Here is a 144,179-nt window from a genome sequence, read left to right on the forward strand (position 1 = left end):
TTTTTTTGTTACTCAACAAATTAAAGGGCAATAAATATTAGTTGAACAAGGACAATAAAGTATCTCAATAGCGCAGCAATAAAAAGCTAACTAAAGCTTTATTGATAAAGAACAGCTAAGTACAGTTATGCAGTAAATATTAGTTTTATTGTCAATTGATATTTAAAAGATTTTGTTTTTGCAGATATTACTATTAAATAGTCTATTACATACTTATACTTAAAATGACAAATTCTTTAGAATTATATAGTAAATTTGATTTTAAACCATCTATGATTAAATTTTTTCAAAACATTAATTCAACAATTAAGATGTTGTCAGTTTCCTTTCCTTACTTGAATAATGTTAAGTACGGACAGAATCTTAATATAGGGTATCTACGCTCCAACAAATGTTCAGAATGAGATGCGGATTTGTTGAAAATATTTAAACGGATTCTTGATACCGTCAAGGAAAGGAATAGATATTCCTTATAAAAGAAATAGTTTGCTAAAAACCTTAAACTTTAAGTTAACAGAAAAAGTAAGGAATCTTTTATGATGGTTGGGGGATAATTTTTCATGCGAGAGAGAAAACTTTCCCGGCACCTTTAAAATGCTTAGCCATACCGTTCCAGCTGTTAGCCAGATCTTTTGGTACAAACTCACAGAGACAGACACACAGCATGCTATCTTTATTAAGGATACTTAAATATTCCGAAAATCTTTATTTTCTATGTTCTATAGATTTTATTTAAGAAAAATCATTTCTTTCTCTTGATCCATTAAATTTGGGCTCCATACATTTTTAGAATTTCAAAGGAGTTTTCTTTTTAAAATTCAGGGTCGCCATATTTTAAATTGTTGTCTGCCTGTACTGTAGTCAAAACAAATTATATAATTATACAAATTTAGTTTAATTTTCAAATCTACACCTAGACAAATTACTGCCAATCAAACCTTTTTTGACTGTAAGTGTATAATCTTATTTCAACTTTTTCCAAAAATTTGCTTTCTCTAAAAAAAAGTATATATTTTGCTAAAATAGCAAGAACAGCCAAACGAATATCTAAAATAGCAGCCATAAAATATTTGTATTGTAAGGTAGCTTTGTTACCAAAAAATTATATTTTCTTGACAACCGTGTATTTGATGTTGACCTATGAGATTTGCAGGTCAAGTAAATGTTGGCTTTATATGGAACTGGAAATTAATGTTTCGGCCGCTATAAAGCAAGAATGTCACTCTGGGGAGGAGCGGGGTCATTAAGGGCTCAAAGGAAGTGCCATGAAGTTTAATTAACACATATTTATTATTTATATATACACCTTAATGCTATACACATTTTTAAGGATTATTAAGATAACTTAGAAGATTAAGGAGGCTTGTTCGTTACTTAGGATCTCTATAACAGCTTACCACTGGAAAATAAGAATGATTTATTAAAAATAGTCATTGCTGATATTTTATCAACTTACTATATCATATTATTCACGTAGATTATCTGTTATAAAGTATATGTGGGCAGGGCAGACATATTATCGACGTTTCGATATGGCTTTATTTTAATAGAAGAAGTTTTATATTGGTTGCTTTTAGTATAAGAATACTTTTTTAAATATTGATTTTAAAGGCTTGATAATTTTTAATCAATGACATTTTAGAAATATGAATCCCTTTTTTGTAAAGTTCGGTTGACTGTAAAGATCAAACCCTTGATTAAGATAATCATGTTTTTAATGGCTTTTCAGGGCTCAGAATTTTTTTATTTATATTAAAGGCTATAGCAGTTTTAAATAGATAGGGATTTATTTTTCCAGCTTAAGTTATAAATACCTATATTTTGATATATTAAAGATGTATTTCATTTCTAATTGTCTTTAAAAAATTTTATATACTAAACACCTTATGCCTCTAACCTTTCCGCTAATCTAAATATGTATTTATTGGATGAAATATATGGTTTTAAGGAGACTGTTTATTATTTAACTAGTAGAAAAGTTAAAGGCAATTAATTATTATATTTAAATAATGTTAATTCATTTCAATAATTAAATGAATATACAGCATTTAAGTAAACATTAGAATTTTAATTATATGTTATTTTTTCCCCGTCATAATTAAGTGGTTAAAACTATAGCTATACAAAAATACACTGAAAAATTTTTATAGGTTTTTAATGAATACTTTAAATTTTTGCTTTTAGCTGAGGTTAGTTTATTAACTGTGATTTCACTTCCACATAATATAGTTTTTCAAGTTCGCAAAAAGACACAATTGCAAATAATTCTTAGTATGTATTTGATGAGGTGTAGCATGTTTCTATGTATTTAATTGCGGTTCTTATGATTTTATTATGTAGTACATGTGTTTTAGTGAATAAACATTCTTTATTAAATATCCCATTTATGGTTTATGGTTCACGAATTATCTTCATTATCTAACTTTAACTATTTGGAAGAGCCTCTGTTTTTGGTAGAGAAGATGCTTTATGGTTATAATTGTTGGTATGTCTAATTTTTGTGGTCGAAGCCTTTTTAAAAGCGAAGCTTTTCTATAATTAGGGTCGGTCCGTCCGTCCGTACGTCCGTCCGAGATAGTTAGCTTTTATTCGTTAATTTAGGCATGTTAGAATTGTCCTATCGATTTCAAATTTTGCATGGTGATTCCTGTAGTAGTTAGGTACGATTTAGAAAGCGTAGCAACTCTATAATCGTTACCAGAATGTCCGTACGTCCATTTTAAACATGTTGATTTTTTTACTTTTTAATAAAAAATTTTTATGTGATAAAATCATCCGATTGATCTGATTAAATCATCCGATTGATCTGATTTTTTGATTACTGATTCCTATTACAATAAGGTACAATATTATGAGCGAAGCATCTCTATAATCAAGTATTAAAATGTCAGTATGTCCTTAAACAGAATTCTGCATTCAATAAGTTTTGCAACAAATTTACGTATAATTTTGTCAAACCTTATATTTTCATATTTTGTATATTCAGTTCTGACACTCAACAATAGTTAATGTTCGTCTGTCATATCGTTTTAGAGCTTCGCTTTTATGGATGTTGTCATCCTTGTTTATTTATATCTATACTTAAATTCTCCCCTTTCCTTTACTTATAACATTAACTCAATGAAAAGACTTTGAATTAAATTATCTTAATTTCATTTTTAAAAAACCCCACTGCAATAGGACATGTCAGATCTTGTCTTTCTTTTAATAAAGTCAAAAACCTATCATCAAAGTTTGAATTCTTTTCAGATATCATATTTTTCAACATAACAAAGAAACTTTAAAAATGTATTATCAGGCATTTAAATAAAGGGATGACAAAATAAAAACTAACAAAACTTTATCTTTAGATTTATGAAGTTATATTAAGTACATTTAATGATAGGGTTACAAACAAACTAAACTCTAATTATTTTATTAATAATGTAACCTTTAAACCCTTCAAAAATCTAAGTAATCCAAGGAGCCAAAATGGAGATTTTTGGTGAATTGACGCTTTGCTTTGGCAAGTTAAAAAGCATTGTAAGTTTTTAAAATTAGAAAATCCTTTCATATTCATGAACTAGATCTAATCGTCCCTTCTATACTGACGATTTTCAAAATACCAATCTAAAAGAAAACACTAGAATTTTAAATAGCTTTTTTATATATTTTTGCCAAGTCACTGACTATTGTTTTTAAAAGTTTTCTCCCTCAATGATTTTGGATAAAAAAGGAAGGGATGAGCTAAACAATAATTATCAGCGCTCTTAAAACAGTTATTATGAGACACAAAATAATATTATAGGGAAAATAATTAAGGCTTTTATTATAGAGTGGCTACGCCACACAAAAAATTTCTTCTGAATATTTATCTTTATCATTGATTTTCCCCTTCAAAAATAATTATAGAAGACTCTAATGTAATTTTAATTTATTATGTATCATTATAGTAAAAATTATGAAGCTTCGATAAGTTTTAAAATTACTATTTTCAAATTATGACAATGTCAATTATTTATGGCAACTATATCCATTAGTAGCGAATCAATAACATGTTAACATTATCTGATTTTCACTACATTTCTAAAAGAAACATTCTCGTTTAATGGTACATTTTATTTTTCGACCAATGTTTTTTTTTTCAATCCATCAATTATCTTTAAAGATATTTGTAGATTACAATGACGTAGCGACAGACGAACGTACGATTAGTTTGAGAGCAACTACGCTACTAAAAATCAATATTGTGTTCATTTTAAAATTTTTGAATTGGAATTAATCTTCTGAAATGCATTTTGACATTATAAAGAACCAGGGATAGAGTAAAGTAAGATAATTTAACTTCCTCCCCGAACCAAAATTATGCCTTTGGTAGCTTCATTATAAAAAAATCCTTCATTTATTTACGAATGTGATTTTATGCGTAAATGATTGTACACTAAGCGAAAGCAGAGTGAACGAACAATAATTTCAATAAGCTTTTGATAAACTTTCCTATAACGTCTTACCATCGGTTTCCGATAATCTCATTTCTCTTTTTACTCCTTCTTGAAAAACTAAACGAGTTTTACTTCTCTGTACTTGCTTTCTCCCGGGGATAAAGTGGTAGGACAATGGTAAATTAATCTCCCTTCCTTTCCACTGTATTTGTTTTCTACGTGATAAAGGGATAGGGCAATGGTAAATTAACCTTCCTTCTTTTTTGTTGGTGAAATACTTCCTTTGAAAGCTAGGTAATGAATATTGTTGGGATAAAAGTGTTGTATGTATTATAATCAATCCATCAATGTGTTTTCACCCTTGCTTTTAAAACGATGTCAAGAACATTGTTTTAGACCATTAACATTATTAATTAAATCAATTAATCTTGTAATATTTGGTTGTTTGTTTTGTTTTGAAATCATCAATAGCAATTTATCACTAGCATATAGGTATAAGAAGTTTTTTTTGTGTGTGTTACATATTTACGTTGACATCATATCCGAAATTCAGTAATACTATTATGATCTTTTTCTAATGATACCCTTTAGCATAAGCAGTTTTGTTTTAATATAATAACAACATATAATAAACTGATCAGAACCTAGTTTTCGAAGCCTTTGTTAATGAGTTATCAGCAAATGTTCACGTATGTGGTTAATTTTGTGTTTATTGATAGCTATTTAAGATAGTTTTGCTGTCTTGGAAAGACGTTCTTGATTATGATATGATACTACAGATATGTTGATTATATATTACATCTGCATAAACCCGTGAAGTTTAAAGTTAGAGTGTGACTACAATACTACAAAAAGAACACATGCACCTGGCTAGTATGTAAATTAATCCCATTTTAACTCATTTTAAGAAAGGAAATCCGAGAACCAATAAAAAGAAAACGATTGTTGATGTAGTATGTGAATCTAAACGCACTTTGGTTTTAGATTTATAATTTATAATATTTTTTGTGTAAGAAAGAATAAACGCCGCAAATTAAGAAATCTCACTTCCTTCTGTCAAAATTATTATAATATAGTGGAGAATGGTAAATAATAATGATAGTAATATTGCATAAAAACTTTACACTTGATTGCTAATTGCTTTATATCTTTCAAATTTTCATTCTCCATTTACTTATACAATTGAAAAAAATCATTTAGACATTCTGTTAATTCTAGCACAAACATTTAAGCATTTGATCCAGTTTCACATTTTACCACCCCCTACCCTTCCCCAACAAAAAAATTTGCTATAATATAAAAATACTGTTTTGAGAAAACGTTACAAGCAAACCATGCAATTTACAATTTTAACGTGAAATTTTAGATTGATAACTTAATTTTGCAAACAAAGAATATATAAAAATATTGTAATTAGGTAAGTCATGGGCGATATAGATTTTTAGTAGCAATGCTTTGTTGAGTCAATTATGAGATATGTTAATAATATGTTAGTCATTACCACTTTTGAAATTAAGCTTTGGTCGACAACTTTGAAAAAATAAGCAGGGATCTAAGGGATAAGAGAATGGACGTAAATCAGCGATGATGATGTACAATATTACACCTTCTATATGTAGATTACAATGATTGGTTGAAACGCTTGGACTGTTAACTTTATGAACCAACCAATAAAATTCAATAAAATTCCCCAACGAGTAAGGAAACGTATTTATAAAATTTTGGGGACTAGTGTATTAAACAATGTTCCCTTCCTCACTGAAAAATAATCCTAATTAGATTAGTATTATCTATTGATACAAAGCTAAAAAGTCTAAACTGATTTAATGTATAGAGAAAATAGCAATTAAAACCTTTTTATTTTATCTATTTGCATATCGCATAGAATGTAATCTAATTAGAAGGTGTAAAAAGGGCGTTTTCTCGCACAGTTTTTTATTTAACTAACTACAACAAATAAAACAAATAAAATGATGGAGTGTCCACTTTATGTTGCTGATTTTTTAATTAAATTTGAATATCTTCTTATTGCATAACAAACGTAAGCTGTTATTTGTTACAATAAAGAAAATATTCTGTTCTATTTAACCTTAATCCTATTCTAAATTCATTAATAATAAATAATAAATAGTTATTTTTGGGTTTTGAGTTTGGTTTGGGTTTTCAATCATATTACCTTGAGAAAAAAAACATCTTTAGCTAGTTTGTTGTAACACCAATAAAAACTTAATTGTATTGTTCGAAATCAAATTTCCTAAAAATATATAAAACTGTCCAAAATAATTGTCTGTTGTGTATCTCTAATGTCACTGTACATAGCGACGCCGCTGCTACAGAAATCAACCGCCGGAAAATTAGTTCAAGTGTCTAGAATTGTGGTTTCACAAAAAGACATGTTATAGAATAGAGAAATATTGTTTTTATCTAACTATGAAAATTATCTATTCTTTATATAAATATATGTCGATATTGATATATAAAGAATTTGCCACTTTTAAAAAGTGTATCTAATTTGTAATAAAGTTTTACTATTTTTAAAGATTCATTGACAAAACTTTAAGTCAAACTTCATAGTTATTTTAGATAAAGCCTGTTAATTTCTTATTTTTGCTAATGGATTAATTGTCCTTGGTGGAATATAAAGAGTAAGGGAAATTCTTTTTATTTTTTGTAAATCTTGATTTATTTACTTCAAATAATAAAAACATTTTTTTAAATTTTGTTTTGACTACAACTTCCCTTTGTTATTAATCAATTTATTTATTGTTTTTAAACTTTGAATATTAAACAGTTAGGGAGTTGAATCCATTTTTATAGAAGCAGAAATATAATCTATGATTATGGTTTGAACCCTCTAAAACTGTAATCTACCCTTCCACTTTCCCCTCTCTTGGTGAAGATATCTTCAACGCCGATACGATTTTTGAAATATAGGATTCCACTTTTGTCTCTCTTGTTGAAGATATCTTCACCAAGAGAGGCAAAAGTGGAATCTTAAATTTCAAAAATCGTATCGGCGTTGAAGATATCTTTACCAAGAGAGGGGAAAGTGGAATCTTACATTTCAAAAATCGTATCGGCGTTGAAGATATCTTCACCAAGAGAGGGGAAAGTAGAATCTTACATTTCAAAAATCGTATCGGCGTTGAAGATATCTTCACCAAGAGAGGGGAAAGTGGAAAGGTAGATTACAGTTTTAGAGGGTCCAAACCATAATCATAGATTATATTTCTGCTTCTATAAAAATGGATTCAACTCCCTAACTGTTAAAAGAAAAGGTCGGGGTTGAAAATTCTTAATTTGAAATTTAAACCTATTATTATTCAGGGAGGGAGGGGACATTGGGCTGTTTATTACACTAGTCATGAAAGTTTTACAATATTCGATGGCTTAATAACTTTGGAGACTTCATTAAATTTTGATTGGTTGGTTCATAAAGTTTATTGACCAAACGTTTCATCCACTAAATGTAATCTGCATAAGGGGTAATTTTGTGTATCGTTATAGGGGATATAAATCAATTTAATGGCCATTGCCCTATCCCTTTAGATCCCTGATAATTATAAGAGCAGCCTAAAATTGCTGTGATCGATCTAATGAATATGCCAGTTTCATTAGATTTATTTACAGCAAAATTCTTTTTTGGACCTATAAAGCAAGTCCTAACTACGCTACTTTTGAACATGAATGTTTCATTTTTTTTGTAAGAATAACAATAAATCAATATCCAGAAACTTATTAGTGGAATCATTTTTTCTTAGCGAGTAAACTTTTTCTTAAACAAATAAAATTTAGTTTCTCCATTTTCAAACTTTTTTCATTTAAAATTTAATTTAATCCAATTTTGATTTCCCTATGCGTCTTTTCATCAATATGAATGTTTTCATTTTTAGTAGCACATTTATTCTACAATCTACTATGTATTTTTGTTGGTTTTGATGTTGATTGTAGTGAATTTTTAAGGTTATTGTGATGAATCCCCTTAGGAATTAAATAAACTCTGTGACAAAATTTGGTCCTGATTGTCCCCCCCCCCCATTAATAAAGCTAGCTATGGAAGAAACGGGATTTGCCCTGCTACTATTTGAGATACGCTTCTGAAATTTCTTGTGAAGATTCTGACTAAATATTATCTTTTTTTACCTAACTTTATACTTCTGCTTTGATGTTCTTTCTGCAATTTCTTTAAAACATTTTCATATCTCTGTTTCACCACTAAAATATTATTTCATCCTTGTTTTTATATTCCCTTTTCTTGTGTTTTGGCTAGTTTATATATTTTATATTTTGAAAGTATTTAATGATTTCAGTAAACAAAACCTTATGTTGTTACCACTGGAAGTGGATTATTCGCCCCTAGCCTCAAGAACCTTCGCATTAAAAAAGACTTCCCCACTTCCGTATTTTTTTAACCTGGAATATTACGTTTTGGGGGTCGGCCTATATTTTTTTCCTGGCCCTATCCTATTTATATATATTGGTAACAAAACACTATAACTGATATTCTCTGTTTCTAACATTCTAAATATGTTTTTTTTTTATTTCAGGTTAGCTTAAAGGCCAGAAAATTTACCACAAGAATGGAACAAACGAGAAATCTTTTTTTCATTGACAAAACCATACCTTAAACTATGCAAAATGCTTATAAACCTTCTAGAGACCTTATTTGTAAAGGATACAATACGGTTTAGCGGTTAGGGAGATTCTTACTGACACATAGACTGACATTCTGTTACTTTAATATAAAGATGCAAAGATTTATGTAGGAAGTGAGTTTGTATGGTTGAAGTTGTTTGTACGCATTACGCAATGCGTAATCTAAACTAATGAAGTTTGAGGATTTATTTATTGTAAAAAAACATTCCATTGAAGGTTCAAAATTAACTTTAAAATTTAAGAACACTGACTTAAAGCAACGAAAAAAATCATCATTGGTTATACATTGATACAAAATTGATTTTTGAATGAAATTAACATAAAACTAACAATTGAGTTATAGAGTAGCTACACACTAAGATTGTTTTATTTGATAAATCCAAACCTAGCCTAAAACTTTGAATTGAGTCATCATTATTATTGATTTATGACCCTTCCAGGAATTATAGGAATTAGAAATTCGAACAATATTTGTAAAATAATTCTTCCTTGTTTTAACCAAAACTTAATATCTAATTACATAATTTCTTCAATCCATTTGGAAACAATTGATGAAGTTGTATTAACTGAATAATTGTCGATATGTTTTTTTTAAAACAAATATGTGTTAATATTAATCTTTACTTTAAGAAACATATATCTACCCAGCATTTTTATGTCGATAATATAGCAGCCTCTCATTAAAATAGGCCTAGATGTTCCATATTCACCTAATCATTTACTTTTTGATCGTAATTTTAAAAAAATGATCATTTTTAATGATACCCTATATCCCTGAAGCTTGTATGGTATAGTATGCTAGATTAAAATCATTTAATCTAGATAAACAAACAATGCAAATTAACAGCTACCCTGCCTAACAGGGACAGCGGCATGAAAGCTGAAGAATAAACTATTCGTTATAAATTTCCTAATAGAGCAGTACTGTTATTAAAAGTTGAAGGCAAAATCATATAAACAAATTTAAACCCCAATCTTTGAGGCAAAATAAATTTCTTTACGATGCCATTTCCCTGCCCCTGGAGCTTAGCAGTCACAGCTGCCCTTCAGCTCACACCCCTGACATCCAAAACATTTTCTTGAGTTGCCATGTCCCTGTCTCTGAAGCCAGCAGTCACAGCTACCCTTCAGCTCACACCCCTTGCCTACCAAAATATTCGGAACTAATTAAAATTGAATTCCGTACAAATTATGCAAAATTGAGGAGAAAGGGATAATAAGAATTTATTCTAGTAGTTAAATTAAATAAACAACGATGATAAAACAACTTCAAAAAAGACAGTTACACAAAGAAATTTATATGGAGGTTATATTTGCTATGATTATCTTATGCGCATGTAGAATCATATTTCAGCTTCGTTACTGAATAACTTTTTAGGGTTTTAGAAAGCGATATCTACAATAAAGCTTTGTTATTATAAAAATTGTAATCAATAAGTTTACAAAGTTAATTCTATTCTAAATTAAATTTTACAATTTTTCCTTATTTGATATTGATTGGTTGATTCAAACCAGCAGTATCCAAACTTTTTCGATCAATGATTTTATTTTATAGAAGAATTTAATTTTATGATTGCAGAATTATACCTTTAAAGCGTCCATTGTCTTATCCCTTAAGATCGCAGTAAATTCCCCATCCCCTTTATATTTTTTTCTATTTTTGATATCTCGCCCGATATGGGGTTGTGGGGTTGAAAGGAGTGTTAATTAGGAATATTAAACAGGGGAGTATATTCATTTTATATGTTTTATTTAAATTTAGATATTATATTATTTATGGTGTCCAATCAATTTTGAACCTCAAGATTAGCGATAAAGTATGATATTGTAAGGATAGCAACTCAGTAAGCATTCCTTGAGAGTCCATACGTCCTTATTAAAGATGTTTTTCATCCATTAGGCTATAAAATTTCAATACTTCAATGTAGGTCCATAATTTACCATAACCTAAACTCTAAAAACTCTACTAAGTTATTTTGAAAATCTAGGAAAATATATTTACCCCTACTATTTAAAGTGTCTAGAATGACGTGCCTTTTTTCAACATGACATGACATCATACAAACTTAGGAATGGGGGGTGTGAATAGCCCCGCTTTGAAAGGGCATAAAGTTACAAAATACAAAAGTGCGAGTTCAAATACCTTTAGTATAAAATTACTAAATAATCGTTTGTTCAAATACTTAGTACTCTGTGACACATTTGCCTCTTAAGATCTAGCAAACGGCTAAAATGATTCTTGTCTTTTTTTCAGTCAAGCTTGTTATTTGTTTTGGTATATTTTTAGGAGATGGGTAAACAAATTTGCTAAATTTGACTCCTTCTTTTTAGTAAATCAGTAAATATGCCATAGAAAAGTCCTTCTATAGGGGCAATTTCTACCCTTTCCTTATTTTGGATGAACCGAGGGAGGGGAATGGATTTGAACAAAAGGCTTGAATGAATCAATGAATTTGTTCTATACATATTGAGGTATAAAGGAAGGTAATCGATATCTAAATAAATTGTGCTGTTTAATATTTGATCTGCAATGAAAAATACTTAACTTTATATGTACATATGATCATTTGTCAACCAATTACGCGTAGAAATTCTTTCTTTTCCAATCCAGTACTCAGGGATTATTCTATAAATTGAGATGCACCGAAAGACGAAATTACATGAAAAATAAAAAATCTTTGGTTTTCTGCTGAATTTTTAAGAATTAAACTACTGACATAATGGCACCAAATTTTGTTTATAATATTATCGACACATTCAATATTACATCAAGCTTATTTAAATGCTCATTAGAGTGTTTCAAAAACCTTGCATTTCACTGAATTAGACATTGTAAATTTCGTTTTTATCGGTTCTCACAACTTTTAAAATTATATTTTAAATTCAATAATTAAAAGATTTTTGTTTTTTTTTTCCATTTAAACTCTTGCACTGGTATACAAAAATTTGGATTTCGTGTGTGTGTCAACGTTTGGTTTCTTTCATATCAATGAAATCAAAACCCTCTACTAGCTCATACATAAGCTTCCTTTTTAAACCATACCACATTTGAATAAAGGAAAGGGGTGTTGTGTTAAAAGAAAGAATAGAACCTAGTGCCAGCTGGCTGTCAATAATTTCATTTTAATATCCTCCCCCCACCCTATGAACAAATATATTTGTTCCTTTTGATGTTATTTATCTATTACGCAATTTTCATAATAATACATAAACAAAATGTATACGAAATTGTGATTTGGACTTATTTTGGAGCATATTGTGTCTCTTAGTTATATTTTAACAGAATTTTAATGCTAAAAAAGTAAAATGTAACGTTTATCTCAAAGGGCTAACCTTTTAAATTTCAAGAGGCATAAGCTTTCATAAAAAAAACAAATCTTGTTCAAATAAACATAAAAAATATGACTGAATTATTAAGTTAAAAAAATTTTACAAAAAAATAGAAATCATGATTTATAAAATTTATAGAACATGTTAACATTTGGTGCTGTTATTACATCTCGTCGACGTATATATGGTCATATTGGATTCCTTATGTTTTTTTTTATAGACATTTAATACTAAAATACATATTGTCGACATAATCTATTAAAAATTGCAAGTCAGCATAAATCATCTAAGTTAAACAGAGAGGATATTTTGATATATCTTGGGGTCATTATTAATATTCTTTTGTTGAACATGCCTGGAATATTTTTGACACGACACTACCAAACAGTTGACCACATCATAATAAAGATGTTAATACACATTGACCAAAAAATAGATTTAAGCAATAATGTCAAATTAGGATATTATATTATTTGTAAATTTGGTTCTTATTAAATATAATAAAAATTTTCAGTGATTTATTAACAATGCCTGCAATAATCTACTTCAATTTTATTATTTTATCCTAATTAATCTTAGCTGTTTATGACAGCTTTACTTAAAAACTTAGAATAGAAATTCTAGAAATATATACTTCAAAATTTGATTTTGTTATTAAGTAATTTGAATGCTAATCTGTAATGATTATTACACAAATATATACCAAGAAAATCGATCCTTAAAAGTCCGTCATATGGTGTTTTTCCCTCCAACTAATAACCAATCCCCCTCCTCCCCCCCCCCCCTGCTTTTACCCTTTTCTTAGGTTCCCTTATTTGGTTGTGTGTAGTCTCTGATAGGAATAAAGGGATAAGTCAGTCGAAGATAAAAAAAATTTCTACCCCAACCCCTTTTGATCTATATCCATATTCTATATTTTTACTATAAATTTTTTTTTGGGGGGGGTAGATTTATCTATCTTGTATTTACCTATCCTTGTATCCCTGATGTCAACTGATTGACCAATTGTGACGGGTCTGATGCGCTGTCCATCATATTTACCAATATATTTATATTTCAGTAGCCTTACCCAAAATATTTACCTTTATTTTTATATTTTGTAGCCTTGTTCATAAATATCACATAGATGATAATACAGTGTTCTAATAAAAGCCCAAATTAAAGAAAACAAACGTACACAAATAGACCTTCAGCTACCTGCAGCTGAACCTCTAGATCCTAGGGAGGGTGGGAAGAAAAATTGGTTCTTAAGTGTAGCTTCCTAATATGTAGAACACCGAAATATTACTATTTAAATCTGAAATTAAAAATGCCCAAAGATTTTAGATAAGAAAAAGGAGAAAAGGCAAATGTAAATATTTTAAAGATAATTTTTGGCAAGGCTAGCATAAATATTGTATACAACCAAATATAACCAATCAACCAATCCCAATTTCTATTTTCCCTGTTTTTGTTCACCCTTTGTAATATTATACGAATTTATTGGAAATAATATGATTAAAATTTCCAACCAAAAATATTCTTATCTTAATTTTTTGTCCTATTCTTTTATATATTAAATATAATTTAAGAGATTTTTCTAGAAAATATTTACCCCTTTGAATTGTGATGAGAATTGACAGGCATTCTATTCTATGATTACGGGGAAATTGATGACAATTTTCATAACATGTATATTTCAGATTAATGGTAAATGGTTTAGTTGCAGTTTTGTACAATTTTCATAAAAATATTACAGCTTTACACACTTATTGTTTCAGTACAATATCAATTCAAAAAAGATATGCAACTGACATATATGACTGGCTGAAAAAACTGAGGCAAATTTTTTTTTTCTCGATTAAACATGTCTTTTTATTGTAAACTTAGATTTTACAAATTTTTGTTTGTACAGTCTACAAACAAAACCATTTCCTCAAAACCAATTTAACCTTTTCTAGTTATCAGAATACAGCTAAATTATAATATAGGATAAACGTGGGGAGTGCATTCACTTCCGCGGTTGATTTAAATTGACAAATTAGCAAAATCGGAAATTATTATAACAGCATAAAATGTTCCCTTTTTTCATCTATTACCTACTCTTATTTGATTTACTTTATCTTTTTTTGTGAATATAAAATATGCTAAAATGAAAGCACACTAAACGTTTGGGTTGTACAACATAATAACTCTTTTCCTATTAAAACTTGATTAAGAAGTTATTGAATAATTTATTGTTATATAATATACATGAATATTTAATAGTATCTTTCTTTCCTCATTTGTTCATAAATAACAGGGAACTTCCACCGAGAGAAAATAATTAAGCTTACAACTTTTTTATTTGTTTATTGACTTTATTAGACAGAGAAAAATTTTTTTCATAATAATGATATTTATACATGCCCTTCCTTATCCCTGCATAAATTACTTTTTAACTGTGAATTTGTTTTAAAAATGTAATGATTTGTAGCAGCGGTATTTGGGTTACAAACAACGAAGAAAACTAGCAAAGGAAGCATATGTAAAAATTATCATAATAGGTAAAATTAGTTTTATATGGATAACTATTATTTTAGCAAGAATCGTAAGGGATAAGATAAAATGAATTTTGGGTTGTAATTATTGGTGAAAAAGTTTGGACTAAAGTTTGTAAAAACTAATAAAATTGTCTTTATAGTCCATTGTGCTAGCCCTGTATTGCTGATAGAATATTAAAAATTGTAAAAAGATTATACTATCCATACATAAAAAAACATTTAAAAAAATTAAATATACATGAATTAAAACATTAATGTATATTAGGGAAGCTAAGCTGTATGCACAATTCTTGAAAAATTAAAAAAAAAGAAAACAAATGATGCATTTTAACACCTCATTAGGTCAATGCTTCATTGTCAGTGACTTTAAGTTGAACAAAAAAGTAATCACTGTGGCTTAAAATAAGAGGTCTTAGAATGTGTAGAATTATTTCCAAAACACAAATTTGATAATTTTAGCTTTAAAGTAACAAAACCTATATACTGAAGTAACAGGATGTCTGTTTGAATGTCTTGAAAACGTAATAATTTGGTAGAGACAAAATTTTAATTTCTTAACTCGCTTTTCTTCAAATCCATAGTGTTTAATTTGTTACATATTTGTAAAAAATTCTCAAGTTCTTATTCTTGTGTTAAAATATTTTTGCCCTCTAAGAAAATAGTAATTTGTATCTTAAGTCGACAATTTGAAATGAATAGTATTTTTACTCCGAAATAAAGATTAAAGTATCAAATATGTCAAATTTTACAGAATCAATAATTCTGTTATTTGGTAGAACATTTTTATGACATATTCAATAAATTTAATGTTCAACATATACAATCATTTTAGGAACAGCAAAGCTATAAACACACATGTAAACTTTATCACACCATTAATCGCTCACCCTTTTGTATTGTAGTTACGTTTCTGCAAATAAACGTTTCAGTAAAATGATATTAAAATGTATAAGTATAATAATATGCAAAATTTTCGCTTACCTAGGCAATTATAATAATACCAATGTCCTAATGCAACAAAATGACTTTCTAGAATTATGCAATAATAAGATCATGCAAATTTTTAATAGTGCTGCTACACTATAACAATAGTATTTCCGTACGTCCAGCTGGTATCAAAAATAATGTATAATGCTATTAATAGCTCCTAATGCAAATTATTGGTTAGAATTTATTGGAAAATGCAAGTTGGAACTAACCAATCAAAATTAAATAGAAGTACCCAGCGTTTTAGTACTGTATCATCACTTTTACTATAAACACTTTTTGCCTATATTAAAATTTTGTCCCCAGCTTGTTCATGCTGCGCTATTTATGCACACTAATGACCTTGTTATTAAATATGACAGTCGGAAAATTATATTTTGTTAATGTAATTAGTGATATTCATATTTTAAGACATGATAATTTAATTTTAAATTAAATTAAAACAGGGATAAATATGTACATAATAGCGCAATAACAACAAGGTAACAACATTTTGGATTTCAAATATATACGAGTATACGGACAAACCACTATTTGAAAAGTAGCTGTGCTACTTCAAATAATCATAGAGTAACATTAAATGTTGTTTTTCTTTTCAATAAAACTAAAATCTAAAGTAAACTATAAAAAGTTGAATTCGATGAAAAATTTGTTTATTTAAACTGTTAACAAATTATCCAAATCAAACTAAATTAGGTAATAGGGGAAAATTGGAAGCGCAGCTACCTTATATATAGGGTAAGTACGTCACAACTTTGTAAAAATTTTATTAACCACACTGACACAAATACAAACATGCTTACAAAAATATAAATTATGGTGAAACAGCTTTACTCTTGAAATTCTTTGCGGTATTAGAAACTTTTTTTACCTTACATTACTGTGCTACTAATGAACTTACTTGTTATTGTTAAATAAAAAAGCAGAAACCTTTTTTCAAAATCATTTTCTAAAACTAACTAATAAGTTTAACTTATATTAAGATTTTAATGGTAATTAAGTCATTTAAGGAAATTAAGCACGAAACAACACAAATCTAATTTTAATTATAGGGTAGCTACATACAGCGGACTAAATCTAGAAAGGTTTTCTAACTATCTAATTATCTATCTGCCTATCTATGTAAGAATTATTTCTAGAAATACTATTTCTATATGTATAACAGTAAAATGATTATCAACTATATCTGAAATCCTAGTGTAAAATTCAGGCATGGAACAGCACCATCTAAGTAGACAGGTGGGTTAAGCAGGACTAAGCAGCAGAAGCAGCAGGCTTCGAGTGTATTGCTTTTGCTTTTTGCTCATTTAACTTAAGTGGAATTAGCACTATGTCTTTGTAAAAGCTTGGAAATTAACAGAAGATCTATGATAAGCCCTTTAAAATTATCTTAAAAAGCATGACGTTTTTACACTTGGTGTATGTTTATTTGTCTGTATGTTTTTGTGCCCATATTAAGCTTACTACATATTACTTACAAGTTTTATGAAATGAACATTCATTTTTGATTAGGTATATTAAAAAGGTTCTATATGTGTAATAATAACAGTGCTGAAGTTCTTTAAATTATTCAATTCGTTCGCATGTTTTTTAAGTTGTTGAGTTTTGCTTTAAAATGTATTTTAATACCCTAATTTTGACTGAGATTTATGTTCTGGAATAAATCTAGATTAAATTTTGATTAAAAAATAACAAGCGCAAGTAAATAACTTTTATTCCGACACAAAAAATCCAAAATGAAAAGAAAATACATTTGAAGGTAGTTTTAAATGAGGGGAGGCATGGTAAAAAAACGGGGCCAGGTTGTCTGAAAAACTGCTGGGTTATTAACGACCCCTTGATCAAGGGGTGTCCCCAAAAATACCATTCAAAATATCTTTATAGCAAAAAAAGTTCCTAAAATCTTTTAAGGTACATATTTAGAATTAGAGTATGATTTTATTTATCTCAAGAAAAACTGTTTTCCCAAAATTTTTCCTTAGTAAAAATATATAAGGGGTTGGTCGAAAGGCTTAAGGCAAAATAATTTTAAAACATAACAAATATCTTTTTTTTATGCTGGACTACTTTTTCAATGTATTTTATGGACACAAACGAAGACCTCATTCCTCTGTAGGTTTCATTTATACATTTTATAACTTTCATAATGATAAGGCAGTTATCTGTAGGATAAAAGAAACTTATTACAGACCTAGTCACATAATGATATTATTATTAAGTATTATGAGGGATTTTGGGGGAAGGGGGATTAGTGGGGAAGTATGGGGAAAATAATAATAAAAGCATTATGAAAGGAAAAAAGGGGGGAGATAGTGTTTTGGGTGTTTTTGTTTTACGACTAGCTAAAAAATAGAATACTTTGCATTAAAAATATAATCCTGTTGCTTATCAAACAATTGAAAATTTCTTTATGGATAAGTTTGAAATTACACCAATTGAATGCATTTAAGCTTGATTTAATTGCCAAAAAGAAAAACTTACATTAATACTATATTTGATTTTAAACATAAGTTAAAAAGAAAACTACAGAAATGATTGGTAACTTGTGGAAACACTTGGTTGTCTATGAAGCAAAATTACAAATAGATCCTGATTACATGGTTAAAGTGTTATTAACCCATCAGCTTCCACAGGGACTAAGGATTGGTAAATGGGAAATCTTAAACGTAAGGGAATTTAATTTGTTTAAGGACAGTCAACTTTTAAAAACCTTAATAAAAGCCTTTAAAAATTAACATTTCTAAAAAGATTTATTGCGCTTTTATTAACATAGTTGTTTTTGTTATCTTAAAATAAGATTTCAGAAAATGTAAAGAGATTTTTCTATAGAATAGGTTTCAGTAGTTTAAATACTCAGATTGTTATGATTTTTATTTCTTTTATTCAATCTGAATTATATCCTTTACATGAATTTGTATCCTAATCTAATACAAAATTATTTTATCCAAGCAAAATTAAGGACTCCAGTCCATTCAACGAGTGAAATTTAAATCACCTTCTTATGGCAGACAGCCAGTGCTTATAACCTATAATTTATTAGGTGTACTTTCAATTACGCATATTAATAGAAATAGAAGAATAGAAGCATATTCTGAACCCCTTTTTCGTCAAATCTAAGAAGGAACATTTCTAGCAGACCAAAGTATTGTTTACTTTCGACTCAAGCTGATGTGGATTCTTAAAAAATTATAGACTCGCTACTCGATAGTGAGGCAAAATTATTGTTGTGAAAAATCATCCAAAAGCACATTAAAAATCTACAAAAATTAAACAAAATCATATGTTAATAACCCTTTAATATTTTATTTAATTTTTGTAAATTTTTTTATACGATTTTGGAGGATTTTTCACAAAAATAATTTTGCCTCACCAGCGAGTAGCCAGCCTAACTTGTTTTTTAAGAATCCACCTCGTTTCGAAGCTTTCAAATTTAAACGAAATTTTTGGGCAATTAATTCTGATTCCGCAAAGCTTTCTACTAAGAAAATATACTGTTTACAGCTGACTTTTAACTATGTATGAAATGAAAAAAAAAACATGCATTCGTGACAAGATGTGTACAAAATTTCAACCAATGAAATTAAATGTATGTACCGATGCGATTCTCCTATTGGCTCAATCAAACATTCCCTCTCTTTCTTAGTACCTTTATTCGCATATTATCACATCCGAATTGGGTTTCCTGTAGCTTAAGATTGCATTAACTGCCTAACCGAAGGATAACTTCGCATGGGTTTATTTGTGGTTTTTGGTTATTTTATTTTTTTATCTAAGTCTTTGGATAGTTTAAGGCTATTTTTCTGCTATTCCCTGCCTAATAAACATAAAGCCCCTAGATTCTAGGTAAGAAGCCTATAGTAATTAATATTGTGATACATATGCGGAAGTTTATGAACTCTCTAATTTAATATTATAATTCTATGTTATACAGTATTAAGACATATGTAAGTGTATGTTTGGATATTAAAATTGTACAAATTTTCTGTATCCTTCCTGTTAGAGTTAAGATTTATCTCAGGGAGGGAGGGAACATCGGGCTGTTTACTACGCTAGTCCCAAGAGTTTCTTATTCGTTGGCTTAATAACATTTGGGGACTTCTTTTGAATTTTGATTGGTTGGTTCATTAAGTTGATCAACCAAAAGGTTTAAAAACTAATCGTAACCTACAAAAGATTTAATTGTGTGTCTCATCATTGGGGATGTACATTAATTTATCGTCTCTTGTCTTATTAAACATTGACACTGTTAGACCAGCCGTTTTCGAGATATCTAGAGATAGAGAGACAACGAACTTATTGGGTTGAATATAAAATTTTAAGATTTTATACAAAAGCAAATTTATCTAATATTTTTGCAAACAAGACAGAATAAAAATTAACATAAACATTCATATGAAATATTAAACATATTCAAATAAGGAACAGCAATTTCGCAATCAAGCAATGATGTTAATCCAAGGGGGAATCATCACTTCCGCTAAATGTATTATATTATTAAATCATATAATAAATTGTAAATTACTTTTTAAAATAGCACATTTACCGCTTTACTTAGCTTAATTCTTCTCTCAAATTTGTTTAATTGCATTTATTTAATATGAAACACTCTGCGTAAGTGAAGACTCACCAATCCTAGTTACGTTTCAGTTAATCCGACAATTCAAAATATTTCAACCTTTTTGTGTATTTTAACCCGGGCGCAGAGGTCACTAGTTTAAGACCTGAAAATATTTAGAGACTGTAACCAGTATGTATTCGAAGCCTCGCCTATAAACCTTATCCTAAAAACCATAGACGTCCTCTAAAGTATACCCCCCCCCTCCAATGTAAAAAAGGGACATGACATAAATAAAAACTATTTGTCCCCAGTTGGTCTTCATGTAATATTTATTAGGTCATCTTGTAAATTTATCAATAAAGATAACTATAAAAAAATATGAAATTTTTATTGCCGGAAAATAAAAATAGTCCGAAACATCGAGCTTTTTATGACTTAATGCTTGTAGTAAATAGTTTGTGCCTGGAAGGTTATGGGCCTTGCAAGCTCGTAAAAATATATTTTGCATATGAAACACGGGTGGGTGTGTACACATTTCCGCACATTATCAACTAATCAGAAATGCAATTTATTACAATAGGATAACCTTCCACTTTGCATAGGTTTATAGGGGTAGGACAATGGGTCTATAATTTATTATTTAATAAAGATTTGAATAACCTAATATAAAATATTTATTCAATGGATTCTTTAATTTTGAACTATTGTAATTTTTCATTAGAAATATGGCTTTCGAGAGCTAGAACTTTAAAAGTCAATTAATTATCAATTGTTCTATCCCAATATCTTTCACTTTGCTTTTATCTCATAATTAAACCCTAATATTGACATGATCCCTATTGTTTATTTTGCATATATAAAAAATGTTATGCGAATATGATGATATGCGAAAGTGATGTCACATAGTAATATGTCCCAAAAAGTTGAAATTCAAAACTGCTTATTCTTTAATTAATTTTAAATAATACTGACAATAAATGATTCATACCCTCAATTTTAATTTTTATATATTAAATTTTCTGATTTTCATAGAAATAATCATTTTATAGTAGCAAGCAATAATTTTGATATGTTATGTAATAAAAGCTTTATTAATTAGATAGGGTTAATAATAATAAGTTCAGAACATTTTATTTATCTATTATATTTTCTTTGAAAAACAGCAAAATAAATCTTTACTAAATAGCAAAGTATCTTAAAAGTTTCCTTTTGATTAAAGAAATTAACTTTTCTTTTAAATGATTGTTACTAAAGTTTAATTGCAATACACTTCAATATACGAGTTACCAAATACCCAGAAATTGTTGCCGTTTTTAACCAACTTTTGAGATTGTAGCTAAAAATTCCATTTCAATTATCTTTATTGCGTGGACACTCTTGTTATATTCTTGCACACATGGGTGTGTAAATCCGTTAGCTAGAGACATAGACAATTAATTGTAGAACATTCGTCAGAATGTCTTTTTTTTCTGTTATCAAAAATGTCAAATGTTTTAATTGATTGTAAGAAAAGCTTTACAAAGTAAAGGGGAATAATTGGCATACAAAAGCATGCCTATTATATCCTACAGGATGCCTAAAATATCTAATTCCTGCTTTATTATATATTATTCCATGTTAGAAAGAGAGGATTAAATCAACGTCTAACCAAATATTTTGGGGATTAAGGCCCCTCTCGCCATATGTGCAGTGCATAGTCTCCACACCCACCCCACCCGTGAAAAATAGAAAATTCCTCCCCCAATTTTTTTTCTTTTAAAGGGATACTACGATTGCTTCTAAAAGTTACCTCACTTTTTAGTTGCAATTTAATTAATTTAATTAATCATTCCCGAACTTATCACGTGTAAAACTCTGTCTATGTTGACTTTTGGATAATTGAGAGAAAAAGAGATGTAGATTTGAAGAAAATGTAACTCGTGGAGTACCCCTTCAATCAATGTCCCTCCCTTATCCTAATAAATCCGGAGGGAAAGGGTGGTGGGGGGGGGGGGGAGGGCGGAAGATAGATTTGAATGATTTTACTAAAATTGATTAGGATTATCAAATTGTATAAAAGATGCGCAATTTAAAAAGTCATTGTATAGGGTATAGGATTAGTTTTTGGGGATAAAGAATTGATTTAAAAACCCGTTTAAATCTTTCATTTTAGTAGCATAGCTTTTCTTTTAATCTTTAAAAGAAATTAAGAAAACAAGGATATAAACTAAATTATGCATGTTTTTTTTTGTCCTATTAAAGAAAACAAAATTCATTCAAATTTTTTGTATGTAAATATTCTACGAAATCTTATGCCTTAATAGCGGCAAAAAAGGTTTGTATCAATGAATTAACCAGCTAAACGCTTTAATTGTGTTCCCGTCCATATATTAATACCTTCAGGCCACTCTTAAACATGTTAATTAAAGGCAACAAAGCGGTAATTGCAAGATTTGTACAATTTTGAGAATGGTTAAAATTAAAATCTAGCAATTTGAATCATTGAATTATTTGTATCTAAAATGCATGTTAAGTTTGAAACAACTATAACCTGACAACTCTTTTTACTGATTTTATTGTTAAAACAAAAATTTCAAAATAACACAAGCACACAATAATGTTCTTCATGTACATTCAATAATAATTAATTCTGGTGGTCAAAGTTTTATAGTTAATTATTTGATACATATACTATCAGTATCATAAGAAAAATTTAAGTTTTTGTTGAAATCTTTCAAGTGCAAGCTTTTTGGAAGACGTAAGAAAAATTATTTAATAACAAGGATGACAACATCCATAAAAGCGAAGCACTGAAACGGTAGGACAAACGGACACTAACACTTGTATAGTGTCAGAACTGAATAATCAGAATATAAATGTATAAATGTCGAAGCAAAATTGTAATTAAAATTGTTGAAAAACCGCTTAATACAGAATAATGTTTATGGACATACTTACATTTTTAGGACTTGATTATAGAGTTGCTTCGCTTATAATATTGTACTTTGTTGTCCCAGGAATCAATATACCAAAAAACAGATCAATCAGATTATTAGATCACATAAAAATTTGTTAAAAAAGTAAAAAAATCAACATGTTTAAAATGGACGTACGGACACTATGGTTATGATTATAGAGTTGCTACGCTTTTTAAATCGTACCTAACTACTACAGGAATCACCATGCAAAGTTTGAAATCAATAGGACAATTCTAACATGCCTAAATTAGCGAAAAAAAGCTATCCGTTACGGACGGACGGACGGACGTACGGACGGACCGACCCTAATTATAGAAAAGCTTCGCTTTTAATAATAAACAAGGATGACAAATCACAAAATCCATAAAAGTAACAAATAGATGTACTATTGTTTCTTCGTGAAAGCCAAGTCTAGAACATTGTTCTGCGGTCTGTCTATCTAAGCCAGTGCAGTGGCCTTATATCTCTTGTTTATAGACTGATTTTAATAATTGTTCGGTTTATACAAATGCTTCATAAATGTATTGAATATATATAATCTATTTCAGAATAAAATGAAAATGTGTTGAATGTGTGGAGTACGTGCATCTAGTGAAACTCAGTGAGCTTAACAGCACCAAGAAAGACTTTACATTAAAAGGGATGTCTTTGTTTTACATTTGTTCGTGAAAAAGGAAAAAAATCATCGAAGATGAAAAATGAAAAATTAGGGAAGCAGAATGCTGATAGCTCGTATCCATTCGAATCCGGTGGATAGGAACCGGTTCTCATCCATACAAAAAAACTATGTCTAGCATCGTATTATATCTAGCTTTCTACGAATATAAAAATGTAAAATCAATGTACCTTCGGCACCTCGGGGCTACAAAAACTAGTTTTAATATTACAATTGTACATTCTATATCCGCGGAAAGCCGTTTATAATACGATGCGAGAAATAACTATTAAAAGTATGTTATATTAATTTAAATATAAAAGATAAAAAGCCTGAAAACTACATTTAAATATTTGTTTTAATTTCTAAATATTCAAATTAAGGCCAAAACATAAATTTCACAAAATAAACTGAAATTAGAAAATATAATTTTTGCCTACTTTTTTCTTTGACAGCCGCTAAGCAAAGGTAATTATGGCGTTTACACTGTAAAAAATACTATCTTTAAGTCTATCATTTAGTATGACAAAGCATTAAGATGTACATATGCAATAAAGGAAATAATTTAAAAGCAAAACTTCACTTTTAGTTTTGCTTACTTTTATTTTCTTACTCGACATTTCTGTTTTAATAATGTAACAAATTATTCACATTATAGTTCAAATTGCAGTGTAAAGGAATATTTTTTTCTCGTATTCATTCGAATCCGGTGGATAGGAACCGGTTCTCATCCATACGAAAAAACTATGTCTAGCATCGTATTATATCCAGCTTTCTACGAATATAGAAATGTACAATTATAAGATTAAAACAAGTTTTTTTAGCCCCAAGGTGCAGAAGGCACGGTCTTTATCCGTGGAAAGCTGTTTATTATACGATGCGATAAATAACTATTAATTTCTCAAAAATTTGCAAAAGTTTTTTTTGCAGTGCTTGTCTGGACATTTGCAAAATAAATGTGCGTTTTAAGGTGTATTAAGACCAACAATTTTCTTTATAATTCCACAATGTTTTAGTGAACCCCAACCAAATCCCCCCAGCAGATAAGCTCTAACCCTGAATGAATCTACCAACACTTACTTAATCTAACCAATCCTAAAACAAAAGCTTTAAAGATTTGTTAATACTAAGTTGTTAGTGGTCCTTTAACACATATCAGGATATTGCTAAAATTTGTGTGTATTAAGATATTATTTTCAAAATGCCTTTAGGCCGTTTTTGACTCCTAACACATTGCATGCTTGATAGTTTTCATAAAACAATTTTGATATTTATTTTATACAATTATTCTCTTCAAATGTTTTATAAAATTTTCTTTATGGTAGCGCAGCTTCTAAACAACCATGTCCGTCAACTTGTCCTTAATTACAAAAACATTTTTGAAAAGTCTAACTTCGTGTCTTTGGCCAATATTCTTAATGTTAAAGTAGATATATGTATATTGTATATTGCCTAAACTTAATTGGATTATTTAGCTTTATTTTGTCCTAGGTATATAACTCCTCCAAAACATTTCATTTTACAGTTTTCAATATTCCTATTTAAATTGTTTCCGTAAAAGATGTTTAATTTGTCCTTGTTGTACACTGTGGTGAATAAGTTATGATGCAAGATAAAGGTCCTTGCATAATTTTGAATAACTTTGGTTTTTAGAACAGTACGCTTGAAAAGCCAAATGTCGTATGGATAGGAAAGGAAGTACAATCTAAATTATTATTGTTTGAGGGCTTGATTTTATCAAAAGGCACTAAACTTATCTTAGACCAATACTTTTATGAAAATATTTAATCCATTGATAACAATTAAAGCCATGAAACAACTTAATATTTAGGATTTAATCATAATTTGTCTAAATATTTTCTGGGAAAGTATTTTTAAAACAGTTTAATTTTACAGCCAAAAAAGTCTTTTTTATCGCTTTTTCATGCATACTTTAGATTTATATTTATGAGCCAATCAAAAAGATATAAAAATGCCATTTTTTTTGCAAATAAAAGAGATATAAAGTTTTTTCTGTTATACCTAAATTTGCAATACTAATTTTAAACTAGAACTAAAAATACAATATATTCGTAGAAAGATGATTATGACGCCATATAATAGAATAGCTTTAACAATAAATTACATCTAAGGCAGAAGATGATTAAAGTCCCTCCACAGATTATTACGTCATACGATAGAATAGCCAATGAGAGGCCAGTATACACTGTAATTGACCAATGTTAAAATTTATGCTGGCCTCTCATTGCCCATTCTATCGCATGAGGTCATAATCTGTGGAGGGACTTTAATTATCTTCTGCCTTATATGTAATTTATTGGCATGGAAATGTATTGTTATAAAATAATTGATTGAAAGTAATTCTAGAATATGCATTTACAACATCTGATAAGCCTTTATGTGTCCTTTAATGACGATTTTTTTCAAAAAAAGGATTTTTTTAATTTGGGGAATGACTAATTTCATCTATGATTTTTTTGATAATTAAGAATAACATTTTCAAGAAATAAATTTAACATTTTGTATGAATTAAAAAAATGCATATTATTGCAATGTAATATTTAAACAAACAAAACAATTTGTCTTAATAATATTCATTGTTGACTGATAAAAAGGTAAAATTTTCAAAAGAAGATGCTTTTAATACCCTTTTAAAAGTTTTAAAACCTTGAACCGAATTGAAAGGGTTAAAAATGCAAATTATTTTTTCATGTTCTGGCAACTTCATCAAAACCATTTTTCACCAGAAATATAGGTATGTCGAAAAAAAAAAAGATTTTTAAAAGCGAAGCTTTTCTATAATTAGGGTCGGTCCGTCCGTCCGTCACAGTTAGCTCTTTTTGTTAATTTAAACAGGTTAGAATTGCCCTATCGATTCCAAACTTTGTATGATGATTCCTGTAGTAGTTAGGTACAATTTAGAAAGCGTAGCAACTCTATAATGAATACCAGAATGTCCGTACGTCCATTTTAAACATGTCGATTTTCAACTTTTTTGACAACAAATTTTTGTATGTTAAAATAATCCGATTCTTCTGATTTTTTGATAACTGATTCCTACGAGGTACAATATTATAAGCGAAGCATCTCTATAAACAAGTCCCAAAAATGTAAGTATGTCCTTAAAAAGTATCATCTATTTATGCAGTTTTGCAACAAATTTACTTACAATGTTTTTTGTACTGATGCATTAATATTCTGCTAATTCAGTTCTGATAATCTACAAGTGTTAATGTTTGTTTTCCTTCCATTTCAGAGCTTCGCTTTTATGGATGTTGTCATCCTTGTTTTTTCAATATTTGAAATAATACTGATAACTTACAATGTACCTACTAAGATTTAAAAATTACTTGATTTTGGTTTGATAAAATTTATTTTTTTTATTTGATATCCAATTTTTTCTGCATTAATTGACGCACCTACGTTTCACGTTTGATGTCTTTAACAATTTAAAACTATAATAAATCTACAAGCGCAGCTACTCTCTGAATGTCAATATACTCAGACGTTTGTTTGAAAGAATTTCAATTAAAGATTGAAAATTATAAACCTATAAAGTCATTATATGAAACAGGTTTTTACGAAACGTCATCTAAAATTGTTTTTTTTTCAATAACAAGACTTTTAATTTTTTTTAAAATAGAACTTAAGAACTTAGTCGACGAATAATAAAAAAAACCCAAATAAAAGAATGGTTACGTAGAATGTAGATTTCCACGAAGATAAGTTGCACATAAAAGTTTTATATTTAGAAAAAAAAAGAAAAAATGGCTGAATCTTAGATTTGAAATGTTTTTATCTCAACAGAAATCAGGGTTAGAACAAAAATTTAGATATTTTTTTCTGTGCAAATTTAATTCTTTAGGCAGAAAAATAAAATGTGACTTGGATTCAGCCATAGGCCAATGGTAGATAATTTAAACAACCACATTTTAAAATCCTTCTTTGTAAAAATTTATGTTTAGAGGAAAGAATATTGTAGTTTTGAATCGGAGAGGAGATTTTATTTAGTTTCAGTTGACCTATCCACGGAACCAAGCAGTTACAATTTTCGGCAAGTAATATTTTCATACTATGTTAACATTGAGACGAAATGATCAAATCGAAGAGAAGCTTTACTCCTAATTTCGTCGCATTCCTTGTGATATCCGTAAAGTTTATTGGACAGGCCATGCTGCAAGCTTGACAGCGGAGCCACACACCCAGTAAAGGATATTTTCAGCTTGACATTAATTGCTACAAAATGTTATCAAACAATGTTTTTTCCTTACAAATGTTTTCACAAACTGTCTTCATTTCATTTCACATTTGTTTATACATAGTAATTTTACTTTTTACATGGAGAAGAGGACATTGGACTAGTTCCTAAAGTTTTATAATAATCCTTTTTATTCGTTGACTTTAACAACTTTGGGGACTTGTATTGGTTGGTTCATTAAGTCCAAACTTCCATTGAATAAGAAGACGATGAAATTCCCTAAAAAAATCAGCATGTTACGTCATAAAAATGAGGGATTATCCATTTCTTTTTTAGGGGTTTTCTTTCCTTTTTCTCCTCTCATCTCCCTCATTTTTATGACATGGATTATTTTGACACAATTTTGCAGCAATTTGGTCTTTGTTGTTGGTTCATTAAGTTGAGTGTCCAAACTTTAAATCACTGATTGTAATCTTGTGTATCATCATAGTTGATCAATTTATAGGCCATTATCTCTTCCCCGACTTTTTATTATGATACCTTCTTAGAGCAAAGCTATTACACAAATCAATAAGTCTGTTTTTCGTTATATTCGTACTATGAAGGAAATGTGATTAATTTGGCTTTCTAGAGAATATTTTTCTCCTGGCTAAATAGGTATCCGTTGTCATGTTTTTCTATTTTTTAATTTTATCATTCAAGGAACGATTTTATTTATGTTGATATACTATATAATTTTAAAATGGGAATGAACACTATTTTTTAAAAATTAAACTATGCTAAAGATATTTTATAATTTCATATGATATGTGAACATGAAATAAGAAAAAAAAAGAAAAAAGTCCAACATTGATCCAAGTGTAAAGTGAGTTTATGCTTAATCTGACTTTGACAAGAATAAATGTTAATGTCTGCATTCTTTGTCAGGCTAAGCTTTAGTTTTAATATTTTATTTACTTGGGGTGGGGCTATGAAATTGAAGAAATTTTTGGTCATTATAAACAACGGACAGTCATTTGACAGATTCTAAAAACACCTTGAGAATTTTTATAAATCATTAAAAATATGTAAAACAAGACATTTAAAAAACAGAATGAACTTGAAAATCCACCTGCTGCTCTACCTCTCCTTGGTGGCCACAGTGAACCTTGCTGCCAGCAACCTGGAGGCCCCTGCAGACAACCTGCTGGACCACCACGAGGACGATAGTGATTATGACAACCTAGATTTGGGCAGCAGCAGCAGCTCGTCGCTGACACCGTCAGCCGGCAGCACCACGGCTGCACAGCCGACGCTGACTATGGTCCGCGAGCTGCGGAATGTGACCAAGGAGGTGAACGAGGGGGTGAGATTGAGGTGTGAAGTTAAGGGGGATCCTCCCGCAAGATGGATCAAATGGTTCATGTAAGTATTCTATGATTTTGATAGCGCAGCTGCTCTATAACTAATGGAAAACTTAAAGGCGTTATCCTCTTAGAATTATTTTTTTTTATTTTGAAAATTTTTATACCCCCCCCCCCCCCCCCCACGAAATTAACTATGACTCTGGCAGATAACGACTATTTTAGGTTAGGTTAGTTTATAGGCTAGGGAGCCGTGCGCTGCGGCTAGACAGGCTAGGGGCGGAGCGCTGCGGCTAGGCAGGCTAGGGGCCGAGCGCTGCGGCTAGGCATGTCCATGTTATTTTAGTACTAATAATTTAAAAAATATACTGCATAAAATTGTTTAACTAAATACACTTTTCCTTCTTTGTTAAGGATTTTAATATGAAATTTTTGAATATGCATTGCCGCATTTTAAAACTAGTATGACAGCGTCCAAAATAGCGTCATATTAAAATCTAAAAAAAATCAAGTGACATACAGATAAAGTTAGATAAAAAGTAGTCAGTAAATCCAGCTTACTCAAAAAGCTTTTATTACTTTCAGGAAGGTTGGATGGGCAGCCAAATAGTTATAGATTAGCTTAACTTCAAAGTTTTCAAACTGAATATGTGTGTCTGTGTAGGTATATATATGTGTGTGTGTGTAAGTGTTTGTGTAAAATCCTGATCTGTTGATATAACCCAAACAAAAGCTTGGATAACCCAGTTTTTAAACAATCCCTATTTTCTTTTCAAACAATCTTTGTTTTCTCTATAGTAGCGAAGCTACTTAACTTCTAATTTGGTTGTTCGATGGTTTATCTGTCTGTAGGTTATAAAGAGTTAAGAAAGCTGAAAATCTTTAGAAAAAATAATTTACATTATAATACTTATGGAGTAGATACAATAGGAAAAAAATTGAAAGAATGCTTTAAATTTTATTAAAACCTATGCCTCTTTAAAAAAAAGTTTGAGGTTGCCCTGGTAGCATTGTTTATTCGACCTAGTTAGCCTTAAATATTATTTTTGGTTCCTTTTCAAACATAAGTGTTTTCATAGATTAATTCAAAAGAATTTGATAAGAATAATAAGTTCTTGAACTGAAGTATATTATTTCAATTCTCTAATATGATTAAAATTTGGTCAATTTAAAAGTAATTCTGTGTATGGTATATGTGAATAAAAAGAAAAAATAACAAGAATGACAGCTAACATAAAAGCGAAACCAAATAATTCAGACAATTAGAAAAATTATTAGTGTGACTTTGTGTTTAATAAGACATGACAAAAATTCCAATTTTAATAAGTTGCAAATTTCTGGAAATCCAGAAAACTTCGCTTTTAACATAGTTCCTAATTGCTCTTGGAATCTCAATTTAACATAAAAATCAATAAAAAATGTATTTCAGGAACGAAGCTCCAGTGATAGAGGAGCAAAGGAGAGTGAAAGTGAAAACAGCTCTCAACAATCCAAATCTACAGTATTCTGTTTTAAAGGTAGGTTTTTAAAAAATTTTAGTACAATGTCCTAGGAAATAGCTTGAAACCATCTCTAAATAGCTTACCTATATTAGTACACTTTTAAGATCTTTAATTGCAGAAAGACAGCTAAAACCTATTACAGAAAAAAATCAAATAATAATGTTACTTCCTTTTATTAGATATACTAAAAGCAATGGCATTTAAGTTAATTAGAAAATAAATGTTACAATTAAATATTAATATCATTAGAATGTGAATAAATTATATGTAAATTAAGAATATACTTTCCAACTTAATTTAATGCTTATTTCTTATACCTTTCCAAATAAAAATATTATTTTAGTTAGGGTTCGTTGTCTAAAAAGTAAAGCCCCCCAAAAATATAGGCACACATTTTCTAATGGTAAAAAAAAACAAAAATTCTAAATTTAGTTCGGTAAACAGCTGTTAAAATGAAAATATACTTTGTATAATACTTTTAACATTAAAGCCTTTAACCTGGAAAATATGGTAGCTTTAAACTAACAATTTACAATACATTTAAAATTGAACTATTTTTACCCCACCCTGGAATACATATATTGTCTTGACTGACTCATTAATTCATTTAAAGAGTAATAAACTGTCTGTTTGTTACGTAGTCTTCATAACCTACATTGTGCCTCGTCAGTGCACTACAAGAATCTTTATTAACTATATAATTTTCTTATAATGTCAAACTACAGTTTTAGGATAATTTAATGACAGTCATAAGAGAATAATTAAAAGGAAGCCAATCATAGGGTGGTAAAAGGGCGAAAATCTTATATTATGCTAAAAATGCCTCTAAAGCCTTTTGAATGTTGAATTGAAGAGTCATAACAGTCTTTATCTTAACGTTTGAGGGGGTTGGGGCGGTAAGAACATCTATTATCTTAAGGTTTAAAATGGAGGGGGGGGGGGGAGGGGGGGAGGGGTGAGGTCATAACATCTTTTATGTTCCCTCAGAGAGGATTATTTTATTTCTATATACCTACATTCTTTTACACACATACACTCTTCAAACATTTTATGTATACCTTCAATTTTGTTCCTCAAGAAATAATTTATGCCTCTTTGGCAGATTAAAATTTTTTTTTCGATGAATTCTTTGCAAATTTGGAATGAAGCTTCCTTGTTACCATGTAAGGTTATAGAAAGAGTTAAGTTAAGCATATCTATTATGGAATCACGGGATTGGGTCATGTTCAAATTTAGAAACCAGATCAAAATTCACCAACTATTTTGCCTACTATTCTTTAATCAAAGAATTTTTTCTTGAAACAAAAAAAAATAAAAAAATTGTATCAAGGTTCCCTTTTAAATTACAAAGTCCCCCAAAAAACCTTAACGATGCCTTTTAGGTCAAATTTTTAATTTAACATTGCATAATTACCTAATGTCAAGATTTTAAATTTAAGGTCAAATATTTTTGCGCAATCTTTCATATTCTGTGATCTGAGGTCAGGTTACTTTACTTAACATGATCCATTGCAGAGGTACCCTAAAATCCTAAGTTGGAGTCTTACTGTGAAGGTATATTGTGGAGTATTATGAATGCGACAACTATAATATATCACAAACCATATGAATTTGAGTACGAGGTTAGAGTGGCCACGCAATCCAACAAAAGTTTATTTTAAAGGTGTTTTTTGGTTCGAAAGAAATTGTAACAAAGAAAAAATGAAAATGCAAAGGAAAAGGAAAATGTTCCCTAATGATATAAAAACATTCTAGTTAGATTTTAATAAATGTAAACATTAAATTTTGATGAATTTTCTTGAGGGTCTTGGCTATAAAAATCAGACAATTTGTATAAACACTAATAATTCCTTTTGTGATTACAATTACAAGGTTTTCTTGGGAGTTTCTTTCATGTTTGATTTAAGGAACAAGTAACCATTTAGCTTTTTTTTGGTTACAAATTTTAGCTGTATCAAATTAGTAATGTAATTGTTTATATTTAGAGTGTTCTTTTATTTTTAAAAATCTTTTGATATTTTTCTGAAGTATTTCATTGTTATAAACATTTGGTAAATGTATCTAAAAGGATAAAACTAAGAAGTATAACAAATATCCATTAAAGGACTATTTATATTAATCTCCCTCTTTTTTGGAGGTTTTATAAAAGTTCATGTATTTAGGAACACATACGAATATTATATTTGTAGCACAGTTTCTAGAATTCTTCAAACCCTCTAGCACATTCTATATATTCTTGATCGGGCTTGAAGAAAAAATATCTAACCCCACATTCAAAACAATAATAGTTTTTTTTTTTAGATTTTAACCCAAAATATTATCTTTATACTGTTCGATGATTTTACTTGATGGAAGTGTATAAAAAAGGATGGTATGGACACTTAAAAGTAACATGGACTATCGAACTTGTTTCAATAAAAAAGAGCAGTCTATGTAAATGAAAATCTATTATGCTCATTGTTTATATGGGTATGGCTTTTCTGTTTACTTTTTGTACCTAAATGTGTTAAGCCTAACAAGAAAAGTATGAAAAAAGTAGTGTTTGTTGAAAGAAGCAAATTTTTATGTATTTTATACGATGCTGTGAGTATTGGTGCAAAAAACATGACGTAACAAAAAAAATTAGCCAATGAGAGTCCACTATAAATTTTACCATTGGTCAATAACGGCCTCTCATTGGCTAATTTTTTTGTTACGTCATATTTTTTGCACCAATACTCACAGCATCATTTTATACTCATAGATTTAAATTTTTTTACTCTGTAAAGATACATTTTTGTCTTTATTAAAAAGTAAATTGTATATGATATTTATTTACATCTCTTATAAATTTGGCTAAAATAATTTATAATTTTTTTTCAGCAAACACTAACATTAAGTAGTCATAAGAAAAGTAATGTTTTTTGTGGTGTTATGTGGTAATATTTAGGGAATGCTTACACGCTTTCTTCTGCTAATCCTTTTTTGGATGATTTATTATATATTGTGATTGGATGCTGTGAGTATTGGTGCAAAAAATATGACGTAACAAAAAAAATTAGCCAATGAGAGGCCACTATAAATTTTACCATTAGTCAATAACGGCCTCTCATTGGCTAATTTTTTTTGTTACGTCATAGTTTTTGCACCAATATTCACAGCATCTTGTGATTGTTGAAATAGGTAGATAGTTTGGACCTCTATTTTCGATCCTAATGACTCATATCAAACAGACAACTAATCCTTTATTATTGTTTGATGTTTGATAATTAATTTGTAATGCAAAAAATTAAGTCACCTACTACAGGGTCATTGCGTGTCTTGTGTACGTTTTACCTAAAACTTTTGATTAACTGGTTATTGAATAGATGTGTTACTTATTACAGAATTTACAAATTCTATGAATGTTTTTATCCTTGTTAATCATAATATGAAAGCCTTAAAGGCAAATGCATTTACTAGAATTATTAAGAAGTAGTTAAATAAAACAAAGAGAGAATAATTCTATATAATTTGGTTTCCAAGAATTAAGAAAAATAATAGTAAAGTAGCATAAGAGCTAGTTTATTAAGCAGTAGAGAATATAAAATTAAACCTATTTTTGATAGCCTAACTACTTCTTGATTTTTGTATTCTTCTATGTTTCGTATTCTCTCTTATTTATAGATCTTTCTACTTGATAATAGCGATATTCTTGAACAAGTATATTAATTCAAATTAATAAAAGAAGATAAAATATCTAATTTTATAAAAAATTGCTTACTTATCTTTACCCTTTTTTCATTTATGAACATACATTGTTTTAATTTACTTTTTAATCCTCTACAAAACCCTTAAATTTTGTTCTCCATCTATTGAAATAGGAATCAAATTAGGCCAAAGTTTTAAACAAAGGAAAAATATTATTGTCCTGATTGATATCAAATTTTAACATATCATTTAGTTATGGCAATTTCAATTTTGTATCTTTAACAAGGATGAAAACATCCACAAATTGGAAAAGTACAAAAAGGTGATTCATAGATCAGATATCCAGTGTCACTAAAAAAGTGATATATCTTAATGACAAAAATAGACGACCACGAAACATTTATAAAGAATTGTAGCATGATCGATAGACCAACGGAATATGTAACTTATATATTGATTGCTCATTTAAATAGGGAACCTTCACAAAAAATCAGCTTTATATTTAAAAAATTTCGTTTTCTATAAAAAGTATCAGGCTAACGGACAAACATATTGACGAATATGACAATATGAATTAAGCAAATAAACGGCAGTAAAGTGTCTGCTTAGTTCAGGCTTCTTATACCTATTTATATTCAATAGTAAAAGGCTTTAGAATCTAGACTGTTTTAAAAGTTTTTCAATTGAATTGAAAAGTTTTAAAAATAAAAATAATTTATTGAAACATCAAATGAAGCAAAAAAAATTCCTAGAAGTTTTATCAATAATATTTAAATTAGAATTCATGCAAATAACCAGTTTTTAGATATGTTCTTTTGATAAAATTAAATTCCTAGAATTGTCTTTTCCGTTTTTTACTATTGAGAGGATTTTAAAAAATGGTTTTGTTCGATTGATATTAATACATCAATGATGGCTTTATGGCGCATTTTTTCACAACCATTTTATCAGTTAGTCTAATCTTATTTAAATTAATGTCTGTCTAAGTGTCTGTATGGAGAACTTTACTAACTGATAAACCGATACGGTTCTCCTTTACAGTGAAGCGTCTTAATGACCAGAAAACGGAAGGTACTTACAGAAATACCCATAAAAAAATGCTACAGAAACATGTTTTTTCCTCTTTTCTTTTATGCTGTGTGGAATTTTATTTAATATAATAAAGTAAAATCAATTTAAAGACTTTAAAAAATCTGTGAAAGTGTATATTATCAAGTTTTCTTTTGACAAGAACTAAAATTATAGTATATATGAAATAAAATTATGGAGTAGTTTTTGGTATCCAATTACCTCTCTAGCTCTCTGTCCTAATGGACATAATAAATACCTACGGACAAAACAAGGTTAACTAGGTTAGGATAACAAGGACGAATATGCCTAATAAAAGTGTAGCTTTGTAAGACAAAAATTATTTTGTTCAAGTTAAATGCTACTATCCGCTTCTAACATTTCTTCTTTAACTATAATCTTTCAATGTCGATTATTAATAATTTGTCTGCAATGACGACTTTAATATGTTAGCCGTGACCACTTGGTACAAATTACTTACAAAGACAGACATACTTATACATGCAAATTTTATGGTAGCTTCGCATAAAAATAATTTAGCCCAAAGAAAAATAAAAACACACATATTTTGATATATCAATTACAACACATGGGCCAGGTAGTTGAGAAAATAAAAAAAATATAAATATTTTCTCATATTTTAACAATTTAGAATTTAAGGATAAAGTAAAAAGATAAACATAGCCTTACTAAAATCCAACCATTTTAAATAAATTTGATCTAAAAATAAACTATGAGTTTAATTTTCGAAAAAAATATTACAACTATCCTTTCATATAAAGAAGTTTCACTTTATATTAAACTGATTGAGTTCTCCTTTTTAGGGAAGGTGAATGGTTTAATGCATTTTATTCTTTATGATTTAAGTCTTGAAATGGGTTTAGGATATATCTGTCCTCTTATTTCCCCTTTGAAATTAGAGCTTCTAAATACTAGGGGCGCAGCAACTAGTAACGTATAAACGGAAGCTAATAAAATATTTTTTTTCAGATTCGACCTCTAGAATCATTGGATACAGGATTCTACCGCTGCGAGGCTGGTAATGATAAAGATATTGTCAGATCAAACACAATGACGTTAAAGGTAAGTTTTATATTAGTTTTCCTCTTGCAAAGGGTGCATAATTAGATGCCTGGTTTTTATCTATAATAAACATAAGCATAATAATAAACATAAACATAAAATCTAATAATCTTAAAATGTTTAAAAATCCGTTACTTTTAAGTCAGTTAAACAAGATGTTAAATTAGCTAAGTCAATAATTAGTTTTTAACAAGGACTATTACGTCTAATAAGCGAAGCTTTAAAAAAATATATTATATTCAAAGTATACAAAAGAGAATTTTCAACTTTTTGTAAAAAAAAATAGAAAAGTATATGTTTTTATAAAGTAAAAAATGCGTAATTTTATGCGTACAGTTAGTATGATTGTTTAGTAGCTTCGCCCTAAAAAAGGGAGGGGGCTATTTTCCAAACAATCATTAATAAGAAATCTACCAATAAAATTTTGAAATCTTAATTTCTAAAACTATACAGAGGTTTAATTTGGGGCTACACAAATCTAAAATGTATGGGAAGGTGATACAAAAAAAATAACTAAATAAGGGCAATTACGTCCGATGATAGCTAGACAAATTGATCAAGACCTTAACATGATACTTAACTTGAACAAAAGAATGCATCTTTGAGTAGCTACTTCACTGTCAAGGAACAAATATATATGTCCATAGAAAATAAATAGGAGCATGGAAAAAAAACGAAGTAGCGGGTTTCGTCGTAATTTCATAGTAGCTTTTCTCCTTTTCTAACCCCTGAGGGGGGCTCTAACCCTGCGGTGCCAATTTTCTTACCCTTCGGGGCAATCATTAACATTTACCTAACCTAACCTAAAATAATCTATCAAAAGCTAGTTTAAAAATACCCGCTTTTCTTTCCATTATCTAAGAAGTGTTATAAGATTTGTAATACCATCCTAACTTGGTTATGATTATTGCAAGAAAGAAATCAAGCTGAGATGATTTCCCTTCTTTCCTTACTTTCCTACTTTACTTTCCCCTCTCCTACCATTTTATTTTTCAACACATGAACTAAAGTAAAGGGACAGTCGTTGATATAATTAAAGCCACAAAAATAAAGCATTGTAGATCTGATTGAATAATCATCATAAATTACATTTAAAACTTTAATTAATTAACCTTATAACAAACTTAAACATCAGGAAAAAAGTGGTTGAACATAAAGTTGATAGTATTTTAGTTTATTTGAATTGGATGTCAAAGAATATTCATTTATATATGAAATAAAAAATGAAGTTTAAAAACAAATAAAAAATCTTCTAAAATAAAAGTAGTTTCTCTTGAAAGGCATTGTGGAAAACGAGAAAGATCATCTTATTGGTGCTTGTACCATATAACCAATTTTTAAAGTAAAAACATTGGTATAAATATAAGAAAGGTTAATCTTTCTTATTTAAATAATAAAAGTGTTATTAGATTCTTTAAAACATTTTCTATATTTCTATATGCCCTCAAAATACATAATACAGCCTCTTAACCATTAGAGTATTTAAAAAAAATCTATTTGTTTACTTGCTTCATTGTTTTGACACCTAACTCTGTGGGTTATTGCGAGGCACCTCCCATCATTCTCTCTTATATTTCTCTTGTTTTTCTTACTTTCATTGGCTTGCCAAGCTGGGATACAGGCATTGGTAAATGGTTGATATTTCAACACATGCCTCTGCATAATTAATTCTCTCATTAATTTTACAAAAGCATACTTCTACAGTTTTACTTAGAAATATTTTAAGAACAATGTTTGTATTTTTAAATTAGGAAGGCGTTTTTATTTATCAATCTTTCTTTACTTATCCTTTATCCCTTTATTTGCTTGGTATTTTTGTTTGTTTAGCGCATTCCAAGAAATTGTTGTACTAAGCTTTTATTTTGACTTTTATACTTATTTACACATTTTATGTGTATTACATTTTTTCTTGGTTAGAGAAAGAAAAGTTTGAAGAAAAAACTAATTGAGTGCTACACATTTTAAATGCAGCATTAACAAGGATGACAACATCCATAAAAGCGAAGCACTGAAACGGTAGGACAAACGGACATTAACACTTGTATAGTATCTGAACTGAATTATCAGAATTTAAAAGTATAAGAGTCGAAGCAAAATTGTAAATAAATTTGTTAAAAAACTGCTTGAAGTAGGATAATGTTTATGGACATACTCACATTTTTGGACTTGATTATAGAGTTGCTTCGCTTATAATATTGTTCTTTGTTGTTCCAGGAATCAATATACCAAAAATCAGATCAAACGGATAATTAGAACACTTGAAAATTTGTTGTTAAAAAAGTAGAAAAATCAACATGTTTAAAATGGACGTACGGACATTCTGGAAATGATTATAGAGTTGCTACGCTTTCTAGATTGTACCCAACTACTACAGGAATCATCATGCAAAGTTTGAAATCGATAGGACAATTCTAACATGCCTAAATTAACGAATAAAAGCTATCTATCTCGGACGGACAACATCCATAAAAGCGAAGCACTGAAACGGTAGGACAAACGGACATTAACACTTGTATAGTATCTGAACTGAATTATCAGAATTTAAAAGTATAAGAGTCGAAGCAAAATTGTAAATAAATTTGTTAAAAAACTGCTTGAAGTAGGATAATGTTTATGGACATACTCACATTTTTGGACTTGATTATAGAGTTGCTTCGCTTATAATATTGTTCTTTGTTGTTCCAGGAATCAATATACCAAAAATCAGATCAAACGGATAATTAGAACACTTGAAAATTTGTTGTTAAAAAAGTAGAAAAATCAACATGTTTAAAATGGACGTACGGACATTCTGGAAATGATCATAGAGTTGCTACGCTTTCTAGATTGTACCCAACTACTACAGGAATCATCATGCAAAGTTTGAAATCGATAGGACAATTCTAACATGCCTAAATTAACGAATAAAAGCTATCTATCTCGGACGGACGTACGGACGGACCGACCCTAATTATAGAAAAGCTTCGCTTTTAAAAAGCAGACGCATAGTTTTATAATTAATTTTTTAAACTTATTCTTTGCAGTTTTTTGTGTTTTCATCGGTTTATTAAAAAAAAGAATAACTGCAGCGGCTGCTAAGCCACATTTTAAAGTTACTAAAAAACCAATAGATCAATGTATACATAAAATATACCATCAAAATTGTAGATTGAAATGAAGTTTTAAATTTGCAATGTAATATCAGGTAGTCAAAAATATTCTCATGTTTTGCATTTTTTTGACATATCTATTTATATCAAACATAACTCATACACACACACACACACACACACACACATACCCTTCAGATGTCCGCATATAAATTTAGTTATTCTGCAATATTATTGGACAGTGTTTATGCTAAACTGTAAGAGATTCATTACATAAAAATGCTTGAATAGTTATTCATTGCATCGAATTATAGACAGCTTTTCACGGATATTAAAATAAAAATTTTAAGAATAAAACTAGTATTCTTGGAAAATTGTCTTATACGATGCTATATATGATTTTTTTCAGTATGGCTGAGAACTGGCTCTAATCCAGCGGATATTGATTGGATTCAAAGCCATACTGGAAATGGTTTTACACAAAAAAAAGTTCTTATGGGAGGGATATTACCCTTTGAATTATATACAACAATGTAGACCATTCGTAATTTTAATAACAAAAATATGCAACTTTATTTACAATAAGGTATATCATGCTGTTTTTAGGGACAACTTTATTGGGCATCCATATTTTATAATTTATGCTATGGTAGAGTGCATACCATGACATGTTATTCAAACAGGAATACAGAGATAGGAAGATTCATTTCATTTTACTGATTCTTCAAACATTTGCAAAGGTAACAAGGTAACAAAGCATGTGAAATGTAAATTTTATATACCTAATGTTTTTAAATACTTGAATTCATACTTGAAAATAACAACTATGCAATAGTTTTTATAGCCCTTCCATAAAAGTAATGCTGAGCAATGATTAGGTTTTCACTAAAGAAGTTTTGGATTATTTCTCTAAACATATTAAAAACAAATTCGGCGGTGATAGGTTTTATATGTATTTAAATGCAAATATAAAACAAAGTCTAATAAATGCAGGAATCGATATCCCTTTATTCATGTGTCCGCAAATCCATTCCAGGGTTGCAATTTTATGCAAATAATATCAGATATCTTAGTTTACACATTCATACAAAATAACTAAAAAAACTTTAGTATGTTTAGCTTAAAGACATTTGATATACAATTTACCAAGTTTAGAAAATAACCACTTGATTGAATAACCATATTTGGAAGGTTGCAAAAGTTGAAGTAGCTTATAGTGCCTAATAAAAAATGACATCATCTAATACAAATTACCCATGGTACATACATTTTATCATTAGCCAATTACATTATATACTGGTCTATCATTGGTCATTTGTATTGCATGACGTAATTTTTTATTAAGCTCCATAAGTGCTTCGTAAAAGTTATGAAGATGGGCCTGTTTATGAGCAATGACATTTTTTCTCTGATTATAAATTCTCGATACACACCTTCCCATCCAGACAACCCTAGGCAAAAAAACAGGTTCATTTCCAATGACAGCAAAATTAAACTCTTAAAATTAACATTGAATTTCTGAATTGGATATTATTTGAATCAACATATGAACACTTTTATATGACTTTTCCAATGACACATCCACAGCTTTCAAATTTGCTCAAAACTTTCAACAAAAATGGCATTGGAAATTTTCAATTTTGCACTTTTAATTTTTTAATAACGCAGCTACTCTATAGATGACCATTCCTGTCCGTCTGTCCATCAAAAAAGAAACAAAATCACTCTTTCTCTCTCTATAACAGCTCTACTCTTATCTAAATTTACTTCAACAAATAAACTCGCTACTATGGGATGTAAGTAACCATCCTTGTTTTTAAAAAATATTGTTCATTTTCTATTTGCAAAATTATTTTAATTATAGATTTTCATTTCAAATTCCGTTTTTATGTTATTTTCGGAGGAGGGGCATTGTGGTTATGGAAGGACGAATATACATAAAAGGCCAGCTAGCTTTTTTTCATTAAATCATTTAATTCTGTTTTCTTTAGGTTGAGATTGGAACGGGATCAAGAATAGAGAGGGTAGACGAAGATTCTGATTATATTCATGTTCCGGATACTTTTGATGTAAGTATTTCATAGTTACTGCTACTTTGTCAGGCGAATTTTATTATTAAACCAGAATGTTAATACATACACAATTGAAAATATTTTCTTATTTTCAATTTTTTTGTTATGCTCTTTGTAACAATGTTATTTTGAATTAATAGAAATTATTTTTAGGACCCGTTCGCAAGTTTTAACCACGTAGGACAAGTAGATGGGCTGCCCAGCCACATTGAGTTCCAGGGCAAAGGGCCTGACCATTTTGACAATCAGGTAAGCTTCATTTCCAGTTTTTAGTTACTTTGTAATAGCTCTGCCTAATTAAACAGTAAAATTTCCAATGAAAACATTCAGTAAAAGTTAATGAAATTAAAAATATTTAATTAAAAAAATTTGAAATTAACTAATGAAATTAAGCATGAAATATGTACTAGTGACTTATTAGTTTTAGTTTTTATTCTGACTCTTAATTTCATCTTAAGCAGGAAATAAGTATTAGCTCTATGTGATTAAAAAAGACATTATTTTTTAACTCTTTCAAATACTATAATATATAATAATAATATAATATAGAAAACTTAATATTTATTATGTACATAAGGATTTACTTACTTAGTCTATTATTTAATTTTAATTTTGATTTGAATGTTTGAATGTAATAACATCAGCTTTAGATAATAGAATTGAAAAAACTTTTGTAATGATTTTTTTTGCCAATGCCATTGCCTATGCTTAAAATCCCTGATATTTTTATAATTTGATTACATCAGCAAGTTAAAAAAAAGAATTATTTGCATAAAATTTTATATATTTTATAGAATCCCATAATTTGCTAGTTGATCATAGATTCCCCATTTTGATATTGATCAAAAACTAAGATTTTTTTTCTAAAATTATACAGTACACCCCACAAATTTTTAATTAAAGTATATTTATCGCTTACAAAATTAATTTGAAGCCCATTTTTTGTTAAAATAGGCAATATGTTGCTTTTGTGGAATTTTTGTTGTTGATAATCTTTAAATGTTAGTTTTTAAACAGTATTAAAAAATAAAGAAGAAAGAGGGGTATGGGTTGCTCATTGCAATTTAGAGGATTTTCTTAATATTTCAATATTCAACACCTCATTATTCTTAGAAAATATTCAGGCATTATAAGGATAGTTAAAAAATATTTTTTCTTATGTATCTCCTAATAAAAAAATGAAAAATTTAATCTTTCTTTAACAATAAAATAAAGTAAAAAGACTAAATTATCTTCCATTAACCTATCATTGTATTCTTGGAAAAAATATCATAATTGAAAAAATGTTCGAAATTAGGAATTCAAGAAAATAATAATTTTCATTTCAAATTTCATTGAAATTTTACAAATTGATAATAAGATTTATAAAATAATCTTGCAAAAATCATAATTTATTATGTTGTATTATCATATCATGATACTAGCGGCTACGCCCCTAGAGGCCTCTAGTGGCACTTTAAATGTTTTTGTTTGTTAAAGTCTACGATAATTCTTTATATTACGGATACCTCTTAATGTTACGTTGAAGTCTCCCAGATTTTAAGAAAATTTTCAATTTTTTTGTCATTTCTTTTGGGAGGGTAGTAGTACCCTCCCCCAAAATAGTTAAAAACCTTCCCAGGACATATGAGAATCTACCCTGTTAAGGAGAACCCGATCGGTTCAGCGGTTAGCGAGATCCTTCGGTACAGACACACAGATACACACACAGACATCCTGTTACTTTAGTATAAGGATTTATACCAAAAGCCAACTAGAGGAAGTAACTAGGTCTCATTCTATTGGATTGATTTAACTATCAACTTAGCACATGACAAATAAGATACTTCTACTCTAGAAATAAATATACAAACATCCAAGTACTTTAGGATGTATTGTTATTAATAGGATAAAGATTGCAAAAACGAAAAGGTCAAAAAGCCTGAAGCTGTCTACAGGCGGCTGAAAGACGACAGCTGCGAAAATCAAAATATTTTCTATCTTGATGAAGATCTACATCAATCAACACACACATAAATTTACACCCAGACACACACACACACACATACATACTCATCTGCACACCCACACACACAAATTCGCACAGGCACACGCACACAAATACTGAAGAATTTGCCCTTTTGCAAGATATTTCTGCAAGGAATAGAAATAAGTATTCTAAAAAAAATAATGTTCGGATGTAGAATAACAGGGGAAATGTTTAATGTGAAAACAAAATAAAAAAAGTATTAGTAAAATGTGACAATCAACGATAATTTTTTTTTTTTCAATAAATGCTGGCTTCAGAAGTTATATTAATGTATTAAATGCAAGTCTAGATTGTTTTAAGAACATTTATTTCTGCTTTTGATTTTAGCAAGTATAAACATTGATAACAAAATTATTTGCACAACCTTAAAATAAATCTGTAGAATTTGATAAACTATGTTGAGGTCATCTCATAATTGTACCTCCATAAATTTTCCATAAACCTATTTTTTAATAGTGCAGTTACTCCTGAGCTCCACCAACAAAATCTTAGTTGGTAAAACTTTTGAAATTTATACAATGGCCGATAAATTGATGTACATCCCCTATGATGATACACAAAATTACTCCTTCATTAGATTGTAATTAGTGGTTTAAACGTTTAGACACTTAACCTAATAAACCAACCAATTAAAATTCAATAAAAGTGTCCAAAGTCAACGAATAAAATGATTTATTATAAAACTTTGGAGACTAGTGCAGTGTAATAAACAGTCCAATGTCCCCTTCCTTCTTGAATATAAAGCTCATATATTAACACTACCAAAAAGCACCAAAATAATTGTTTAATTACGTCTTCATTTTATACATATGAAAATCTTGTGCTAGGCCTTGTCAGTATGATTTGATTGCCTTAAAAAAATCCAAATATTTTGATGTATGTATCTGTAGATGAATTTTGATGATAAAAACATGAACTCAATCAAATAGTTTCGTGTGCACTTAAACTACAAGTAATTTTTTTTTATATTGATATTTAAGAACAAAAATATTTCTTTAAAAAACAAGAATGATAACATTAATAAAGGCTAAATTGATTTCTGCAGCCAATTAAAAATTATAAATCATGGAAGCTTTTTTTATGTAAAAATCAGAATTCTTAATATGTTGGTTCTTATATTTTAATTTGTAGTACCTATCGTTCTTAAACCTACAACCAGCATGTAAATTATTTAAAATCATACCAAATCGTTAAAGAAATATTTATGTAAAACAAGCTTAATTTTAATTAAACGCCCGGGGTGAAATATAGAAAAGCCTCGTTTTGAAAAACTATATTTTATAAGATTTAAAAGTTGTGTTGGCTATAGAGTAGCTTTAAATGTAAAACAATACAACATAATTAGCTTTCATAGAAGGGAAAAAATAAAATTACATAATATTATCTTTTTTTTAATATTGAACATTTATAATCTTACAATTGCAAGGTAAATCATTTTGAAGAATTATTTTTTTCAAATTTCGCCAAGTTGTTCTAAACTTACTATCCATGAAAGCAAAGCTCTAAAATTTATACAATTTGCCGAACGAACATAAACACTTGTTGAAAATTCTAACATTCTTAAATTAACGAAAAGAGCTTATTGAAACATACGGACTGAAGTAAGGACAGACCCTAATTATAGAAAAGCTTATATACTTGTATTTAAAGTTAAGAGTACAGCTGCTCTTTATATGATAAATTGGTATCATTAAAATGTCTGTAATTAAAGACTGGCCTTGATCTTAATGTTTTAATGTTACCAAGTGTTAATTACAAGTAAATTTAACATCTACTACTTGGCCCCTTAATGATTCTAATCTTTGGCAAATAAGTTTTTATTAACTTGAGTTTCTAATTAGCAATAGTTGTATTAATTGTATCTATTATATTTTCAGTTTTTTTTAGCGAAGATGCATAATAACTCACTCTAAGATAGAAATTTGCTCGGCTGCTATCAAAGATACAATGCCAAGATTTTTGAGCTTTTAATGTCTGTCTTTTCTGCGTCTATATCACCATGGAAACTTTGCTGCTATATGATATAGGATCCTGAAATTTATATTCCCCTGACTAATACAAATATTCCAAATCCCATTGATATATTGTTAAAATTAGTCTTTTCTGTGCTTCGCCACTTAGTGATAGTTTTTTTGGTTTTAATAATTAATTAAAGTAAGTGTTTTACCGTAATAATCACATTTAAATATCAAACCTAGCAAAATTTATAAGATAAAAAAATTCTAATTTTTTAAGATTTACATAGGATCTAGGGGAGAAGAAAAAAAATATGATGTAATATTTAATGAATATTATTAATATAAATATTATTCATCCTCCAAATAAGAAACTAACACCAAAGAAACTAAAATCTTCAATTTTCTTATCCCTGAATCTGAAATTGCTAATATTGTAAAGTGTTAAATCCTTTATCTTATAATGATATCACCAATAAGATAAAAGTGTTCCTAAAATCAACAAAAAATCTTCGAAAAATAGAAAAAAGTAATTTTAAAAAAGTTTTAAGTTTATCAGGATATTAAGAACACAAAATATTATATTAAAGTATTTAGGTAAGGTCTGGTTAACTCAAGGCTAAACGATCTTCACAGGGCCCAGGAGAGGTGGTTATTTTGTTGCCATTTCGATGAATTTTAATAATTTTTTTGTTGCTCAAATGTTAATGATAAAACATACAAATGATAACATAATCGAAGGGATAATCTATTTCAAGTTTTAGATTTCAACTGCTTTGCACTTCCCTATATTAAGGGATATAGAGATGAGCCAATGAAAAAAAAATTTAGCTTACTTCAATTAAAAATGAACATAATGTTGTATTTGTCTCGATAAACTGTTTTATTTCAATTGCAACCCCTAAAAAACAAATATCTATATATATAGCTTCAAAATCATTGGAAATGATTTATTTTCTTCTATTTACCGTTTCCTGTATTCCAGCTCTTATATCAAAACGAAGTGATAAAAACTATCATTATTTTATCCAAATTACGATAAAATGTAACTAGATACTTTCTCGATCATCCGAATAACATTATGAAACAATTAAAAATACTATTAATATATTTATGAAATATAATAAATAAATATTCCAATACATATTAAGACATATTTAATAGATTTTTTTAAAATAAGAAGAGTTAAATTACTGTCTTTCTTTTTGGTGAATTATTAGGCTTAATCAATTGAGATTTTCTAGGCTAAAAGACATTAACGACGTAAGTATAAACATCAAGAACTATAGAGCAAATTAACCACCTACTAAATATAAATACTCCTTTTTAAAGTTCAGAACTTTTATTTTGCAAAATAAGTTTTGTTTTCGTGATTAATAGTGTTAAATATAATTTATTATTTATAAACGTTAAATATGCCATAAAATATAAATAAATGAGTTATAACTATTAGTGGCAACAATAGATATTTATTAGAATAGTAAATTTGTTGCCTTTGCGGCTTAGAATCCGTTTAATTTCTGCTGGATACAAACCATAATTGTCAGGGACGTCAAAGATTCTTATTTTAAGGGGGATTCCAAAGGTTTGAGGGGGGTTAAATTAAGATTTAAAATTTTTAAAAGGGTGAAACAACTCCATCACCCACACCATTAGACGTCTATGCTACTTGGTTTAATAGACAATAAAACTCCCTTCAAATTAATGCATAGGTACATACATTTTTATTTTAATGAAGATTGCGCTTGAAACTCTTTGGAGTACGTATGAAATGTATACCAACTTAAAGTGCCTAATAAAAAATGACGTCACACAATAAAAATGTCCCATGATAGGCCAGTATACATTTTAATTGACCTATGGTAAAATATAAAATATAGATTTATAACCCAGACAACTACTAGATCCAGTCTGCTAGCAAATTGCTTTCTGCTATTATAGCGACTTAGCTTTGTCAATATTTACGACGCTAATGGCTGATATTCAAAGACCCGATTGAGGAAATACAAATATTTAACCCCTTTCCCCTGTATTGTTTTACTTTATTATTTTCTCCTATATGAGACTTTACTTTGCATAACTGTTGTTACTCTATATAATATCTTTTGAGTCTACCCTACGAAGGTGAAACATGCAAATTGCTTGAAATTGGATAATAATGATATGTTAATTCTACTACGAATATTATATTTATAACAATATGGGGTTTGAATTAAATACAGTTTATTTGTGTTGCTCTAGTAATATAGAATATAAAATGACTACAGAGTAGCTGCGCTTCTAAAAATAATTGAACATTTTCTTTTAAATGTGACAAAACTCATTTTCTATTTCCAACTCTGGAATAGCTTTATTGCAAAAAGTCTTTTTAATTTGCAAGATAAATAGTTTTACAGAATTATTGAGTTAACGTAGAGTGATTTTGTCTAGCTTAAGTTAATATGAAACTATTCAATAGCCAATAGGTAGATGAATGAATTAAATTTAGCATATAAATCTTAACTCTATTGTAGTAAGTTATTTAATGAGCTATATTTGTTGTTTTTGTATGGATTGAACCTAGCATGATTACTTTACAAATCTTAACTCTATTGTAGTAAGTTATATAGTGAGATAGAAGCCAAGGCCAAGGGGTTTATGAATTAATTAAACCAAGAATGATTATTCTATAAATCTTAACTCTACTATAGTAAGTTATATAGTGAGATAGAAGCCAAGGCCAAGGGGTTTATGAATTAATTAAACCAAGAATGATTATTCTATAAATCTTAACTCTACTATAGTAAGTTATATAGTGAGATAGAAGCCAACGGGTTGATGAATGAATTAAACCCATAATGATTACTTTAAAAATCTTAACTCTATTTTAAAAAGTTATATATTGAGTTAGAAGCCAAGGTGTTAATGAATGAAATAAATCTAGCATGATTATTCCATAAATCTTAAATCTATTGTAGTAAGTTATATAGTGAGATAAAAGCCAAAGGGTAGATGAATGAATTAAACCAAGCATGATTATTCTATAAATCTTAACTCAATTGTAGTAAGTTATATATTGATATATAAGCCAAGGGGTTGATGAATGAATTTGTCCCAAAGATGCTATTATAGACAATCCCAAGAGAGTAGATTTACAATAAATAGATCGTCTACAACTGTGTGGGGACATTCAATTAAAAGTCAACGAAAAAAACTGAAATTAAAAAATAAGATTTAGAAAATTCTCGTATCGACCAAATTTAATTGCTTAGAGTAAAAATAAAGATTACGATCTTTTCATTCTTTTATTATTGTTATTATATTATTACATTATAATCTGATAAATTTGCAAGCAGTCTGGTAAATTATGAGGTTTTAAGCTTTCTAGGTAACTCTGCTGTGTCATAGTCGATCTCCCTAGAGATGTTTAGTTCATCTCTTCTTTTACACATACATTATAACCACCACACCCATACACACACACACACACTCACACACATATATACTCGCACCCAACTACACACACACACTAACTATATATTTCTTATATTCTTAGTACCGAAGGTTCTATATAAATAAAAATGAACGTTGTATGTCTGTCTGTAAATTTTGGACACCTGAAAAAATTTTAATGGTTTGATTTCGTGATCAATTATATCTTTCTATGCTAAAAATCTTTTTGACAATTCAATCCTAATATTTTTTTATTAAAACGTAGTATCTCTTTATTACAATAAAAATTGAACAATTTGCACGACATTCTCATTTAAACATTTAAATTACTTTTCATATATTTAGTTATGATATATTTTCATGTATATTTAGGTATTATATTTCATGGTGATATGGCATATTTAATATGTAAAACAAATTAATAATATATACAAAAGGTTGGATTTGGGTAGATTTTTGTTTCCTTGGTCTTGTAATAAACAATTCTTGTTAAAAAACTGAATTATTCCAATATAGTCTTTCAATTTATATACAAACTAGAGGCCACACTCCTAGAGGCCTATAGGGGACACTTCGGTCGAGGGAGGGGGGAAGACGAGCCCCACTCATTTTGATTTATTTTAGATATTTATTTTTGGGGGGGGGGGCGTAGATGAATTTTTTTTCTAGGAAAGATTTCTCTTGGGAGGGTGGTGGTACCCTCCTCAAAAATAGTTATATATCTCTCAAGGTCATATGCAAAGCTACATTGTAAAGGAGAACCATATCGGTTCAGCGGTTAGTGAAATCCGTTGGTACTGACAGACTGACAGACACAAAGAGACTCTTCTTGAGACTTTGTATCATTTTTGCTGTATTTTCCCTTAAAAGTTCTTACGATGGCTTCAGGGTTTTCTTAAAAGGATTTGAATAAAACCTAGGGGCGAAGCTTCTAGCTTAAATAAACTTTATCTGACCATTACAAGTTCAGTAAGTAAGCAATTAAAAATTGATAAAATAAAAACAATTGATTGTACATCAATAGATGAAAAGAAACTTGTTTTTGGCTTGATTGACAGATTCTTTAATGCATTTTAACAAAAAGATAAAGAGCATATTTGTTAAGATGTTTACAAAAGGCAAAACAAAAATAATTGTTCTAAACTAATCCATTATAATGGAACTAAGAATTACTGGAAAATAAAATTATTATTGTTAAAATTAAAGGAACGATAATGTTCATAGAAGTGCTTCAACATTTTATATATATAAATAATAGTTAAATGTTTTTATGTATAGTAAAAGTTAAAACATTAAAGTCATTAAGATACATAGAAAGCGAGTATTCAAATTTTAGAAAGTCTTCAATAAATTAGGAGCATAAATGTATTTAATGTGTTTGATTGGATGAAATAACTTTGAGACGGACTTACCATAATATATATTGATTACAAGGGGTGTTCTTCAAAGGAACAATTTTAATTAAACCCAAAAATCTAAAATTTTCTTTGTAAATTCTTTAATTTATCTGAGGAATATAGGGATATACCAATGGAAAACAATGGTTAAGCATTTTTAGTCCAAATGGAAAAGTTGTATTTATCACCAATTGGTCTATCTCTGATTCTTAACTTATTCCTAATGTTGTATCATTTCTACTTGATATTGTGTATTTCTCTGTTAAAACTGCAGGGATAGAACAATGGACAAAAAATAAATCTTATTTATTATCTTATCTCCCTCTCATCTATAACAAATATTGGAGGAAGAAATGGCTGTAGATTAATTTAACAACCATTGTCCTCTCCCTCCCTGATAAATTGTAGAGCTTTTATATTATATTCTCAATCTTTCTCTCCCTTTATATCTTCTTTTATAACTTAAATGGAATCCATTTGTATTTCTGGGGTAGTCACTGCTCTCTAGAAATGATTTTTAAATTTATAAGAAAGACCTAGCTTTTGGACAAGTAGGATTTCTAAAAAAACAGTTAGCTGAAATTAATAAAGCATTGTGTAGGTCAAGCTTCGAGAGAAATTTGGATTTTATAAGGTTTTCTATAAAAAGATATAAAATAAAACGAATATACCTTTTAGAGTTCTAAACTAGTTTATAACGATAAATAAGTCGATCAAACTTAAATTGCTATGGAGATTACATTTTCTGTTAAGCTCTAGTTACAATTTACTATGACCCATCTTAGTTTCTTTCAAAGTTTTCAATCTCGTATTACAGGGAGAAGTGTAGTAGAGATAAACATTGATATTGGATGTGACAGCTAGAAATAGATATTAGCACAAGTCAAATTTGAGGAAAAAAACCAAACAAAACTTTTTATGATTTTACAGTTCTCTGAACTTTAAACTAAATTTAATAATAATCTCTTGATCAAATAAACTTCTTCTATAAAACTTAGGTCAAACTATTGATCTGTTTTTTTCTATAAACCTAAGACTTTAGTCATAGAAACATTATTAGAATTGCATTAAAATTTCAATATGTAAGCTATTAAGCAATCGACATAAACAATTGAACCAAAAGGTTTTTAAAACTGGAAACTAATCTTTAAAAACCTAAGATTTCTGATTTTGAATTGTGCTATAGTAATAAGGATGATATTTACTTTCTTAATATTGGTATTTACTTTCCATTCTATGATCAAGTATTTGAGTAGTTTTAACTTCAACAAAGCTTGTGATGAAACATCTTTAAAAACCTCTTGATTTTAGATTAATAATACAACAATAAATCTATAGTATAGATGTATAAACAGGCAACTACCTGGATCACGCCGTTTCTTTTGTCGTCTGCTATTAAATTGCTTTCTGTGTTTAAGTTCCCAACGCTATTAATTGATTTTCAAAGACCCAATTGAAAGTCTACTCAGAGTCCTCAGAAATACAGTTATTTAAATCCCTCACCATCTATTGTTTTACTCTAATAATACAGCTTCAAATTAGATTTATGTCCACTGTGTAAAAATCTGTTATGAACCTTGGGGAAATATATGAATACTAATTGTTCACGAAAACGTAAATAGGATAAATCAACCTAAAAGTAAATAATTATCTATTTATAAAAATTATTATTTAGGGCCGAGTACGAGAAAAGCTATCTCCTGCGTCCCAATCGGTTGGAGGGTTAGGGAACAGTAAACCTGCAGGGCTCCCCAGCCTAAAGCCTGATGAGAAGAAGGGATCATGTCAGAAGTATACCGGCAGCGCATGTGCAGGGGTAAGTCTTTCTTAGTAATTAGCAAGAGAAAAGATTGTCAAGAATACAGTCTATACGCATTTTCTCTTCGCGCACGTCACAATACACTTATATACTATTAAACAAAACACAAATAAAAACGCAAACACAGTGATATACTATGAGTGGTTTAATTATGTTCTACTTATAAAAGCTTTGCCATTACTTGGAAATAGTTGTATAATACGAAAGATTAAGGTATAAAAAAACTGGATGTTACAATTTTATACGTTCCCAATGATGACAAACAAAATCATCTTCTTTTTAGTTTGACATTATTGTAACGTTTAGACAGTCTTAGTTTGAACCAACATATCTAAGCCAACGAGTTGATAAACGTATTCTTAATACTTTGGGTACCAGCATGATTTACAGTTCAATGTCCCGCCCCTCCCCCCCCCCTCCCTGAAATACTTAGAAAGGAAATAAAAGTGAATTGTACTCTTATTTCATCCAATTACCATCTTTATAAAACCCAATTAGACATATTGATTATTAGAAAACAGGGATCCTAAGGGATAAGGCAATGGCCGATAAATTGATGTACATCCTTAATGATGATAGGCAAAATTACCCCTATTGCAGATTACATTTGCAAGTAGTGGTTTGAACGTTTTGACACTCAACCTATGAACCAACCAATCAAAATTTAATAAAAGTCCCGTAAGTTGTTAAGCCAACAAACAAAAAGGTGTAATTATAAAACTTTTGGGACTGGTGTAATAAACAGCCCAATGTCATTGTCGACGAAGACCAAACTGAATTACTTTTGCACCACTTTTGACGTCATATGCTCCATCTTTTTTTTTAGTGGTTTTCTTTCCCACTTCTCCTCTCATCCTCATTTTATGCCGTCACAGGAATCAAAAGTGACACAAAAGTTTGGTCTTCGTCTCCTTGTCTATTCCCTTCCTGATTAGAACTAATTATAAATATAAAACGTTATACTGACAAATTACGATTACCTTATTAACACATGTTTTTGGATAAACAAGAATGACAACATCAATTATTCGCAAAGCACAAAAATTCTTGGAAGGACAAACGGACAAAGTGGATTATATAGAAGATGTTTATCTGATAAATCACAGAAATCACTAAAGCTTTATGAAAAACTATTTAATATCTTTTGATGCATTACCAACAGATCGACAGACCAAGTAAATTATATGGGAATCTTCACCAAAAATTTCAGCCGACTATCCTAAATAGTAGACGAGAAAATCACAGTTCCCCCATAGCGTTACGGACGAAAAAAAAACAAAATAATTATAGAGAAGCTTGAATCGGTACTAATAAAAGTATGAAATAGATTAATGCTATAACTTAATGTTAGGACTTACAGACTAAGATCGTGTAAGGATGATTGTCTTTTAGGGGATGCATCCTTTAACAAAACGTGATTTGGTCAATTTGGGGGAAATATTAATTTATCTTCAATCTAACTATTTTCCCATATGGAATATTAGAAATATTTCTATAAAGGTTTGCTGATAACTTCTTTTATGTTTACTTGGAGTGCTTTTACACCATTCATATAATATCTTAGGTGTGCATAAAAAGTAGTAAAAAAAGAAGGCAGAACTAAATTGCGAATTAACCAAGAAGACTTATATAAGAATGAACAAAGACGATAAAAGAAAAAAAAAATAGAAAGAAGAATGGGAAATAAGACAGCTAAGATAGTTGATTTAATAAAAAAAGTAAATCCTATAATATAAAGTAGTAAGTTTTTTTAGTTTGAAGCTAAAAATCTCAGAAATGGCAGGTTGAATTTATTGTTCTTTTTCAGTGTAGCTTGTCTCGGGGTGGTTTTAAGCTATTCCTCCCCCGCGTTCCCCTAGAGGTTAGGGGTGAAGCAACAAGTAAGGAATAAGAAAGGAAGCCAATTATTATAATACGAAATAGAAACAGAGAGAAAAATGTTAATGTTTTTCAATAATTTCATGTCACATTTTGGGGACATATACCCAACCTGCCTCTAACAACAAATACATTTATCAATTGTAGTCACAGATTTGAGAAGGAGTTGGGGGGGGGGGGGGGGGTGAGGGGAGAAAATATTTATCAAGGAATTAAAGGAAGGCTAGAAGATATATTTAGAGAGAGATTAGTAGAAGTATTTGTAATATTGCAGGGTCTATCAAAAATATTTGATGTTCAAATTTAAGAAATTTTTACAAATTTGTTTCCCAAATTTTAAGTTCTGCATTTCGTAGCTGGTAAAAATATTACCTTATTTGTTATTTTTTTCTTTTTTTTTCACTCTCCATGTATTTTTTCCTTCTTTCTTAGTCAAATTTCCAAAAAAATTAACGAACACCCTGTAATATTTATGGGTGGGATAGAGAGATTATATTGATGGGGGGAGGGGCAGGGGGTAGGGCACACTCCACACTCCAATTCTTATCCAATCAGTGGTTTTATGGTTATGACAATCTCTTTGATATGCATACATACTCCAGGACATAGATACATATATCAAGAAATAATCCACCAATATATTTATTGCAATTTTTACCATAATTTTAAAGCTCTAAATCATAAAATAGAAGCATATTTAGAGATATTATGTAATTATTTTTCTAATTAATTGTTCCAAAAAACTATAACCTTAATTATGCTCATTGAATTGGGAAAATGTCTTTATAAATTTAAAAATCTTATTTTTTTTGGATTTGAAATTGTTTTAAATAATCTTTATACCAGGTTAAAGATACTCAAAGACTCACAGACAGATATTTGTGAGTGCTTTAGCAACAGATACACACACAATCACACAAACACACACTCATACACACACACACACACACACACACACAGAAAACCACATATTAACCAATACCTAAAGAACCAAACAATATATTTTTGTGTGTTATATTGAAAATGAGGTCATTGAATTATCATTATGTAGATTATTTCTATACTTTTTATTCTATAATATATTTTATCGTAATAATTTTTTTTTTAGGTGCTTGGAAACAATTACATTTTCATATCCGCGGATCAGGATTATATTGAGAAGAAGCTGGCTGCTACTTTTGCGGTCATTGGACACTCTCCAGAAATGTCTTCCAGGTACATACATAAAAACAGACAGACAGACAAACATAATAATGTGCAATGATGTTTGTCAGTCTGTATGTTTTGTATTCCTTAAATCCTTGCTAACGCCTGAATCGATTTAGTTCTTTTTAAAGACAAAGAAGCTTATTATATGTCAAATTATGGTATTTAACTCTTTGGGGCTGGGATTGATTGACCCACCCTCTCTCCTATGAGAATGAACCCCTGCAATGAATCCCCAACTTTTTTTGGGGGGGAACTAGTACTTTTGTGTAAGATATAAAGTTATACGTAAACTATAAAAGATTATCTACCTATTATACTTCTATACTCTTAATATATCATCCAATAAGGATACATAATATCAATATTTATTATCCATTTTCAAACTTATTATTATACAATTTGTTACTTCTGAGGAGTTATTAGTATTGCAGCTGCTATACAATTAGGTTTATCCATACGTTCATATTACTTCGTAAACGTATTAAACAGGTATCCTCTTCAAGAAAATTTGTTTTCATTATTGAGTTAAGATCTTTAGCTGATATCTTTTACGCTGAAGATCTTAACTCAATTTTCACATATTCTGAATAGTTTACAAAACCTATTTTTTTGTTCAAATGCATTGCTACATATGAACATAATTGTCCTTGTTATTCAAAGCTAAGGTTTTCTATAATTAAGGTCAGCCCGTCTGTACAATTTCGCTTAGACAAAGAAATTATGGCCTGCTTATTGAATTCGGACACTCAACAAGAGTTATTGTTCGGTTGTCCTTTCTTCTGATTTTAGAGCTGCGCTTATATAGATGTTGTCATCCTTATTATTTTACAATGTGTTACTTCTTACTCAATATGATATTATTATATATAAAATATAGATTAGGAATAGAGATTAGATATATGAAAACTATTCATATATGACAATAGGAGATAAATTAGTCTTTCTCCCAATCAGAAAAGTTTAATATTTTTTTTACTATTCAATCCCCTCTTTCCTGAACCAAAAATATAAACCCAGTACCCTTCCTGGCCAATACTACCTTCATCTTTAATTAGGATCCCCAGAAATAGCATACCTATCATATTAGCTGTTTTTGAGATCTTACTCTACAAACAGTAAGATTTTGAACAATTGGAAAGATAGGTAGCCTCAAACTACCATTAACAGATTAAAATACTTAGGTATTTGGCGGTATTTATGTATCTCTTTACCCTTGAAGGACTACACAATTAAAAATCAATTATGTAAAACAAATGTTATTAGTAGATTGGTCTTGGTTCGCATTAATGCTTTTCTAGCTCAAATCTATGTGATTTTCCAGTTACATATAATGGTTTTAAAGATACAGTGATAGGGCAATGGATGTTAAATCAACTTTCGCCCTAATTAAAATAAATAGTCTTGTCTTTTGGTGGTTTCAAATTATTGAGAAAGAGTAAGAAAATATTGTTTTTTGTTCTAATGGTTTTCTAACCTATATTGTACTACCTTAAAAAATATATTTTTTATATGATTTTTTTCACAGTTTTAAGGACAGAAAAAGTATTCTTTTCGGTAGCTAGATTTCATTGAAAGTCTTTTTATTGATTGTCTGTTTTGATGTCTCTAGGACATCAAAATACCTGGTTTATTTCAGGGAAGGGACATTGGGCTGTTTATTACACTAGTCCCCAAAGTTTCATTATAAACTTTTTCTAATTCGGCTTAACAACTTTTGACACGTGACTTTTATTGAATTTTGATTGATTGGTTTATTGAGTTGAGTGTTAAAACGTTTTAACCACCTGTTGTAATCTACAGAAGGCGTAATTTTGTGTATAATCATTGTGGATGTACATCAATTTATCGGCAGTTGTGTTATCCCTGTTGTTTCATCTAAAGTTTGAAAAGTTGGGATTCGGGTTATTGATAAGTATGACTAAAGCATATAAATTGTATGTGTATCATCGTCTTGCTTGTAGCTACATTCTAAGATGTTTAATTTAGGTTAGAAAATACTACTTTTGCTTTCAATAGAAACCTTTCAATTGTGTTATTTTCCTAAATTGGGGGGAGGCTGAGATTGATAAATTTTGGTTAATGGTAACTAATCTTCCTCCTTTTTACTTGACAATATTGTCTATTTTTCTCTCTATTGTACATTCAATAAATTGCCTTCTCTCTTTCTTTTAGGGTGTTTGTGCAATATGAAAGTTATTTCTTTTTAGAATAGCAAAACATAGACAATTTCTTCCATAAGTAGAGCTATAATAGGAGGCTAGAATATTTTTGATAAAAGATCGATGTTTGGGTTATAAAGTAAACAATATATGTAGAAAAATATTTGGTAAAACAAGGACTATTATGTCTATAATATGCGCAGAAATAACTAGTTAGATAACAGAAGTGTATTATACAGAAAGAAAAAACAAGGATGACAACATCCATAAAAGCGAAGCACTGAAACGGTAGGACAAACGGACATTAACACTTGTATAGTGTTAGAACTTAATTATCATAATATAAATTCATAAGAGTCAAAGCAAAATTGTAAGTAAATTTGTTGTAAAACTGCTTGATACAGGATAATTTTTATGGACATACTTACATTTTTAGGACTTGATTATAGAGTTTCTTCGCTTATTACATTATACTTTGTTGTCCCAGAAATCAATATATCAAAAATCAGATCAATCCGATGATTTGATCACTTAAAAATTTGTTGTTAAAAAAGTAAAAAAATGATTATAGAGTTGCTACGCTTTCTAAATCGTACCTAACTGCTAAAGGAATCACCATGCAAAATTTGAAATCGATAGGACAATTCTAACATGCCTAAATTAACGTAAAAAGCTATCCGTTACGGACGTACGGACGGACCGACGCTAATTATAGAAAAGCTTCGCTTTTAATAAATATCATAATTATATTACAGTTAGGGAGTTGAATCCATTTTTATAGAAGCAGAAATATAATGTATGATTACGGTTTTGACCCTCTAAAAAACGTAATCTACCATTCCACTTTCCCCTCTCTTAGTGATGATATCATCAAAGCCGATATGATTTTTGTAATCTACCATTTTAATTTTGCCTCTCTTGGTGATGATATCAATGCCGATACGATGTTTGAAATGTACCATATTCCACTTTCAAGAGAGGCAAAACTGAATTGGTGGTTCACACTTTTAACATCGACATAATTGAAATCATACATTCTATTTTTAAATTATGTTAATCGTAGGAATGTTTAAAAAACTATTTATAATTAAAAAAATTTTATGTAAAATAAAAATATTAACTAGAATATACTATTACTATTATGTCGATTTAAGTAAGGAAACTATGTTTATGAATATGCTGATATGTAAACATAAATGTACCATTCCAGTTTCGCCTCTATTGAAAGTGGAATGGTACATTTCAAAAATCGTATCGGCATTGATGATATCATCACCAATAGAGGGGAAAGTGGAATGGTAGATTACGTTTTTCAGAGGGTCAAAACCGTAATCATAGATTATATTTCTGTTTCTATAAAAATGGATTCAACTCCCTAACTGTATTAGGTTTTGTAAGTAAATCACTTAGTTTAAAAAATATATTTTCAAAACCTGCCAAATGAAGGAAGCTACGGAAATTTTCCTAAAGTTTTATGGTTGACGGTATGTCAAATTATTTGCAACAAACGAAAAGCAAATAATTGCACTGTAGCTACCCTAACAAATTTAAATTGTCCGTTTTGTATAAACAACTATCTTCTACCTCTGGTTTATATTTAGCCTGAAATATATCGCTAAAAAGATCCATTTGTCTTGGCGTCTAGTTTGTATTCTGGAGAAAAAAGTAAATAGAAAAGACACAGATTTGGATAACACAGGGAGGGAGATGATAGTGGCGGGTAAAAAAGTCTAAATATCCTTCTTCTATCTATAATACAAAGTAGGACGATGTTTGTTTGTCTATCCGTCCGTCTGCAGCTTAACCGCTCTACTCTTAGGTGATATACTACTGGTGGTGTAAACTATTTTCTTGGAGAGTGGGACATCCCATTTTTGTTTACAAAAAATTCTTTAAAATGTGACTTAATTTCGTACAGAGAAACTGTTTAAACCCAGTTCATTACCTCTTGGGGAAAAAGCCCCTAGGGGCTAAGGGCGAAGCCGCTAATAATATAACAAATATAGAATTACAACAAGAAAGATTAAATAATGTTAATTATCATATCCCTGTATCCATGTACAAGATAAAGATTTAGGTAAACAGATTATAATTTAGAATATAAATTATGTTCCCTGTTAAACGTAAAAGAATTATATTGACATGAAATTTCAATGGTTTTTATTGACTAAGCAACATATTAAAGAATGTTTTATGATGGCATATTATCAACAAGCTTAGCATAAAGCAAATTTGTCTTTTTTTATGGCCCAACGTTTGGTTTTACTTTTGAAAATATATTTCTATTAACACTTTTCTTATAACTACGGTCTTTATCTTATAATTCTAAAGTGCAATTTAAAGTTTGAAAATATAAGTTGTCACAAATCCAAATGTACAAAATTTTCAACAGAATAGTATTATTGTTAAGTGGTATAAAACGTCCAATATACAGTTAAAACAAAAAAATGTTGAAATCTCAAAATTTTTGAAAAATTTAAAGTTTCGGCACTGTTCAATGGAAAAATTCCATGCAAAAAAATAAATTTTGAGCTAGGAGAGGTAGGGGTAAATAAAGCTCCACTTTCAAAATAAATAAAATTGCCAATTTTCCTTTCCTTTCATTGAGTATGTTCGTATCAGACTTTATATAAAGTTTTAATCTGCTCAGACTTGACCTTAAAAGTAATATTTCTAAATATAGATATTTTATATTAGAAACTCAATTTCCAAAATATTAAACTTCTTTATTTACAACAGTAGGTAATATTATATTTATACATGCAATGTTTGTGGTTTATGTAAACTTCTGTAGACTTCTATATGGCAAAAAAGCTGACATTTAAGTGACATATTAGAATACGAAATAATTTGCTTCATAATTAATGCCCCTTTAACTATAAGTGGAATAAAAAGAAATTATAAATTTATAGTTGAAGAGGGGAAGTGGATGGGGAGTATCATATTAAAAGGAAATCTGCTAAAAGCATGATATTCTAAAATTAAGACAATAGTTTTATTGTTATGTTGATTTAATAACAGTATAAAATTAAAGATACAAACAAAACATGTATTATGCAAATATGAATCTAATTTTGTTAGTTTAATATTCCAACATTGCTGATTTAGCTACTTTCAACAGTGTGCTCTCAATTCCACAAAATATAAAATTTGTTTAAATAAATAATTCGCAATTTCACATCAAGAATAGAAAATTATTAATATAGTACAAACTTACCTTTCCCTTTTTCATTACTGCTATAATATGTAACACTCTTTAAACGATTTTTCGTTTTTTATGATTATGAAATACTGCAGAAATTACAAACATATGCGAATGTGAAGGCACACCAGTTTAACACTTTATCAAGTTTAATCTTTTCAACACATCATTAAAGCAATAATTTCACCTTTTTTATGGATAGGATAATTAATGATAAATTAGTCTTCCCTACAAAATTTACATATGGAAAATAATGCCTTAGTTGCTTGTTAGAATTGTGTGGAAAAAAAATTATTTTCGACAATTTTTGCTGGATAATTTCCTCGAAAATCATATTCGACCACTTTGTAGTCGAATATGAAATTATAGTAAAATTTGTCGAAATTCAAACGCATTTTTGTTAGAATACCCCCCAAAAATTGTCGAATATGGTTCCTGGAAAGGGTGAAAATTATTTTATAGGCAATTTTCATCTCCAACCCAACTGTCTGTTAAGATTTTCTAATATTTCATCATACTGTTATAAATTACACCTATGTTTATTCTCAGAGAAAAAGCTTAAACATTTGTTTATAAATGTTTGTCATCATTGGTTGTACCTAAAAGTCATACATATCTTAAATCATGGTTAGATTTTTTGTCTTTTATTATATGCAATTATAAATAGACTTTGTATTATTTTCCACTACTTAAATAGGTTGGTTGATTTTTTTTATAAAATCGCCTAGACATTGGTAATAGTAACCATACTCGATTTTTTTCCAATTAAAAAGGATTTGAAATGCTTAGTAAGTATCAAACTTATAATTAAATATACATATTTTTTTTTTTAGATGTGCTGAATTTGCCATTCCTGCGATTTGTCATAGCACCTTTCCTTTGTGTGATCTAAGAACTAAGAAACCTAGAAAGTTATGCAGGTATTTTTTTTGTGTAGCCCGCCCATATATGTATAATGTATATTATGTAGATGTAAATTATCCTTATACTAAAGTAACAGGATGTCTGTTTGTCTGTGTGTTTGTGTGTCTGTGTGTCTGTACCGAAGGATCTCGCTAACCGCTGAACCGATCGGGTTCTCCTTAACAGAATAGCTTCTCATAGGTCCCGTGAAGGTTTATAACTATTTTCTTGGGGGGTGGGACACACCCAACCCCCCCCCCAAAATAAAAAATCCCCCCCCGAAAATTTTTTTTTTTACTAAAATTAAAAATGAGGGGGGGCACCCCCCCCCCAAAAAAATAAAATAAAAAAAATTTCGCCCCCCCCCCCAAAAAAAAATAAAATCAAATAAGAAATTGGGTTATTAAATTCGACTCTCTCCTCCTCAAGTGCCCCCTAGAGGCCTCTAGGGGCGTAGCCGCTAGTCTCTGAATAAAGAAGACAGAAAGTTACACTATATTTTTTTCTTCTGTGTTGACCTTATTTTCTCCATGAAAGTTAGACATGTAAGTTATACCTATTCTAAGTAAATTAAAGTTTATCTTAGAACAAAGACGACTAGAGATTTAAGCAAGTACTGTCAATTTTCTGTATTTAGAATTTTTAAACATATGAATGAAGTATGTTCCTTTTAAATCAATAGAAATCCTATTTATTTTCATCATGAATGATGAATCTTTTAATAAAGGAAACTGCTTATTTTAATTGTAAATCATGAAAAAATACTTTAGAATTCTTAATATAATATAATTATGATAAAAGCAAATCTCTGTGCAACACTCAAGTCTGAAGTGGACTTGTGAAGAGCCACTTTACTGTAAAAACATTTTTATTACAAGTATTTATTTATTTATTTGCCCTTTTTTTCTTGACAACATATTTGAGGACATAAGGATAGAAAATAAAAGTAATTCTTTTTAACTAAATTCTAAAGAACCTGAAAAAAACTAATGACCTGAGGATGTTTGTCTGTTCCTTAATATCTCGCTAACAGCTGGGCCAATATGGTTATCCTTTGCAGTGAAGCTTCTTGTTGGTACAAGGAAGGTTAATAACAATTTTGGGAGGGTACCTCACTCTCCCAAGAAAATCACTCTATAAAACGTATCCTCTGGTGATATATATTCAACTAACGGCCACGCCCCTAGAGGCCTCTTAGAGAACTTGTAGAAAGGGGGGGGGGGGAGTCGAACATTCACCTTACAGTTTCAGTTAAAATTCAAATACACTTAATTTTAGGGACGAATGCGATGTACTAGAGCATGACATCTGTAAAACAGAGCTTGCCATAGCCAAGAGCCATCCTATGATTGGTCATCAGATGGGCCTGCCGGAATGCACTGAACTTCCACCAATAGGATCAAGGTTAGAAATTTTACTGTCTCCTGATTGGATAATAATATTCTAAATCAAGCAATGTTATTGGATGGTTGGTCTAGAAACTCCATATTATTGGATGGTTTGATATTAAGTTTTTATGTGATTGGATTATTCAAATATTAACATTTAACTGTTGTCATCCCCATCCAAAGTACTTTTTTCTCTAGATTTAGGAAAATATCAATGATAAATTTTCAGTATTTTGAAGAAGAAATTGTTTCGCATTTTATTTTACATTTCTGGCATTTGTGATTCTAACTTTAATGGGATTAAAATAATGTTATGTCATTTAAATATTAGAAGTAAAGAAAACATTTATGAAAAGTCTTTAATTTCTAGGAAGTCTAGACATTTTTATAACTTTTACTTTTAGAAAAACTAATAATAGTCAATAAAAGTTTTAACGTTTCTAAATTCATCAAACTTTTTCTTAAGCATTTTCAAAGGTTGTTTCATTAAAGTAAAACAATTTAATATCAAAAGGTTTAAGAAAGATTCCTCTTAGTGCTACTATACTCCGCTTAAGTTAAAAATGAATTTTAATAATTGTAAAAAGAGATTAAAATTATTTAAAATCTAAAGCTTTCTTAATTATATAATTCAATTGCATTTTTCATATATTAACTTACATAGTTTTTACAATATTATTGTTGCGCTACTTGCTGACATAAATTGTCTCTGCTAAATTTATTTGAGCTTTTTTTATATGCGGAAAAAATCTAAATATTGACAGAAAAACATAGAGGGAGGGAACAATGGACTGTAAGTTACACTGGTACCCCAAAATTTTACAGTAAAAATTTCTTATTCTCCGGTAATAAGCTTTGGGTAATATTGGTTATTTGAATTTTACCATTTTTGTACCAATCACAATCTACAGGAGTGGTATTTTAGTATATTACTATTGGGTACGTGCTTAAATTTATCGTCCATTGTCTTATCCCTTGAGATCCCTGAGAAAAGAGGATTACATATTCTGATTGAATTGAACAATTTATGCGGAAATTGAAATCACGTCCAAAAATTTGCATAAAATTGTGGATTGAAGAGAAGACAGGAAACACATGGCCACAGGGGATAGGTCAAAAGAGCTTAAATTAACATTATTTCAATTGCTTTATATGAATTTTTGTATGAGGCAGGAACGACGGAGGGTTATAGTTTTAATCACCTGTCAATGTTTCTTTTTATTGAAAAAGGTATTCTTACTTGGTTAGAATTCATATCTATAAAAATACCTACAAATATTTTCAAATAAGTCTTATCTCTTTATAAAATAGAATTGAAATAAAAGAAATCTGTGAAAATTTAAAATTTTGCTGTCTCTCAAGAGATGTAATAATGAGAAAATATCTAACATTTTCTTTCATTTTCATTGGTTAGTACATCCTTCCTCCCTGACAAAATTTAGATGAAAATGTGTCTCCTTCCTATGCAATTTTATATAAATACATAGAGGGATAAGCAAATTTTGATGTTAATTTACAGCTCTTCCCCCCCCCCCTAAATATTTACCATCTAACAAAGAATAGTTATTTATCAGTATCAATTTTAAGAGTTTTATTTTAATATTCGTGGAAAATTGTCTGTAATACGATGCTTTATAAGATTTTTTAGTATTTTTTAGAACCGGTTCTAATTTAACAGAATAGAATTGGTTTTCAGAAGAAATTTCACTCAAATAATTATTAATATAATGCCCATTATCCTATCTCTGACTTCAACAGAATAATGAATTGACTTAAATTTTGGCTCATTTAGAAATTTAAAATTTTGCTCCGTCAGCGGGAAGTCAAATAATTAAATATTACATCTGTCTGGATTTTATTTTCATTTCAAATTTAACTATGTTCTTTTAAGGCTATACTTACAGTAAAATAATTTTTAAGTTTTACTTTTGTTATACAGAATCACAGATATTAAACTAAAGTATGTAGAAAATTATTAAAATTGTAATGAATTTCTCAAGTAATTACAAATTTTACAAGTTTCAATTTGGAATAAGAAAGTTATTATTTCTTTTCCTCGATTATTAAAATATTCCTTCAATTTAATTTAAGTCAGTAAAAAAAATCAGTATAATATTTCTGTTTCAGGGAATCTCACAATTGTGTGCGACTTGACATCCCTAACATCGGTCAGCTGATCCAGCCGCACAGCTGTTACACGGGCAGCGGCGAGACATACCGTGGCACGCACAGCATGACTCGGTCCGGTGCCACCTGCCGACCCTGGGCGGATCAACGCGAGCTGGAGCCGGTACCGAAGTACCTGGAATTGGTGGGCGGCCATAACTATTGCCGTAACCCGGATGGAGGGCAGGATGGAGCCTTCACAGAGCCGTGGTGTTGGACTGATGATCCTATCAGGCCTAAAGAGGTAAATAGATTTCAGATGAAGTAATCCAAAGAAGTTCAATGTCTGTTTATGACATACACAAAGGCTGGTCTACTTTTTTTAAAGAACAAATTAAAATAGACAATAAGCATTAGTTGCACCCCTAATATATGTTTCAGAGGGTGTATTAAGGGGAGGGTAGATCTAATTAAGGGGGGTGTAGTGGGGTGGACACAACCCTATTCTGCATGCCTATAATACAGAAAGAACCCCTCCTGAAATAAAAAAAAAACATAAAAAAGAACCTTACATTAAAAAAATATCTTTCTTCATATTTTTAAAATCAAAATTTTTATTGTTTTATCAACGAATATAAAGCATATAAAATGAAATAATAAATCAATACTAAAATATTCCCTGTAAAAATTGGAACTTAGTAAACCACAGTTTTTACAACTTTATTATGCACAGCCCTTATACATATTTTGTTACAAGTTATATATTACCAAAATTATTGCATGTTATATGAAAAAAAGTTAGGGTTTTGGTCGTTCTATTGTTTTTAACATCAATATTATTTTAATATCATTAGATTGAATATTACAATCCGTTTATAATTCAAAGTAAATTGTCGGGTTTTATTCTGGATCACACTGCGTCATAATAAAGATAAGAAAAAGTTTAATATATACTGCTATGTCAAAAATATTATTATAAGTAATAGGTTAAATGAAATGCGAACATAGGCAATTTATTAAAATTGAATCTCAAGATAAAGGTTACAACTATAATAAATACTTTTTATGTCAAAATCCTAACTGCTAAATGTTTATCCATAATTTAATTAAGATTTCCAGGAATTTGAATCCAAACATTAGCAGGGAAACTTACACAAATAACATATTTTTGACAATCAAAATTTTAATTAGATTAGCTTTATCAAGTACCCATCCAAGTTATATTAGTTAAATTCAATCATTTCTGTTAATAATATTTTGAAAAGTTAAAATTTTTTGTAAATTAAAATGTCTTTAAAAATGATGAATATAACCGTGGCTTTTCAAGTAGTTACCATTTTATAGTAAATTTTAAATGTTATTTATAAGAAAGAAAATAACCTTTCAAGATGGGCATAGGTCCTATTTAGATTTCAAATATGAAAATATATAGAATACATTGAAAGTCTATTTTGCCAACCAAATAGTTTAATGTGACCCCATTTTAGATGGCTGATGCCTTATTACATATTGAGTGAGTGAAAGTTACAAAATTGCTGTGCATTAAAAACAGCACAAGATTATTTTTAAAAAACCCAAACATTTTATATCTTTTTGGTAATGTAGCGACTCTATAAATATGGTTATTCCGGCCGGCCGTCTATCCAGATTAAGTATTTAAATATTAAATACCTAATGTTAATATTTATAACCCTGCGGCGCAAATTGCCTAACCCACACCTAACCTAACTTAATCTAAAATAACCTATCAAAAGCTACTGTGAAAATACAACGAAACGCCCCTTAAGAGGCATTGTCACGAAAGGGAGTATAACCGAATTTAAATCTGAAAAACGAGAAAAAAAACAACAAAATTTTTGTAATATTTTAGCTATAAAATATCTACTTATATTAGAAAACATCTTTTAAATAAGCTTAAATGTGCAGCCAAACCAAAAAGCTAATGCAAGTGTGGTTTCCTCTAAAATATATACAGAAAAGGGCCTCAGGATTTGGTCAGGTTGAACCACAGAAACTGGAAAATATTTTATTTCATCTATTAAAATAACAATCCACTCAAAATTTAGAAACAAAGCATTTTTTCATTTAAAATTTTTTCTCCAATCCTAATTTTGAGAATTCTAATTCAAAGAAGATTTTTAATTTACATAATGATTTCTTTATCCTATGGTCCGGTTTTTGTTCTCGAATATTAACCAACCCTGAGGTACTTTGAACAAAGATTATTTTAATCAAATAAAATTAGCCTTTCGGTTTACATGTGAAATTAAACTATATAGGTTATCCTTAACCTAAATATATCGTTTTAATTTTTTGCCAGGAGACTGTTTTAAGGGTTTTTATATAAAATTGAAATCAAAATACTTTCGAAGCTTTAATTTAAAAAAAATATAAACAAATTGATACAAAAATCTAAATAAAATTCTAGAAATCAAACATCATTGAAACTTTATAGACCGTAAAATTAAACATGTCAGCTTTAAAAAGATGGTTTTCAAATATTGCCATTTGACGTTTTGATTTCATTGGTTTTTGTAGCCTCTCACAAAAATCATATTAAAGGCCCTTTGAGGATTGATTTTAAAAAAATAATACGAATGTACTGCAAGGACGTCTGGTTTTTTTTTGAGGGGGTTAAAATGATGATTTTCAAAGATTTGAGGTGGTTCATCTAATGTATTTTTTTAAAAATTGGATTGGGTTAAACAAAACTTTACCCCTTGGACGTCAGTGATGGACTGCTTTTATATTCTTAAGCTAGAAAATTATTGATCATAAAAACAAAAATCCACGAAAATCAAAAAAAGTATTGAAAAAAATCTGTCAAGTTTTCGCTTCGCCAATTATGCAAATATTTGTTTATGCACATTTTTATATTGTTTAATGTCAAAAATATTACTATGAATCGTCAACGATTATTTGTTTTTTAATTCTTAATCAATACTAAAAGTATTTTGATGTTTGTCTTTCTATCTGAATTATTTAGATTTTTTGTTCTCATAAAGTCTGTGTTGGTTTTAGCTTTTAAAACTATTACTATTATGTCATTGGTTATTTTTATGCTTTTCGGCTATTATATGTTGTCTTCTAGGTTTTCACATTTTTTTTTATTTCAGACCTGTGGCATACCAGCATGCACAAACTTCTCTGTATGGTTGTACATCGTTCTCCCCGCCTCCGTGGCTCTAGTTCTGTGTGCAATTACTGTAGGCCTCTGCTGTCTTAGGCAGGCTAATAAGAAACCCAGCAGTCTTACCACAGGTATGTTATTTCTTTGCTAATTTTATACCAAGTTGTTTTTAATTACAATTTTTTAAATAGGCAAAATAGTACCTTTTTTAGATTTAGGGTTTTTCTTACTTTTATGTTAATAATCATAATTGAGTAACTTTATAACCACGAAAAAACAATAAATGTTGAAGCTTTTAATTGTGTTTTGATTTTAGCCTAAACTTTACTCAGTATAAAAATCGTTGCTCAATTACAAATTCAATTGAACTATGTTACAAAAATAAAGTATTTTGACTTAACTACATTAATTAAAAGTACTTTGTATGCTATAAGTAATTAAAAAGATATGAAGTTACTTTTAAAAACTTCATACATTTTCTAATATGCCTAATGTTTAATAATGAGCTTCGTTAGTAATGCGTTTTGCATACATACAGGGAGAAACAGAAATATAAAAACATTAGGACAAAGTTTTTGCATTTAAGTAATCTTAGTATATTTAATACTTTTTGAAGCTATTTATTACATCTATAACTTGTCTATTTGATTGATTATTGAATTCCTAGGACAATTAGGTACAAGGTTAAGCATCCTGTTTTTGTCAATTTCTGTTCTTTTATATCAAAGGGCTGTCACTCTAAGTACTTTTTTTTACGGATGATGTTATATGATATATTATTTATTCCTTAATCCCTGTATTCCTAGAATAAACATGCAGCATAAATATGATGACGAGACAAAGAGCCCAAAATTTAATAATATGAATTTGAGTCACACCTGGTTCTGGCATATTCTTCTTTTTGCTTTTCTTATTTATTTCTGCAAAGTAACATAATATACATAAATTATGCAATACTAGCGGCTATGCTCCAAGAGGCCTCTAGTGACACTTTAGAAAGGGGAAAGAAGTCAACCATGCATTTTTTATTTTTTTAAAACAAAAAGTGAAAAATGTGAGGAGGTGACAATTTCTCTTAGGAGGGTGTAGGTGCCCTAAACAAAATAGTTAACGATAAATAATATCTTTAACCATTACTTCCCTAAATAAGAGAGCAAACATTTCATACATAAAAATTGAGGAACAAGGCTAAGTTGTCGTTAAAGGTTTAATCCATGTACACACGAAAAATTTTAAATTCTCATCATAATATAATTTTACAAAAATGTAAATATAATGTTAAAAAATGCTTTATTACAATCAACTTTAAATACTATTTAATGTCTTTTTTAATACATGATTAAGTTAAGATTGGTGAAATATGTCATTATCATGATGATATTAGCAATAATTTTCAAAAAGTTAACGTACATATTGGTCAATTACATGTATGTCAACTTGACCAATTTTGTTAGATGGCACACAGTCAAGAAAGGCCTTTTAGATAAATATCGAAAAAATAGCCATGTTTAGATGTTGATGACTTGTTTGAAAATTGCCATGAATTTAGTGTAAACTATGAATTAAAATTTTTAGCTTACTTGAATAAACATTTAATTTGATGACCCCCATATAAAATAGTTTAAATAAAGTTTGTGAGCACAATTATCTTCAGGTTCTAAACACACACACACACACTCACACACACACCTACACACTCACACACAAACATCCACTTACTTTTATTTGTTTTGAAGATAACTTTAATATCATCGAGTCCCATGGCAAATATTGGGAGCCTTCACAAACACGCACAATGTTTAATACATTTAAGAATTTCTAAAAATTCACTCTCCATCGGTGTATAGGGTATTCATACAGGTCTATGCCAATGAAATATTGATGAATCAACTATCAATTTTAAAATCTCAACTTGCTTATAAAGTTATTACTGGATAATTTTAATTGTACATATTTTTATTCTTGAATTATGGATGATATATAATCTTTCTTCTAAAGTTTTACGTGTGAAATTTTGCCTTTGTTAGTGGGTAAAGTTTAAAGCCAAAGAAATTTATGAAATGGGATGGTATCTCTTTACATTTAAAACCTAAATTTTAGAATTGATAAATTATTAAAATTGGAAGAAAAATGTATTTACTTAAAGAAGCAAAATTAAATAATAAATTAATAAAAATGCAATATAAGTTTAAAGAAATTAAATCCTTATACAAATAAAGAATAAAGTTTGTTTTTACGTGAAAACAATAACTTGTAGCGCAACTACTTTATTATTATGGTATGTCTGTACGATTATGTTGTTGAAAATATGATTTTTTCAACTTCTTTGTTAAATAGGGGTCAGATTTCTGTAGTAGATTCTTGTAAATATGTTGCAGTTTCAAGCTAAAGGAACCTTTGTGTTGCACTGTTATCATACTTTCTTGTGTGACTTTGTATGCTGCACTATCTATAGACACTAGTTTAATAATGAAGCAAGTGATTTTCAAGGTATTGTTAAAGGGACAGCTTTCAATGGTGGAAGCGTGTGTGTGTGTGTGAGTTTTCTTAGTATAGGGTTTTGCAGAATTACTTTCATTTAATCCCCCCAACTAATCGAGTCAATTAGAAAGCAAGCCACCCCTTGAATAATCTTCATACTACATATTTTAATTGTGTTAAATTTATTTTATATATTTCCGAAGCTTTGGTTACTGTTTTCTAAAACGATTAAGTAGAATAAAATTCAATTACTATATGCGTGAGTTTATATCTTTTCAATCTGAAGATAATTGTTATGCCCTCAACTTTTCGACAGATTAAAATGATATAGTAGCTTTCCCAATATAGCGAAATAACATCCACCAATAAATTAAAAATGTAAAGACGAACAGCTTCTAAAGTAGCACACATATTAACTGAATAAATATAACATTCTATGAGCAATCTAGTGAAACAATTTCTATTATCCCACTCTCCTGAGAAAAGTTTTAATTTCCTATTAAAACACCTGCTTATGAAAACTTAAGTCACACAATCTCTCTTTCAAAGTTGATACTTTACACACAAAAAATGCACATTGAGAAATTAGATAAAAAGTGTGTATAAAAAAGACTGAGAGCCAGACCGACGTTGTTTTAGAGCCAGACAAACAACACTTTGATTGTTCAAACTTTTACAGGAAATCATATCAGTGAATAACCTAAAGTTAGGCCTGTTCTTACTCTTACTCTCTTACACTTTTAAAGTCTTCAAATTACGAAACTTATCAGTCCCTCCAATTTTCATGAAAATTTGTTGCAGAAAATAACATAAAAAGATGTGTTTATGTTTGTTGTGGCAGCCTCTCAATAATTGAAGGTCTTTTAGAGTGGTCTGCTTTTAAAGAACAGTTTTATACCATAGGATTTATTTCTTTTGCATTTAATACTGATTCCAATTGCTTTCTATATCATTAAATATCATGGCTGAACAGTTTTAATAAAGCTCTATTCTTACTTCAATTGCCTTTGTTAAAAAAAATCTTTTTAGATCCTAGTTTTGATTACTCCAGTACTTTTTAGTCTATTTTCGCATGTTCACAGAGTCACGTCCTTGGTATAGGGAAGAATAAATTCACAAGAGTATACTATTCAGGGATAATTCAATAGGTAAATAAAAGTTAAATAAGGCTTCCTTCCTTAACTTTTTAAAAGAAATATAAAGCTATAATTTTGTACCTCTTGGTCCTCTTATATGTACAAATAGTCAGGTTTTTTGTCTGTAGCTTAAGATTTTGCTTACTGCTTAACCGCATGGTTCCTCCACTTTAAGGAAGGTTAAAATTTGTTATGGTATGGTATTAGGCTATTTTATTTTTCGATTTTAGTATTGAAATGAACTGTTTTTTTCTCATCTCAATGTTTTAATTTTAAACCAACCTGATGCTAGTATGTAATATTTCTATAACTTTACCCCCAACATTTCAAGAGCCATTTTTAATGAGCCTTAATCGTGTCTGTGTAAATTGTATTTTATAAGAAAAACTACCTATCCCTGGATCCCTGGTTTTTTATTCCTTAGTGTATATTGTATACATATTTGTTGAGTATGTGTTTATTTCTAAACTATTTTATACTTAAAACTTACAGTCCAAGGTACAAAATACAGTCACATGTGTGTGTGTGGGGTTCGAATCCTTTCTTTTTCAACACTCGAAATAGATTTTTCCATGAAGTAAATTTAATCAGGTTATCATTGCAATAATCAAAAGATATGCAAGCTTTTAACACTAGTTTTTAAAAATATTTTTGTAAGCAATGTTAAAGAAATTATCTTTTTTTTGTTGATTATAAAAGTTAAAAATAGTCATTATGATTAGGCCAAAATAAGACAATAAGAATAGGGTTTCTAAATAATTTTATTTGAAAAATACACCATAGAAAATTATGACGTTTAAAATGTTTTCAAAAAAATATTATAAAATGTTATAATTTATTTTCCTTGTTTAGGAAGTCCAAGAAGTTTTATCAATCCAGGAGGTGGAGGTTCGAATCACAACTATTCTGAGATGGAAATGAATCATTTATTACCAGGTAGAGAACTAATTTTTTCTTCTTAGAAGATTAGACAATGAAGATTATGTTCAAAGTAGCACAGACTCTTGTTTATAATTATGCCAAATGCTGGGTTGTTATTTATAGTTTTAAAGCTCAGAATATTAAAATTGGAGCAGATTTTATCCTTAAATTATCTACAATAAAATTAAACAAATTAATTTTCAGCCCCACAAACGAAGCCGCGCGTAGTGCAAGCCAGAGAGTTTGAAATAGGCGCTGTTCGCTTTGAGCAAGAAATCGGCGAGGCGCCCTTCGGTAAGGTGTACAGAGGACAGTTGGGCGGCCTGGTGGGCGGCATGACCAGCATGGTAGCTGTCAAGACTCTCAAGTCAGGCGCTAATCAACAAACCAGGTATGTTTTTTTATATTGAGTTAGAAATAAAATTAAGACATTTTTTTATTCATTAGTAGCGCAGAAATAAGAAGAGAATGATTAAACACAATGTTTATGCTAAGTTAAATCATACATTTTCGTTTAATATTATAAGTTTTTATGATTCCGCATAAAGACCTCCACTATATATTTTAGCATTTTAAGCCTTTTAGTTAAAACAAGTAGAACAACCCCCAACTTGAGAATCGCTCCAACTTTGGGGCGATTCTCCAGTAGAACCATACATTCCATTCTTTATAAGAAAAAAACGGATAAGAGAAAGAGAGACATGTGAAGGAAATGATCTAAAATATAATTTACATTTATTTGTAGGGAATTATTCCAACGCGAATCTGAGATATGGGCTGACCTACGCCACCCCAACATTATCTGTCTGCTTGGAGTAGTTACTAAGGATACACCCAGGTAGGTTTTTTTTTTGGGGGGGGGGGGAGGGATAGGAGACAAGTGGGTAAAAAGAGAAATATACAGATTCCAAAATGGAACTACGGTGCATTTGTATTATTCAATGATATGTCATATAGGTAATATTGTCATATAACAACCACCAATGCAAAATAATTAAAATTAATTTTGTAAAGAATTTACAATTAATTTGCAAAATATTAAATAAATAATCATAACATCCTATGTATGAAATACAATATTTATTTTGATAAATGTCAAATATGAGATTAAAACAAATTTGCTCGAGTTTCTTCCCTCCTCTCTATCTGTGCTGTATGTATTTATGCAATTCACAGAGAAATAGAATAGGACAAAATTTTCTTATTTCGATTTTTAAAATAAGGTTTAAAATAAAATCGTTTTCTTCGTACCAATGTGTCTAATGAATATTGTGGGTAGCTGTATGTAAAATATTTGTAAACATTTGAACTTTTGTCCAATCACAACCCAGTGTGTCTAATAAATATTGTGGGTAGCTGTGGGTGAAATATTTGTAAACATTTGCCCTGCAATGTATTGACATGCGTATAAACATATGTTAAAATCTATACAAATAATGCTGGGTAGAAGAGATAAAAGTGTTTTCTTAAATGATATTTCATGTACAAATTGTCTTAAACTAAGTTATTTCTAATTATTTTGAACATCCTGAAAATAAATTAAGGCTGGAACTTCATGCAATTTAATCAAACATGTCTCTACATAATTACGCCTTCTAAATCTAAAATAGTAAAGCCTGTTATTGCGGTACCAATAACCGTTTAAACATTTTTTATCTGTATATAAATAATCTAAAATTTTTGTTAAAACTATTTAAACCTTCAATAGTTTTGGTAATCTTTTTGTAATTGCTTCAAGCTTTAGTAGTGCAGTTAACTAGTTAGGCAGCCATTTCATCTGCCTGACTAAAATAATTGATCAGTTAAGAATTTGCTTATCTATCTGACTATTGAGATCAAATTATCTGTGTATAACATATATTTAATGATAAGATAAATATCATAATGACATGTATATCAATATTTGATTAACACAAATCATAAATTAAAATTTAAAATAGACGAAAGGCATTTTATTTCCACGTATAAAACACAATAACAATCTATCTCTCTATAGGTTTGAGTAATAAGTATCCATCCACCTCTCCTGCAAAATATCAAACTATGTACAAGATAGAAGAGTCTTAATAGATAACTGAAATAGAATGGATGTGAAGGGAAGGATTAATTAAAATACCCATCTTTATTTTCCTTATTGTTTATGGTGTAGCCGTTTGACAGATTTAAGTGAATTCTGTACACAGACACTTATTTAACTAATTTTACAGATTTTTATTAATGGATATTTTTTTAGGTGTTTAATCTACGAATGGCCGAACATGGGAGATCTGCACGAGTATTTGCTGTCCCACAGTCCAAAATCAGATATTGCCCTCTCATCTATTCATTCCAGCTCTGGTTCGGAAAGGTAAGTCGGAATTTTAGACATGTTAGAATTGTCCCATCAATATCAAACTTCTCATGATGATTCCTATAATAGTTTAGTACGAGTTATGAAGCGTAGCAACGCCAACTCTGTAATCGTTTGATTATTCTTTTCATTCGATTTTTGGAATACTGATTCATATTACAACAAGGTACAATGTTCTTAAATAAAGTCATAAAAAAGTAAGTATTTCCTAAAAATGTACCCTGTATTAAAGCAGTTTTGCAACAAATTTACTTACAATTTTGTTTCAACTTATACATTTATATTCGGCTAATTCAATTCTGACACTTTGTCTTATCATCCTTATTTTAAAAAGTTTGAGTTCATAAAATCGACAACCATAATTATATTAACGCTTTGCTACAATCAGATTTATTCGCATTTAGAATTACTTTAATAATAAATAAAAATTGAAAATAAAAATGAAATAATAAGTAGGAAGTGAGTTTTATATTTTTAATTCGAATGAAAAACTCTTTTTAAATGTTATCAACAATAAGCCTAGATTAATCTAAAAATTAAATGTAATTTATTACAGATATTAAAAAACAAAAACAATTTTGTTCATAAGTAGTGCATCTATAACAAGCTAATACAGTGTGTTTTTTTTATGAGAACTTTTTTGAAAGCAATTTTACCCCACTTATAGTTATCAGAATTTAATGATTAATGGCTTATTTTCTTCGTTTTTAAGGCAATTAATAGAACAACAAAAAATATTTCAGTTTTTATTTAAAAAGTACAGTAAAATCTAAAATTCAAAACTTAGGTGTCAACATCAAAAAATGGTTTTAGCGCATTTTTCTTATGCTCAAATAATCAACCTTTTGCAAGAATGGCTGCTAAACACTTCAAAGTTGAGATATAGAGCTAAAAATGTTTACAGATACTACTAGGGACATGTACTAGAACATATCAAAGTTTGAAGGTCATATCTCAACCAGGGAGGGAGTACTGGCCCCCTAAAGTCGACTACAGAAAATCCATTTTAAAAGAAAAATGCGTTAAAACCATTTTTATATGTTGACACCTAAGTTTTGAAATTTAGATTTTACTGTACTTTTTAAATAAAAACTGAAATATTTTTTTGTTGTTCTATTAAGTGCCTTAAAAAACAAAGAAAATAAGCCATTAATCGTTAAATTCTGATAACTATAAGTGGGGTAAAATTGCTTTCAAAAAAGTTCTCATAAAAAAAACACACTGTATAATTTTGAATAAACAAAAGTGGTTCACTTTTTTGGGTAAGAGTATAGTTTTTGAAGTAAATGTGATATAAATTGATGTTTAAAAAATGTAAAGAGCAATTTTTGCATGAATTCTTAATATCACATATTCCTAAGAAAGATCATTAATATAAGTGGCGCACGGACAAGAACAGTACAGTTAGAGAAAAGCTACGCTACGTATACTAAATCATCCTTTGTACTAATTTCATGACAAATGTAGAATAGATTTGATAATAAAATAAATTATGTCAGTCTGCATTAATATTTATGTTTATATGTACATTAATTTACATTTTCCGTTTTTCAAATATTTTCAATTAGTAGCCTTTCGAATATTTTTTCGACAATAAAGGGGGTTAGGGGAGAAACCATCCCTTCTCCCCCTACAAATAATGGTGATCCCATACCAAACTCTTCATAATTGCACTTCAAACGATCTTACCGTTTACGAGGTTTTAGTGAACACAAACATAAGTACAGCGATTTAGTTTTACATTTAGACTATATTCTATATTGGATTTAAACAGCATTTGTGTTTTTAGGTGGCTACATTAATCGATTTTGAAAAAAGAATGAAACTATCTATTTTTAAACTTAAATTATCAATTTTCATGCATACAAATCATAATTTTAATTGAAATATATTTAATATGAAAGTTTATAAAAAATATGTGTCTCAGTTCCATTTGTTATACTACAGCTCTATGCTGGTGACAGATATACACAATTGGATAAAATTTAAATTTATTTGGATAAAATATTTAAATAAAAGTTTTAAAGCAATTGACATAAAGCTGAGATAATTTAGTCCGTAGATTAAAGAAATAGCTTTAACACTTACTGTTTAAATTATTTCTTTTGCCCATTAAGAATAATTGTTGTAAATGTATGACAAGCCACGTAGTTTTATGCCATTCTTGATGTATAAGTAAAAAATTTTCCAGCAAGGCTTAGAAATCGGTTATCAGCCATACTTTAAAATCACATAAAGCTTCGTATTACAGACAATTTTTTAAATAAATCATAAAATTGCAGTTTTGCCCTGAGAGGCCGAAATCTTATGATTTTTTATTTTAATATCCACGGAAAGCTGTCTATAATGCGATGCGATGAATAACTATTATCATATCTCTTTTTGAACAAGGCTTTTATCATACTTTTTCAACTTTTAGCTTGTTCTTTGCAAAAATAGAAGTTGCAAAAATCCATTTGCACATTTGAACCATCTTCAATTTTTTGATGATAAATGTTGAAATATTCAGAAAAATATTCATACAACTTTTTCAAATGATAAATTGGTTCCATGTCACATTTCTCTCATGCACACACACACAGACACACACATAGATACGCACACACACAGATACATACACACGCACACTCAAGCGTTAGATGAAATTGAAAACGATGATAACAAGCAACAAATATTTAACTTTCTAGCTATTTGAGAAGCACAGCAAAGAGTATAAATCTTGCTATTTGCGAGACACACTATTTGAATTTGATAATCTTTTATTAGCAGAATTGAGAATTGCTTTTTGTGAGACACACTTTTGATGTATTTTTATGGATAGGATTGAATTTTGCTGTTTCTGAGACACACTCTCCACTTTTGATATAATTTTATGAGTAGAATTGAGATTTATGTCGATATCCACTTCACTTTTTATACCAGATCAATATAGAATTAGAGAAAACATCAAACCCATAGCAATTGCTTAAATGATAACGCGCCTGCTTGGTTTCTTGGAGTTTTAACATGACTACGTCATACTGAAGACATTAAAAATTTTTATACTGCTGCTGAGGATCGTTTGTGATGCTATAATTAAGATATGCGGCTATGTCTTAGTCTCTAAACAGGCACAACACCCACAAGCTAGATCAATTAAGAGTTAAAGATTAAAGAAATGAACATATGTAAATAAATATACTTAATTTTTATTTCAACATTCTATGTAAATTATTTTTCTTTTAGATTTATAGTATTGAATCTTGACTTTAGACTTTTCTAAAAGTTTATACTCATATTTTATTTCAATATATTTATCAATTTCAAATTTTAGAATTAGAATCATTCCAATAATTTAAAGAATAAATAACTCAAGCTTTCTATTATCCAAAAATGTGATTTATTGACATTGCCATCCAAAACATGAAAAAATTTGTTTTCCATATCATTAATTTAAGTATGAGAAATATTTTTTTCTTAAAAAATGACTCTGATTACACGATTTTCAGGGTTGTTGATCATGGAGACATGTCATACCTGGCCATGCAGATAGCCTCTGGTATGGAGTATCTGGTACAGCATCAGTATGTTCACAGGTATACCTATCTTTCTATCTAACTATCTATCTTGTTGATCATGGAGACATGTCATACCTGGCCATGCAGATAGCCTCTGGTATGGAGTATCTGGTACAGCATCAGTATGTTCACAGGTATACCTATCTTTCTATCTAACTATCTATCTTGTTGATCATGGAGACATGTCATACCTGGCCATGCAGATAGCCTCTGGTATGGAGTATCTGGTACAGCATCAGTATGTTCACAGGTATACCTATCTTTCTATCTAACTATCTATCTTGTTGATCATGGAGACATGTCATACCTGGCCATGCAGATAGCCTCTGGTATGGAGTATCTGGTACAGCATCAGTATGTTCACAGGTATACCTATCTATCTATCTGTCTATATATATGTTGTTGATCATGGAGACATGTCATACCTAGCCATGCAGATAGCCTTTGGTATGGAGTATATTGTATGTATCAGTATGTTCACAGGTATATCTATCTATCTATCTTGTTGATCATGGAGACATGTCGTACCTAGCCATGCGGATAGCCTCTGGTATGGAGTATCTGGTACAACATCAGTATGTTCACAGGTATACCTATTTAACTATCTATCTATTTATCATGGAGACATGTCATACCTGGCTATGCAGATAGCCTCTGGTATGGAGTATCTGGTACAACATCAGTATGTTCACAGGTATACCTATCTATCTATCTATCTATCTGTATATGTATCTGTCAGTTAGCATGTCAGTAACTGTATGACTGACTATTTGTAGATCGTTCTATCTGATGATAAACTCTAATATTTTTAGGGATCTAGCTGCCCGTAATATTTTGATGGGTCCGAACTTGAACGTAAAAATCTCCGACCTTGGTCTTTCAAGAGATAAATATGCAGCAGATTATTATAGGTAAGCTTAACTCTAAGTTTTTTCAAAATTGATTGCGATAGTGATTTTTCAAAGAAGTTAAAACTATTTAAACTTATTACCAAAAAGTATTAAAGGCTTTGCTAAATTCTAAAATACTTAAAATTAAAGAAGCTTATTATAGGGCCTATAAAAAAATACGTCATAGTGGCCTACCATTGGTTAATCAAAAATTTATACTGGCCTGTCATTCGTAATTTAGTCTGTGTATCGACCTATTACTGGTCATTTGTATTGTATAACGTCTTTATTTTTCTCGTATTCATTCGAATCCGGTGGATAGGAACCGGTTCTCATCCATACGAAAAAACTATGTTTAGCATCGTACTATATCCAGCTTTCTACGAATATAAAAATGTACAATCATAAGAATAAAACTTAGGGGTTAAAAAAAACTAGTTTTTATCTCATAATTGTACATTCTATATCCGCGGAAAGGCGTTTATAATACGATGCGAGAAATAACTATTATATGTAGACACTATAAAGAGCTTAAAAATTACACCAATAATTAATCGTACTTAAATTGTACATTAAACCTGTTTATTTATTTACTTTTTTTTTATAATAAACGATCTTTACTATGAAATTCAAAATTTTAGTCTGTATTATTTATGTGTATTTTGTAGGATGCAATCCAAGAGCTTAGTTCCCCTGCGTTGGATGGCGCCTGAGAGCATCTTCCACGGCAAGTTCTGTCACGAGTCTGACGTCTGGGAGTATGGCGTCCTTCTATGGGAGATTTACAGCTATGGTCTGCAGCCATATTATGGCTATAGCAACCAGGTATAGTGTCATTATTAGAATAGTGTTCATAGTTTGGAAGTATGGCGTCCTTCAATGGGAGATTTATAGCTATGGCCTGCAGTAATATTATGGCTATAGTGACTAGGTATAGTGTCATTATGGAAACAGTAAAAGTGTCTGACTATGACGTCAGAAAAAATTAACAATTAACCAATGAGAGGCCGCTATATATTTTACCACAGTGAATACTGGCTTCTTATTGGTTAATTGTTAATTTTTTCTGACGTCATAGTTAGACACTTTTACTGTTTTCGTCATTATTAGAATAGTGTTCATAATATCATTTCATTGTAATTTTAAAGAGAAAAAAAAATTTGAACATTTTTTATTATCAGATTTTCAAGAAAGATTAAAATCTTAGGAAGTGATAGAGATGCTTCGCTCCCGCCAGCTGCTGCCGTGCCCCGAGGAATGTCCCAGCAGGATGTACGCCTTCATGGTGGAGTGCTGGCATGAGTTCCCGGCCAGGAGACCATCCTTTACAGGTATATACATTGTTTTTGTGAGGTTTTGTTTATTTTCAAGAATCTTCCTCATTATCCACAGGTTCAACTTATTATAAAACGTGAGGAAAAGTCATGTCTTCGATGAAGGAAATACATTTGTTTGCGGTGAGGGGTTAAAATCTTACCGTTTCTTCCATTTTCTGATTTTTGTTATTTTAAAATGAAACATATTATGATGGCTATTTTACATTGAATCATTTTTAAAAGGCGACTTTTAAATTTATGGTTTTTTTGTTGGAATGTAGTTTAAGCTTTAGCTTTTGCAACAAAAATCAATATGAATTGTAAATAAAGAAAAGAACAATATTAAAAATTAAAGTTTTGTACATTAATCTTTGTACAGTATCTAATACTTTGGATAATGTACTATTAAAAATTGACAAAGATAATAAAAAAAATTGACAAAATAAACAAAAACATATTTCTTAGTATTGGTCATTGCAAAAAAAGGCAGCTGGTTGATATGACACATTGACTAGGTCAACAGTGCATGAATCACACATAATATCCATTTGAATTTGCATATTAGGGCGTAATTGTTGCCATTAGATAGGGGAGCAATTAGACAGATATACAAATGGATTTAGAATATGCGTGGATATAAAAATTATCTTCAATTAGGTTGCTTTTTTCATGGACATGAATATGTCAGTTCGTTTAATTAGTAGAAGGTGAGGGGATGGGGTAAAAAAAGTGGAGAGAGGGGATTGCTATATTAACCCGCTACAAGATTCACTTTAATAGAGAACATGATAATCTGGTGTAAGATACAAGTATTAATAAATCCTTTGCTATACACATAAACTATTTTACAAAGACTTTAAGGCTGAAAGGGGAGAATGAATGATGGGTTTAAGTAAGATAAAAAGGATTAGAATTTTAAATAAAAAGTCCATCAGAGGGAGTGAAAATTTTATTGAGTAGCCTAGCTCCTGAAAATATTGATCAATTCCATTTTTACCATCTTCATCTGGGAAAAAATATAGTAATGATAGTTCAGTATCAAAGTGAAAAGATTTGCTGATACTGCAAAAATAATTTGGCTGCTGCACACAAAAAATGATTTGGGGTCAAGCAAGTTTTTTTTGGAGTGCAGCTACTTTATAATATGAATATGTCTGTAAGATAAACACTTTTGTAATAATCTTTGCAATAACAAATAATCGGAATTTTAAGATATTGTTACATAGTTACATGTTTATTATCAACAAAAATAACAAAAATAAATCCTTTTTAAGCTTTCCAATATTTTCAAACCATATAATTTATTTTATTTGTGTATAAACAATTTATCTTTGTCTTCCTTTATTTGCAGCTCTAGCAAAGTCTTTGTTCCAGGAGACTCTAGACTGTCTGTATTTCTGTATTTTAAAATAATAGTCTTTGCTGCCTTTTTGGTGGTTGTAAAATGTGTTTAGTCAAAGTACTGTACATCTTAAATTATGTTTTATAAATTTAATACCATTGCCAATCGAAAAAGACAATTTTTAAGCAATTAATAAAGTTTTTATTATTATAATGTTATTGTTTTTCTTTACGTTTGCTTTATTTTAGCAACAGGCAGGATGCCAATTACTTAATATTCTTTAACAATTCATGCTAAAGTCCATCACATATTATACTCTTAGCTATACCTAACCTTCTTTTCATTGCACTACCGATGAAACCGTGTTCTAATATAAGCTTGAACATATTTTATATAGGTATTTGTTGGTAAATTGAAATGTACAGTACTAAAAGTGTTAGCATCTACTCCTCATATTAGTTTGAACACATGATTTATATATGTTTGTGCATTGATAGTTTATATTTGGCACTGCTCAGCACTAAAACACTAACATAGGGATAGGAACAAGTAGCTAGACTAAAAATGCTAGAAATAGAATACTGGCCCAGCTTTCTGGTAAAATTAAGGTGGTGATGGATACTCCCTTACACCTGTCTACAACCTCCTTTACAAGTGACTAAACTCCCCTAATTCACCCTCCTTAAACACTTTTGCGCGTCAATTTACTTATCTAAAAAAACTTGACTTTTGAGTATTGTTGAATATTTATGATGAAGGACACCTTGATGGGTGTATCTTGCCCTCTGACACTATAATACACCCTCATTGTTGCCTAAATTACCCGCACCTTAATCTGAGACCCCCTTCATTTTGCTATAAATGGGTGGCAATATTTCGGGTGCGCTACACATCAAAGTAAATTTTTACTCCCCATCAATTCGTTACTTATCTGAATTTAAATACTCATTACAGAACTTTACTATGCTCTTGTTTTCTTGATTTTGTACACATACTTCTTTCTAAAGCCCTGAAGTTTCTACTGCAGATAAATCAATGAAACTCTTTTCTGTATCTTCCTTATTCTCGCTCTCTCTTTCTCTTTATCCTTTCTTCTATCTGCCTGTCTCCCTGTATCTGTCTGGCGCATTTTTATAAAGATTTATGATGGTGGATTAAATATATCTTCTCCTATACACAAAGCATCAATATGTATTCTTTCTGCATTATGTGATATGCATCATGCAAAACAAAAGTTTTTTGATAGAAAAAATATAGAGTATTAAAATCTAATATATTGTTCATTGCTTTATTCAATTTTTATGAATATGTATTTTCCATAACCTTACAGACGCTCTTCACTTTCCATGTAGAAATATTAAAGACATCTTTGTGATTTTCTAAACCTTATACCAATATTATACATGAATAATAATTTATTTTCTGAAATGTTATATATTAATAGGATAGATTAGAGTCTATTTTAGTTCTATTTTAGTCTATTTTATAATAATATCAATCAGCTAGATTCTTCATTCTCACCTTAAATGTATTTGTATTGACAGAGATTTGCTTTCTGCTAAAGTTTTTGGAAGAATTTCACTCAATTTACATCTTTAATTGATTAGGAATCTCTTAAAATTGCTAATAATTTAACAATTTTTCATCTTATTCTTTTATAATTTAAATAGAAAGAAAACAATAAGTTTATATAAGATTGACACACAAAAAGTAAAAAAAAGTATCAATTTATTAAAACCATATCTAGTACCTAGTATATTTTTATTTTATCCGGGAGTGACTTTAATTTAAGTTTCACTTTAAGATTGATTTGGGTATATCTTCTTTTTTTTTTACCTAAGTTTACACAATGTAACTATATATAGGTATGAGATAATAAGATGGATTTACTTATATTTTAGGTAAATTTGCCTATAAATGCTTAAATATGTTATAATTTAAAAGAAATTTAAAAAAAGGTTTTACACGCTAACATTTTTTTACTTTCTTTGATGTCATTTTACTTTTACTTTTTCCACTTTGGTGTCTACATATAATGATTTTCTAATGTAGCTAAATATTTTAGATAATTTGATAAGAAACATGTAGTCTTGGTATTTTAATAATGTGGTTTTTAGCTTGAAGGTTTAAATAAGTTTTTATACCATTAATCAGTTCTTAAATAATAAAGTTAATTTATCATTATCTTCATAGTTTAATTCTTCTTTGATTTGTTTCAATAAATGTATTTTGGGTTAGGTTAAAATTGGTTCTTAAAAGTGTTTTAATTTTTACATTTGCTGTAATGTACCCACGCCCGATTGAATTCCCTTGAGAAATTTGAATTGAAATTGAATTCCATTGGTTGTGAATATATTGGTCTCTCTGTTGCTTTCATACATCCATGCTCCTGTGGTGTTCTATCACTTCTCCAGAAACTTAATTGATAACAATGCTAAAAGAATTTTGCCAAAACGAACAATTTTTTTTAACAACAACCAGCCTGTTATCCCCAAATACAAGAAGGATTAAAAAAGGCTTGACAGTAGATTAGATTATATAAAGCTTTATATATACATTAAAATGTTAATTTCAAGAAAAGTTTTTTCTAGAGAAGTTTCTAGTCTTCAAAATCCTAAAGGTTACGAAAATGAGTTTCTTTACTCCAAAAACCTGAAGTAGGTCTGCAAATAATCCAATCCTACTTGTCATCTGCCCCTTTTATCCAAAGTTTTGAAAATGGCTTATTAATAGCTGCTATGAACCATTTTGTGTATCAATTTTTGCGCTTCTGAATGTTGACTTCGGAAACTAGAAGATGTTTAATGTTTATCCCTAAGCGTTTACGTGTTCAATAACTATTTACATTTTGACGATTTTTAAAAACGTAATTTTGCGGAATTAATTGTACTCCGTTGCTAGACAGATAAACGGTTCAAACAATTATTGGATGTCGCAAACTATTATTTTTATTGAAATAATGTTGATTTTTAGGAGCTAAGCTGCTCAATAATTTGAAATTTTCACTGTCAAACTTTATTTTTTTCTTTATTAGTACAATAACTAAATATGCATCTTATTGTCCACACTTCTGATTTTAAACTTATTCAATTAATAAAAGTTTATTTTTGAAGTTAGACGTCTTATTATTTTGTAAAGATTCCCTGAACCAATTGGCATAATTAAAATAAGGCTACATCGTGGGTTTGCTCCTTGGATGCTTTTTTGTGGTTATTTTTTTTTTGGTGGGTGTTTAATCTTTTCCTTGCCTTCAATTATAAAAAAATCATCCCTAAGTTTTTAATTTGAATGAATTTTAACCCTTATTTGATACATTGAAAAATGCTTAGCTTCTGTAAATATAAACATAGACATTGTTTGTCGTATAAAGAAAGATATATTGAATACAACAAGATGCTGCAAAGTCTGGCTTTAAAGCAGTGAAGTGGATCCGGCCTATCCTGATTTTGTCTTTTAAACAGAGCAATGTTTTGTACCAAAAGACCAAAATAGAAAAATGAAGTAAAAAAATAACGAGTTAAAAACAATTCAGGAGAACTATGTAGAAAATATCCATTCTAAGCTTCAGTTTTACAATGTAGTTTTTATCATTTTAGCAAAAACTTTTATTTCGCTCTCAATCCTTTTTGCCTAATGGCCAGAAATCAGACATTTCTTTTATTCTATTAGGGTAATGTTATTTTTGATTGTTTTTATAACTTACTAAACTTAATATACAGGAACATTTGAAGGATCACAATTCTAAGTAGCCAAGCTCATTAAAACCTTCGGGTATAGTCCTTTCCACGACATCCCTTCATAAGGGGCGATTAGTCGTATTTTTAAAATGGCTTTCATAGGTTATTTTAGGTTAGGTTAGGTCATATTGTGTTAGGTGATTGCCCCACAGGGTTAGGTAATTGGCCCCGCAGGGTTAGAGCCCCCCGCAGGGGCTAGAAATAGGAGAAATGCTACTGTGAAAAATACGAAGAATCGCCCCTTATGGAGGGATGTCGTGGAAAGGACTATACCCAAACCTTCAACTAAACCTTTTTGTGGAGAGACGCAGACAACAAACAGACAGACAACATTTCTAAAGGAACATTTTTCTTTTTCACTTGAAATTGTCTGCTGATATATCTTGAGCTGTTAAAGATAGGTTTATATCTATTTGAATTATGGGAGGAGAGAAATTGTTTCATTTTGATAGAAAAAATTATATTAAAAGATATTCTTACTTAAAAAAGATTTAAATAAGCAAGCAATTAAGCAAACAGAAACAGTCTAAAATTGAAGGTATAAAAACTATGTAGATAAAAACGACAAATTAAATCTTTTTTTCTAATTGCTAAAACCGAATAGATAAAGAACCGTCTTGATCTGTCCTTATTTCTAGTTTCTTATATTCTGCTTTTAATATCTTGAAAATATTGCGAGGAAGTTGGGATGAAAAAAGTTTAATAATACTTATTTTTTCCATTAATTTAAAAAGTTAACAATATAAAAATTCTTTATGATTTATTATTATTTTCATTTTATTTTAGAAATCCATGCCCGTCTGCGGCAGTGGGAAAGTATGAGCTGTGGGTACCAGTCTACACATTCCAACTCTCAGTGTGGACAGTCAGACCATTCTAACTCACAACATAGCAGCACAGGTAACAATTATTCTTTACCAGGGATCTAAAGGGATAAGACAATGGCCGATTGATTTACATCCCTAATGATATACAAAATTGCCCATTATGTAGATTACAATTAGTGGTTCAAACGTTTGGACGCTTATCTTAGTGAACCAACCAATCAAAATTCACTGAAGTCACCAAAGTTGTAGATTCATAGAATAAGAAACGTTACTAAATTTGTTGGGGACTAGCTTGATAAACAGCCCAATGTTCCCTTCCTCCATGATTGTTTACAGCCGTATTTGATATATGTTGAAACATAAATTGTTTGAAAATAAATGCACAATACAACTTGCGCGTCTTTTTATTCTAGTTTCAAAACAAAAATATCAAAGGTATAATTCTTCTATTTAATGTTAGTATTTTGTTCAGTCTATAAAGGATTAGATATAATGTTAGGAAAATTTGTGCAACGATTGCTAAGTCTACTAAGACTGCTTAAGCTTACATCAACCCATTTTTCATCTTAGATTGGTTCCACAAAATAATAAAACTTTATACTTCAAATTTTGCCTACTGCTTGATATATTTTTTTGGCTTAGATCACAATTTAAGCTCATTGATTTTTGCCTTTTCTATTAAACAAAAAATAATTGAAGGAATAACACTGTAAACCTCTTAGGAAAAGCCCCTTGACGCTATAGAATTTTTATTTTGAAAAACTGATATTTTGATTCACCACTTTTTTTCATTCCCTGGTAACAGAATTGCACTATTTCTTATCTGAAAAAAACCTAAATTGACGGAGAGAAAAATTGCACCGAATTTGCCTGGAAATTGGCAAAATTTCTGGTAGTAAAGTGTTCACATAAGGCTGCAGAAATGATTATTTATAGAATTATAGTGTCAATGTTTCATTTCGACTATATGCTCTATTAATAAGGGATATAAAGGAATAAAACAATAGCCAATAAATTGATGTACATCCCCAATGATGAAACACAAAAAATCTGTAGATTAAAGTTAGTGATTGAAACACTTAACTTAATAAACCAACCATTGTAAATTCACTTATTCCCTGGAGTTGGTAAGCTAACGAATAAAAATACGTTATTATAGAACATTGGGGACTAATGTAATAAACAACCCATTGTCCCCTTTCTCTCTGTCTATTATAGCCATGGCTGACATGCCGTTATCATTACTTAATTTGAACATTATGATAATATAAAAAAACTAAATAGTTATTTGTTTTTTTTCTTAGCAATTTAAGAAATTTAACTGGTTTAAATATTCACCAGATTTGTAGAATATCTTTGCAGTAGATTCATCAAGTCTGTAGAATAAAGTAGATTTCACACAGGGCTGGAAAGGAATAAGAGCTAAAGTGTAAAAACGACAGAAAATAATGAAAAAAGATTTTGAGAGATAATGCTGTGGGTGATTTACCTATATAACCACTTCCCGTTAGTTTCTTCTAAATTTCCAATCTCGAAAAAAAATCAGTCAATTTCAATTCAAATCTAATGACCACTAAAATAATGTTATTTGTTACACAATACTAGCAAAATTTCTTGTAATTTTGTACATTTAAACTATAAATGAAGATGGTTAGTCAATCCTCCCAAGCAAGGTTGCCAAAGAGGGGGGGGGGGGGAGGGTAAAATCACCCCTCAACAAATTTACTCCCTAGATGGGGATGCCTTAAAAAAATCAAAACCCATCATAATAAAAGATGTAAACACTCATTTTAAAGTGTACAGGAATGAAAAACATTTATTAAATTAAATTTTTTTCTCATCAAAAGATAAAATCCTTTCACACCTGAAACTGCAATGAATGTATAATACATTTACACACATCCATTGTAAAACTAAATTACATGTTTAATCAGGGGTGAACTATAATTTCCACACAAAAACAAGTTTAAAAGAATAGCCAAAATTTAAAAAAATAAGTATAATTATATTTAATATTGTTGGAATCATTAAGTCTAAAAAGCAAAAAAATACATAAATGTATAAAACTAAAGATTAAACATCCATTTATCATGATAGTTTTATATCATTTTAGCCGTAATAAACATTTAAATAATCGCAAAATGTTATTGGTTTTTTTATGGCAAATTTTGATATTAAGCAATTTTGATCTACTGCAGTTCACGGTAAAAGTATTGCTGGTAAGCAATATTTCCAAAAATCTATGAATTTTAAAGGCTGCTAGCTGCCAAACGGCTGAACGTACAGATCATGCCCGCACACTGTTTTAAGCGGCACAAGAAGGCCTACAAATAATCTGGAATAGCCATAAATCAATAATTATCTCGCAGTGCAGAGATCCAGCAATTTAAATTTGAAAGCCTTTATAGACCTAATAATTTGACACTGAGATTGACATTCTGATGCTTTGAGATTAAGATAATTATCGTTTTGAAGCTTGTTTTGATTAATTTTGGCGGTACTATCACCTTAAGCTGTTGATATGAGTTTACGGAAGCAATATCACACCAAAATTACATGCTTAATCAGTCAGTGTGTCTATAACACATATATGTAATGTATATTGTGCAAGATAAGTGCAAATTTAACCTTCAACATTTATGCAATTGTGTATCAGGGATCAGATAGCTATTTATACAATAGATGAAAAGCCAAGACTAAAATAGATTTAATTAGAAACAAAATTTCACTTCTTTTACTTATTTGCGAAATAGTCAAAACCTATAGCCCTAGTCAAACATCAAGCATATCTTGTTAACCATATTGTTTAGTAGTTACCGAGATTTTGCAATACATACATAATACCCTTGCAGACACATACATTCAGCTACTTTATCATATTGTATTATAATTTACAAGTGGCTGCTCCACTAGCATCTAGAGGCTCCCTATTTTAAGATTGAAGAAAAAATAACCTAAAATCATTCTAAGACTTAAATATAAAAATTGAAACATGCTAAAACCATATCTGGAACTATCTAAAGCTTTCCTAAAAAGGAGAACTCAATCAGTTTATTAGTTTTTGAAATATCAAGCTTGGGTCAGTAAAACCTTACTACTTTATAAAATAGAATAATATTTTAGGTCCAAGTAACAATACAGGATCAACAAGTCTAAGTCAACAACAACAACAGAATGGCTACGCGCATCCTTATTCCGTTCAGGTATGTTCCTTGTTTTTTTTTATGCTGACGCGAAACAATTCTTTAATATATTGAGGATGTGTGTCTGTCCATATTATGTTATGTGAAAAATATGAATATTTTTTGTTTGGTAGTTAAATTTTAGCTCAAAAATTAGTATGCCTATTTTTTATGTCAAAAATATTTTGTAAATAAAGTAGTATTTTACAGTTTTAAAACATTACAAAAAACATTTGATGAAAAAGTTGAATAAAAGGAAACTAAATAACTCCTCAACCCTCATTGAGAGATTTATTGCCATTTTTGGGTTTTTTAAAATGTAAAAATTATACTCTTAATTTCAGGTAAATCAAGGAGGACATCACTTGTTACTTGGACAGAACAGAACATACACAAACATGTACTCCAGCAGTACACAGGGATCTTCACTGCAGATGGTCTAAATTAGTACAAGAATATTCAGATGGTCTAAATTAGTACAAGAATATACATAGACAGTTATATATCAAATCAAGTGTTATACACTTATAAAGTTATACAATATTAATGTATTTTTCAGTGAACATAATTTTAAAAAACTTCAAGTGAAGAAAAAGAAAATTGTTAAATCTAACTATGCTAATATGTGAAAAAAGTACAAAAAAATATGTACATAATTAGTATCTTAGAACATAAAATTTATATGTATTTAATTATAAAAATTAGTCAACTAATAGCTAGTTATGATAAGAGTGAAATTAATTATAAAACTGGGCAAACAAAGTGCATGTTATTGTACTTTATAGAGCACTTAGTACACAATTTTTTAACAAACTTTAGAAAAGAAAATTCTAGAGTTTTAATAAAAAGAATAAATATATTATTTTGTGAAATAAAATTGTGGCGAATCCTCTTTTGTTTTTATTAGGAGGGCTACAAAAACGGCAGAAAAAAATTATACAAGAAAAAAGGTTAAAGTATAATAGCAAAAATCTTCATAAAATATTTTAAATTTATATTTTCAACAAATAAAGAATAAATCCTTTCTGGATCTTTTCAGTTTTTTTGAAAGTAATATATCTTAAAAAGTATCATACATTTTGTAGCACTGCTAGTTTGCCAAAGGGGGGCCTACCTTATTAAGTTGTGAAAATATAAAATGTTCTGAAAATGAGATTATTGAGAAAAAAAATGGTGGGATTAAATACAGGGATAAAGGTAACAATAATTAGTCTCAAAGCAAATCAAATTTTTACGTATTTAAAATCTTATATTTTTTTTATAAAATATGCATAAATAGTAAAGTGTCGATTATTGGGTGAGTTTTTATCGCCGCCATTGCTGATTCATTTTAAATGATTTATATGCCTCAACAAACATTTAAATTTAGATTTATAGACCAATTACTTTTACCTTTATTCCTTACAAATAAAACTATCTTTGTGTGTAGCTCGAAGCCTTTGCTAACAAGCCCCAAACTGTCAAAATTAACAAGCTTCGCGGATTTTACAAGAGAGGGGGCTTCGGACAATACCTTTTAATACCAGATTTAGTCTTATTTTCTCTTTTTTCTTATTTGAGAAAATTGTCTCAACTTTTTTTTTTATAATAGTAATAAGTAGAATTTTGTTTAGTAGCGTAGCTACTCTATAGATAAGATATGCCAGTTTTCTACCAATTAAAAGCGATTCCGTCGCCTTCATGTCAGGTGTTTTCTTAAATTTTCTAAAAACTAAAAATAAAAAAAACTCAATGTTGCACTATCCATAAACATAATTGTCCTTGTTTCTTAAAAATAAATGCTTCATGTGGTTGTATTACAAATAATAATCTATTATTTTCCAGTGTCTCAAAGTTATTATGTAAAATGGCTGATTTTATTAACTTATAGCATCGAATCTACTTATTGATGTGTGTATTTTATATGCTAATATAATTTATCATAGTCTTTTTTAAGCTTATTGTAGTCAAGCACAGAAAAACCACCTTTCTAAACAAAAGTTTAATGGCATATTTTTTTACTTTTACTTTTTTGATCATACCTTGTTAAGCTTAGTACTTAGTAATGACGTTAAATCATGACTATAACATTTAAATAGTCATGGAAGATATCTTTTTGCCGTCTGGCGTTAATAATATTAAAGCACTAGATAGTAGAATTTGACAAGGTATTCGATCAGGCAAAAAAATTACAACTTAAAATGAAAAAAAAATCTTCTAATATTTTGTGTTTGAAAGGGTAAAAAAGCTGCATTACTATGGCTGTGAAATATTTTACCAGTAGTTGTGTATATTGTAACTTATTAATTGTATATTATCTAATAATTTTCAATAATATAAGTGTTACTGTATCCATTAGGAAAATTATTATATCAACACTAAAAAAACTGCCTATTAATACGTATCTAACTATTTTCTAAAATTAAAAAAAAAAGTTAAAATTTTCCCATGTTTCATTGACTAGAATATATGCCATAGCGTTTTTTCAAAAAAGTCCATTTATTTCAATATGTATAAGTAGAATTTTTATTAACAAAAAGTCTTATTTAATAGGCATTCCATAAAAATATAATTTCTATAGAACAATTTTCGTGTATATGTATAGGTTAAAAACTAGGATTTTTAGACTTTAATCATATCACTTTGATGTAGCTTCTTAATCATATGCAAATTTTTTTTCTATCAAGCCGGATAAAGGAATGAATAATTTTGAAAATAATTAGAAAAAAACTGACTTGATAAATTTTTTTAGTAAGTGTTCTTTATTTTCAAAAAGCAAACTAACATAATTATATAAAAAAATGTAAAAAATATCAAAATAGTCATGTATATAAAAAAAACACTGTAAATTATGTTAGATTACTTTTGAGATTAATATTTATCTTATATTTAATACATAATATGATAACTAATAATTAATAAATTTTGATGTGTAGAAATTTTTTCATGTTTACTTTTAGAAGCTTCTCTATAATTTTCTTGTCCGTTAGTCTAATAAAAGTTTGTCACAGGATCGACAAATGAAAAAATTAAAGAAAAATAATAAATAATGAACAAGCAGGGAAACTCTTTATTGTGCCTATAAAAAAGGGGTGCATTTAAAACAATGGTGTCATAATAGACCATTATTCTAATACGACGTCATTCGGGATTTTTCGGCCAAAAGTTTTGAATTTATCCCCCTTTTTAATAGGCACTATAGAGAGCTTCACAAGCAAGAAAACGACGACAAAGCACATAAATAAAAAAAGTTTACCTAAAACGCAAAAACAGACGTGAATGTTTATGTGTGGACAAATTTTATAATATAATATTAGGTTTCAGCCAGGGAATTATTCAAAAAATATTTCAGAACAGTGTTACATAAACATCTGAAGGATTGACGGACAGACATCGTTTATCATAGAATAGCTCCGCTCCCTAAAAAATTGCATGCTAAAAGCAATAAAGATAAGTATATTCAACAGTTTAACTTAAATTTCCATGATAAATATTATTTTGTCCAATATGGCGACAATTCAGAACATTTTTTGCGACAATTATTATTTTAAATTGCTCGCACATGGCATTAGTTTATTACAATAGAGTTAAATTAGTAAATTTCGAACTTGGATTGATTAATCTTCCCAGTGAAACAAGGATAACATTATACACAGCCATGAAGATTAAAAAATCAGTCAAAAAACAAACAAACAGTTATAGAGTGACTTTGCTTTTAAGTTAGCAAGAATTTTGATGAGCAATTTAAGAGGTGCTATAACCTATGCCTTTTTTTCATAATCTTCTAATTACAGATTTTGGTGTAATAATCAGCACTAGAATGTAATATTTACTTTTAGAGAAATAAAGATTTTCACATTATTATACCTTTTCGTCACAAGAATCTTCATATAAGATTTTAGAGCGATAGGAAGATAAAATTTAAGGTGCTGGACATAGTTTCATAGATTAGTCTATTAATAATTGGTCGAATTATAACTTTTTATTGTCTAGTTAATAACTCGAGGCTCTCTGAAAACAACAGAGCAACCTAGAATGTTGAATAACTACCGTCTCATATACTAGAGAAGATCAAAAAGTGTTCCCGATTTTGCTACATTTAGGTCGATGTTATTTTAGTACGAGTATGGGGAATGTGTCATTCTTTTTCATTAGTATTATCGACTTATTAGTATCCAAGGACAAAGGATAGTCTTTCTGGGCAACAATTCTAGGAAAATCACGAAACCTACTCTAAAAACCTTATAGGGTACAGAGCAAAAGAGAAGGTGCAACATACTTGTATTTTGTAGCATTGTTCAATTCAGAAGGTATAAATCATAAGCTATCACCAAACCTCACCTCATTAACCGTCTGTTTTTAGAATCAAAACAAAGGCTTCTTACTAAACAATTTAGAATTAGGGAGATTTAAAAAATATTTTGTAATACTTCCTGAAATTAAAATCTTTACATTTTTTTCTTATTCATGATATTTGTAACTGTTTACAAACAAAAACAAAATATTTCAACAAATTTTTAATCATAAGCACTTTGATTAACACCTTGATTAACCCCTCGAGGCAGGTTAAAGCAAAAGTTTCAAAATAATTCAATAACTAAAAAATATCTCACTATATAAATCTATAAAAAAAGAAATTGGACAAATTCAACCCTAACGAATTGGATCTTTACAGAAAAATTGAAAATAATTAGAAAATAATCTAACTTATGCATAAAGCTTAAAATTAAATTAATTGTTCATTACTTATTAAACAAGGATGACACCATCTATGAGAACAAAGCTCTGAAACAGTAGGACAAATGGACATTAACACTTGTAGAATGTCAGAACTGAATAATCAGAATATAAATGTATAAGAGTCGAAGCAAAATTGTAAGTAAAAACTGCTTGATAAAGGATAATGTTTATGGACATACTTACATTTCTGGGACATGATTATAGAGTTGCTTCGCTTATAATAATGTACTTTGTTGTCACAGGAATCACATAAAAATTTGTCCATGTTTAAAATGGACATACGGACATTCTGGTAACGATTATGGAGTTGCTACGCTTGCTAAATCATACCTACTACAGGAATCACCTGAAAAGTTTTAAAATGATTGGACAATTCTAACATGCCTATGGACTGACCAATCCTAATTATAGAAAAGCTTCTCTTTGAAAAAAATAACCCTAAAATATAAAATACTAAATTCTATTTGAAGATCTAAGACTTAATCTAAAATAAGCATAAAAAAGCATATATTGGGGCTTTACCACAAAGTTGCCTATCAAGCACTGTTCCCCTCCTTTTTAATTTTTTTTGGTTACCTTTGCTATACCAAAAGGAGTAGTTCCCCTTTGATCGTTTTCAATTCGCTTTACATTAATGGTAGGGAAATGGTGGGGCTCTGTGCTCTACAAGGCACTTTGGGGGAAATTACCCATATTTTAAATGATTAAAAAATTTTGTAAGTTGTAATATTTAGTGAAGATTAGTAGTTTTTAGGTTTAATTATTGCAGTACTTAATAAATCATGATTTCAGGGAAGCTTTTTTATTTTACTTCCCTAATTCGCCACTTTCCTCCAACGTGTTTAGCCATTAGATACAAGAAGTTGCCAAGAAAGTCAAAATTAAACTACAACAAATATCATAAAATGTATGATTGTGAAAATACATAGCTATGTAGTTCAGAATTTTATTGCTAGGTGTCGTAAAAACCTTTTTTGAATTTAAATTTGTAAATGAGATAAATATTTAAACAATCTTAAATATTTTTAAAAGTATTACAGCTATCCACTCTTTAGAATTTTTAATAAATTTATTCACTATTTAACATATAATTTACGAGTAGTTTATGATTTAGATAAAATACCTAAAAGTTGTAAAAAAAGCATTAAGTCTGCTCATACATCTTTAAACTGAATGTGCAGACAAACTCTGACAATCCTTTTAGCATGGCTTTTAGTAAACAGAGCAAAAAGTATTTAAATAATGCTTGAGTTTCTTATCAAATTCTGCTTAAAGTTGCTTTATCTCATCATCAAGTTTAAACTGGAAATCTAAGAAATCAGCTCTAAAGCATTGTTTGCCAGAATAGCCTTCCCTTGTCCCTGTTAGTATCTAATAAAATAGGTAATTTATGTCATATATGAACAACATAACACTATTCTGATACACTAAAAGCTTTTGACCATTCTTGGTATCTATAAAATTAGAATTGTCTTGAATTCACAAAATAAAACACGGCATATAGTTTTACGACCATTTCTTATCACTCTAATTAGATAATTTAATTTCTGTTTTCTCTATTAGAGAATTTTGGTAAACCGCAATCATGAAATCAATTAACGTCAAGTCAATCTTATTTAACAGATAAATCACTTCCGAAAAAAATGTAAATTAAAACGGCAGGTGCATATTCAAAAAAAGAGACACGCAAATTTCGAAATACTTGATATAGACTTAAACAAATTAAAAAGACATTTCTTACGTTAGCTTAGCAGTTAGGATTTTACATAGTCCTTAATTATATATATGTATGTAAAGCTATAAGGTAACCCTTATTCTTCCTAGGCTACGTTTTTTTTTACACTTTTAAATATTTTCAATCATCCAATGTAATTTGACATCAAGAGCATTTTTTTAAAATTTGAATTATTTATAAAATCCTATACTATATACTAAACAATCAGGTTGTCCTTGTGTCTTCTAAGATCTCCTAGACGACTGAACCGATTGTTCCACAATTATCAAGGATTTTTTACAATATTCCAGGGTAGGTTTCATTTCAAGATCTAGGGACGAAGCTAGTAGTAATATTATAAAAAAATTTAAATAAAACTCGGAAGTAAAATTTTAAAGATAAATTTTGTAAGCTTTTTAGGTCACTTAAAGCAAATTTCCCCTTTTCAGCGTTTTCTTGTTCATACTGATAAAAGATACTAACGCTTCTTTTTGAGAGACAGTGATGAGTTTTTAACAAAATAAAATAAAGATGGTTTCTTTTCCCCCGACTTTTCTTTAATTGAGCTTAAATAAATAATAAAGTAACCCCTAAATCAAAAGATTTTCTTAGTTAGTTTAAATTAAAATATCCTATTTTTGTGTTCAATAATAGTTCTTCCTTTATATGTTAGTTTTTATTGGTTCATTACAAATGGACATAATTGTTTCTATAACTTACTTTTGTCAATTTCATAACTAATATTGCTATTCTTATTAGTACCAGATCTACTTTATAATTAACTTTGACTAACTTTTCTATGTTATAACAACTGCACATCTGTTTATCCATTCCATAATATATTTTTTCTTGGCTCTTAAGAATCTTGTCATCCTTGTTTTTATTTTGTTATTCAGTAACATTGTCCCTGATCTTATGCTTTTTATTATCAAGAAGTTCTAAAATTACACATTCAAAAAAATTTGTAGATTTTTCGACTTTCCCCCTTTCATTTCCTTTTAAAAGGGTACTTTCTTTAAAATTTGTGGATTCGCCTCTAGCTTTGAAATGTTCCATCCTGTGTGGGGTTTGGAAGTTTCATATCCACATTTTGGATGTTATTTTTTTCTTTTTTTATTGAGGTGGGTGGAAGGAGGTGGGGGGGGGGGATGAAGTTTTCTATCTTGCATCCCCAATATCCTGCACAGGGCCTTACAATGCTTTTCAGAAAACTGTAGAGCAATCATTCCGGTTGTTTATGAGATCTTAGTAGACACACATACTTATATCCAACTACTTTTGGATAAAATAAAATTTTTAAATAAAAATCATAATTGTTAGATAAAACTGATACAATACTTATCACTACATATTTCTCAGTTATGTAGGTCAAATGGTCCAATCATCCTATCAAGAAGTTGTAACAGAAATTATACCAGGATCCCACTGCATCAATTTGTCCACTCATTAAATGTCAGAAAAGGTAAGGTATATTATAGCTTAGAAAGCCCTGCATGGCTGTAAATCATTAAAACAATCTCTTTTGCTTGACAAATCTTCAAAAGGGATAAGACAATGGACGATAAATTGAAGCACACTCAAAATAACGATGACCTGAATTACCTAATCATAATAAATATATACTTGAATTCTTTACTCAGAAACTATGAAAGATATAAGTCTGATTTTATTAGTGCAGCTTCCCCCCACTATCGGAAACTTTGGACCATTTAACGACATTGGCAGCTAGATCCTCCTTGGCTGCTATTAGGCATATAGCTAATCAGGTGGTCGAAAAGTGTCGAATAGGAAATTGATTTCTTTTTATCATAATTATAGCGATTATCAAAAGCTCTCACACACACACACACATAAACATCCAAATCTCAAACAAACAGGCATTTTCTAACTCAATTATACCATTTTATCGGACCCAAAGTTTTATAAACACAGCTTCTCTATAATAAGCTACTGTGTTATATATCCTATTATATAAAATAGTAAGCGTTTTTTGTCTGTCCCGAAGGATCTTGCTAACCACTGAACCGATATTGTTCTCCTTTACAGTGAAGCTTCTTATAGGTCCTGGGAAGGTTTTAAACGTTTTTTGGGGAGGGTGTCTTGACTCTTCATCCTCCTCCCCCCCAAAAATATTTTTTTTACTGTTTTGAAACTTAAATTTGAAATGGAATTAGGTTGAGTGTTCTACCTTAAGTGCACCTAGAGGCTTCTAGGGGCGTAGCCGCTAGTAGCACATATAACAATTATCATCCGCTATTTATGTACCTCAAATATAGATTAAGGTAAATTATCATTTCGTTTATATTTGTCTTTAAAATAAAATATTACTACGCTTTTTCTGAAAGGTCCTATCGAGCACCAGGGGCGTCCAAGCTTTTTTATTTGGGGGGGAGGGGGTAAAATGTTTTTAAGGGAGGGGGGGGGGGGTAATTTGCTTCTTTTTTTTTGGGGGGGGGGGGGTTAAATGGCGCAAATTTTCTTTACCCCACCTGAAATCTGTTGGCAGGGGTAAATTTTGTTTACCCACCCAAAAATTGAATAGTAAAAATTTTTTTTGTTAGGGATTTTTTTTTGGGGGGGGGGGGGGGGGGTATTTACCCACCTAAAATTGTTTGGGGGGGGGGGGGTAAATACCCCCTCCTAAATGGTTGTGGGTGCCCCAAGGTAAGGGTAAATATTAAATGGGAGGGGTAAAATGAAAAATATTCGTAATTACCCCTTTACCCCCCCCCCTGGACGTCATTGTCGAGCACAGAACCCTCTCCCTTTATTTCAAAAAAGAGGGAAGATTGGGTTTCTGTGCGTGACAAAACATTTTGAGGTAAACCACTACCTTTCAAATTACATAAATAACATCTAAAAATTGCTGATTGTTTGAATATGCTTCGCTGATTATGGATATTATTATCCCTGTTTTCCAAGAAATTGAATAGAAATTTTACGGCCCGTTTTCTGCGATTGTGGCCAATTTTATTGCAATTTTATGTTAAGGCAAAATTGCAAATTGATTTGGGTATGTCTGTGTCTCTACAAGAATGACAACATCCATACATTCAAAGCATGGATGTTTGGTAGAATACTTGCTAAAAAATGTCAATTCCTTTCATTCTTGGAGTGATCGGTTATCAACGAACAAGTAACTTTAAATAAACATGTATATAATGAAATTCAAAGTTTTGATTATATAGCTGCTACGTCTTTAAGATTATACTTAACTGTAACAGGAATCCGCATGAAAGATCTCAAATCGATGGGAAGATTGTAGCATGAACAAAAGATTATAGCAACCCGATATTGTTATTAATGCCCAAATAAACAGGCTATCGTTATTGAATCCTAAATGTAGAAAAGCTTCGCCTGAGAAAAAAATAGAGAATTGTATTTACATATAAAGGCGATAAAAAGACATCTCTAGCATGCATAGCAGCATATAAGCTCGGATATTTCCAGGAATATCAGGGGATTCGACAATGGACGATTAAATGAAAAAATTTAGACCTTAGTAGATTAAAATCATTGGTAGATAAGTTTAGAACTTTGGATATTTGTACCTTATACCAATTAATTAAAAAATCTTAGAAGTGTCCTTAGTTGTTAGCCAATGAATTTGAGAACGTGTTGATATAATTTACAATCTAATGTACCCATTCCTCCCTGGTCATTTCACACTTTTAGGGAATATGAACATTGAACATAGAATTCATAAAGTTCCCTTTTTATTATAGCTTTTTAAGAAGCACAGCTTCTTTATAATTCCAACTTTTTTGGGAAGAAAATGATTTGTCCAATACAGTCAAAGGCTGAGTGAAAGTCAATTAAAGCAATTGCTAGAGACGAGTTAGAACCTAAAGTTTTAGAAATTAGTTCATAAATTTGAATCAAATTTTCCTGAATAGTGTACAGTGAATAAAGTACAGTTTCATCTTTGACATTTCCACACTTCAACGAATTTAATGACTTAGACAAATCTTTTTGTATTTTTCTACTGCTCTTAAGAAAGTTTGATTGAAAGCTTATTATAGAATTTTTAATGCAATTTAACAATACTTCAAGGAAAGCATCATGACTAATATTTAAAGGCATTTCATACAAGTCATTTAAAGGGGGAAGTAAATCAAAGAGATAATTTATAGCCCTATCTTTTTGTTCAATCCAGAACAATACTAGTCTATCATTTTTAAAGTCTGTCAAACTTAGGTCATTCTTTAATCTAAATGCTAAACTTATCTGAGAAATGATGTCTCGTAGATGAAACTTGTTAGGAACTTCACAGTGTTGTAGAGCTATCTCGTAGACTTTGATTCTAACGTACTCACTCAATCCATCAATATCTAATAAAGAAGAATTTATTGTACATACACGTTTAGAAATATTTTCATATGTGTTGAAAAAAACTTGCTTGTGGTCAAAGATATACGCTTTAAATGGCTCATAATTGCATGAGTTAAAAATTGTTGAAAGCTGTGGACTGATAAGAACATGATCAATTCTACTTCTGTTTGTTTTAGTATTTGAAAAAGGAACATAACTAAATTCTAATTTAGTCGGATGAAGCAATCTAAATAAGTCCACACAAAAATTTTCTTCTATCCACAAAGAAAGTTCTTTACAATGTTCAAAATTTGGCAATGAATTTGTATTTATCAAGTCTAAGTGTTCGAGACCTTGTTCTGGTTGAATAGTTGTAGGTATTGCATTTAAATCCCCTGCAATTATGTAAAATGTATTTCCAATGCTCATTATTTTCTCCCTTAATTGTTTAAAGAAATTTTTGTTGTTATTTTGAATTGGCCCATAGCACGATATCAATGAAATTCTACATTCATTAATTTTTAAATCTAGAATCAAAATATTTTCATTAGTGGAACAAAAGCTTTTAATTATTTCATATTTTAGTGTTTGTTTGATTAAAATCGCTACACCCCTATCTGCCTTTGAACTATTGCAATAAGATATATAACTGCCAGCCATATTAAAACGTGCTTCTTTACTAAAAATACTTTCTTTATTATTTAATCTAATATCCTGAATGAACAGTATATCAGGTTTAGTTTTAATCATTGCGTTAATTTTAAGTTTAAACTTGTTTAATGATGCTTTACCTACATTGTAAAGTGCTTATGTTGATTGAATTGCAATTAAGAGAACTAAAATTAATATCCTTAAGTAAAGAAACATCTTGTGTTGAATTAACATTTTGAATATAAGTCTTTTCAACGAAACTTAAATTATTCATTAAACATAAATTTATAAATCTTAATAAAAGATGAGCAAGTAACTAAATAAAAATTAACTGAATTTAATCTGTTGTAGATAAGACTAAACCTTGTATAATTGTTAGAAGATGTTTCAAAATAGAGGTTTGAATACATATTAATTAGTAGGGGGGAAGAGAAAAAGAGGGGATAAATTGTTTGAAAAACAGTAATCTTTATTTCATTAGAACTTCTGTTCAATCTAACTAGAACTATGCAAACCATAGCAAAAACAAAAACATTCAATTGAAATAAAGGTATTTTTAAAGCTTGAAGTATTCAGAATAGCATGGCTGTTGCTTAAATTGTGAAACAAGTTTAGAATCTGCTGGTACTTTAACATTTTGGAGATGTATCCATGGTTTATTAGAATCTTTTTCACGATAGGAAATAAATAAAGATCTACCAGTTTCAGTATTGGGTCTAATAAGAATATGTTTGTCTGTCAGGTCAATTTTCTCATTCTTATAGTTAGATAGTTGAACACGTATTTTTGTAATATCGTCAACAATTGATTTAGGCCAATGAAAAGGGGTTTTTAGACCACTTTTGCTTACTTCTTCAACTACCATTGCCCTATCTTCCTTACTTTTAGTCTTAATAATAAACGGAATGGTGTTTTTACCATTGCGCAAAGTTGTTTGTTTAGCAAGTGGTATGATCTGTGCTCTAGCGATGATATCTTTCAATTCAGCAATTTCTTCCAAAGATTCCTTAGCCTTTTTAACAATTTCCCCGTGCTCTTTTAAACTTGCCCCAAAGTCCAAATCAATAATCTTACATTGAGTGGCAGTTGCCTTTAAGTCTTCACAGCACTTTTTATAGGCAACCGAAGTTTCAACAGAGTTTACTAAATTCCCACATACTACGTTTTTGGTCAAGGTTGCCTTAGTAGAGTCAGCTGCTTTTTCTAGCCCCCCAACCTTTCTGGCTAGAAGCATAAGCAGTTCTGCTGTATCATTCAAAATAGGCGACAGTTTGCTGACTAAACTTTTAGCTGTTTCTTGGTCAGACCCCATATTATCTGCTTTTTTTTCTAAACTTTCCATGGTAGACGTGACGTTTTGCCAATTTATCATAGCCCTCTCAACAATGTCACTAGGAGGTTGAAAATCACTATCACTTCCCTCTCTAATCCTTTTTGAATTAGCCCTAGGCCTAAATGTTCCATTATTAACAATTTCAGCAAAGGTGTTCTGTGCCATGACTTAAGGAAAAAAAGAGACAAGGACAAATGCTAAAAATAAATATAAAGGGTAACTAGATAGTTTAATATATTATAATAATAAAAAAAAACTTATCTAGAAAACTTGATGATATTGTTGGTTTGTTGAAACACTCAACTCACGCTGGTCACAACAGGTTTTCTGGCGGTCAAACTCTAACTCACACTTTGAAAGCAGGAGCTTATTATTGACGTCTTGACGACAAGAAGGGTTGTAACCAACTGAACAAGAAGGGTTGAAACCAACTTTTTTGGGAAGAAAATGATTTGTGATAGACCATGTGAGTATCTATTCTATAACTAACTTTGTCCATCCGTTTGTGGAACAATCTGATTTCTCTGAGAAAACATAATATACCGGCTACATCATTAGATAGGTGACTGTATTTCAAGATATTGATTACCTTAAAATTACTTAGGCCCCTTGTTAAGAACCCTAAGTATTCATATCCTTCCATCTCCCTCTTCTTATGGACGTTGTCATCCTTGTTGTACACACATTTACATATTTTCTATATCTAAAAAAACCAAAATACAAAATCATATCATGTGTTTCTTTTATTCATAAATTGTTTTTTTTTATTCAATGTTTTTTTTGTTTTCCGGTCATAAACTTTATTGTCGAAGAAATTTCATGCTGATACTCTGATCTTGTAATTACAGTTTTATTAATACAGCAGCAGCCAGATTTTTTTCGCTAGCGGCTACAGATAAAGCTGCGTGGGTTAATTTTTCTTGGCAGCAGCCACGCTCCACAAATTACACTTGCCGAGCCTTGTTATGATCAATGCTTAATTCATTTAAGTTTATAATCTAAAAAAGTGCAATTTGCCCATTTATTATAAAGAGACTTCTTAATCTTGCATTTTAAAATAAGTTTAGCATGCAACTTATTATATTTCTATTTTTATATGCAGATTCACAAAAAACTAAAAGTTTGCTTTTGATTTTTAAAACATAAACTTTAAAACAACCTTTTAAAACCATAAAGCTTCCTACCATCCCTCTTCCTTTTTAAAACCCTTCTTATCATCTACTGATAATCACAATTGTCTTGTAAAGTGCATGAAATAAATTAAAATGTTGCCAAGGTAAAGAGTACGAAGCATAATTTTTGACTTGTTTCTTTACAAGATTGATGGTGATATTTTGAATCTACTTTTGTTGATTTATGAGATTTAAATTAGCCAAGTAACTTGATATAATCACATTATAGTGCACTTAAAGTTTGTTCAAACAGCACAAAACTTCTTGGGCCTTGATTTGTTTTTAAACAATTAAATACAGATCCTTTATTTTCTCACCTGATACAAGAAATTTTTACACTAAAATGTGTTACTAGACGATATTATGAAAATTTTGAAAGCGTAGCAATCTATTTCCTTTATCAAAACCTGTTGATTTTTTTTTTATAAATTTTAACCTAAATTTTTATTTGATGTAGTTGTCCGAACATAATGGTTTTTGAAATGATGACTCCATTGACAACTAGGCATAAATTAATAAGTAAAGCATTTCTATAATCAAGTCTAAAACGTTATAATGTTGTTGTTGATGTCAAATAACCTTTATTCAAGCGTTCGAATTAAATATCTCGAAATAATATACTGCCTCTTTAATATCAAAGAAGAGTTTATGAAATTTTGTCCGTCTGTTTTCATCTTAAAATAATTGTTTATTTTCCTATTTAACACTTAAAGTTAAGACAAGTTAGCTATGTCAAGTTTTATAATAATTTTGAAAAGGATATTATTTCCCATACTATAAATACAACCCCTTTGTGTAGATATGAGAAATAAATACATATGTTTAATTCTGGACTAAATCCCACGGATTAATGGGGAACCTACAGATTTATCTAGAGGACTCGAACCCACACGTAAATTCAATCTTTTTAAAAATGGTCTTGCTAATTGCCCTTCCCAATGTCATTATTGAAGGTTTAGATTAAGAATGTATCCATTTTTAAAACCCCCTCCCCTAAACCTTTAATTTACCTCTTTAGGTTAAATGCCCTAGTTGATATAATATAAAAACTATTATTTTGATATTCAGACTAACAAAAGTTCGTCCTTTTTTCAATCTCTGAATTCCTGCAATTACCATTATTTTTCATGATAATACCATGGAGATTTTAACCCTCTTAACCCTTCATCAATTGTCTTGTTTTATTGTTAATCTATCGTTTTGGAAGATTTCTCATTATACCACCACATCTACAATCCAAACATATTAGACAACAATATTAAATTTTAGAAAAACAGGGATGACAACATCCATAAAACGAAGCCCTGATACGTTAGGATAAACTAAAATTAATACTCGTAGACTGTAAAAAATGAATAAGCAGAATATAAATGCAAAAGTCTTTTAAAAATATATTTAAATTTGTTGCAATACTGCTTATGTACAGGGTACAGTTTAAGGACATACTTACATTTTGTAACTTCATAGAGTTGCTTTGCTTATAACATTGTACCTTGTTGTAATAGAAATAAGTATTTAAAAAATCAGATTAATTATATCATCAACAAGCTGTCTGTTTTTGAAGAACAGTTTACTGTTATTTTGGTGCAATACCTGTGGACGAATATTTAAAATTTCAAAAATCAATCTTTGATAACTCTATTTTGTTCACACTACGTCTATTAGGTTCAATGTTCCCTTACATTTGATTATGCTAATTAATCACCTACAACTAATAGACCTATCACACTAAGTTTTTTGATAAGTGCAATATTCTTTTATTTCTGTATGTACTGGCGTTCCTATCTTTTATATGCGCCAGCTATTCGACTGGCTCATGGGATTGCGAAAAAATGGGGACATCAACAGCATGAGGTACCCTCCCCGAAAATAGTCACAAACATTCGCTGGAAGCTTTACTTTAAAGGATAACCACATCGTTTCATCGGTTAGCGATATGCTTTACTACAAACACACACACAGACAGAGTGACATCCTGTTACTTTTAATTCAGGATTATTCTAACCCTATCTCTATTGCAATGACACCTTATGTAAAGTATTTGCAACTAATCACTGGGTTAATATTGTTACTGGAATATAAATTAACAAGGATTACAACATCCATAACATCCAATCTGACGGTCAGACATGCGAACAAATAACAAACACTATGGAGCAATGCATTACATATTTACCATTATTTAGAAGTCTGAACGAAAATGATAAGAAAGAGCTGTCCGTTACTGACTGATCGACCCTAATTGTAGCTTCGCTTTAACAAGAACAGTTATTATATTGACCATAGTTAGCCAGGGAGTAAGGGAGGGGACAATGGACATTTAATTCAATTTAAGAGTTTTCGCTGAAATCCAGATTTATCCAAAAAATTTGAAGAAAATTGTAAAGGGTATGTTAATCAAATTTAGAAAACCATAAAATGAGAAAATAGTTCTAAGAAAAAGGCATTCATTTGAAAATTAGATAACCATTCTGTAATTAATTACTAGAAAAATCGTCCCTGGAACTGGTTAACCACATTTTTCTAAATTTTAAAATGCCATTATGTACAAGAATTAAATTTAAGGATTCTTAGATTGTTTATTACACAAATATCACAATAAAGTTTTTATTTATGAAATGATATTTTTGGAGGGAAAAAATTTTTAAAACCAGCCATCTCATAACAAATATTTCTGTCTGCTAGAAATTAAGTTTATTGATAGTTGTCTGCTATATTCAAAACTAACTCAGCGAGTTAGCAGCAATGATGCGCCAGTACCCAAAGTTAGTCAGAACCTGCTAAATTCTTGCATATTTCCTTTAAGCTAGTACCCAATGTCTGAGACTCCTAAAAATTGAATATTCGATCAATACTCCCTGATAGTTAGCGCAGTATTTTTAAATAGAAATATATTAGAGAATATTGTTACATATTTACAAGTTTTAAAGAAAAATTTCAATAACAAATTATAAGTGTGAAATTGTAATATCTAAATCTTTAATATATCCGATTCGTTTAAATTCCAAAGGTGTGACATCACTACTGCTTCTGTGTGTATTTAATAGTCGCTACATCATGGTATCATATAAATAGATTTTAGGCGTGTGTAATGTAAAGGATAGATTGTCGTAGCAGAGAAGTGCATTTTACTGTAATAATAATTTGCTTACGTAATGATTTGATACAATAGGTGGAAGTGATTGCACACCGATTCCACACCAATTTGTCAATGGATATATTATTACTTGGATGTTAAAACAGATATGTTCTCTTATAAAATGAAACTCGCAGCAGACAAAAATAACTACACAGTACAACCCCTTTACCCCTCCTACTGAATGAAGAAACTGGCCAATAATTGATTTCCTTGTTAGCAAAGCAACATAAATTGACGACAATTTTTCCCATGTTATCATATCCACTTATATTGTATATCTATTTCTACTGTGTCTGTGTATGTATTCTGTATAGGCCGTGTTAATCCTTATGGAATTTCACCCCTCGCTATTATCATAGAGGTTTTATATAATATTAGTTTACAATTTTTGATAACCCCAAAATAGTTATAAACCTTCCCGGGACCTATGAGAAGCTACCCTTTTAAGGAGAACCCGATCGGTTCAGCGGTTAGCGAGATCCTTCGGAACAGACAGACACACATCCTATTACTTTATCATTAAGGGAAGCTTCACATATGCCCAGGCAGGGTTTAAGGCTAGTTTAAAAGTACTTAAATTATAGAGCTTCGAATTCTTAAACAGTTTTCTATTTTCGCCCCGACATACAGCATGTTTCGTCTCCAGATTCTTTATTTTATAAGTTATGTAAATGTTGAATATTTCTAACACCTAACCATTTGGTGTTTCTTATCCTATTATATGAAGTTGAGAGATCAACGAACATCATACTACTTACCAATTCGTCCAGCTCCGTTCCACAAATCTTGAGTACTTATTTTATTTCATTATTTTGATATATTTTCTATATGTATTCACATTTAACCAACCAAATATGATACAAATCAGCCCTGAGTAAAAGTTCTAGTTTAAGACTTTAAAAGAGCACAAATACAAATGAGACTATAGATTAGACATTATACAAATAAGCTCAGAAGAAAGTATTTTTTACATTTTCAATTGTCTAAGTTTAATAAAAAAAACTTATTTGAGATGATGCTTATTTAAACCTCTTTGACAAGGTATTAATATAAATAATGCTTAAGCTTTTTAAGTAAGGTGTTTCTATCTAGCACTCAGTAAGGGGAAACTCTAAATGTTTTTTACGTTTTAGAACAGCCATATAAACTTAAAACTTTGTGTGCAGATTCCTGTAACGAAAAGGTGTATCATATATTTTACTGAAATTGAAATTTGCTATGGCATATTTTAGAAAAAAGTTTATTTTTAACTAAGGCAAAAAGAGCATATATATAATTTTTAAAAAGTTTTTTGCAATAAAAGGGGTGGTAATCTAATAAGTTTTGAAAATGTTTATTTCTGATTTGTTAAATCTTATTTATATGTATGTTTATATTCATGAGCGTGTAAAAGGGGGTGTCAACATCGACTTTAAATTTACATATGGAAGGCCTGCCTTTCCTTTTTTCATGCCCTGAGTAAATAAAACCCCCTGGCCAAACTCTGTGCATGCCACTGTTGCCAACCTTGTTTTGTGGCAAGTTCCAGTCTAATACAGCATGTCTTTTCAATGCATTCACATTTCCAAGAGATTAAGAATTCAATGGCAACAAAAATAGGAATGAATATAGTACAAACGTGGATATTATGACAGGATAAAAATTGTCGTCAATTTAGGTTGCTAACATGTACATCACTATTGGACAGTTCGTTCATCTAATAGGAGGGGATGGAGTAAAGGGGATGGATGGGGGCGGGAGCCGTTTTTTAGCCAGTTACACGTTTCTGTTTATTAGAGTACATGATAATCTGGTGTAAGATCCAAGAAATAATAAATTCATTAAAATAGGATTTAAGTGTACACTCACTTCCCAGGGATCTAAAAAGATAAGACAAATGCCGATAAATTGATGTACATCCTTAATGATGATACACAAAATTACCCCTTCTGTAGATTAAAATAAGGGGTTGGAATGTCAGAACACTCAACTTATTGAACTAACTAATCAAAATTCACTAAAGTCTCCAAATCTGTTAAGCCAACGAATAAGAAAACGTTATCATGAGACTTTGGGGAGCAGTGTAATGAACAGCCCATTGTCCCACATTTTCATTTCCACATTTTACCACATTTGCATAGTGAGAGTTAATGTTGAAGTGGCAGTTGGTGCTGTTGTAATAATATGCGGCTCTTATAATTTGATAATGTGATACATGTACAGAAGTGAATGCACACACATATGATTTAAGATTGATTTATAAATATAAGTTGCGTCGCTAGCATCTCGGGGTACTGCATCCGAAGGGGTTTGGAGGGGATTGAAAATTAGCGTAAAACCACTTAAATCTAATGATAAAACCATACAGTTATCTACGAATATCTACCAAGCCTAGGCAAAAACTGTGGCAATTTCCCTCATATCGCATCAGGAAAAAAATCATGTCTATTCTAGGTTAGGTTAGGTTACTAGAGGGTTTGGATGTCAAGAAACAGGTTTGAGAGAAAGCACCAAAAATATCAAATTTATTTTTGATAACTAAATAAGACATTGAAATATAAATAGTACATGACAATGACAATTAGTTATAGGTTTTAAAAATGAAATATTAAAATGACACCTAAATTTAAACTTTAGAATGTTAAAAGCAATTCTCTAATATAGATATTTAAATAGATATATGTAATAGGATTGAACTATTAGAGTGAGCAGAATAGCCATCAAATAAATAATTGGATCATGTAAAGGAAACGAAGCTTTAAATCAGTTTTGATCCTTACTGTTGGAGAATGTTAATCTATTTCTTCTTAATGTTTTTATTTCCATTTTTAAAAATTTTTGAACCCTTAATCGTTTTACAAACTAGAATTAACCATTTTCACTGCATTTGCTGTATGTATAATGACGCATTATAACGTTACTCTTTAACTCTTATTCAATGTGCAGAACATAGCAGACAACCAATTAACAATTTGTCTGATGGTCTTATCTGTTTGATGCAATAATTTGTTGGTGCCTGTTTTATGGACATACATCGCACCCTACCTCCCAACTCCTGATCCGCAAGAAGTAATAATTTAACGTCTTTAATATGACGAACACGCCAATAAATGTAATTCAAGTGAAGTTGCTACCAAATATTTACTTGTGGATTATTCTAATATTAATTTGTGTAATAGATTTGCATGGTAAATTGAAGCATAAATTCTAAATTGAATGCAAATGATTATATTGAAATTATTATTGTATTTTACATAGACAAACTAGAAGTAGAATCTGTATATAGAAACTGTATTTCAGTAGAAAATTTATATTTATAGTAATTGTCCACGGAAACGTAAACAGTTATATCAATAGATAAAGTTAGAATTATCAAATGAACAAGTGTGACAATATTCAAGAGTTGTAGCATGCAACAAATCACATCAATGCAGATTGAAAGTAGATTCTCTTTGGCATAGAAAACATTTTAATTAATCTAGAAGCATATCTCAAATAGCAGCTAAGCAAATCTCATAACTTCCATGGATATCGCACAGTTTTATGCAAAAATCTATTCATAATTAATTATAACTGAGAAAATCATGTTTTCCATTAACATTCTAAAGGTCAAAAATCGATATATGTATAATTACTTGAATGTTGAATCATATTTTCATCTACTTTGATAAAGTGATACTCCCAGCTGGCTAAAGTAACGATACCCCCCATCCACTCCTTTACACCATCATCTCTTCTTTTACTGGATGAACGAACTGACTAATAAATGACATTATGTATTATGTCAAATGAAAATATGGACTTCACTTTTAGGATAAGATTCGCTACGATTTTAAAATCAGGGAAAATTATGAAAAAAGTACAAATATGAAATAAAATAAGAAAGTTAGAACAAAAAGACAAAATATGTTTTCACTAAAACCCCCAAAAAACATTAAGAAATATTCCAAAGGATGATTCGGAAAATAATTAATTTCTATAAAAAAATTCAAATATTAAGTTTATTGTTATTATCTTTTAGTCCAAACCAAACTTTAAATTTCGCAAACAATTATTTGAGTATAGTTTAATTACCAGAGAATTGCAAAAACCTAACAAGTTTGATCACAGTTTTACCCTAAAAATGTTCCTTTGGGGTTTTATTGCCATTTCTTATGGCCTTTATATAGCTGTTTAGTATGACCACTGCTGGTAAAATATATCCTATTGGGATAATGAGCCCTGCATGACTCTCTAGAATACCCTTTTAATTCATATTAGCAGTGCCCTGGTGTTATTATGATTCAGCAAATAATTATCCTTCTGTCCATCAGTTCGTCCCAAAATTATTTTTTGAGTTGAGAGATTTTAGAAAAAAAGTGAGAAAAGTTTTAGCAAATTCTAAGGTTTTCTTTTTGTCACTGAAGAGTTTCTACTTAGCTTGAAACATTTTGATTTTTGTCGACAGTATTATAAACAAATAAACCTTATGCTTTTGTGCCCCAACTATCATTATATTGATTTGAATACGTTGCTTTATTTCCTTTTATTTCAATAAAAAATGTTTTATAAATTAAGAATGTTATTTAGCTACATTGTGCAACTCCAGCTAACAGCACCTACATTTAAAATTCAATTATAAATAAGGGAGAGAGAGATAGTTCAAATATCTTCCACTCTTTCATATTTAGAAATACAAAGCATTTTTAATTGTATCGAAAGCATTAGGACGGTTGACTGCACGATTCTGTATACATATCATTATCCAAACTGTTTTCTATTTGCTTTTTCAAAGGTTAACTAGCAATAAGAAAGGTTGGGGGTAAACCAGGGACATTTAGGGATAAGCAAATGAATGATAAATTGATAAACATACCAGTAGGTGATAAACAAAATTACCACTCAATTAGATGAAATTGTTTGTTGCAAAGTTTAAACACTATTGATAGGTAATCAACCAATCAAAATCCAACAAAAATACTCAAATTTTTTTAACTAACGAATAAGAAAACGTTGCTATAAATCGTTGGTTACCAGTATAATCTAATAGTCCAATGTCCACTCCCTTCTAAGGGTAAAAAATATATAAAAATTTCATCAAAGGTTACTTGCTAAATCATAGCCTTTTTTCTGATCTTGATCTCGAGCCCTGGATTATTATGCTTTGGATATTTTACTCTTTAAGATTTTTAAATTATGGTAAAAGGTTTTTCAAAAACCCAAAAATCCGCAACTCACCCTTTATTTAAATAAAATTAAAATAATGTAACCAGCAAGCAATGATTTTACACAATCATAATATATTGTTTCAACAAACCCTAAATATCGCTTTAAGAAAAAGTAAATGGTCTAGTTTTTCAAATTTTTGCCTTTGAACGCTTCACAATTGATAAGCATTTTGTTTTAGCATGTCTTCAGAAAAATTGCATCGAAAAGGACAAATAAATATGAACAAGTTCAAAAAACTTTAAGGTTATTTTATATCTTGTAAAAAATATACATAAATTAAAAATAATGTACATTCAATTAAAATGGTGATGGTATTTATTTTTGAAACTATGCTAACTCTACACATATCATTTTTGGAAAGTAAATACTTTCCGGAGGCCAATCTTTATGAGGAAGGTATTTTTAGAAAGGGGAAAATGTGTAGAAAACACCCATGTAAATTAGAAAATCCGCAGAAATCATTTTTAAAAGTTATTGGCACACATTTGCAATGTTAATTTGCAAAATTAATTTTATGCCCTAAATGACATATTCTGAAATAAATCTTTTATGAAAGTTTATTATCTATGAGTTTAGGACATGCTTAAGACATAAAAAATATTTTCAGTGTTACTTTTTTCGCCCTACATGTGAAAAAAGGCATTTCTCACATTTTATTATAGAAAATTGCATATAAACAAAATAATTTTTTTTTTCTACAGTCAACATAATAATTGGGATAAAATCTTTCATTTTAAATGTAGAAGTCAGATAAAGAATCCTTTTTAGAGCAAATATAGTGCAAAAAGTAACCAAGACGTTTTAGCAAAGTATGAATATCTAATGAAATAGATACTTTTAAATTTTGATATACATACCAGATAAAAATATATAAAAAAAGAGATAAAAAACTATAAAACAAGGTATATATTTTTTTCACTCTGTCACTGAATAAAGAGCACTTTTAGGTTTGATTTTAACCAATGCAGCACTTAAACACTCATTTTTCAAGGTAAATAAACAAAATGAATGCAATTATACAATTAAGTCAGTTTAATTATACAGTAAGCCTTTTTGTAGCAATTTTTTTTTGTTGAAATTATTCTTTATTTCTATAATAAACTGTATTAAAATCTAATGATTTGAAAATTCGTAATTAAGAACTTCATTTTTACACTGTTTAGACATATAAATTACAAAGAAAAAGATTAAATCCTTTAAGTTTGAATAATACTTTATATATTTACATAATAAAAACATTAAAATTGTTAAAGATTAAAAAAAAGATAAAAATAAGTAATTTTTAAAATCATTTTGGGTCGTCTTCATAAACTATTTCCCCTTTTATATTTTAGTCTGGTAGAATTCATAATTATAAATAACCTTTCTTGAGCATATATATGTTTTATTGAAATTAATTATAAGAATGTAAAACATTTTTTGATTGATTTAATATTAACAATTCACCTAACATTTTGTTATTTTACTATTTTTTGAAACTCTTTTATTCTTATTAATAATTCTATTTAACACAAAAAGCTCATAGGGAGTTGATAACCTTTATTTCTTGCTTTGTATTCTAATCAGGTATTTTATTTGACTAAATTTTTAAAAACTATACAGCATGCATGTTTGTGTCAATAATGAAGACATTACAGGTTTTTATGTACAAAAAGTTGTTTTAAAGCAAGAAAAAAAAATATAATCTTTCTAGTAACTAATATACAATTTCGTAGTTATAAATATGTCTGTATTTTGGTTTCTAAAAAAAGTACTATACCAACAAACATGCATGCCTGAAAATTAGTTTCAATATTCGAATTAAACAGGAAAAAGAAACTAAGTCGTCGTTATAATTATTGTTTGTTATTTTTGGTGTAAGGTTTTTTTTAATGAAACTTTTTTGGATCTCGTTAATTCGATTTCTGCGGATTTTCTGGTTGCCAGAAATGAAATCTACGCATCTTTTTTAGCTAGATGGCATTTGTCTGGTTAAGATTGGATAAAAAATTCTTTGGTTGGTTAAATTTAATAAGTGTGTCTATGTGACATGATAATTTGCTGATCTAATTTATATCTACATTTTTATACTTTAGGATGTGTGCATTCTCTTCCGCAAATGTATTACATTATTAAATCATCAAAATTGCAAAATATTTTGATCATGGAAAGAAAATGAAGTAGCGGGTTTCGTCGTATTTCATAGTAGCTGTTGATGTTATTTTTGGATAGGTAAGGTTAGTTAAATGTTAATGATTGCCCCACAGGGATAGGAAAAACTCAAACTGCCACTACCTTTTCTAATAACATCGACTATTGTGTTTTTTTTTACAAATATAAAACACAATGCGGTAATGAACACACATCACTTTCAAATCAGTTAATCTTGTAACCTTAAAAAGATTATGAATTATAAATATCTTAAAATTAGTAAAAACGTCAGAATTAATAGGTAATATTTTTGTTAATTTCCGTATGATATGTATATGCCAGCCTGCTATAGGTAGACAGACACACATGCAGACACGGTGTAATTAATAAGTACCTATATTAGGCTGGTACATTTATTCAATTAGTTTTTTTAATCCGTTAATAACAATTTTTAAAAATACAAATCTACTTTATTTCACTTTGTGTGTCCGTCTGTACGCCCGTGACACCATTACCAGTCATTGGGCATCCAAGGACATAAATTTTCTTGAGGGAAGTGGGGCTTTTCTCAGCTACTATAAAAGATAGATAGCTAAGTTTTATTAAGATTATGCAGATGGACATCTTACTTGATCTGTTGGTTTTTCTATCAGGTTTCGATGAACTTAAAATTTCTTTACTAGTTTTCATTTAAAAAGTGGTACTTTTTAAGTTGATTTTTATTTGTTTTGTAAAAGCTAAATTTGCCCAATATTTACGTCGACATTTTGAGAAACAAAAGACATTATATGATAAATTTATATCTACCATATAAAAGAACAAGGCCTACATCTAAATATAAAACAGCCTAAAACAAACCCGGGACCTAAGTAATGCTTCCCTGAAATGGAGCACTCAATCATTTCGGTAATTATCAAAAAATTAAGCTAAAGACAAAAAAAATTACTACTTTACATAATAGGATCTAACAAAAATATCTAACAAAATATAAAACTTTAAAGATAGCTAAATTTTTCTAGAAAAGAACATTTAAAACTGCCACCCTAATAATTAAAAAAGCGCGAAAAAAGTATATAGTTTTCATCTTCCACCAACTCCCCCCCCCCCATTTACAATAATTACCCATACTTAAGAACAAGAATAATTACGTCCAGATTAAGCAGAACAGCAATAACATTATTATATACGTTATTGTGAAAAAGATATAGAATATTGGTTGAGTAACTGTAGCAACTTAATTTAAGTTTTTGTTCATTTAACAAAAATAGTAGTGTTAACTTTAATTTAACTTAGTTAACGTATAGATAGACCCTAATTATAATGTGGCTGCACTGCTAGAAATGTAAAATAGATATATTACATTTCATATTTTCAGCTGCCCTGGATCAATTATCCTAAAAAGTGTCAAATTTGAGATTCATCACACAAAATTAGGGTGAACTGGGGAGATATTTGAGAATATGGAGACGGGGTTGCCGTTTCACAATGTTACTGACAGGGTTGCCGAAACTATAACTGAAAATGGTGCTTAAACATTACATGACAAAATTATTTTCATTAATGTATCATCTGTGACGTTTTTTACGTATCTATATATATTCCATGAACAACTAATTTTAAAGACTGTTGTCTGGGTCAATTTTGTTTCTAAGCGGCTACAACCCTAGAGTCTTCTAGGGGAAGTAAAATGTTTTCTTTTTAATCTTTGTTAACACCAAATATTTACAAAAAATAACCACTAGGCAGCGCTTCAATTTTTTTTTGAATTTTTGCGATTATTCTTGGGAGGGAGTTGGTACCCCAATTGCTAGAAACCTTCCCAGGACCTATGAGAAGCTACACTGTAAAGGAGAACTATATCAGTTCAGCGGTTAGCGAGATCCTTCTGTAAAGACAGAGATCCTCCAGGATTTCTGTGGACTAATTAGAAGTTAAAAATTGAAAATGTTTGAAATTTATTTGTTGATAACCGTGACTAATATGGATGGATCAAGAGGGAATAATTCTCCTGTCAAACACTCTCTCTTTGTCAGAGTGGATTTTTATATTCATAGCATCTCTATAATAGATAATATCCCTCACTAGATAATTCTCCTGTCAAACACTCTCTCTATGTCAGAGTGGATTTTTATATGCATAGCATCTCTATAATAGATAATATCCCTCACTAGATAATTCTCCTGTCAAACACTCTCTCTATGTCAGAGTGGATTTTTATATGCATAGCATCTCTATAATAGATAATATCCCTCACTAGATAATTCTCCTGTCAAACACTCTCTCTATGTCAGAGTGGATTTTTATATGCATAGCATCTCTATAATAGATAATATTCCTCACTAGATAATTCTCCTGTCAAACACTCTCTCTATGTCAGAGTGGATATTTATATGCATAGCATCTCTATAATAGATAATATCCCTCACTAGATAATTCTCCTGTCAAACACTCTCTCTATGTCAGAGTGGAAATTTATATGCATAGCATCTCTATAATAGATAATATCCCTCACTAGATAATTTTCCTGTCAAACACTCTCTCTATGTCAGAGTGGATTTTTATATGCGTATCATCTCTATAATAGATAATATCACTCTCTAGATAATTCTCCAGTCAAACACTCTCTCTATGTCAGAGTGGATTTTTATAAGCGTATCATCTCTATAATAGATAATATCCCTCACTAGATAATTCTCTTGTCAAACACTCTCTCTATGTCAGAGTGGATATTTATATGCATAGCATCTCTATAATAGAAAATATCCCTCACTAGATAATTCTCCTATCAAACAATCTCTCTATGTCAGAGTGGATATTTATATGCATAGCATCTCTATAATAGATAATATCCCTCACTAGATAATTCTCCTGTCAAACACTCTTTCTATGTCAGAGTGGATATTTATATGCATAGCATCTCTATAATAGATAATATCCCTCACTAGATAATTCTCCTAACAAACACTCTCTCTATGTCAGAGTGGATTTTTATATGCATAGCATCTCTATAATAGATAATATCCCTCACTAGATAATTCTCCTGTCAAACACTCTCTCTATGTCAGAGTGGATATTTATATGCATAGCATCTCTATAATAGATAATATCCCTCACTAGATAATTCTCCTGTCAAACAATCTCTCTATGTCAGAGTGGATATTTATATGCATAGCATCTCTATAATAGATAATATCCCTCACTAGATAATTCTCCTGTCAAACACTCTCTCTATGTCAGAGTGGATATTTATGTGAGTGCGAATGGGGCGTTTGTCCAAATTTAGGTATGGAGACCGCTCTTCTATGAGTACTACTAAAAACCTACTTTTACTGCAATACACATAAACATTCTCATCGTCGGTTCGTTTGTTTAGAATGCTTAACCTTCTACTCCCACAAGTATAATACGAATTTGGTTGAGCTGGTGGAAGCTCAACAAAAGACCCACGCGAAGTATTATGTTGCTTTAATCTAAGAATAAATGGTTGGTTTTGATATTCGATCAGAACTATATAAGTATATTAAGTATTAAGGAAGGAAAATGTTTTTATAAAGTGTATTTATATTACAAGTGCATAAGTTAAGTATGAAAATATTTACAGGATCAGTGTTAAAATCATAAGTAGAGTAGGACAGAAATGTGCCCTAAGTCCCAAGCAGTGAATTGTGCTAAGTGTTAGAATTCTAACATAAGGCCTAAGCTCAATTCATGCTACTTACTAAGGGGCCTAAATTTAAACTACAATGCATGCCAAACAACTAAGTCATTACCTTTTAAAGCCAGAAAGAGAAGTTGATGGTAGGAGAGTCAATAAATAACTAACTAAATTTAAGAGGTACATGCTATAACATTAGCTTTGGACCAGGATCTTAGTGTTTGTCTGTGCAATTAAATGTCTGTATGTTAATATGTGACGTAAATCAGGCATGGTTGTAGGCATACATATTTGTACTGATTGTTTACATGGTTACTTTAACAATAAACATAATGTCTTTAATAAACATATACTATTAGCAAATCACATACAAATTACCATGAATAGGCTAGCGTTACCCATATATGGTGTCATATAGGTAGAGATAGGCCTATGAATGCATAAAAGGATACAAATAATGCCTTGGGCCTAGCTAAAGTAATTGTGTCTTGCGCCTGATTGCTACTGGATAATTGCGGGGCACACGTCAATCAAATATTCATAATCTGCTCTATAAAGTGTTGACTTTATATCAAGCATAGATAGATAGTTTTGGATGCGAAGCATTTCTATAAAAGTCTTATATGTACGTTCAAAGAATTTGAAAATTGAGGATCACATCTCCATTTATATGCATAGCATCTCTATAATAGATAATATCCCTCCCTAGATAATTCTCCTGTCAAACACTCTCTCTATGTCAGAGTGGATATTTATATGCATAGCATCTCTATAATAGATAATATCACTCACTAGATAGTTCTCATGTTGAACTATCTCTCCATGTCAAAGTGGATTTTTATATGCGTATCATCTCTATAATAGATAATATCCCTCACTAGATAATTCTTCTGTCAGACACTCTCTATATATCATTTTTGAACATAGTAAAAGTGTCTGACTCTGATTATGACGTAAAAAAATAGCCAATGAGAGGCCAGTATACACTGTAATTGACCAATGGTAAAATTTATAGTGGCCTCTCATTGGCTAATTTTTTTACGTCATAATCAGAGTCAGTAGGTTCTCATTTTTAATCCTGTAGGATATATATGATATTCAATGTCTAAAATATTTCCTATAAAAAATGACGTCATACTGGCCTGTCATTGGTTATTTAGTCTGTGTATTGGCCTATCATAGGTCATTTGCATTGTAGGACGTCATTTTTTATAGGCACTATAAAGAGCTTATCTAAAATAATCTATAACACAGTATCTCTTACAAATATCAAACTTTTGTTCAAATGTGCATATAGCTATGGATGTTCTTATTCTAGTTTATACGAGGAGAAAATTCTTTGAATCTTTCAAGAAAAATTGATTTGGGGAATAGGTTTTTTTTCTTGAAAAGATAAGTGCATATTTTAATGGTAAAAGTTAAAAGAGATAAAAGGAAGATATCTTGAGCTTAGTAGAGTTTTACTTTTTGGTATTCTAATTATACAAAGTATAATGATGTCTGTCCGCCTATATTTTTAAAGCGGGTTATGAATGGGGTCAGCTTTTCAGCTACTGTGAAAAATACGAAGAATCGCCCCATAAGGTGCGATGTTACGAAAAGGACTAGACCCGACAGCTTTCCACGAATAATACTATCCTGTCTATGATACGATACGAAAAATGACAACTCCTTAAACTTTCATCACTAAACTGAGATAAAAGCAATCATTATAAAAAAGAATATTATAAATATGAATAGTAAATCAATTCATCAATTTCCTCACCTTTCTTTAAGGTGTGCAAGCCATGTAACTAATAAACTCAATAAAAATTTAACAAAGGTTAGCTAAAATTTTCAGCCAAAGAATCAGAGATCGTGTTTATATGACTTTGGGGACCAATTTATGTGAAGTTTAATTTACTGTCCCCCCGGGGATTAGTTCGAATCTCAACCGTAATTACGTTGCAACAAAAAATCCCATAGTCACCTAATTTACATACAAGCTTGACTTATTTTCATATTATATTAGGCTCACCACAAAATTCGTGAAATGAATAAATCTTCCTAAGAGCCATTAATAGATAGCTTGATGTGTAATGTTCTTAGCATGTTAAATTTGGGATACATTTTACGTAATTTTGTATGACCATCTTTTTAGAGTTTGTCTAGACAGGTTTTTCTATTATGCATGAACATTTTTATCCATATTCAGGATAAAAACTGAATATTTTTATTACATATTACATACACTAAAAAGTAGGACATTTTTATCCACCTGGATTACTATAAAATATAAATAAGATAAAGCTAAAAAATGTGTTTTTTTTGGTAAAGTTTTTCTATCATTTACTTTGTTCGACTGTCCGCCCGTGCTTCTAAGAAATAGAGATAATCTTCTGTACAAAGGATCATCAACTGTATACTCTGTAAGTTGAAGAATCTTTAGTTTTGTATTCGTTTCAAAAATCAATGTCATCCTTGTTTAGTTTATAAGCTTAATGACTTAAATATTTACTTTTTTCCCACATCAACCCAAAAATTAATGATAAAATATATAACTGTTATTTATAACAAATAATGTTTATTATACAAATTTCCTATATTACTAAAGGAACCTATTAATATTGTTACTTATTAATCTTACAATGCATTATGATGTATATTATATTAAACTAATTGCCGCGCCCCTAGCCTAGAGGGTAGTACTTGGCAGATAATCTTCAGAAAAAAAATATTACCACTTTATATAACAGGTTAAATTCTTAACTTAATTTCATTTAAACAAATCAAGACTGAACCATAGAGTGTCTTCGTAAAAAATATTCTAATGCCTAAAATACATTTTATATTTTATTACTCAGAGACAGGAGATTATTATTCTGGCAAAAAATAAGTGAAATCTTTTATCCGGTCCATTTATTTTATATCTCTCCTTTACAAGAACTTACACTCTATACCAGTTTAGCTCCGATTTTTCCCAAGTTTTTAATAACTGTCTTGCTGTGATAAATATATCAATGTGTGTCAATTTAAAGTTATACAACAGTTGTAGTGCGTCATTGTTACATTTTTAAGTTCCCTAGATCAGGCTTTGCGTCACGTTTACTAACTTAAATGTCCTAAACGTCAAGTGCATTAGAAAACAGAACCTTAGATTGTACAGCCCTTTCTTAGTCCTTACTTTGCATATTAACAACTTGTGACTATAATTTGTTTAAAAGGCTTACTATTATTGTCATGCAACTGGCATAGATTTAGTTATCACACTAAATATGTGTGATTGTGAGCATGAGATGATACAATTTTAAACAACAAACCAATCTCAGACTTTTTGTTACCTAAAAAAGGTTGACAACATGAACACAGGATCGATAGCCGCGACTATGCCTAAAACTCAAATTCGTATGGATGATCTAAAATTAAAAAAAAGAGCGGTTGCCATATTTTGGTCAGCTTTAGACTTCCAGATTTTTCAAATTTTAAAGTTTGTTTCCATATGGCCTACAGGCAGTTGACGCGAGGCTACTAAGCCCTGCTTAAATGCTAATTTCTTAGTTAAGCATGAAAATTTTTTACGTTTATTTTAATTAAAGGCCGAGACAATCAATAAACGTCTTTTAGAAACATATTTGACATTGTGTATTGCATAATATTCAAAGCCCAGAGGCAATCTTAATGCAACGGAAAGTGCAAGTTTTATGAAATTTGATAAACAAACATGGAAAAGGAGAAAGTAATCCTTGAGATTGTTTCTGTCATAGTTTATATAGAATAGAGTATTTATAGTGACAAATTTAATCCCAAGAACAGTTTAATCTTATTACAGCATAGATTCGTCCCATTTTTATCATTAAACAGCCATTTAAATCAATCTGCTATTATGCCCATTGTGTAAAACTGTGTAGCAAAAATTTTTCATTAAGTTACTCTTCTTTTATACTAAAGCTTTACTACTTTTATTGTAACACTATTTCTTATAATAATTTTTTCATATTGAAGATTTTTTCAAAGTTCTCAAATAGCTGAAAAGTTCTTGTAAATATCTACTCTTTATTCTATATATAAGTCTATTATTTGAACTAAAAGTATAAAAATAAATACATATGTCTTTTTTCTGTACCAATATACTTACAATATACTTAATCTTTATCTCTATTATTTAAATTCAAGATCTGCAGATGATACCTTTATATATCTAATGTCTAACTCTATTATTTGAATTTAAGAGTAGAAACACAAATACACAACACAAGACTTGAAAGTTTTGATTTGAAAGTTGAATATGAAGTGTCTAACTCTGTTACTGTTCGAGAAGTTTACAAAATATTGCAAAGAAATTTAGAATAGCTATTTATTGCATCGTATTGTAGACAGTTTTTCGCGGATATTCAAATAAAAAAAACAGCAAAATAAATTTTTAAGTAGTGAAGCTATTCTATGATTCGAAATATTCGTCCATTTGTAAGTATTAAAGAAAATATCAGGGTAAGCGTGAATTTCTTTGCTGCTTTTTAAGATAGGCGGCTGATTTTTTTGTGAAGATTCCTTATGCCAATGGACATTGGACATCTAGAATACAATTTACTATTTTGTTGGTCATGCTACAAAAAATCAATTTTTATTACACGTAAAAAGGTTTTGTGATTTTATTCTATGATTCTATTTGTTATTGTATCCACAATTTGTACTTATGGAAGTTGTAATCTTTGTTTCTAAAAGATTTGTGTTCAAAAAAAATTGCGGATTTGAAATAACACTATTATTGGCATGACTAACAGGGCAGAACTCCCCTGCCAGGCAAAGTACTGCCAGCCAGAAGTCAGCAAGCCAAGGTCGACATTAAGTTCAACATTTTTCATCAAAAGTTTCTTAAATTCTTGAAGGGTCCTCAATCAATTGTCTTCCTCTCAAGAGGACTTTATCACTTGATTATACATTTAACAAATTTTATTAAATTCATATTAAGACTATATAAGTAAAGCAGTAAATTATGAGAATAGTTATTTATCGCATCGAATCATAAACAGCTTTTCGCGGATATTAAGATGAAAAACCAGTTTTGTTTGTCCCTAGAGGCCGAAGGTATTGATTTAATTTTAATGTTAGCGGGAAACAGTAAAACAACATATGAGACTGATTTTAAAATCTTATTTCAACCTAATGTTTTAAAAAACAGAATTGTATATGTGTGTTTTATATCTGACGGAAGGGTATTAGAAAACTAGCATTTTCATGCTACTAATCAATAGTTTGGAATAGATAATCAACTGAAATATACAAAAATGCTTCTTGATGAAAGATATTTAAACCCAAAAAGATTGCTTGGAATAATATAAAATAGGTATGATAGGTAAAATATAAGTATCAAAAAGTATAAGACAATAAGTGGACATAAAACAAACTTTAAATATGAATCATACTATCAATTATAGATGAGGAATTCCAGAGACAGAAATTATTGAATATTAAATGATATTTATTAAATTTGGCAAATCATCTGCATATGGCAGCCATATCATATCCAGGTTATTGGAATAGTCCCACAGGGCTAGAAAGGATTAAGCAACAATGACAGAAAAAATCAGGAAAGGAAAAACTGAATTATAACAGTTATTAAACAGCTGTAACATGTTATCAAATTTAAGTCGGGTTATTTGCAACCCTGTATAGGATAAAAGGATAAATAGGAGAATTTAGCTAGGCAAATGTATTGCTTAGCAGGATTTTGCAAAATTAAGATTTAGCAATGAAAAAAAAATTTGTAATTATAATTATTGAGTTAAATCCAAGCCATATTTTTATGATTATAGTCAAAGTCTGTCTATAAGTGACTAAAATTTTAGCATAAATTTTAGCTATTAAATCAAAAAAAGTTTTATATTTTACTTTCATAAATGTTTTTATAAAGTCCTGGAATCCCTGTACAACATTCATCTTGAATAGTTTATTGGACTCACTGTCTGACAAAATTCTTCTAATTTTGATAGAATTAGTTTTCTCATTCAAAAAAATAATTTTAGATCAAAATTTTAATAAATATTTTGTATCTAGAGTAATTGAACTGACTTTCTTGAGTCATAATGGATATGCCCCTAAAGGGGCCGAATGAAGGGTAAAGCTGACAATTCCTAATGGTAGGGTTGTTGTATCCTTCAACAAAAGTTTTACTAACCTTCACAGGACCTATGTGAAGCTACATTGTAAAATAGAACCATATCAGTCGAGTGGTTAACAATATCCTTAGGTTCAAACATACAAACAACCTGTTCTTTTTATATAAGGATATTATAGTTGAAAGATACCAAAGTCATTATGATTCATAAAGTTATTCAAAATCCTTACCTATGGTAAAAAGAAAAAAATGTAAAGTTATTGACTTGTTGAAGAAATTGCTCGCCATTAAAAAAACTTGTGCTCTAAAAAGTTGCGAAGGAAAAAAGAATGATAAACTTTTGTTGCAGCAGCTTCCAAAAGTGTTTACTCAGTTTGGTTAAAAGTAAAAGAATAAATTTGGTAAATCAAAAATCTCTTTAAAAAGACTGTTTAAATGTAAAATATACATTTTATAATTTTAAACAAACTCGAGCAACCATTGTAAGATATATTAATAATTAAATTTATGTTTAACCTTAAATAAAGGATTTAATTGTTTAAAGGCAGACTAAAAAAATCTTTGTTTTGATAAGCTGGTTAAATTTGTTTACTGTTTTGTTTGAACACCATGCTAGCTTTAGCTGAGCTATAAAAACTTACCTAAACTTTGTTGCCAGCAAATAAAATTTATTAGTATAAGTTGCAATGTTTTATGTTAGAAATATAAAATACTTACTAGATTTTGATCCTAATTCAAAATGTTGTTTTATAACAGAAGGAATTAGTAATTTGAAAGTGGTTTTATGAAATTAAGTTTAACTCTAAATTTTCAAAGAAACTTTAATATAGGTAATCTACACAAAAAAATTCAGCTGACAAAATCATAATTCCCCCATAGCGTTATGGACTGACTTACAGACAAATCGAATTATAGAGTAGCTTTGCTACTAAAAATTTATTTTTTTAAAAAACATTATATCATATAGGGCAACTTTTATTACTAAATTATGCCTGCAAGGGGTGAATGAAATATTTAATAACAGAAAGTGCACAAAATTACGTCTAGGAAAGAGTTATTAGTAATATTAACAAGAATAGATTTATTCAAAAGCAAGATATTGTGTCAAAGAATATTCCAGGATGGCTTTGAAACCGATTAATTTCAGCTGGATTAGAACCGGTTACCAGCCATAATGAAAAAATCATAAATAACATCGCATAACAGGCAATTTTCAACCAACACTAAAATAAAAATCGTAAAATTAATAAAGTTCTGTTAACCCGGGCCTTTTCAATGTACGGTTTTAGTGTGGTTTAATATAGGTATGTAGAAAAGTTATGTGCTGATATTTAAAACAGTTCAAAATTATAAATAATTATATCAAATTACATTTAAAGTCAATAAAACTTTCTGTTGCATATGACAGAGAGGCCTAGAGAATTATGTAAGACTTTCATTTCAAAGAGAATTTATTATAAGGCAAATTGGTAACGTCCTGTGTGTTTCATTTTAAGCCATTTAATTAAAATCTAATTGACATTAAAGAATATTAAAACTTCTGTTAGCTATAAGAATATAGTAAAATAATAATGGCAAAATATTTAAAGCACTTTGTTTTACTTTATAGTAGTTTGATCTTTGGCTTAACAACTTTGGGGGCTTTAAATGATTTTTGATTGGTTGGTTCATTAATTTGGGTGTCACTGTCCAAACGTTTCAACTACTAATTGTAATCTACAGAAAGGATAGTTTTATGTATCATTATTGGGGATATGCATCAAATTATCGGCCATTGTATTATCCCTTTAGATCCCTGTATGTTCCTTGTCTACTTATAAATGAATAGGCAAAAATGATTAAATGGAGGATATTACCCAGCAGCCTGTTCCTTTATATTTTAACAAGTCCTTGGGAAATTGTTAAATAATGGGGACACATTAATAAAACCTTTCATCTTTCTCTGTTTTCTTTTCATTATGGATATTTCCACTTGCACAATTTTTACCACTTTTTGCTTGAAAACAGAAAGAGTTTGCTTGAAAATTAGCCTCTGTATAATAAGGTACATTATGAATTTCTGTCCTTCTGTAACTTTTAGACACGAGAAAGTCATTAACAAGTAACCTACACAAACAGATAAGAAATTATCCCGAACGCACAGACACTTACTATCATTCAGACTGGTTCACATACACACAAAGTGGCAAATTTATTTTGTTTTTAATACCTTACTTATATACTTCTTTACTACTACTACTATCTTATATTTATTTTACCTTACATATTGTTATGTTTAAACTTCCATTTTCTTTTTTTTTATCTATAATACAAAGTAGAACGATGTCTGTCTGTCTGTTGGTACTGAAGGATCTAGCTAACCGCTGAACCGATCGGGTTCTCCTTAACAGGGTAGCTTCTCATAGGTACCACCACCCTCCCAAGAGAATCGAAATTTTTTTTACATAGACACTTAAACACAACATAGAAATTATCAGAAAATTATAGACAACATTTAAAGTGCCACTAGGGGCGTATCCGCTAATACTTTCTATAAAGTAACCAAGCTGCTAGAAATGAAAATTTAAAAATGCAAACTTTTGAAATGGAAAAGTTTAGTGATTTTATTCATTTCAATATCAAAATATTGAATTTAATATTTTTAATGATAAAAATAAATCAATCTTTTGTTTAAAATATAATGTTATCTTTTATCTGTAGACGGTAAAGTCATTAGCAAAAAAGTCTCCATTTTGTAAAACAAATTGTTACCAGAACGGTTGACTCAGCTTAACTTGGAAATAACCTCTGGTAAAAAGGAGGTGATTCAAATTTTTTTTTGCTGTTCTTTTTTATCATTGTTACTACAATATTGAACTAAAATATTGCCATAAATTTTACTCAAGTAAATTAATGACTTTAACTTTCTTGTTTATTTACGGACTTTTCAAAATCTATTTTTAAAGAAAATGTTTTTCATATTTCACAGCAATGTTATTCTAAGGTTGTTTGATGAGTAATATGTTTCTATGACTCACTCAAGTTCAAAAAAATTTTGAATGATTTTTCAAGAGAAATATTTTGTTCTCTTGTTTTAGAGCACTACACTTTTAGATAACTACTGTAAGATCCCCTGTTGGGATAATGAGTGTACCATGACCAGGCTATTATCATATCAAATAATATATCAACCTTTTTTAGTTAAATATAATTTCTTTTTATATAAATTTTCTTTTTTGTTGTTTTAGTTCCTTTAAAAGTACAGTTATCCAATCAATGAATTGATAAAATAAACTTACATATGACACTTTTTGATCAAGTTATATATTATCTGTGCTCAAATATTGTAACCAAGAATGAAGCCATCAACTCTAAAAATGTGGCGATTTCCCTGAAAGTGCATAATTGAGCACAAACAAACTTCTTTAAAATACACTGAAAAAGGGGGGGAGGGGGTGGGGCTATTTTTTCGTGTGTTTTTGTTTTACTAGAGGTCAGGTTAGGGGTATTCAGTACTCGCTAGGCACTTTGAAAAAGCACAAAAATGTTACATAAAACAACTTTCTATTAGGACAAAATTTTTAGTGTGTTACTTAAAATAGGGTAGTGACCATTTTATTTTTTAAAAAGCGTTTAAAATGTGGATTAAAAATATTTTTCAATTTCCTATAAAAATATGAATATGCATAAAAATTCATGTTTTTGTTTTTTTTTCAAACAAAATATAGATTGCCTGATTAAAGTATTTACATTCAACTATATGAACAGTATAGCCTATGAAAATTCCACTGATATATTGCACCTATAAAAAAGAAGAGCATATCTAGATGTTTGTTTTTGCCAAAATATTTTTTTATTATCAAGTCTTAACATCAAATTATCAGAAGTAAAATCAAATTGATAAAACCTGTTTGATGTATTAATATTTTGCGAATAGTTAACTTCCCTATTTGTACATGAAACACTCGCTAGCAACCGAACCGATTGAGTTCTCTATTTTAAACGTTAGAGAAGATTCGATCACAAAGACATTAGAATTAGGCTATTAATTTTTAAATTATGTGTCGCAATGGTTTAATCTATTTTATTGGCACTTTCCAACAGATTCCAGGGGCGCAGTCGCAAGTAAACAAAAATGTTCCTCTGATTATTAGTTCAATATCTTTTCTTTCGAATATAATGCTTCTAATAATTTTTGACATGTTTATTTTTGGCTTTTCCGATGTTGGCGTTTCATTAAGGTATTTTTTTCCATTCAGAATTGATTGTACACCTGTATTTTGTGTGTGTATAAAGCTCAATCAATTTGATTTGCTCTAGAACAACATGCGAGAAAACAAGGATCATCAAAACTGTGCAATATGGGAGCGCAACTTATGATACTATTTTACCTACGATTTTTCTGTCAGATAAAACCATATTTCTTTATTATAAAAAACTTAATTTTGGGAAAATGGTTTATTTTGCCAAAAGATCCTTTTAATGTAGCATTAATCCTTAACTATATAACCCTTAAACAGACTATAATTTATTATAATAGGATGTTCAGAAAAATTTCATATTTGGTCTTGTATTACTAGATTTTACTAGAAGTTTAATTCAAAATTGATATTTGGTTATTATGTACAAAAACAATTGTCTAGTTGGTTCGCTGCCAAAACTAGGGCAGAATGAAATTCATTTTCTGAAATTAAATTAAAGGGATTCAATTTAAACCCATGGTATTTTTGGAAGGTTTATAATTTGATATTTTCTAGGGTTGTAAAAATAGTTTAAGATCAGCAAACACTTTATATTTTAGGACTTGATTAATCGGTGTTTACGTTTAGATCATCTAGGAAATTAACAATAAAAAAACTTACCTTATGATGAATATAATTAATGTTCTAGTAGCAGTGTGTATTTCGGTTCATAATGTCGGCGAAAGTACTTTGAAAAGCACTTTTATGACAGCATGACGTTATAACATCAGCTATTGCATTTTTTAAAAAATAAAGTCGACACACATCTTTGAAATCAAAGGAATTGTTAGATTGTCTGTGTGATGTACTGACAATAAAGATGTATATAGTAAATACACAGTCGCAGTGCTTCCAAAAATCAATAAAAATGTTGGTATATATTACTAATATTCTTTTCTGTAGTAGTTGTTTGTTTAAGGAAACTGCCCCTCAATGGAATGCAAACATTAAAACAGTGTTGTTGCAAACTAAATTTTTTTTGCCAACTAATAAATCAAAGCAGGCTAATGTCAGGCCTTGCCTTTGGGCAGACATTCTCTATCAATAATGTAGAATTAGATGCATTACATAGTACATATACTTTGTATTAAAGGGATATACATACATATATACTTTGGTTTTCGAAATAGAAGCATTTTAATACCTACTAATACTACTGAGACTTGCAAGAAAAGTTTTGCAATTAAGGATTGTATGATGCTGTGAGTATTGGTTTAAAAAATATGACGTAACAAAAAAAATTAGCCAATGAGAGTCCACTACGCATGCCGCCATTGGTCAATAACGGCCTCTCATTGGCTAATTTTTTTTGTTACGTCATATTTTTTAAACCAATACTCACAGCATCGGATTGTATGTCTTATTCTATATCCTCTATATGAAACGAGATTTAATCCTCTTTATAAACATAAGAACTTAAAAATTATATATAATTACATTCATTGCCCTAAGAATAATATATTCTGTAAATTTTAAAGTAACACTAGTAACACTAATATTCTAGCTTATTATAAACTTGGTGTTTTAAGATCCCTTATAAAATATCAGAATAATTATCACAGGATATTTATGCTTTACAGAGAAATACTTTGCTATAATAAGAAGTTTAAAATAATCTAGATTTGGTTCAGTATATACTATAAATCTTAAAACCGGCTGGAAAATTAAGACATTATTCTACAGGGAATCTTAGTATTAGTCATAGTCAACTTTGAAATAGTTTTTTTATTATCCTGATATTTAAATCAAAGTTGTGAGTATTCTAAGCAGAGGTGTGCAAAAGGCGGGTGTATCCACCTTCTTTGATAAAGATCAACAACAACTTCTTTTTAAAAAATTATGTATCGGAGTGGACACTTAGGAGGGTATATCTACCCTCCTGACAATACATGAACACCCCTCTTGTTGTCTGTATTACACCCCATAAAGCTTTATAACCCCCCTCCCCTTCACTTTTGGTGTGAAAGGGGTGGTAAAATTCTTTGCACGCCATTCATCTAAAGTCAAAGGGCGAAGCCACTGAATTACAAATTGTTTTTATAATAGGGACTTGATAAACCAACATGTGAAAGAAGAGAAGGGAAATTGATAACTCAAAGAGATATCCAATGAGCTTGTTGTAATCAGAGTTATAGGAATATGTAAATGTAAAATATGCCAAAAGTATATATAGACAAATAAAGATGTAAATCATAGATTTTTAGTAGAGGACAATAAGGGAGATCATTAAATGATTGTTTTATATTCGAACTTGCAGTCCTAGATGGTTTGGAACTAATCATATGAATTTCTAATTCTTTTTAGGTAGAAGTAGGAAAACTAACTTTCCTAGGGCATCCATTTTTTTTTTTTTTTTGGGGGGGGGGTTACCTTCCCTACCCTCTACCACATACACAGAATTGGTTAGAGTAAGCTGGATCATATATTTGATATCAATTTACCATTTAGATAAGAACAAATGTAGACACCTTCTTTTCCCATTTTTCCCATTTATCATTGACCCTTGTTCTAGCAGACAAAAACATAATTCATCAAATTTGTCTTTTTACTTTAATCTGATACCAAAACATATATTACTTTTCTCACTATTATTGTTTCTATATTGTTTTATACAAAAGAAAAAGAAAATATTACCCTTAAATGACCTGTTCTTATTTCTCTGAGATATATGAGTCATTTCTTTCTAGTTAGAGGAGTAATTTTATTTTGATAATATAGTTACACAACTTTGCCAGAGGGGTCTTTCGTTTCATATAAGGTGTCAACATTATTTACAAAACTTTTTAAAATGTATTTTAAAACTTATTTTATTCTTAGAAGTGAGAATTATAAAATAGACAAAATTTTTAAATGCAAAAAGTAAAACTTTTATTTTTTATACTTAAATTCTGTGTGTAGAAATAAAACAAGAACAAATATATTGACATATAAAAAGTATGTCTTAATCAATAAGACTAGATTAGATAATATTTATGGAAAATATACATATACATACTTAAAATAAAATTAAAATTTACAATAAGACAAAGATAACTCTATACTCAGTGATCTTAAGGGACAATACAATTGACATGATTCACCAGTAATTATAGAAAAAATTACAATTTTTGGAGATTAAGATTATTCCTTGGAAACTACTATTTTGGACCCAACTTATTACCCATCATTAAAGTACTCATTTTTTTAGGTAAATATTGTTTTAAAACTTTAGGTCCTAGAGTAATTTACAAACCTATGCCCACCCCCCTTACCTGTCTATACTAGTTACTCTATGAAATGAATAAACCGCCCCAGTTTGTTTGCATAAAAGTTGTATGAAAACAGAGCATTTAATGGACTTTCATAGCCAGGACTCTTCCTGGTATGCAAACATAAGGGGATTCCAAACTGCAGCCGCTAAAAATATATCGTACTAGTGCACTGGTTTCTTCCCTAGGTTTTCGAAACCCATCAAATTTTTTTTTTTTTTTTTTTTTTGGGGGGGTGGTTATCTATTATAAGAAGAACATCTACTCTGAGTTATCGGTATGTTATTTAAATTCATAAAGGATCGCTCAAAGATCTATTTTAGAGCCCTACACGTTTCCGCAATCTTCTTATAGACCACATTAAGATAACTAACACATTTAAGGGATTTCCAACTGCAAACAATCATTATCAACGCTGATTATTTATTTAGACTAAATCGTGGTTTACATATTTAATCGATCCAAGAAATATATTAATTGACAATTTTAAAATCTAAACAACCTCCTATAACCGGACAGCTGCTATTTTTTGCGTTGACAATCCCTGGCAAACATTGAAGTACTTTATATTTACATACTTACTTCATTATGATTATCATATATGAGTTTACTGTGTGTTAGGTTTTGCATATAATTAACTGTATGTATGTTTAATTGTTTAATGGATTTACATTACAACATTTTATCAAATATCATTTAATAAACATAATAATTTCAATTTATGCTTAGGATACAATTGTTCCACTAATTAGATAGATCTTCAGTTACAGTTAAGAAGTTAAAATGAGAATTTGAATATGCATATTTGTATTTTGATTTTTTGCCTTGCCCTTTAAATGTTTATTAATATTTGGTAAATTAGTTCTTTTTATACACAATGGGTGTAGCCAGTATTTGTTCAAAATGCTTCATTTATTGAACGTAATTAAAAGACGCTTTGTGAACTTTAAATATCACAAAAAGTTGAATTATTTTCATATTTAAGATATGATTTTAAGCTAATTACAAGATTTTACTTAAAAGTACCAAGAGCTCAACAGAAAAACTTTATACCTACATTCGAAGCATTATAAATTGATTGAGAAAAAAATTAAACCATTAAACTGGAACAATAGATCTCAAATGAGCAAAAATATTTCTATAACAATTACAAATATTTTTCATACAGAGTGTTCTTCCTAGAATACACTTTCCCTAAGAAAAATCTGTAACCCTACCCCTGGTTTTCTAAATCACAGGGAGGGAGAGGACAATGGTTAACCACCCCACCCCTGGTTTTCTAAATCACAGGGAGGGAGAGGACAATGGTTAACCACCCCACCCCTGGTTTTCTAAATCACAGGGAGGGAGAGGACAATGGTTAACCACACCACCCCTGATTTTTTAAATCACAGGGAGGGAGAGGACACCCCTGGTTTTCTAAATCACAGGGAGGGAGAGGACAATGGTTAACCACCCCACCCCTGGTTTTCTAAATTACAGGGAGGGAGAGGACAATGGTTAACCACACCACCCCTGGTTTTCTAAATCACAGGGAGGGAGAGGACAATGGTTAACCACACCACCCCTGGTTTTCTAAATCACAGGGAGGGAGAGGACAATGGTTAACCACACCACCCCTGGTTTTCTAAATCACAGGGAGGGAGAGGACAATGGTTAACTACACCACCCCTGGTTTTCTAAATCACAGGGAGGGAGAGGACAATGGTTAACCACACCACCCCTGGTTTTCTAAATCACAGGGAGGGAGAGGACAATGGTTAACCACACCACCCCTGGTGTTCTAAATCACAGGGAGGGAGAGGACAATGGTTAATCACACCACCCCTGGTGTTCTAAATCACAGGGAGGGAGAGGACAATGGTTAACCACACCACCCCTGGTTTTCTAAATCACAGGGAGGGAGAGGACAATGGTTAACCACACCACCCCTGGTGTTCTAAAATCTGGAACCCAGGGAGGGAGAAGACATTTTTAAAACTAACCAAAAAAATACCTTATTCCAACCAATATTTACTATTTAGCTACTTAGCAGAATCTTAAACATTAAATCAATTGTCCTATCCCTTTATTCCTGATAAATACATATGTCTAGACAACTTTTTACTGTACCTTAGTTATTACTTTTAATATTCCCATCTTATTCAGAACAAAATATGTAAAAATAAGGTGAGAAGAAATATGTAATCAAATAAGATATTCCATTAATGCCTTTGTTGGATATAATTTTCTGTTTAAAAACAAAAAAAATTGTTGTCTTTTTGAAATATAAATAAAATGCAGGATTTTAACTAAATAGAACGATACTATCATTCCTTATTTTAGCCCAACTGTTTTAGTCAAGCCTATGGCTTGGCAGCCACAACAACTTTAATTGCAATATTTACATTTGTAAATATTACAAATTACAGATGCCATAAAATTGAGACATTTTAAAGCCGCAGCCAAAAAAAAACTAAATATAGATTGAAATGAACATAACTGAAAGTATAGTAATGGTTTATATTTTTAAAATTTAGAAATCTGAAGAGCTTTAAAACAATTATAAAGATACTAAGTCATCAAAATAATTGATTTTTCATGCAATTTTAAACTAAGTCATTGTCTTAATTAAATTCAAGATAAATCAACCTAAAGATTTATAAGTTATATGTTTATTATTAGTAGCACAACAACTCTAGAAATATGAATTTCTGTACGTCCATCTGACAAAGAAACTAAGGTTATTTTTAGGTATCCTCTTTGTTCATTGATCTTTTTTAATAAAACAAAAATTTGGGTAAAACAAATTTTCCTAAAATTTAAAAAGCAATCAATTAATCTTTGATAATTTATATGTAAAAATCTATATTGTTCAACATTACATCTTCAAATAAACCTGACGAATTACTTTGTTACTAAACTTCTATACGGCAATTAAGGTATTTTTAAAATTTATTTAGGTATCATATCATTGCTCCCCACTTATTAACACAGTTGTTCTTGTTATGTTTAATTTAAGCAATATATTTGGTTTCTAGCCACCATATATTCCCCCCTTAAAACAAAAGATGATAAATGATATAAATTATAGCTAATCTAATTTCTTTATTTACCATAGCAGTTTTAGTCTGTTTGTCTGCTAAAACAAGAATGACAACATCCGTATAAGTGCAGCTAAGAAAAATAAAGTTAAACATTACTTCAATTTATCTGTATTACATTTGGTGTTAATACAACTTAAAACTAACATAGAAGGATTAAAAATGTTGGGTGCACCTTAACCCTACCGGGCCTATAGCTGTGGTGTCTGAACACTGCGGGCAACCCACTCAATAAACCCTAAAATAACCTGACCTAAAGTAATATACAAACCAACAAAAACTACTCCGACCCAATTATTTTTTCGAAAGATAGGAGGAGTTCCGTGCTCAATAGGGCACTCTAAGTAAATGCCTTTATTGTCTGGCTATATATCATATATATCACAAACGGTTCCACCCTTATTGTAGAACATCTTCGCCTTTACAAATAGTATCTGTAAAAAAAAAATTGTTTTTCTAGGCTAAGCCAGAGAAATTATTTTGTTAGTACAAATTTATGATACCTGCATCTTTCTAATAATCTAAGTGCCCAAGCAAGGCCTGAATCCTTGGAAGGCTGGCAGGGATGGACAATGGAAAACAATTGTCTATTCAGTTCTAATTTTCTTTTAGGGTTTAATTCTTTCTGATCAAGATTTTTTATAGAGGTCCGGTACAATGCTTTTTATTATACTAGCGGCTTCGCCCCTAGCCTCTAGGGGCTTTGCACCATGAGGTAGTTTAAAAAAAAAATCTGGTGCTCCGAACCATTCTCTCCCCCCCCCCTCATTTTTTTTTTAAGGGGGGGGAATTCTTTTTGGGGGGGATTGGGGGTGTCTCACTACCCAAGAAAATAGCTTAAAACTACCACAGGACCAATAGGTATATACCCTGAAGAGTAGAGTCCGATCGGTTCAGTGGTTAAGGAGATCTTAAGGAGACGGACGGAAGGACGGACGGAGAGACATCAAGCTACTTTGTATTATAGATACTAGAAAATAAAGAGTTCTACTCTTACAAAATACTTAATTATATTATTTAGACAGAACACTTATTTTAAAAATGCTATGGTTTGGTTATTTTAAAAGAAAAACAGGAAAGATTTTAGAAATGTAGTTTCTGACCTAATCAAAAAGAGAAAAGTAATTAAATGGGTTAAAACAAAGGATATAGATTGTGTACCACCAAATTTAAATTTTAAATCCAACGGAGCCTGACAGAAAAACATCGCCTCATCTGTCCACTGTTTTATACTTCCAACAGACAGACAAACAAATATCCTGTTACTACTATAACACATAGAACATTAAATTGTAAAGTTACAAGGATGAGCATCAATTATGTATGTAATGTGGGTGCACAAGAAAACTATTGCACTACTATAAGCTTCAGTGTGCATTCACCTCCACAAATTATTACATCCAAACAGTGTTTCATATCTGAAAAGATAGCAATTAAATAAGAATAGCTATAAAATGATGAGTTAGAAGTCAGGAATCAGGGATAAGCCGATAAATAGATGTAAATCCAGAATTTTGTATGTGCGGAATGAAATGCACACCCTAAGCTTCAAAATTATTTCAAACATACCACTAACATATTTTCACACTAAAACACACACACAAAAAAAAAACAGACACACTTTCATATTAACACTTACAAAACATAAAAGCAGTTAGGGACATTAAACATAACATTTATTTTGTGAGAAAGTTCTGAATACCCCACTCCTAAAAATATAACAAAAATAATACCTTATAATTTAAGGAGTAATATCATTTGGAACAGGCACATAGACAGGCAGACATTCTTCCACTTTTTATTCTATATTAGTTTGAGAAATGTATCCGATTAGGCTCTTGAAAGTCAACACAAAACTGAAATAACAAAAATATCCTTTAACTTTTCCTAAATTTAAATTTACATTGGCTTTAAAAGGATTTACACATCCAATTATGATAAATGAAATTACCTCTTCTGTTTAATACAAATTTAGTAGAGGTTTAGGAAAACGAATAAGAAATCGAGTTGATATAATTTTGTGGACCTGCATAATTTACAGTTCAAAGTCCCATCTCTCCCTGGGAAAGATAAGTTTTAAGGTTTCCTAACTGTAAAAAAACAGCATAAAAAACACACACACCATCTTTAACACCATATTGCAAAAAAATCTGCATCTCTTTTGACTCCTCACACCAACAGTTATCACGCAAACATACACACACGCACACACACACACACACACACATATATATAAATAGATTAGATGATAGGGTGTGTGAACTGCTTTGTTAACCCAAATCCACACATAGATTAGGTGTGAATACACTTCCACACATTATAATATGTATTACAACTATTAAAATAGCACAAACTATCACTTCTTTTTATTTCAATAACATAATAAAACTTACCGTGTTAATTGTTTGCAGGTTTGATATCATCAGGAAGTGAGGAGGCATTGGACTGCAAATTCTACCGAAACTCAAATTTTTTTTTAAACTTGTGGTTAAAATCTTGGATGGTTCAAACTAGTTGTGACCAAAATTTTTATCTAATAATTTGATTATACAAAAAGTTCTTTTTGTTTATCATCATTATTATGTAAAGATCTCTTGATAATATGCAGCTTTCCATGCCCTCTCCTATTGAATTGTAATGTGAGAAAGTACTCATAAGAATTCTCAAGTGTTAATTATATAATTAATTTTAAAAGAGCATTTTAAAAAAATGTTTAATTTAATTTTTAAAACTTGACAGTTTTAACTAAAAATTATATTTCAAAATGGCAAGCTTTTATCAAATATCAATATCTGTCTGTAAACTATGATTGAAAAATAGGCACGTTAGAATCGTCCTATATAATTAAATCTTTGAATAAAGATACCTGAAACAAACATAATAATAGTTATTTTCGTATCGTATTATAAACAGCTTTCCGCGGATATAGAATGTACAATTATAATATTATTTATATTAGTAGAAAGCTGGATATAATACAATGCTAGACATAGTTTTTTCGTATGGATGAGAACCGGTTCCTAATTCTTAATTATTCAACCTTTTAAATATTAGTAAGTATTTTGGTTTTCTTATTAACTCTTAATTAAATGATCTAAAAATTCAGTTTAAATTCACAAAAAAAGTTGGACGTAATCCTCTGTTAAAAATATAAACTTGTAATTTATGTGTGTAATGTATCTTATATAAAACTCTGTAATTAATTACTCTTTGTGAGAAAGGGGGCGCCTTAGTTAAATCGGTGTGATTTCACTTCCGCACTTGTATTACATTATCAAATTAATATAATAGCATATAATTACAATAGCACAAATTACCCTGCCTCTTTGCTTTTTTATCCCTGCACTCACATAAAAACTTAATTGGGGTATAGTCACTTTCGTGCCAAAGCCTCTTAAGGGGTGTTTTTTCGTATTTAAATAGTAGCTTTAGATAGATTATTTTAGGTTAGGTTAGGATATTATGATTACCCCGTATAGGCAATTGTTATCGTGATTTTTTTGTGTGCAAATATGAAACACATTGGTGATGAAATGATATGTGGAAGTGAATGTACACCTTAACTCATATCTTCATCTTAATTAATCATAACAAAAATTCCCTCATTTACAGGGATAAAGGAATAGAAATATGAAAGGGATAAATGGATAAAGATTTCCTAACATTTTTTAGAGTGAAACAAAAATCACTTACAATTTCTCCATATCAAAAAGTTTTTATATCCTGAATTAATGAGTTTGGGGAAAAATATTTTTTTTTCTCTCTTTCATCTATCCCATTATTCCTGGTCCAACAAAGTGTGATACATAATGGTATGCCATAAGGTTGAAAAAAAAGAGAAAAATTGTATGCTTTGTTTCCATAACTATAATAAAATTTTCAAAGAACAAGAAATTAATGGTGTCAAGGTTTGCTAAAAAAAATTACCCTTAAGCTACGAGAATGCTTATTTGACTAGGAAAATTATACAACAGGTAGTGTTAATCAAACAGTTTTCCCAATCTTTGAGTAAATAATCTTGAGTGAAAATGTTATGAGTCTGGATAAAAATACTGTGAGTCATTTACTAAGTATATTTGCGATAACTTTTATTTAATGAAATCTTCCAATTTTTAACCTGTACAAAACGGCCTGCTTAATTGCTTCAAGATCCATGTCAGATCTATATAGGAAATAAATGTCTATAAACGAGCTCAAGTTTTCCAAGGACTATTCGTTGAAAACTCATAGTGCTCCAATAATCCACAATAAACTCTCATTGCCCAGAACGATAAGACCCATTATTTTACTTTATTAAAAACAAATTCATTTTTTTCATTTCATGTTGCTATTTACATTATAATGAAGTATTTAATTTCTAATCATAAAAAAGAAAATTTAAATTTATGATATAATAAATTTAAGAAAACTCTGTTTTAAAAGAATTCGATTGTGGCGACACTTTGTGTGTTCAAATATTGAACTAAAATTGTAATCATATAATAAACCCTTTGGTGATGGTAATGTAAAGAAAAAAATATAATTTAAAAGATCTTTTTAAGATCATTTAAATTATTAAATATTTACTTCCGTTTAAATAGTAATGCCGGGTGAGGAAAAAAGATTTATTGAGAAATATATATGCATATAGAAAACTAGCCAATAGGGAGATAGTTATATCGAGCCAACTCTAGTGTATATATATAATGTACGTAATTAAAATTAAAATAAAACTTTTAGAGCCTTTCAGTCTAATTATTGTTGAAAACATTAACCATATCTTTTTAACTCGCTTGCGACTTCACCCTATCCTCAAGGGGCGAGCAATTCAGGAAATTATTCAAAAGTCATCTCATTACCCATGAGAGGAGTTTTTTTCTGAAAAGCCAAATAAACCAAACTGCGTTAAAAAAGAAATTTTTTTATTCATTGTGTACTCTATAAAGATTAGCTTTCACAATCAAAATTCAATCCTTTTAGTTTATTTTTATTTAGTCTCAATAAGATAAAACTCCCCGAAAAGTGGTAAAGAATTCATTAACACATAATAAATCCCCTTAATGAAAGCATTAAGAAATATGTGCAGGCAACGTTTATCTATCAAATTACCCTTTAAATATGATATATTAATGGGTTAAGTAACTATAATATTCTTTTGAATACTCAGGGAGGGAATAGTCAATGGCGGATAAATTAACACCTCTACCAGTAAGCCTTCTTATTCTCCTACTATCTAGGGTTGGTTCAATTGTGGGACGATTAATTTACCATCCGTTGTCAAATCCCTGAAGGTATTAATAATTAATGAATTTATAAGAATGTAAGAATTTATAAACATATGCGAAAATCATTTATGATTCATGTGTGGTAATACGACACCCATACGGACAGGCCGTTTACAGAGTTGCTTTGCTGTGACTTATGATAACAAACCCCCCCGCACTAATCCTATTATATCACTATCCATCTCATGACCGCTGTTAACCCCGCACCCAGCGGTCAAACTAGCCTGCCTAAATGTGGGGAGGGGACTTGAACATGCAACTATCACGAGTCCCTCATGCGCTTATATAAACGGGAGGCACTGCCTCCCCCTTTACCACCGTTGCCCCCACAGCCTGTCTACCGTCGGGCGCTAAGCCCTAGCGCCCCACACCCCCTTCAAACCTAACCATTGTTATATTTTGTTGTATATATATAGTAAACATAACTTGTAAATATTATTCAGTTTAAATATATAATTTCTGTATGATTGAATCCTGCTTGTTTGTTTGGTAGAATACTTAAAGGCTAGGGCTCGTTGAATCCGAACTCGTTACCCCGTGGGCCGAGTACGCTCGGCTTACCAGAACTTGGTGTCAGCGTGTTTCAATCGAGCCTTACAGAAACTAGCCTATTCTACCTCTGATTGGACCCTTTGGCAAGTAAGGGGACAATCAGCCGCCAACTGACCCGTGAGACGGCCTTTTTAGGTCGAATTTCCATCATTTTGAACGCAATATGTGGGCCTCTGGCCTACGGCAAGCAGATTTAGCCTGCTAAAAGCGCCAGTTAAGACGCTTTTTCCGTGTCGTGTAGGAGTAGCGCTAGGTGCGCAGCCACGGCAATCGGATAATTTAGCTCAGACGGCTACAAAACTGAGTCTAAATTGGCAAGTGTAGCTGGGACAAGCCCCAGGACACCCAGGCCAAACCTACGAGACAGACAGCTGTGTGCTGGTCTCCCTAAGAAGGCAATGTGTGGCTGCGAAGCTTCAGCACACAAGTAAGCCCTACCACTGCGACGGATAGCAGATTTTGAGCCACAGGCATGGCAGGACGGGACATTCCCTGCCGCTGCCTCCCAGGATTCGAACCCGAGGCGCTGCAGGACGGGCCATTCCCTGCCGCCATTTTTCGGGATTCGAACCAGCGGCGCTGTAGGACGGGTCATTCCCTACCGCCGTCACCCCTCTGAACCTTGCAGGACGGACATTCCCTGCTGCCAGTGCTTCCAGAATCACACCTAGAGCTCCTAGTGATAACAACACATCATTGTGTATAAATGTCAACCAAGTGATAAAAATAAATATAAAATTGTTGACCAAGTGATAATTAATAAGCTCTAGTGATTCGAAGCTACAGTCTAAGCCACCATGGTAAGCGATACCACCATAGCTGCGGTGCGGCCACCACCAAAGTTTCTGCCAACCCCAGCCGAACGAGAGGCCCCCTTGTCTCAAGGGCAGGACCTCCACTTCCCCTGCCATGTCAGGGTGAGGTTTCCTACTCCTGACCCTGCCCAGCATGTACAGGTTGATGCCATGATTGATTCTGGCAACCGTGTACCAGGGTCTGCTGTAATTTCTGAGCACCTCATGCACGCGATGGGCGTGCAACGCATGTTGATTCCGGACAACACCCAGATCCTGACTGCTAATGAGGAAGGCCAGCCCCTCCAGGTAATCGGAAAATTAAAAGAGTTATATATGGCAGTTTCACACACTCTTATACTCCATCTATACCACGTGACCGTGGTCCGGAATCTCTCACACCCTCTGAACCTAGGAGGGTATTTTCTCAAGGAGTTCGGAACTAGGCTCTGTTTCGACATGCAACCACCTTGCTTGTGGGTGCGTGGGGAGTTTATCCCACTCCGTGGCGTCCCCATTGACCGGGAGACAGCCGAGAGAGAGCTAAGCTATGAGGGGCCTCTGCCAGGCCCCCTGCCTGAGCAGCCGCGTGTGGTTGAGAAAGGCACACACTGGGTGGACGCTGAGCTCAACGCACACAAGGGAGCTAACCTGCTAGCCATGGGGTTGCCCCCAGTGCCCAAGGTGCCAAGGGAGAGCCTGCCAACAACGTTTCCTGAGATTGCCAGCCCTCCAGAACCAATCTTCTCCGCCGACATTTTTATCAACGGCCAGCCGTGTCCACCTGGCCCCCTCTACCTGGGACCTCCAGCCAGTCCACCAGCCAAGCCCGAGTCCAGACCCGTCAAGTCGCGGTCCGATGTACCCGGAGCCACACTCAACTCTCAGGCCCCAGCCTCTCCCGGCGCCGTGCCCGTCAAGTCGCGGCCGGACGCCCACGGAGCCAAAGCTGGACCCAGCACTTTGGCCTCTCCCAGCGCCGAGCCCGTCAAATCGTGGCCGGACGCCCCCGGAGCCACGCCTGGCTCCGACACGTCAGCCCCTCCAGAAGCCGAGCCCGTCAAGTCGCGGCCGGTGGGTCCCGGAGCCAAGGCTGACCCCTCACCAGCCACGTATAGGCTAAGCGCTGTCACTCCAACTGACGGTCAACCACCCCAGCTCCGCACAGCCAAGCGGGTGGTCCTGCCTGGCCGCGGGGTTATGGCAGTCCCTGTTGAGCTAGTAGGCCATCGCACCAAGGATGCCATTCAACTAGCTGCCCCAGAACAGAGGTTTGGGGAGGACCTTGTTATTCCAGAGGGCCTGTATGCCCACAGGCCTGGCTCTGCCACTGTGTTTAGAGTACTGGTGGTCAATGAGGGGGAGGTGCCCCTCTTGCTGGATGCTGGCCTCCCAGTGGCAGGGGAGCTGGTCAAACCTGACATTTTAGAGGTCTCTGATACGCCTCCCCCGCGTCTCCACTCGTTCCAAGAACCTGCTGAGCCTATAGACATGCAAGAGTTGTGGGAGGCCCTGGAGATGGAAGACAATGAGTTCCTACGCAAGGACCCCTTGCTCAAGAAGGAGGTCTGGACTACGTTGTCAGAGTACAGGGACGTCTTCTCCAATTCTACCCCCGGCTGCACAGATGTGGTTGAGTTGCAGCTGCGCCTCAAGCCAGGGACCCAGCCGATCCGCCAGAGATTTAGGGATCTGAACCCGCGGCAAGAGGCTGAACTGGAGAAACAACTGGACACCTGGCTACAGGAAGGAGTCATAGAGCCGTCGGACTCCGCCTGGAGCAGCCCCCTGGTGCCCATCAAGAAGAAGGACGGGAGCACCCGCTGGGCCGTCGACTACAGAGCCCTCAACAAGTGTCTGGAGCTGGACAGCTACCCCCTGCCTAGGATCCAGCAATTGGTGGAACGAGCTGGCGGGCACCGTGTCTACAGTGCTTTAGACGCGGTGGCCGCATACTACACCATCCGTGTGTCTGAGGATAGCCGGCCCTGCACCGCCTTCACCACCCCCAGGGGCTTGTATCAATGGAAAAGGATGCCCTTTGGCCTGGCTACGGCACCGTCTGTCTATTCCAGGTTTATTGCAGGAGTCCTAAACCCACTAGGCACAGCCAACCTCCAGTCATACCTTGACGACGTCCTGACCTTCCATCAGGATACCTGGGCCCACCTGGCCAGGCTCCGAGAGGTCTTGGAAGCCCACCGCAGGGGAGGGATCCGCCTCAAGCCAGCCAAGACCAAGTTGTTCCGGTCCAAGGTGGATTATCTGGGTCACACCCTCAGCCGTGAGGGGATAGCCATGCAAGAGGACTATATTGACCGCATCTTGGACTGGCCAGCCCCTAGCACCCCCAAGGATTTGCTGGCGTTGCTGGGCTTCTTTGGGTACTACCGCCTGTTCATCCCAGAGTATGCAGACCTCACCTACGAGATGAATCGGCAGAAGACGGCCAAGGCC

At 30.3% G+C, this 144,179-nt stretch overlaps 1 protein-coding gene across 1 annotated transcript; it reads left to right on the forward strand.

Moving 5' to 3' along the window:
- The first annotated feature begins 29,377 nt into the window (after positions 1-29,377).
- LOC145313700 (inactive tyrosine-protein kinase transmembrane receptor ROR1-like) lies at positions 29,378-93,374 on the forward strand. Its single transcript, XM_080153250.1, has 22 exons — positions 29,378-29,688; positions 31,057-31,144; positions 36,857-36,949; positions 42,030-42,107; positions 42,264-42,359; positions 52,599-52,739; positions 55,729-55,835; positions 62,024-62,110; positions 63,372-63,497; positions 65,609-65,891; positions 68,704-68,848; positions 73,187-73,270; positions 73,460-73,646; positions 74,001-74,093; positions 75,489-75,602; positions 79,094-79,180; positions 79,975-80,073; positions 80,721-80,877; positions 81,260-81,383; positions 87,234-87,347; positions 90,398-90,477; positions 90,801-93,374. Exons 1-22 carry the CDS (start codon positions 29,378-29,380, stop codon positions 90,897-90,899), a joined length of 2,793 nt encoding a protein of 930 aa, XP_080009376.1. The 3' UTR covers positions 90,900-93,374.
- Positions 93,375-144,179: the final 50,805 nt, after the last annotated feature.

This window comes from Acartia tonsa, chromosome 3 (genome assembly GCF_053477335.1).
Source record: "Acartia tonsa isolate MP-2025a chromosome 3, ASM5347733v1, whole genome shotgun sequence".
Lineage (NCBI taxonomy): Eukaryota > Metazoa > Arthropoda > Copepoda > Calanoida > Acartiidae > Acartia > Acartia tonsa.

Excerpts from the sequence above, each read along its gene's own strand:
- LOC145313700 (XM_080153250.1), top strand. The coding sequence starts at position 29,378 with ATGAACTTGAAAATCCACCTGCTGCTCTACCTCTCCTTGGTGGCCACA. Across the intron at positions 42,108-42,263 it reads ATGTTCCGGATACTTTTGAT|GACCCGTTCGCAAGTTTTAA; the intron begins GTAAGTATTTCA and ends AATTATTTTTAG. Across the intron at positions 55,836-62,023 it reads TCTCCAGAAATGTCTTCCAG|ATGTGCTGAATTTGCCATTC; the intron begins GTACATACATAA and ends TTTTTTTTTTAG.